The sequence below is a fragment of the Hyaena hyaena genome, unplaced genomic scaffold, assembly GCF_003009895.1.
Source record: "Hyaena hyaena isolate Hyena2069 unplaced genomic scaffold, ASM300989v1 scaffold_14, whole genome shotgun sequence".
NCBI lineage: Eukaryota > Metazoa > Chordata > Mammalia > Carnivora > Hyaenidae > Hyaena > Hyaena hyaena.
In genome coordinates, this window is record NW_024080646.1 from 1,253,293 (window position 1) to 1,397,471 (window position 144,179).

The 144,179-nt window shown below is 37.2% G+C and overlaps 1 protein-coding gene and 1 pseudogene across 2 annotated transcripts; one reads left to right on the forward strand and one right to left on the reverse strand.

Annotated features, from left to right (window-relative positions):
• The first annotated feature begins 2,505 nt into the window (after nucleotides 1-2,505).
• SS18 (SS18 subunit of BAF chromatin remodeling complex) lies at nucleotides 2,506-90,115 on the forward strand. 2 transcript variants are annotated; one of them, XM_039217981.1, is made up of 11 exons: nucleotides 2,506-2,897; nucleotides 5,511-5,587; nucleotides 14,268-14,352; nucleotides 42,187-42,340; nucleotides 46,186-46,407; nucleotides 62,139-62,306; nucleotides 62,954-63,058; nucleotides 65,870-65,962; nucleotides 66,675-66,797; nucleotides 69,650-69,783; nucleotides 88,335-90,115. In XM_039217981.1, the coding sequence occupies exons 1-11, from the start codon at nucleotides 2,829-2,831 to the stop codon at nucleotides 88,359-88,361; spliced, it is 1,257 nt and encodes a 418-aa protein (XP_039073912.1). In that variant the 5' UTR covers nucleotides 2,506-2,828; the 3' UTR covers nucleotides 88,362-90,115. The 2 variants fall into 2 exon arrangements, with proteins under 2 accessions (XP_039073912.1, XP_039073922.1); XM_039217991.1 differs by lacking the exon at nucleotides 65,870-65,962 and having other exon boundaries at nucleotides 2,507-2,897.
• Nucleotides 90,116-115,568: 25,453 nt separating this feature from the next.
• Nucleotides 115,569-115,715, reverse strand: LOC120221230 (annotated as a pseudogene).
• Nucleotides 115,716-144,179: the final 28,464 nt, after the last annotated feature.

A 144,179-nucleotide genomic window follows, 5' to 3' on the forward strand; every position in this document is an offset into this window, starting at 1 on the left:
ACCAGGCTCCAGGCTCTGAGCTGTCAGTACTGAGCCCGAAGCAGGCCTCGAACCCATAAGCTATGAGATCCTGATCTGAGCAGAAGTCGGACGCTCGACTGACTGAGCCACCCAGGTGTCCCAAACATGGACAGTTTTCTTACATTTGTTAAATGTGTCTACATTGACTGGCATGAATAATCAAGAATGAATAGTTCATGTATTTTACTTATTCTAAACCACTGTATATGTCCTATTAGAATTATTCTTAGAAAAAAAACCTTTCACTTCTTTGTTATATGACCTCAATTCCTTCTTCAGATGCCTGAGCCAAGAGCAATCTAAATAATGGAACTGATTTTTCTGGTTGGGAAAGTGGTTGCCTGGATAGCTCAGTTTTAAGTTCCTAGAGTCATTTCTCAGACTTTGGGTCAACTTCCCATCTTCATTTTCTGTTTTCTCCTTAACTACTCTTCATTCTCCTTTTCTCTCAAATTTGGTATCACGCAATCTGTACTTTGGGATTTCTCTCTCCCCCAAACTAATGGTATCAAATGAGACAAGATTGTGCCACAAACTGTCTTTCCCCTAACTAAAGGCTCTTAACAGTTATAGACTCCAAAATTGTAAGAAAGTTCCTCCAAGTTACAGCCTTCCTGCTCGGTACCTGAATTTTCTATTTGTCCAATTCGAGCTGACCAAGGAAGGAATTCAGACAACTATTCCCACAGGTTCATGTGAAGATTTCGGTGCTATCTGCCAGGAATAAATGGAGCAGTAGGATGGTTTTATTTTTCCTACCGAAATATTGCTCTTAACAATTTAAGGTACTTTTGTGTAAACATCAAGACAGGTGTTGGACAGACTGTGTTGATGGTGGACAAGACTTATTAGTTTCTCTTCTGGATTCAATAGTTTTTCCAATGATGTGATTACAGTAAGTCTAAATGTAAGTGTTGATTTTTTGTTTTGTTTTGTTTTTAAGGTTAAGGGTAGTGAAAGACAAGAATTTGTTGACAACATCTACTATTCGTAGGTGTATAAATTATCTTCCCTTTATTCTTAGGATGGCTTGAGTCTTCATCCTTTAGATGTCAGTTTAAAGAGGCTTCTCACCCTAACTCATGTGTGTGCTCATCTTTCTTTCAGTCCCTTGTTGGCTTCTAGTCTTTCTTAGAAGTTTACATATTTACATATGTGTCTCTTCTCTGCCAGCCCTTGGAGTTTATCAGACTGTCAACTCCAAGAGGGCAGGTTCCATTGTCCATGTTATTCAGTTGTACCCTAGGTGCCTGGCATAAAGCCTAGCACCCAGAATACACCCCCGTTTGCTTCATTAATGAAACTTAGGACCTTTTGAGAAGAGCATATATTTGAAACAAATATTTTTTAAAATAAGCATTTTCCTTAATTTTTTCCAGTTTATTTAAAATTTCTTTTTTCTTAACACTTATTTTTGAGAGCGAGAGAGTGCAAGCAGGGGAGGGGCAGAAATAAAGGGAGACACAGTCTGAAGCAGGCTGCAGACTCTGAGCTGTCAGCGCAGATCACTGAGAACCCACGAACCCGTCAGATCACGATCTGAGCCAAATTCAGACGCGTAACTGACAGAGCCACCCAGGTGCTCCTCCATTTTATTTTTTATGTAAAGGAAGGGCTTGATTTTTGAGCATTAGCTTTGGGTGACATTTTACATAAACACTTCCTTTGTGTTATATGGAAGTCCAAATTTACAGAATTACCTGCCTCCCGCAACCCCCATCACATTACCAACATTTGCCTGTGTTCCTGCCATAATTAGAGACCTTTGGGTTTTCCCCCCCCCCCCCCCGCCCCCATATTTGAAGCCTGGCAATTTGGGCCTAATTTACAAGACATTAAGTACATAATTGTAAAAGAGTGAAGGTGGCCTATCTCAAAACTTAATCCCAAAGATCCAAGTCAGACGAAATCAACGCACTTTTCTGCTAAGGGTTTGTCCGAAGAAGCGAACGACTCGCCTCTGGCTCTGTAGCCAAGTTGGCCGACTGCCCCTGAGTACCAGACTCAGCCTTCGTTTCCCGATTCGGGGTCACGTTTACTTTCAAATTGTTAGGCACGCATGTGTATGCGTGCGAGACTGTGGAGTCCGAGGTGCGCCTTTGGGGCGTAGCCGGGCCGTTTAAACCAGCGAATCCGCGTTCACCTAGACCTTGCACCTCTGCGCATCTCGGCAGATGCTCCACGGGTTTGCACGAACTTGCGGGTCTTGACCTTCCTCCTTTCCTCTCCACCGTGCCCGGACAACCTGGGTCGGCCACTTCTTTCTCGGGGGCGCGGGGTGAAGATGAACTTGGAAAAGCTGAACCAGATCTAGAGCCGAGCGCCGAAACGCACTTGGAGAGGGGTTTCGGCGCGCCGAAGAGCGAGGCAAGTTGCACCCGCGCGAAAGGGGCGGGCCGGCTCGGGCCGCTCGCATTTCCTGTGACAGGGTCTGCCCCAGCCTCTCCTGCTCCCGCGGCGGCGGGACCATTTCCTGAATCGCTGAAGCGGAGGGAGGACTGGGGCGCGGCCCTACCACTAGCTCCAGAGGGAGGGGGGACCTGTCAGGAAAGGAGGAAGGACAAGGGGTCTACCTAGAGCAGGGCAGTGCTGCCGAGGCAGTGGTTCCTCGGGAGCCCGCCGAAGGAGGACTTCCACGGGCTAGAGTAACTCGTGTAGGCCAGGCCGGCCGGCTTTTCGTTGGGCGCAGGAGCATCCCCCCTGCCCGCATTCCCGAGGTGGTTCGGCCCGAGAGGCCGGCGTCTCTCCCCCAGTTTGCCGTTCACCCGGAGCGCTCGGGACTTGCCCGTAGTGGTGACGGCGGCAACATGTCTGTTGCGTTCGCAGCCCCGAGGCAGCGAGGCAAAGGGGAGATCACTCCCGCTGCGATTCAGAAGGTGAAGCCTTGTGGGGTCGGAGATGCCAGCCCATCCTGCCCTTGGGAGCGCCGCCGGGGGCCCGCCCGGGAGTCGGCCGGGCCAGGGGCGGAGGCGGGCCTGCTGGGAGGCGGTCGTGTGTGGGAACCCGAGCCGCGGGCTGTGCCTGAGTGGGTGGCGGAAGGCGGCCAGCCGGTTCTCCCACGGAGCCCTTCGTGCGTTTGGACTCTTTCCTACAGGCACAAAAGCCCAAGTAACCGCCGCGGGATTTCTCTAGGGATGGGGCGGCGTTCGGGCGGCGGGGCGCGTGCGCCCGGCGGCCGCGGCCGCGCGGGGATCGGCTGTTTGTCGGAGCCGGCGCCCCCCGCGGCCCCGCGCGTCGCTCCGGAGTTACTTTGGCGTCGCCCCGCCCAGCGCGCCGCGGCTGCTTTGCGCACACCCGATCTCGGGTCGCGGGAGGCCGAAGGGAAGTCGGAGCGCGCGGGTCGCCGCCCTCCGCTGCGCCGCGCAGTGCGGCCGACTTGGGGAGCTCGCAGGAGAACTTGGCGGGGGGACGCTGCGAGGGTCCGAGGGGCGGACGAAGGAGGGCCCCCTGGACTTCGGGGTGACCCTCGGAGTTTCCCTCTCCCTCTCGGATTCACCCCCCTATCCGTGTACATCAGCACATACTCACTGAGCGCCTACTCTAGGTGCGGAGGCTACAGTGGTGAGCCACGGTCCCTGCCCTCATGGAACTTGGAAGTCTAGGGGTGGACACCGTCTGATAATCGTGACCTATTACCGAAGTCGTGATAAATAGTCGGGGAGGAGGTGCGTCCCTTTTTAGAGGGTAGTGCTGCCCCTGTCGCTGCTGTGTTACTGCCAGTTAGGGACACAAAGGTTCTTTATTGTCCGCTACCCCGTGTTGCCTGTGAGCAAGACAGTATTCTCAATTTAATCAGCCAGACTTTGGAAAGTTACTTGCTAGGTCTAAGAGTTTACCTTAAATATTTCAGTTTTGTTATATACACGGGAATGAGGACGAAAGTTGAAGAAAAATCAACTTTACGTACCACTCAGGGCACCGATGTATGCCCAGTAGATTATGTTAATGGGCTTCTGTTCACTGTCAAGTTCTTTCTGGTGTGGCATTTGACATTTGCCCAACTGTTGCTTTATTTTATGAACACACCCGCTTGTCAGTGCTGGAAATGCAGTGCTTTCATGCAGTGCATTAGGCCAAGTCTGCAGCCTGGCAAACAGCTCCAAGTACATACAGGGAAACAGGTTTCTGAAGGGATTCACTTTCTACTTTTGGTTTTGGACTAAAAAAGTCCAGAGGTTCCTTGGTTGGTTTTCCAAAAAGAGTTTCTCTTCCATACATTTTAAGATATTTATTAGTGATTAATTCAGGATGTGCAGGTGAATTAGTTTTCATTCTTAGATGAGAAGAGAAAATGGATTCCAAATTAAGTGCCTTATTTTACAGTGTGAGGGATTGATGTTAGAAATGAGACGACATATTCTAACTGTAAAGTGTTCTCATATTCTAACTGTGAAGTGTGTTAGGGTGAGGAATCGACTGAGAAGATGTGCTGTGAAATCATTAGACTGGACTAATGGATTTTAAAGACACATTTTTTTTTGACATTAAGTGATTTTATTTAAGAAATAAGTACACTTTTTGGAAGAGCATGTCAGTATTTTTTTTTTTTCCTAGCAAGTGAAGATTATGGTTCATATGAAGGAAGAGAGTCACAATGTTACGTGAATTTTTAAAATTGAAAGATCTACGTTAAATTTTTGAGAGAGTGATTTTCGCATTATACTTTATGCTTCTTGAGTTTTGGAAATGTGGGACAACTTCAGGAGGGACGTCTACTCCTGTCCCTTGACATTAAGATAATCTAAGACCCTGGAATCATAAGTGCTTTGCAGAGGATTGCAAAATTGGCACTAAAACTCACTGGCGTTTTCATTGCTATATAAGTATTCTTTCCTCAATGCCACCTTGGTTAGATGAATTATTTAACCCTTAAAGCCAATATCGCTTTGAATTGCTGTGAGACCATAGAATGATAAATTGATAATGCATTTTGTTTTTGAACTTTTGGGACAGCTTAGTTATAAAGTAAGCTCATAAAGTCTGTAGTAAATATTATACATGCTTATAAATTATCATATTTGATTACTCCATATTTGGAGAATCATAGAACCATACTGCATACGACAGGGAAATTAGCCAGCTATCTCCTCAAGCTTTATGGGCTACAATTTCATGTATTCATTGAGGATAAGAACAAAGTTTTCTTTACTACTGCAAAGCGTTAAGAATGATGCAAAGTCAACTTAGACCCTTAACTTTTAGTCATGACAGGCTAAAGTTTCTGTTACAGGTAGTTGAGGTAATAAAATGTTTGAATGCAAAAGAAACCCCTTCTGGGCTTCAGGAGATAATTCAGAGGGAGAATAATTGGAATAGAGTTATTTAAAAATTGTTGACTAAACGTACCATTCCAGGGGTATGGAATGAATATTTAAAGACCTGAATGGATTCAGTTGCTATAAATAAACATTTCTAGATATCTAAAGGATTTTTAAAAATTTAACATGATGCACTAGATTTACAATAAACTTTTTCTAATTTCATTTCAGATGTTGGATGAAAATAACCATCTTATTCAGTGTATAATGGACTATCAGAATAAAGGAAAGACTTCAGAGTGTTCTCAGTAAGAATGATATGAAAAATTTTATGTGTTCATTTTTCTTGGTTAATTTTTTGCATTTCTTTTTAATAACAGCTTTACTGAGATGTAATTCACATTCCATGTAATTCAACAGTTTTAAAGTGTACAATTCAAAGCTTTTAGTGTATTCATAGAATTGTATTATCATCACTTCAGTCTATTTTAGAGCATTTTCATCATCTCCAAAAGAATCCTATACCCATTAGCAGTTACCCTCCATTCTTACCTAATCTCTCACCCCTTGACAACCACTAATCTGCTTCTGTCTGTGTAGATTTACCTATTGTGAACATTTTATTTAATGGATATATACAACATACGGCCTTTTTTGACTGAGTTCTTTTACTTAGCATAATATTTTTCTAGATTCATCCATGTTGAAGTATACATTAATACTTCCTATTACTGAATAATTGTTCATTGTATGGTTATACCATATTTTATTTAACCAACTATAGTGGACATTTGGGTTTTCATTTCTTGGCTATTATGAATAATGCTTCTATTAACATTAGTGTATACATTTTTATGACTTCCTGATTCTTACAAAAGAAAAATTTGTTCTTTGGGATGCAGTGGGTATCTTTTTTTCTTTTTTTAAACTTATCTTGGGGCGCCTGGGTGGCCCAGTCAGCTGAGCGTCCGACTGCAGCTCAGGTCATGATCTCACGGTTCGTGGGTTCAAGCCCCATCTCGGGCTCTGTGCTGACAGCCAGCTCAGAGCCTGGAGCCTGTTTCAGATTCTGCATCTCCCTCTGTCTCTGACCCTCCCCTGCTCACGCTGTGTCTCTGTCTCTCTCACTCTTCTCAGAAATAAATAAAACATTAAAAAAACTAAAAAAAAAACTTACCTTGCATTGTAAAATAATGACTTCAAATTTGTGTGTTGCTTGATGTGTGGAAACGTTAGATCTTCACATATATTGATTATTTAGTTACATCCATATATGTGGTTAAGAAAGCAAATAGAGAATTGGTTATCATTCATAAGAACCAAACTTGTTATTTTGAAATGATGTGTTGGAAATAAATGATATTCTTAATAGAATCTGATGTAGTAGAGTGAGCTGAGTATTTTATCAAAAGTCTCTAGAATACCACTCTCCAGTAGAAATGTATTGCAAACCACAAATGCAATTTTATATTTGTTGGTAAGACACATTAAACAAGTAAAAAGAAACAAGAGAATGTAATTTTAATAACGTATTTTACGTAACCTGTTATTTCCAAAATAATACCACTTTGATACATAATCAGTATCATATTCAAAACATAATCAGTATAAATATATTGTTATTATTTTTTTTTTAAGTTTGTTTATTTTGAGAGAGAGCAAGAGAGCATGAGCAGGGGATGTGTAGAGAGAGAGGGAGAGCAAGAATCCCAAGCAAGCTTTGCAGTATCAGTGCAGAGCCTGACGCAGGGCCTGAGCTCACAAACTGAGATCATGACCTGAGCCAAAATCGGGAGTTGTGCACTTAACCAACTGAGCCACCCAGAGGCCCCAGCATATATTGAGATAGTTTACGTTCTTTTGTTTCATATCTAGTCTTTGAAATCTCTTGTAAATCTTACTCTAAAAGCACGTCATTTTGAACCAGCCACATTTCATTCTACCTACTGGCTACTTATTGGACAACACAGCTCTAGAATATTTTATTCACACCATAGTTTTGTGACACATCTGTCTTTCCTAGAGATCCCCCTGGTCTGTTCTCAAGTAGATTTTCCCAACAACCCTGATTTGGCTCCACATAGGCCTTCCTTATGCTGGACTTTTGCTATCACTTGATTCATACTTTATCTAATTTTGAGTTTCTTGTGGTTACTTTGTCTTTTTTGTTTTTGCTTAAAATTATTTTTGCAGTGAAAAGTCATGTAGAAAGTCATTGTATAAAGCATATCATAAGGTATAAGTCTGTAGAGGTTAAAGCAAGTCACATTTTACTTTTTACTCTTAGGCTTCTCTCCTTTCCATAGAGGTAACTACTTTTAATGGTTTAGTTCCTGTCCTTCCAAACATTTTTTATGCATTTACACAAAATGCCCAATTTTTAATGGGTTAGAATTTTATAAATGGAATGGCTGGGTCAAAGACCATACAAAATTGCCAAATTACCCCACAAAAAAAGATTGTACTAGTTTGCTTTCTCCTAGCCCGGTTTCAGAGCCTTGGTTTTCAACACCCTCTGCCAGCATTGAGTATTAGTCATCTTGCAAAACATTTTGCACATCTGATGGGTGAAAAGTGGTATCTTTTTCTAAAAGTTTTTATTTTGAAATAATTTAATTCTTACAAAAAAGTTTTAAAAATAGCATAAGAAATTCTTGTATGCCCTTCCCTGAAATTCCTTAAATGTTAACATCTTGCTTTTTTACTCACTTTTTCCCCATAGCATTCATTTCTTCTCCATATTGTTTCTCTGAAACATTTAAGAATAAATTGCAGCCATGAATCTCCCTTACCTTTAACTACCTCAGTGTGTATTTCATGAAAACAGGCCCAAATTCTTAAATAATGAGAGTATAGTTGTTAAAATTAAGAATCCAATACTATTATCTAAACTTCAGGCCTGTTTAAAATTTTGCCAGTTGTCTCATTAGTATATATTTTTTAGGTCTAGGATCCAGTGCAGGATCAGATATTGCATATTATTGTCTCATGCCTTAAGTATATTTTTGATCTGGAACCAGTCTTCAGTCTGTTATTGTTCATGTTATTGATGTTGTTGAAGAGGACATAGCAGTTATTTCGTGGAATGTCCCTCATTTTGGGTTTGACTGGTGTTTCCCTTGATTAGATTCATGTTGTATACTTTTGGCAAGTGCATCACGAAAACGTTGTTGTGTCCTTCTCAGGGCATTCTCAAATAGCTGTGTGAAAGTAAGAATTTCCGCCCAGTATTTGAGAATTTTAATCAGTTAAGGTGATGTCAATTTCTCCACTGTGAAGTTATTTTTTCTTTATATTTCATATGTGTATCTTGTTGGGGAGATACCTTGAGACATACAAAAGCTCTTTTGTACTTTCTCTTTTTTTCTTCTCCTTTTGTCACACATTACTTTTAGCACCCACCATCCGATGATTCTTGAGTGAAACAGTTGTTACTGTAGTGGTTGCAGATAGTGTCTAAATCCATCCTGCCTTCCACATTTATTTGAAATCCCATTCTAAGGAAAAAATTTGTTTTCTGCCCCCATTCATTCATTTATATCTGAATGGACTTATGGATTCTTAACTGTGTTCTTTAGGTTATATATTATTCTATTTTCTTTCTTAAATTGTTTCTAATGTTGGCCACTGGAGCCCTTCAAGATGGCTTTTTCATATGCATCCATTATTTTTTGAGCATTTTCTTAATTTTTTGCACCGGAAAATGTTCTAGGCTCATCTTGTACTTCTTCCTGTCCCAGTTTGGAATCACCCATTTCTTCAAAGCCCTGATTCTTTTTTAGAGAATGATATTTAGAAACTTAAGTCTGAGAACTAGGATATTTTACCTTCTAGTCACTTGTATATTTTGCGTTTTATATGACTATTTCCGTTATTTTATGTATATTATTTCTTCAATGAATCATATCTGTTTATATTTCCAAATATTCTTTTTTTAAAGATTTTATTTTTAATTAATCTCTACACACAATGTGAGGCTCAAACCTATAACTCTGAGATCAAGGGTCACATGCTCTCCTGACTGAGCTAGCCAAGCACCCTTATTTTAAAATAGTGTTTAAAAAATAATTAGCTGATCTATTTCCTTAGTTTAAGTATGGATAGTAATCAGTAGTAAGGAGATCACTATCTTAGATCAGCCATGGGATAATAAAAGTTGACAGGCTCTGATTAGAATACTTATTTTCACCTATGGCTTTCTAAACTGCCAGACCTAGCTACGGGATTTTGTGGCATAGGGCTGATTGAGTTTCTTGAAGGACTCAGCAATACATGGCATGGATGGGAGTGTTCAGATCTAGAATCAACTTGTCAAACTTGAGTCAGCAAAAGTTTATACTGTTTTATTCTTTTTTTTATACTGTTTTATTCTTTATGTGCTCAGCTTTTTTGTGTGTATATGATTATTTCCCCCTTGTTTGCATATTGGAATAGACCTCATTTTCTTTTTTAAAAAATGTTTTAATATTTTTAAAATTTATTTCTGAGAGAGAGAGAGAGTGTGAGCAGGGGAGGGTCAGAGAGAGAGGGAGACACAGAATGTGAAACAGGCTCCAAGCTCTGAGTTAGCTGTCAGCACAGAGCCCGATGCGGGGTTCTAACCCATGAACTGCGAGATCATGACCTGAGCCGAAGTCGGACGTTCAACCGACTGAGCCACCCAGGTGCCCCGGAATAGACCTCGTTTTCTCACATGTTTTGTGCAGATGGGGCTTAAATTGATTTAAATAGTTTTAACACTTTGCTTTTCCTGATAGATTTAATTTCATTCTTAGAGTTCCTTAGATAGTCTTTCTTTTTCAATTTGTTAGTGTTGTTTTGTGAGTGAAGAGAAAAAAAAATTCCTTCTTTCAACCTGAGGTATTTTTTTCTTGCATTAGGAGAAAGAAAAGGAAAATGAAGAGGAAATGAATAAATGACAGGCATCTGGGAATTGATAGCTCAGTTTTAATTAAACAGTCCCTTAAGATGTGATAACTTTGCTTCAAACTTTTTTAAATATAAAATAACTTTATTTTTATGAAAGCAGCATGTGAATTGTAGAAAATTAAAAAACACAGATAACATAAAAATGAGATATCAAACACTGTATTCTCACCACCTAAAGATTTTTCACTAGTAACATCTTTGTATATATTGCTGTATCTTTCCTTATCTACGTACACACACAGTCCTGGTACACTCAATAAAGTTAGGAAATCACTTATGGAGCTTGCATGCACAGATCCTCTTCCCTTTAAATTCTGATAACATGTGTGAGAATGTATTAAATGTATTATTGCTCTATATGGTAGTGTTTGATTCGAGCATTTTTTAAATCAACTTATATATTTACTTAAATCAGCCCTTATTTTTTTTGTATTTTATTATGGGTGCAACTCTCAGAGGGTCCTGTAAGTGGTTTTCATGCAAAAATTTTGTATTAATCATTATATAAAAGGACTTAGTTTTAAATCTCCAGTAATGAAGGTAACTTTTATTCTGTAAATTATATTTCTATTGTCTTATAAATACAATCTTCATAGCTTCTTGGTAAAGGTTTATTGTTAAAAGTAAGATCTGACTTTTTCAGGTTTTTAGTTACATAAATAAATTTAACAGTGGTTATTTTATGTTATTCAAGATAATTGATGGAGTGGTTCTTAGTGGAATCTTTGGAAAGTGCAACTGCCTCTCATGTAATAGGTTAATAATTATGGGTGTATTGTAATATCTGCGAGTATTTAGTAGGAAGTTACCATCATCAAGCGTAAAATGTTGAAATGTTTTTATCTGCCCTTATCATTATCCACTCAGTTTTCTTTTGTTAACATAGACTATTTCAGAGATAATAAGCATGCACATTAAAAACGTATACTACTTCAGTGATAAGTGTAATAGTATTTGTAAAATTTCTTAGGAAAATGTTTCTTTAATATTTATAGAAGAATCTACTTTTTATTATCCTTTCATTGGGGTCAGCTGAAGCCAAATTCTTTGGAATATTTATTTATTACTTTTTGGGTGACATACACAAACTTGTAAGAAAATATGTATATATACTACCTTTTCATTACTATTCATCTTTGAGTCTTAAATGATCTTAGAAAGAGCTTATTTGTTGAATGGTGTAAAAATAATGCAGTTTTACAACAAAGAAAACCTACTGAAGTTAGGTAAGATATCTTACATTAGGTAAGAAGATTTAGGCCTATTGGGACAATTGGAGTAATTTGAATGGGTTCTGTGGATTAGATGGTATTATTGTATGAACATTGGTTTATTGTACTGTGATTGTATATGAGAATTTCCTTGTTTGGGGGAAATTGACACTGATGTGTTATAAGTAATGGGATATTATGTTTGTAACTGACTCTCAAAAGGTTTTGAAAAAAGTGTGTGTGTGTGCTTGCATATGTGCTTATATTGGTGTGTTTGTGTTTAGAGATGGACTAAGACATGTGAAATGCCAGTGATTGGGGAATGTGGGAGAAAGATATTTGGGAGTTCTTTATACTGTCCTTAAAACAGTAAGTTTAAAATTATCAGAATTAAAAGTTACAAAGATTTAGGTTTGGGGAAATGTCTTAAAGTACTCCATAAATGATGCTCTATTTATAGATGTTTAGAACCACAAGGGACTTTGGAGATGTACTTTAACTCTCATTATGTTACAAATGAGGCTTTAAGACCTTGGCAGATTAGATTTAACAGTATTTTAACATTGACTTGTTAAGTACTAATCAGCATGACTAAAATTTTTCTTAAAGGGTCAGAGAGGAAACCATAGTCTCTTAGTAAGGTTTGTTATTTTTACTTTTTCAGGGTGGTCAGCAAATCTCTTATCTGTATATATTTAAGCCATATTAATACTCAGAGAAGAAAAGAAAAACTTCAAGGAGTAGATTTTAAAATGGGTTATATGTTCTAATTAAAAAATGGCAAGATTTTGGAACCCTGTATCTTAAGTTGCATTCAAGATCTCTACGGAATAATGAAGTAGTTTCAGCTAGTGGTGCCTGTTAGTGCTGTTTGGAGAATTTTGACAACATAATTAACCATTATGAATAGATCAATACAATTTAATCATTTCTGGTCCTTTTTAAATATAAACATCACTGTACAAACATATGATTTCTGATTGAGCAACATAGTGTAATATGTGAGGAGGAGCATTAACAGCCTAGACTTGTTTTTAAAAAACAATAACAAAAACAAAAGGAAACAAACTTTGGGAAGTGTTGGGTATGTGTATTACCTTGATTTGTGGTGATGGTAATCACAGGTGTTTGTATACGCCCAAACTCATCTAATTGTACAAATTAAATATGTGTGGTTCTTTGTATACTAGTTATACTTCAGTAAACCTGTAAAAAAAAAAAAAGAGCATACACTTCTTAGGAAAATTTAAGATGATTGAGAAATAAGGTTTTTTTTTTTTCTCTAATAAGAAAAAAGTAATGAAACCAGTTCTAATAGAAACAAAATAATGCAGCAGAAACTTTACGAGGATTCCTTATATAGTGTCTAGAGAATGACTTCATTTGGGATTTGTATTCGAAGACTTTGTTTAGGTGAATAAAGTTCTTTTATTTTCATTATTTTCATTTGTATTTAATGTTTCTCAGTAAACAGAATTCTAAAACAGCCTAACAATTTGGTATAGAATTTAAGCTTGTATTTGGAGGGTTGACAAAACACTAGTAACTGCATCACTACTAATTTGCAGAGGGTTAGCGAAACCAGTTCATAAGATCACAGTGAACAAGTTTACCCACTTCATTGCAGTAGTGAGAATTTGCTCTATTTTTTAAAGTAAATTCTTAATGATATTAGTGCCCTATTATTTTGCCTATTTATATACATATGTAATTGAAGACACCTGTTCATTGTCTTCTCTATATGCTGAGCCCCAGTAGATGGGCAGTATAACTGTGGCAGGCATACCTTGTTGGTCGCTGTTTCAGGAGAAGGAAAAATTGTGTGGTTCCTACCTCCTTGCTGACATTTTTAGCAGAGCATGTTGCCTGTACTTGGATTTGAAGTTCTTGGCAACATGAAAATGTCAGAGGGAAGGGAATAAACATACCAGTTTTGTTGAATTCCTTCATTCTAGGTCTCTCTCTCTCTCTCTCTTTTTTTTTTTTAATTTCTGAGAAAGAGAGACAGCATGAGCAGGGGAGGGTCAGAGAGAGAAGTAGATACATAATCGGAAGCAGGCTTCAGGCTCTGAGTTAGCTGTCAGCACAGAGCCCAATGCAGGGCTTGAACCCACAAACTATGAGATCATGACCTGAGCCGAAGTCAGACGCTTAACTGACTGAGCCACCCAGGTGTCCCTCTAGGTCTCTTTTTTAAAAGCACATATACTATATATAGAGCCAGTACATTTCTCAGTAATCCCAGTTGCTAAGCTGTGCAGTATTGTACATGTTAACTAACCTTTCTAAAACTCAGTTACCTCTGGGGCGCCTGGGTGGCTCAGTCGGTTGAGTGCCCGGCTTCGGCTCAGGTCATGATCTCACAGTTTGTGGGTTTGAGCCCCGCGTCGGGCTCTGTGCTGACAGCTAGCTCAGAGCCTGAAGCCTGTTTCACATTCTGTGTCTCCCTCTCTCTCTGACCCTCCCCTTCTCATGCTCTGTCTCTCTCTGTCTCAAAAATAAAGTATAAAATTAAAAAACAAAAAAACCTCAGTTGCCTCATCTGTAAAATGGAGAAAATATGAACTTTTACCTCATAGTGTTGGTCTGAGGACTAGAAAAGATATATAGGTATATAAGACAACTATAACGATATCTGGCAAATGGTGAGATCGGTGTTTATTATTATCTTTGAATGTATTTATTATTTGGAATTATTTTGCAGAGGAGCTAGAAAAAAATTGAAGTGCTATTGATGTTCAGGTAACATAAATCTTTATTAAACTTGAGAAACAATTAGAATGCTATTTGTATTTAGGAAGATGGAAGAAAATTATTTTTGATATTGATATTTGTTTTGTTTTAATAGGTATCAGCAGATGTTGCATACGAACTTGGTCTACCTTGCTACAATAGCAGATTCTAATCAAAATATGCAGTCTCTTTTACCAGCAGTAAGTACCTTTAAAATAGTGTAAAGTAGACTATCTTTATAGAGTTATGTATAGTATGACACATTTTTGTTTAGTGATTTTTAAGTATTGTTTAGTAAATCCTGCCTTCTGAGAACATGAAGGTATTTTTCTATTTGTTCTAAAAGCTTTATTGTTTTGCCTTCATATTTAATTTATATTAATTCACCTAGAATTGATTCCTTCCCTGAAAAAGTTATATCCATCCATCCATTCACCCACATACCCACTTGCCTGAAATAAATTAATTAATTTATTTTAATTTGTAATTGCACAAATAATTTATGAATAAGTCTGTAGTGTTTCAAAGCAGATCCCAGGCATCTTGGTTAGGTGGTTAGCACCCCTGACGGAGAGGAACCCTTGTTCCACCCAACACAATTAACCCAAATTCCTTAATGTCTTATCATACCCAGGCTATCTTCAAGTTTCACTAATTATCTTAAAAAGATCCAAATGTTTTAATGATTGTTTGCCGCAGAATCCAGACAAGGTCCACACATTACGTTGGTTTGATATGTGTCTTGAGTCTCTTTTAATCTATATCAGTTTATCTTTTCTATTCTCCATTTATTTATTGAAGAAACTGGGTCATATATTTTGTAGTTTCTCACATTCTGGATTTGGCTGATAGTGTCCTCCTGGTCCCTTAACATGTTCTTCCATTTCATCTCTTATTTCCTATAAGCTGAAAATGGGTAGGGAGGCTTGGTTAGAGTTAGGTTTAGTTTTGTGTTAGGAATATTTCATTGATGGTGCTATGTTACTGCCTATTGTGTCACATCAGGAGGAACACTTGGCTGTTCTGTTTTTAGTAATGTTAAGATTGGTCGATGAGTATAGCCTGATCAATCTGTTATGAAGTTCTCCATCGGGGCTCCTGGGTGGCTCAGTCGGTTAAGCGTCTGACTTCGGCTCAGGTCATGATCTCACGGTTGGTGGGTTCGAGCCCCGCGTCGGGCTCTGTGGTGACAGCTAGATCAGAGCCTGGAGCCTGTTTCAGGTTCTGTGTCTGCCTCTCTCTCTGACTCTTCCCTGCTCATGCCGTCTCTCTCTCTCTCTCTTTCTCTCTCTCTCCCGCCCTCCCAGAAATAAATTTAAAAAAAAAATTTTTAAAAAAAGTTCTCCAGCAACTATTGTCTTAATGGTTTTAGCTGTCATTGATACTTGTTGACCAGATCAGTTACTTCATTTTGGGATCACAGAATGATGAATTTCTAATTGTACAATTCCTCTTGCATTTATTATCTGTACTTCTTTTAAAAAGATAAACTTCCTTTTTTCAAGTATTTGATTATCCTGTGATAGTCCCTATGTGAGAATCATGATATAGGCTGATTTCTATCCTCTTATCAATTTTGAGAATAACCAGTTGGCCCCCAGCAATCTGTGAAAGTGACCAGTGATTTTTTTAAATTATTGTCATCTAAACATACAGGTTTTTATATTTTTAATGGGTTTAAGTCCATTGCAGCCATTCTTTATGACACTTCAAGTTATCTCATCTTTGGTCCGTGACAGCCTCGTCATCTGGCTACTGTGTCATTCTGACATATTCCAGTCTTCTTGTAGAGCTTCTTTACTGTTAGGAATTGGGAAAGCTATCAGGCTGACTCTATTTTCTGCCCCAAAGCTATTCTGCCTCAGCTGTTTTTTCAAGCAATATTTTTTCAACGGGAACTGATATTTAAAGACCACAATTTGTGGATGTTTGGGGCATTCATTATTACTGGGTTTTCATTTCTAGATATTTTTGGTGGACAAAATTAGTAAACACATTTTTAGAAAAAGAAATAAAGTATTAAATTAGTGATATTTCCCTTCAGGAAGGGTTTTTTAGTTAGCTTTGATTTTATGTATTTTCTGTCTTATTCTAAAACTTTTGGTACCTTAATGATATTATTAGAGTTATTTATACTATTACACTAAGTACTTTCAGCATAACAATATCAAGGTTGTCACTAACAATAAGATGCATATCCTCAAAATATATCCCACTAGCCATATATAATCAATAACTTTCTTTTTGAATCTGAAATAATTTATGTGATTATTATTATGAACTTGATTGTCAGCTAGCTAGAATTTATTTTTGTGAATGGTATGAGGAGTGGGTTCCATTTCATTTGTTTCTATTTGGATAGATCTCTGTCTCAGCATTATCTATTAGAAAATAAAACAAAATAACTTTTCTGTTTTGTCATGCAACCTTTAACATATATCAGGTGTCCATATATGTGTGGGTCTCTGATCTCTATTCTGTCCCATTGGTCTGTTTTTATAAATTCCACTATCTTGTCACACTTGTCATCGTCTAATAAATCTTGATGTATGTTAGAGAAGTTCTTACTCCTTACGTTTTTCAAGAATATCTTGGCTGTTGGTCCTTTGTATTTTCCTATATGCTTAAACATCAACATGTCCGACATAATCCTGTTGTGATTTTCATTGAGATTACCTGAACTCTAAATTAATTTGGGGAGAATTTATATCTTTACAGTATTGAGGCTTTCAAATCATGATCATTGCATGTAATTTCATTTTTTGTCCTTCAAATGTCTTTCAGTGGAGTTTTATGATTTTCTCTGCAGAGGATTTGCATATCTCTCATTGGACTTACTGCCAGGCATTTCATATTTTTTGAGGCTATTTTAAGAGTCTTTGTTTTTTAAGTTTTATTTTCTAACTGCATTTGCTATTTACATGGAAATGCAATTGATACTGAATTGCACAGTCTTGTTCAGTTCTTATTTCTAACAGTTTTTCTGTAGATACCTTCTGTTTTCTATATTCACGAACATATTTGTGAATAATGAGTTTTGTTTCTTTCTTGCCAATCCTTACACCTTTTATTTCTTTCTCTTGCCTTACTTCTCTGGCTAGGACCTCCACTACCTTCCCGAATAGAAGTGGTGATAGAGGACATCCTTATCTTGTTCCTGATCACAAAGGGAAAGCTTTCACTGTTTGACCATTAAGTATGATGTTTGCTGTAGTTTTTTGTAGATGCCTATTATCAGATTAAGGAAGTTCCCTTCTGTTTCTGTTGTACTAAGTGAGTTATATCTTGAATGGATGTTATATTTTATTAAATAATTTTATTGCATCTAATGAGATGGTCATAAGTTTTTTTCTTCTTTAATCTGTTAATGTGGTAAATTACATTGATTTACTTTTTAATGTGTAGTAAATCTTGCCTTCTTGTAATTAACCTACTTTTTCATGTCCTACTTGGTAATGGTCTTTGGTTTGCTTTGGTTTGGTCCTGGTCTCTTAAAAAATTGCTGTATTTAGTTTGTTAAAATTTTGATCAAGATTTTTATGTCTTTGTTCTTGAGTGTAATTGATCTTTAATTTTCCTTTCTTATAATGCATTTGTCTGGGTTTTATTTTGAGGTTATGTTGGCTTTATAAAATGAGCTGGAGAATTTTCTTTTTTCTGATCTGGAATAATTTGCATGATAGAGCTACTGTTTCTTAAATGGTGTAATTCTTTAGAAAAACCATCTGGATCTGGAGTTTTCTTTGTGAGAAGGCTTTTGTTTACTAACTCAATTTCTTTATTGGTTATAGGACAATTAGTAACTTCTATATTTTATGAGTTGCCTAATTTGGTAAATTGTGCTTTTTAGCATTTACTGAATTTCATATTTATTGGCATAAAGTTCATGAAATAATCTTATTTTTCTAATATCCTCAGATCTTTGGTGATATTTTCTTTTTGATTTTTAACATATTTATGCCTTCTCTTTTAAAATGTTTTTGATCACTCTTGCCAGTTGTTTCTACTTTTTTTTAACGTGTTTTCAAAGAACAATTTTTGACTTTGATTCTCTGTGGCAGCATTTGTCAAACTTCCTGTTCTCAGAACCCCACTATACTTAAAAATTATTGAGGACTCTGAAGAACTTTATATGGGTTATATATGTTGATATATTTGTAAATTTTCCTCAGATTTTTAAATTTTTATGTTTTATTTTATTTTTGAGAAAGAGAGAGACAGAATGTGAGTGGGGGAGGGGCAGAGAAGGAGGGAGACAGAATCTGAAGCAGGCTCCAGGCTCTGAGCTGTCAGCACAGAGCTCGATGCAAGGCTCAAACTTGTGAACAATGAGATCATGACCTGAGCCGAAGTCAGATGCTTAATCAACTGAGCCACCTAGGCGTCCCAGAAAATTATTTTTTAATGTTTATTTTTTAATTTATTTTGAAAGAGAGAGTGCGTGTGTGTTCTTGAGAGAGAGCAAGTAGGATAGGGGCAGAGAGAAGGAGACATGGAATCTAAAGCAGGCTTTGGGCTCTGAGCTGTCAGCAGAGAGCCTGATGCGGGGCTTGAACTTATATCATGACCTAAGCCAAAGTCAGATGCTTAACCAACTGAGCCACCCAGGTGGCCTCAGAAATTTTTTTATGTTTATTTATTTATTTTGAGAGAGAGTGTGTGTGTGTATGAGAGAAAGCAAGTAGAGTAGGGGCAGAGACAGGGAGAGAGAGAATCCAAAGCAGGCTCTCCACTGACAGGTGGGAGCCCAGTGTGGGTCTCGATCTCATGAAGCATGAGATCATGACCTGAGCTGAAATCAAGAGTGGGCCGCTTAACTGGCTGAGCCACCCAGGTGCCCCAAGACAGAAAAATTTTTAATGTTATCAGTTCATTTGAAGTGAATAATAATAAGTCCACTGCATATTAATGTAAATAACATTCTTTAAAGGAAAAATAACTATTTTTAGAACAGATTTATTGAGCTATGAATCGCAGTTTTTAATAATTTGCAAATTTCTTTTAAATGTCTGACTTAGAAAATAGCTGTATTCTATTAACTACTTTTTTTTAAGTTTTTTTTTAATGTTTATTTATTTATTTGAGAGAGGGAGAGATCATGTGCGCTCTGTGGAGAGGCAGAGAGGGAGAGAGAGAATTCCAAGTAGGTTCCACGCTGCCAGGGCAGAGCCTGATATGGGGTTCAAACTCACGAAGTTGGTGAGATTATGACCTGAGCCAAAATCAAGAGTCTGATGCTTAACCGACTGAACCACCCAGGTACCCCTCTCTTACCTACTTCTGAATTCAATCTAGTGCAATATGTTTTTGTTCAAATAAAATAAAATCTAGTCTCTCACTCAGGTACGGAATCAGAAAAGGGAAGACTGTTTTAATAGCCTTTTCATATTGTTGTACAGTAATCTTCTTTGATAGTACAGAGTTTATCAGTCAACAAGTGTTTTTTCTAAAGGTTGTTTGCAGTATGGAATCTGAAACAATATCGATAGATTTTTCTTATTCTGGTACACTAGAGTTCGTGGGTCTGTCCTATATTTTGCATTTTGGATGGATCTTCTGGTCATGCGTAATTTTGTAACATGCTTTGGTCATTTGGAAAATAAAAGTGCATTGAGTTATGTACAATTCTAAATATCTATATTATTAAATGATACCAAAACCCGTATTTGATATCTCCACCAGTCTCATCAAAACTAATGGGAAGCTGTCAAACTGAAGACAGTAGATAGAAGTTTGCCAAATTCCCATTTCTTTTTTTTCCCCTTAAATCTTCTTTTTAATGTTTGTTTATTATTGAGAGAGAGAGAGAGACTGAGCACGATCAGGGGAGGGGCAGAGAGAGAGGGAGACACAGAATCTGAAGCAGGCTCCAGGCTCTGAGCTGTCAGCACAGAACCTGATGCAAGACTCGAACTCATGGACTGTGAGATCATGACCTGAGTCTAAGTCTGACGCTTAATTGACTGAACCACCCAGGCGCCCTGCCAAATTCCCATTTCTTTCTTGAAAAGTTGCATTTGATCATTGGCAGCAAATGCTGTCAATTGTTTTCCAGGCTCACTGTGTTCAGTTTTGAGCAAATGTCTGCCAGATACCAATCCTGGATAACTCTGGTTTGTCTAGCAGTTTTTCTTTCAAGTAAATTGGTATTCCCTGAAAACTGCCAAGGAAGTTTTCAACTTCCTTGTATCAGCAAGGAAGTCAGTCACAGGGTGCTTTTATCTTACTTTGATTTGCAACAGATGAATTTATTATGTTTTCATTTTGTCACAGAATATTTAACTGACGTGGAGAATTTAATAAATAAGTACTTTTTACTTACTCATCAAGGACATTCTTAAGTGAAAACGACTTTCTTTTTTATTTTAATTGTAGTCTGTGGTAATCAGTAATACAGTGATTTGCTGTAGAGTTTGGTGCCTAGATTTACGTTAAGGCTTTTGCAGTTACAGCACTTTTTGACTTTTGCACCATTGTTGTAAATATCCGCATAGCATAAAAATACTGTTATGGAAATCGTTTTGACCTTTTAGACTCTAAAAGAACCACATTTTGTGAACTGTTGCTCTTTTGTATTTTTTTGATTATGATTAATTTCTGATCTTTATTTCCTTTTACTTTCTTTTGCTGTATTTTGCTTTCTTATTTCTGAGTTTTGAAGGTGAATGCCTAATTCATCAGTTTTCATGCTAACATATGCATTTGAGGGCATACATTTCTAATAGTTCAAATATATAGTATATCCATATTTATTCAGTTCCAAATATCTTCACATTGCCAGTGTTATTTCTTCTTTGTACATGGGTTGACATATTTTTTAGTTTCAAACATATGGACATTTTATTATTTTTTTTTATTAATGATTTCTAGCTTTGTCGCAATGTGGTTACATAACAGTTTGTATGATTTAGTTCTCTAGAATTCTTTGGGATTTGTTTTATGGTGCAGTGTGTGGTCAGTTTTATAAGTGTTCCGTGTATAGTTAAAACAAATGTGCATTCCTTAGTCCCTGAATGCAAAGGCCTGTATATGTTTATTGGGTCAAATGTGGTGATCTTGTTTGAATCTTCTCTAGCCTTAACTGATTTTTTTTTAACTTTCCTGATGCTTTGTTTATTCTATCAGTTATTGAGAGATACACGTTTAAAATGTATAATTGTGGATTGTCTTATTTTCTTTGTAACTCTTCCAAGTTTTTGTTTAACACATTTTGAGATATTGTTAGTAAGTGCATATATATTTTAAAATGTTACAGCTCTGTGGTTCTTTGTAACATTTGTCATTATGAAATAATTTCCTCCTTTGTGTCTAATAATGTGTCTTAATGACCACTTATCTGACATTCATGTAACTCACTTAGTTTTTTTTAGTGTTTGCATGATATATTCACCTTTGCATTCCCTTGTGTTAGAGATAATGTGTTTTATGAATGGCATATAGATTTTAAAAAATGGCCCAGTTTAGCAATCTTTTAATTTGGAACATTAAATCTATCTATTTATGTTGAATGTAATCATTCAGGTATCTGAGTTTAAAGCTACCGTCATTCAGCATACTTTCTGTTTGTCTCATTTGTTGTATATTCCTTTTTTCAGTTCTTTTGTCTTTTAATTATTGTTTTATTCCTTTTTTTCTCTTCTAGGTTGGAAATTATACACTTATATATTTAGTATTCTTTTAGTGGTTACTATACAGTTTGTAATATGCATCCAGATATGTCACGGACCCTTGGATGCTTTATTTCTATTCATTCCTCAAATGACTTATTCATTGTTGTCATGCACTTTAAATCTCTACATGATTACACACAAGTGTTTATTATTACTTTTTTTTTAGTTAGTATTCATTAGAGTTACCGTCATTGTTAACTATTTCTTTTTTTGTTGTTAACCATTTCTAATACTTTTTATTTCTCCCTTCATTTACAACGTTTTTTCTCTGATCATTTTTTTTCCTTTTTCCTCCCTAAATGACATATTTTAGCATTTTCATTAAGGACTGGTTTCCTGGTGACAAATGCCTTCAAGTGTGTTGTTGTTTGGTGATATGAAAATGCCTTTATTTTAATTTCACCAACGTTCTTTGTTTGTTTGTTTGTTTGTTTGTTTTTGAGAGACAGTGAGAGAGAGACAGACTGAGAGCAGGGGAGGGACAGAGAGAGAGGGAGACACAGAATCTGAAGCAGGTTCCAGGCTCTGAGTTGTGAGCATAGAGCCCAACATGGGGCTCAAACTCAGGAATGGCAAGATCATGATCTGAACCAAAGTTGGATGCTTAACCAGCTGAGCCACCCAGGTGCCCCTCATCATCATTCTTAAAGGGTTTTGCCAGGACAGATTATTTTCTGGCTTGTATGTATTGGAAATGTAGTTGTTGGTGTTACTATTTTGAAGGGAATCTATTTTCTCTATGTTGAGGATTTTTTGCTTCATCTGGAGTTTTCTGCAGTTTTACTGTACCATCTGTAGGCATGGATTTCTTTTATTTATCCTGCTTGCTGTGTGTTGAGATTTCTGAAGTCTGTGAGTTGATGTCTTTTTCAGTTTTAGGAAATTATCAGCTGGCTTTGTAGATTGGCTAACATGCCTGTGGCAAATGAATCCCTCCTAAATTTGGTCCCACTTCTCTGGATTTCCTTTCTTCTTCTAAACTTGGCCTAATCATTTTTTACTACTTTGTCTGCTCTTCCATATCTTCAAACATATTTTTAAAATATCCGTCGAGTTTGTTTTCTTTGTCCTCAGTGGAGAGTTGTTTGAATATCCTAGTTTATCATTACCTTAGATGATTCCTTTCAGTATTAGAATTGTATTCTGTTTTGCTGTCCATAGAATAACTAATAGGATATTAGTTTTATGGCTTCTCAAATAGAACTTTGTTTGGAGAGAGAACAGACACTTGCAGAATGACTACTTGCATTGAGTCCTTCAGTACTTTCATTTCATTTTCAGAGAACTTTTGGATATTAGTCCCATTCTATAGCTGAGGAAACAGTCTCAAGTTAATTAACACGCCGAGGGACTCATCGTTGATAAATGGTAGCATGGGATTTGAACATAGGCCTTACTGAAAGCAGTTTGTGCTTTTTGCTATCATGTCTTGTTGCTACTAGGTTGGAATGGTAATAAAATCCTGACTCATTTGCTCTTGTTGGTGTATCAGTGTAGGATTCAGCTAGGTCTTCACAGGGTTTGAATCTGAATTTTATAACCTACAGTGTCTTGATTGTTTTATTTTGGTGTTATGGAAATGAATGCCGTAATCTTTTTTGGGTTGTTTTGTTTTGTTTTTTTGTTTTGGTCTAGCATTCTTACAGTTAGGTATTAGTTTTTAAAAAATGTTATGTGACTGGGTCTGCTTATAGTTTGGGGACTAAATGATAGGTGAAAGTGGCAGGTTAAGAATTTAGCTTTTCATCACCATGGGGACCTGTAATTAAGTGATTCTTAACCTGGTTTCCCTGTTCTAGTATATCTGAAGATATGACAGATTCTCAACATGTTCTCATCACTAACAACTAATTATGGCAGGGATTTGAGTCTCACGGCATTGAAGGTGAAGGTGGGACATTTCCCTCTCGATAGTCTTCTTAGAATCTTGTGGGTGGTTGGGAAGTGGTAGTTTTCACAGTGTCCTCTGCTGATTCTGTATCCTTTCTACCCACCAATTGAAATTCTTTTTGTAACTTATGATTTTGTGCAAACTGTGAATTTTGTCAGTTTGTCTTGATTTGAAATATTGTCTCCATAAAATGTGGAAATATTTTAATGTCTTAAACATTATAGCCTCTTGGATATGTCCCATATTCCCTCTAGCTATTATATAGAACATAAAAATGTTTGGTCAGATCATGTATCTTCAGATTTAGTCACTTATTTCTTTTGCCGTTCTTGAGGAAACTCTTGATTCTTGAGATACTAGTGTGGTAAAAGTGAGCTTACCATAGAAATTCATTATGGTACAACAAAATCTCTCAGAATTTACTATTCTGTTCTCAGCTGTTAAGTTATAAACCCTTAACTGAGTTTTTGCATTTGTTTTTTGCAGAATTGTCCTTTTTCTTTATAGATTAAATAGGACAATAAAAATCATTACCATTATGTTCAGGGACAATATTATATTATTTGTTTACCACCTGGTTAAGAACCATCACAAAGGAAAGAGAAACATCTTATTTCTGTCTACTGATATTTCACTTCTTTAATATGGAGTCCCCATTTTATATCTTCTTTTACTAACAAATAGAAATAGTACCATTCGTATATGTCAGAATAAAATTTTTGCCTCCTAATATTGGTCAAAGTTTCATTAAAATACATGGTCAAATTGTCATTAAAAAATACAAGTTTTTGAAGGTCAAATTGCTTGAGAAGTTGAGTTAACAAAGAATAAATATATTCTTATAGTAGGAGGAATAAGAGAGAATTGAGCTAGGAAAGAAAAGTGGGGCTAGTGAGAGGGGAAAAATCAGCTAGAAGAAAAGTAATTGGATCGGAGGTGAAGTAGAAAGTAAGGTAAATTTGCGAAAACTAGAATAACAGAAAAATAATACAACCAACCATTCTGTCAAAAGGGAGAATATACTAGTTAATAACTAGTTTGAAAAATTTTGACCCAGAAAAAGAGCTATATGTTTTGGGGTAAAAAATGTTTTCCAGAATGGAGTTTTTCACTTTACTTCATTAACTCGCTGTTGGAATTGCAAATGTGCTTATAATTATATATAATTTCAACTTTCAGTTTTTTTCATGTTTCCCCCCAAAAGATGAATTATGTATTTATGATACTATTTCATATATCTGGGACTAGTCTCCATCTAGCAAACTTCTCCTGTTTGAAAGAAATTCAAGAATTCAAAGACCAGGAATAAACAAAGAAGATCTGTAAGGAGAAATATAAATTATAAAGCCAGTGCACTAGCACGTAAGCATTTTACTTTTTCTTGAGCCCTGTGTATTCTTTTCTTACTACAAAAGCATTATAAGTTTGTAACAGAAGTTATTTATTCTTAACCTTATACATATTTTAATAAAGTTGGCTCTTTACTTTTAAGCCTATAGCTGGGAGGCAGCAAGTCAGAAATGGGAGAATAGATTCTATAGGCAGGCATACCTACAAGCAGTATAACCAGACAGCAGAGGTGGCATGGAAAGAGATAGAATTTTTATAAAAAGTTGACGTAATTGAGAATGTACAGTACTCTAGCTTCTTTAGTAGATGTGTGTGGGGCCCTGTGTTCCTTGGTAAACCTTGGAGGCATTTTTGAATATTAGTTCTCACAGTTGGCTTTTACTTTCTGAAATAGCATAAACCATTGACATAATTATTTTCATCGTATGATTCAGGAACATTTTGCCAGTAGAAAATGTGACTGTGCTATGTATAAGTCTTTCCTTCTCAAACATACTTTGAAGAAATAGCATTTTTAACTATTAGCCTAATGTTACTGTTCACTTACCTTTGTCATCTTTTGGTATTAGTATATACAAAGTGGTGGGCACCATCGGTTTTAGGAAAGACGAGAGAAAAATTTAAATCAAGAAAAGTTTTTATTTTTACTGGGGAAAAACTTGGGGAGACAAGAATCTTTGTATTGTAGTTCATTTTAAGGCATACAGTTCAGAAGTATTTCTGCAGAATTAAAAGTTTTAGAGCTGGAAAGAACCTGGACAATCATAGTCTTGTGTTTCTTTACCTTGGCTGCATATTTTAAAAGCTTCTTAGGTGATTCTAATGTGCATCTAAGAATTGAAGACTATATTTCCAGGATTTTTAAATGAAGTATCCAGAGACATTCTGGGGATATCCAAAATAAAGGAAAACATTGCTATTCCTGTACTTGCACTTTCATTTGATGTTGTGTACCGTGAACCATTTTTATGATATGAGAAAGATAATACTTATTCTATAATGTTGTTATGAGGATTAAATAAAACAGTTCATGGTGTCCAGCGTGGCGGGAGGTACACAGGAAATACTGATGAAGGGGGCGCCTGGGTGGCTTAGTCGGTTAAGCGTCCGACTTTCGCTTAGGACATGATCTCGCGGTTCGTGGGATCGAGCCCCGCGTCGGGCTCTGTGCTGACTGCCAGCTCGGAGCCTGGAGCCTGTTTCAGTCTGTGACTCCCTCTCTCTCTGACCCTCCCCTGCTCACTCTCTCTCTCTAGAAATAAACAAAACATTAAAAAAATTAAAAAAAAAAAAAAAGGAAATACTGATGAAGATGAAGGTAGTACACAACTGGAAAGTATAAATGGAAAGAAAAGTCAGATTCAGGAGTATTTGAAGTAAGACTAGCAGGATTCAGTTACTCAGTACATATGAAGAGTAAGGCAGAGAGGGGAAACTTGACCTGTTGTGACATTCACTGAGATGGAGTATATCAGCATGTCTGTTCATTTTAAAAGAAGGTTGAGGGCTGATAGGAATTACTTACCTTGGTTTTCACTTAATTCATTATGAGTATTAAGTTTTTAAAAATTCCTAATTTAACCAGATACACTTCTTGAATTTTAAGCTTTTTAAAGATAATTTTTTTTTTTTAATATTTTTATTTCTAGGAGAGAGAGAGAGAGAGACAGTGTGAGCAGGGGAGGGTCAGAGAGGGAGGGAGATACAGACTCTGAAATAGGCTCCAGGCTCTGAGCTGGCAGTCAGCACAGAGCCCGACGCGGGGTTCGAACCCATGAACCACGAGATCATGACCTAAGTGAAAGTCTGACGCTTAACTGACTAAGCCACCCAGGCGCCCCAAAGATAATTTTTGTTTAATCAGGTGTTCTGTACAAAGAAACAAAGTCTGGACTGTTAATAAAAATGGATTTAGAGTAAGTGGAGTAGTCATACATTTTTGTATTTCCTAAGTTGCCCTTTTTTTTTTTTTTTGGTGATGCACACTCAGTGTTCTCAGCAGCCCTCGGGCAGCACTTGCTGAGCTTTTCATTACACATGCTTCAGTGAGAGTGATTACGCACGGTCTTCAGAGTCAGGGACTGTGCTGGCCGAGCATCTGCTAATAAGGTAAATCAGTGGCTAAAATTCGTTATTACAGAATTCACTGCTTACAAGTTTGGCCCACCTGTGCTCAGCGCTGTGGAGCATCTTACACATGAGCAGAGTGTATTTCGTGTGTAAATTTTACCTTAGCTTTTAGCATAGGTAATACTTTGATATGGTTAGAACGTCAAAAACTACAAAAAGTCATAGAAAATTCCACTCTCATCTCTGTCTTATCCCTTTTGATGCAAATACAAGCCGATGTAAATACTTTTCCTCTCTTCTGTGCATGTAGAACCTTGCAGTAACACACTGTTCTATTTTTTGTAGTTAAATTTTTTAAAAATGAAAGTGTTTACGCTGTGCCTGCGTTGTTCGGTTAAGTGTTCAGCTCTTGGTTTTGGCTCAGGTTCGTGAGTTCGAGCCCTGCGTTGGGCTCCATGCTGACAGCATGGGGCATACCTGGGATTCTTTCTCTCCCTCTCCCTTGCCCCTCCTCTACTCTCTGTGTCTCAAAATAAATAAACTTAAAAAAAATTTTTTTTTAAATGAAAGTGTTTAAATTCTTATTTAGAAGTGTGGAAAGAACTTTCTTAAATATTGGCATCATTTGAAGAATTTTTAAGTTTTGACTGGTAAACATGATGATGTGTATTTAGTCAGTATGATACTGACTTTTTTCTCCTTTGAAACTTTTGTTGTTTGACTTTGTGATAGGTTTTTTGTTGTTGTTGTTTTTTACCTTTCTAGCTATTCAGCTTCTTTAACATTTTTGATGTTCTGTACTTGAACATCTTTTTACGACATACACTCTTTCTGGGAGATTTCATCCATACCCCTGGTTTCTTACATTCTTGACTTCAGGTTCCACGTATACATCGATGGCTCCCAACTATGTATCTTCTTGCGTGAGTGGGAAACCTGAATCCAGCTTTCTGTAGAGATATTCCATTTGGATATTCCACAGGTCTCCCATCACAGTGGGGGAAAGACTCCGTTTCCCTGGGCTCCCCCTCTGTTGTTCCCTGTGCTAAAAGAAAAAAAGCCCACAAGCTTGAATTTTTATATTTCCTGTCTCAAGTGAGTAGCATAAACACGGTTCTTTTACTCAGAAATGTTGTGGTCATCTGTGATTGATTCACCTGCTACAGCTAGTTCCCAAGTCTTCCTCTTGTATATCATTTGGTGCTGCACAGTAAGAAGTGTCTAATTAAAATATTTTAGTAGTAAAGACAGAACCAAGACCACAAGTAAAATGTCTTTTAAATTTTGTATTTTTATGAGATTTTATGAGATAAAGGTATCAATCAGATAAATATCTGATTTTGAGGCGAGGAAGACTTCATTGAGAATAAAAGCAAAGGAGGAAACTATAAAGAAGGTACCAATTTTATCCTTTTAAAAATGTTAAAAATAAAATCTTTCATGTGCCAAAAAGCTCAGTAAATGAAATTAAAGACAGCTCAACAGATGGTAATACCACAGTGTAATATATGTTATTTGAGAAATACTGGACATTTCAAATACATTTTCCATAGTAGAAGTGATTAGTTTTGTTGCTGAGTGTTAGGAAAAGTTTCATAAAGGAGGTAACCTTGTATTTTGTAGAGAACTGAATTATTAGAGCACATTCTCTGGATTAGTATAGGGAGCATTTTGCCAATACTATTGCCTGTCCTGTCTTTTCAAAATCTTAGCAAAAATCATATTAACTCTTTGCTGGACAGTATATATGAAATTTAACCACAGTCTAATTGAGTCCATATATGTATAGCAATTGGTTATATGCTGCTATGAGGAATGCAAAAATTTGTGTGTATGTATGTGTATATGTGTGTGTAAATACTTTTTTTTTTGGCAGAACTGTATTATTAAATCAGTGAAAGTAGCTTCCACATGTACTAAATAATGATTTAAAGACTGTCTCTTTGTCATAATTGAAAATAATGTATCTAGCTCACTTCTAAGGAGAAACATTTCTTTGCCATATAATTAAGAAAAGAACGTAAATGTTGGAAATTAAGTAATTCACTCTTATTTACACGGAATAAGTACAGAAAAATATTCGTACAGGGATGTTAATTTAAGCATTGTTTATACTGGCAAAATAAAAACAAACTAGGGAGCTAGTCTTAGGATTGGGGGTAGGTAAAAATATAGCTTATTGGGGTGCCTGGGTGGCTCAGTCGTTAAACATCTGACTTCAGCTCAGGTCATGATCTTACAGTTTGTGAGTTCAAGTCCCACATCAGGTGAGCCCATGCCCTGCTTTAGGTGAGTACGAATTCTGCTTCAGGTGAGCCCTTCTCTCTCTCTCTCTCTCTCTCTCTCTCTCTCTCTCTCTCTCTCTCTCTCTCTCTGCCCCTTGTGGGATTTTCTCTTTCTCTTTCCCGGTCTCTCTGCTTTTTGCTGCTTGTTCACTTGTGCTCTCATTCCCTCTTTCCAAAAAAAAAGTATATGTATATATGTATGTAGGTGAATTCTACCCTCTTAAAGGAGATTGAATTATATGTTGATCAAGAATAATTCCTACAGGGGCACCTGGGTGTTTCAGTTGTAAGCATCTGACTACAGCTCAGGTCATGATATCAGGATTCATGGGTTCGAGCCTGATGTTGGGCTCTGTGCTGACAGCTCAGAGCCTGGAGTCTGCTTCAGATTCTGTGTCTCTGTCTCTCTCTACTCCTTCCCCACTTATATTCTATGTCTCTCTCAAAAATAAATATTAAAAAAAATTTTTTAAAAAAGAATAACTCCTACAGAAGAATGAAAGAAATCACAGAATAGTGTGACTCTACTTGTAAAAACTAAATATATTTTTATATATATGAATTTTTAAGAAGTTTTGGAAGTACGTATATCAGTTTTTTAGCAATGTTTCTTATTTGTATTGTTTCTTAGTGATTACACATTAGTTTTATAATTTATCCAGATTGGTATAAGTGTGAAAATAATAAATTCAAGATTAAACAAATATATACATTCCTGTTTCTCAGCAGATGGTATATTACAACCTTAAGAAAGGCTTAGAGTCCTAAATTCCCATGTTTTGGGAGTGGATTAGTTGTTTTTTTTTGAAGTATATTCCAGAGAATTCTGGTCTGAGAAGAAGGAAATTACTTTATTCTCTAAGATTATATGGGTCTGGAGTGATGGCTCAGCAATTAACCTCATTAAGGTTAGGTGGGCTTAGTTTTTCATAGTGGAGATAGTCCAGTGTTGGGTTTGTTATGGTGGGAATGTTTGCTGTTTCATAAAATAAAGGTTGAGTTTCTGGGGAACCTATTACTGACTGGGGAGTATATTGTTAGTGAGTATATTGTATAATGAGTGAGTCATTCTGGGGCTTAACTCCTTAGGAAGTTTGGAGAATCATCATGCTATGAAAATAAGTGGAAGGCATTATTAGTTATGAAAGTTCAACTGGTCAGATTTTATAATCGGACGAAATTCTGTATGAACTCTCTTATTTGGAGGACAAGATGAGATGACGACTGGTAAGATTATTAAATTGAGGAAATCATTTGGTAAGTTCAAAAGCCCGCATCAGCTCAAGGCTACCCATGATGGTATCCTGACATTTCTTGTGTGAATCATTGAGGAATCAAGGAGATCTTTCTGAACTGTTTCAGATAATGTATAGAGCTCATTTTTGGCGAGACTGACTGACATAGGACTAGGAAGTAAGGCAAATGTTAATACTGATGAGGCTTTTGGATCCATTCTTGGTTGACCAGTCCGACTCTTTCATTTGTGTGTATTGGTCATCGATCAGCTTTTGGCAGTATTTTATACATATGTTTCCTGTTTTTGCATAATTATTTTTAGATCTCCTATTTCTCTGTCATTTTAGTGCCTCCTTGTGGGGAACCATAGTAATGACAGTTATAGAAATGATAGTTATACGGATGAAGGATTATTAACCTAAAAATTGTATCTTACAGTGACATTTTTTATATTTTAAAGAAACAACATAATTTTATAGTCAGAATTGTTTTTAATTTTATAGTAAATCATTTAAGTTTGAGAATTCATTTATTTACTAAATATTAAGTGGCTACTACTGTGTCAGGCAATAGTTAGGTATTTTTTGAAGCATCAGTTAACAAAATGGACAAATATTCCTATTCTCTTGAGTTTTACATTCTAGCAAGCAAGGCAGGCATAATAAATGATTAACTCGTATAGCTCCTTAGAAGATCAGAGCTATGGAAAAGGAAGACATAGGGCAGGGAGAGATGAATGAGGAATGCTGGAGGTGTGGGGTGGAACTTGCAGTATGAGGCAGAGTGGTCAGGAGAACCTCACTCAGAAAGTGACATTTGAGCAAAGACTTTAGGAAGAATGTTTTAGGCAGAGAAAATAAACAGTGGAAAGGTCCTGAAGTGAAACTTGGCCTGGCTTGTTCAAGGAACAACATGAAGTTTATGACTAAAACAGAATAATGTAAGGAAGTTGTTTGGACAAATCCTAATTTGCAAGCTGTTGTAAGGACTTCAGTTTTTCCCTTGAAGTTGGAAACTCTTGGAGGATTTTGAGCAGAAGAGTGAACAGCTATATTTTAATAAGTTCATTCTGCTTACTGTTTAGAAAATTTATGACAGAGGAGCATGGATCAAAGCATGACATCCAGTTAGGAGGCTTTTGCAGTAATCAACATGAGAGATGTGATGGTGGGTCATACCAGGGTGGTAGAGGAGGAGGGGGTAGAAATGCTCAAATTGTAGGTGTGTTTTAAAGGTAGAGTCTAAGGAATATGCCGAAAAATGAATGTGGGGGCCAGAGGATGAGAATAAGAGAGGTGTGAGGGATGACTGCGTGGTTTGCAACAGAGCAGCTGGAATGATGGAATTGCAATCAACTGAGACTCCTGAGTAGAGGGATTTGGGTGAGCGGTGTAGTGGAGATACCCGGGATTTGGTGTTGTAGAATTCAAGTGTGAGATGTCTGATAGACCTCCAAATGGAGATGAGTGTAGAGAGTTAAGCAGTGTTGACAATAAAAATTATTGTGAAAGTTACACAAAAATATTGGTTCCTAATCAAATTTGAAATCCCGCTTATTTCAGAGTAAGTTTTTCATTTAGTGAATATTCTTGAGTACCTCTATTTGATACTAGATGTTTGGGGGCTACATCGATAAGCAAGTATAATCATGGACCCAGTCCTTACAGAACTCAACATGCAGTGTAATAGATGTTAAGTAATGGCACAAACATTTTATTTTTTTAAATTTATTTTTTAAATGTTTTTGTTTTTTGAGAGACTATGAGTGAGGGAGGGGCAGAGAGAGTGGGGGGCAGAGAACTAAAGCAGGCTCTGCGGTGACATCAGAGAGCCTGTTGTGGGACTCACACTCATGAACCATGTGATCATGACCTGAGCCAAAGTCAGATGCTTAACCAACTGGGCCACCGGGGAGCCCCCACAAACATTTTAGACGATAGTTGTAGTAGATGCTATGAAAGAAGGGAATCTAGGACTATAGGAGCAGATAATGAGACCTGACTATTCTGATAGTCAGGGAAGGCTTTCTTGCAAAAGTGACATTTCAGGATAATTCACATAAAATAAGGTTGATTCATTTTAATTGTATAGATAGATGAATTTTGACAAATCTGTGTAATTATCACTACAGTCAGGATAGATGACAGGGGTGCCTGGGTGGCTCAGTTGGTTAAACAAATTTCGGCTCAGGTCATGATCTCATGGTTCATGAGTTGGAGGCCTGCATTGGGCTCTGCACTGTCAGTGGGGTTCTCTCTCTCTTCTTTCTCTGCCCATATCCCTCTTGTGTTCCATCTCTCTCGCTCTCTCAAAGTAAATAAACGTTTAAAAAAAAAGATATATTGGGGCGCCTGGGTGGCTCAGGTGGTTAAGTGTCTGACTTTAGCTCAGGTCATGATCTCAAGCCTTGTGCATTCGAGCCCCATGTTGGGTTCTGTGCTGACACCTCAGAGCCTGGAGCCTGCTTTGGATTCTGTGTCTCCCTCTCTCTCTGCCCCTCCCTCTCTCACATTCTGTCTCTTTCAAAAATAAATAAACTTTAAAAAAAATTTAAAAGATATAGAAGAATGCTATCATCCCAAAAAAGTTTTCTTTTTTGTTCATTTTTTATTGGGTTGTCTTTTTAAAATTATCATTACTGATTTATAGGAGTTCTTTATATATATTCTAGATATAGATCTTTTGTTGGCTATGTACTATTTTCTCCCATTTTTTTAAGTTTTTATTTTATTTTTTATTAAAAATTTTTTTAACATTTATTCATTTTTGAGAGAGATAGAGAGGTAGAGCATGAGTGGGGGAGGGGCAGAAAGAGGGAGACACAGAATCCAAAGCAGGCTCCAGGATCTGAGCTGTAGCACAAAGCCTGATGCAGGGCTTGAATCCACGGACCACAAAATGACCTGAACTGAAGTCAGATGCTTAACCAATGGAGCCACCTAGGTACCTCTTAAGTTTTTATTTTCATACCAGTTAGTTAACATACAGTGTAATACTAGTTTCAAGTATACAATATAGTGATTCCACGACTCCATACCACACCTGGCGCCCACTGCAAGTGCAGCCTTTAACCCTCATCACCTATGTAACCCATCCTCTCACCCACCTCTCTCTGGTAACCATCAGTTTGTTCTCTGTAATTAAGAGTCTGTTTCTAGGTTTGTTTTCTCTCCCCGCCCCCACCCCCCGTGCTCATTTGTTTTGTTTCTTAAATTCCACATATGAGTGAAATCATATTGGGTATTTGTCTTTCTCTGACTGACTTATCTCGCTTACCATTATACTGTCCCAACTCCACCACTGTCGTTGCAATTGGCGAGATTTCTTTCATTTTTTTTTATGGCTGAATAATATTTCATTGTATGTATACACTGCATCTTCTTTATCCATGCATCAATTGATGGACACTTGGGCTGCTTCTGTATCTTGGCTATTGTAAATAAGGCTGTAAACATCAGGGTGCATGTATGTCTGAATTAGTGTTTCTGTATTCTTTGGGTAAATACCCATAGTATTGCAAGATCATAGGGTAGTTCCATTTTTAACCTTTTGGGCAACCTCCATACTCCTTTCCAAAGTGGCTGCACCAGTTTGCATTCCCACTCACAGTACAAGAAGGTTCATTTTCCTCTACATCCTCGCCAACACCTGTTGTTTCTTGTGTTGCTGGTTTTAGCCATTCTGACAGGTGTGAGGTGATACTGCATTGTAGTTTTGATGTGCATTTTCCCCATGATGAGTGATTTTGAGCATCTTTTCATGTGTCTCTTGCCATCTATATATCTTCTTTGGAGAAATGTCTGTTCAGATCTTCTCATTTTTTCATTGGATTATTTGTTTTTTGGGTGTTGAGTTTTATAAATTCCTTATGTATTTTGGATACTAAACCTTCATCAGGTATGTGATTTGCAAATGGCTTCTCTCATTCCATAAGTTGCCTTTTAGTTCTGTTAATTGTTTCCTTCACTTTGCTGTTTTCTCTAATTTTGAAAATTGTCTTTTTATTCTCTTTATAGTTTGTTTATATACCAATTTCTAATTGAAATGAAATTCAATTTATCAACCTTTGTTTTCTTTCTGTATCTTGAGAAATAATTTGATGTGTCAAGGTCATGAAGATACGCTTATGTTTTCTTCTAAAACCATGATCCATTGCAAATTAAATTTGTGTATGATCTGAGCCTAAGAGTCAAAGTTCATTTTTGTTCATATAATACTCAATTGATACAGTACCATTTATTGAAAATATCCTTTTTTACCCATTGAATATAAGTTGTTTTGTTGTAAGTAAGGTGACTGTATGTGTGGATCTATTTCTCACTTCTGTTGGTGTATTTATCCTTACACCAACAACATACCTCAATTAGTATAGTAGTTTGTGGAGTGTCCTGACTATTCTAATTCCTCTGCATTTCCATATAAATTCTAGTATCAGCTTGTGAATTTTCTTCAAAAATCCTGGGATTTTTTAATGAGATTGCATGGAATTTCTAGGTCAGCATTGGGGAAACTGGTATCTTCGCTATATTGAGCCTTCTAGTCAATAAAAATGGTATATCCCTCCATTTAGTAAGTTGTTTAATTTCTTTCAGCAGTGTTGTAGTGTAGAGCTATTGCACATCTTGTTAGATTCCTTCCTAGTTATTCAGTTTTTTGATGCTGTTATATATGTTGTTATTTTTTTAAAGGTCATTTTCCAGTTGTTTTTTGGAAATATATAGAAATACAGTTGATTTTTTATATATTATTCTTGTGTACAGTTCTCTCTAATAATTTGTTATAGATTCTCGTGGTTTTCTGTGCACTCAAACATGTCATATGCAAATAATGACTATGCTTTTCCCAATTTTTTTTACTTTTTTTCTTTTTACTTTATTTCTATTCATAATACTCTTGTTTTGTTTATGGGTTTATTTAGTATGTTGAACAGATATGGTGTTAATGGAAAGTCTTGTCTTATTCCTGAATTCAAAGAGAAAGAATCCAATATTTCATCAGTAAGATAGTATTAGCTATAAGTTTTTTGTAAAAATTAAACTTAATTGGATTAAGGATGCTCCTCTACTCTTAATTTTTAAAAGTTTATATTATGAGTAGGTGTTGATGTTATCAAATAATATTCCTTTATATATTGAGATAATTATATAGAATTTATTTTGGTAATTTGGTGAGTACAGAGATTAAATTCCAGAAGTTAAATCAGCTTGTACTCTTGGAATAAACTCCATTGGTTATATAGTATATCATCTTTTTAATACAGTCTGATTTAGCTTGCTAAAATTTCGTTAGGATTTTTGTTCATGAGAAAGCTTGGCTTGTAGATGTCTTTCTAATAATGTCCCTGTTGGGTTTTGATATCAGAGTTTTGGGTTTGGTGACCTCATAAAAGAATTGGGAATTGTTCTCCTTTTTGTGTTCTCTGGAAGAATGCATATGATTTGTTTAGTTTTGTACCCATTTGTGTTATTTCCCTCATTGTACTACTTTGGGTTTGATATGCTGTGTTTTCCTAGCTGATTGAAGTGGAAGCTTATATCGTTAATTTTTTACTTTTCTTAAGTAAGCATTATAAATATGTATTTTAAAGCTATAAATTGTCTCTTTAGGATAGCCTTAGCTGCATCTCATAGATTTTGATGTTGTATTTTCATTATTGTTCCGTTAAATATATTTTTAAATTTTTATTGTGATTTCTTCATCGGGTAATAGGTTATTAGATTTCTGTTACTGATTTCTGGTTCATTTCCACTGTGCTCAGAAAACATACTCTATATTGTTTCAGTTCTTTGTTATTTGTTGACTTGCTCTATGGCCCACGATATGGTCTAGTTTGGTCGATGTTATGAGTACTGGGAAGAATGTGTGTTATGCAGTTGCCGTGTGTGTTAGTGTACGTATACTGGTTACATTGAGTTATTAACAGTGATTTCACATCTTTTATATTTTTAGGGTTTTTCGTTTTTGTTTTAGTTTCATTGTTCTACCAATTACTAGAAGTGTATTAAAATCAAACCATTATTATGGGTTATTCTGTTATTCCTTTTGGTTCTGTTAACTTTTGCTTTATAGACTTTGAAACTGTGTTATGAGATGTATACAGATGTATGATTGTTACATATTTCTGTTGGACTGATCATCTTATAATAAAGTATTCCTCTAGTGTTTCTAGTAGTGTTTTTTGATTTAAGTCAACTGTCTGATATAAATATAGTGACATCACCATACTTTTACTAGTGTTTGCATAGTATCTTTTTCTTTTAACATGTATATGTCCTTAAAGTGGATCTTTTGTAAACAGAATATAGTTGGGTGTTTTAAAAATTCAGTCTGATGATATTTGTTATCTAAGTGAAATGTTGGATCCAGATACATGTAATGCAGAACATGATATAATAGGATTTGAGAATATCAGCCTGGTATTAACTTTCTATTCGTCTCTTCTTGCCTCTCTTTGAACTAATCAGGCATTATTTTTCCCTCTCCACTAGTTTTTTAGCTGTACTTTCTTATGTGTGTATGCATTTTTAAGTAGTTGCATACGAGATTACAATGTACATTTTTTGTTTATTAGGTTCCAGTCTAAATTTGTACTTTTAGCACTTGCTGAAAATGCAAGAGACTTATAACAGTGTACTTGATTTATTCCTTTTTGTGTTTGTCTTTTGTGTCCTGTCATATATTTTATACTTTTATGTCTGTTTAAACCATGTCAGTCATTGTTGCAATTATTCTAAATATCAATATTAATTTATATTTGTCTAAACATTTACCTTTCTGGTTCTCTGCATTAAGTCCTCTAGTTCTGTGCTTCCATATGAGGTTATTTTCCTGTAGCTTGATGAATTTCCTTCATTTGTAAAAAGTTCTCTCAGGTTTTGTTTATTTGAAACTCTTATTAATGCATCTTCATGTCAAGATATTTTCTCTTATAGAACTCTAGGTTGGTTGCTGTATTTTATTTTCTTGCTTTGTCTTAGCAATCTACAGATGTCATTTTATTATCATCTATTTGTTATTTCTGATTTTAAAAAAACCAAAAACTTTGTTAGTCTTATCCTTCTTTCCCCTGAAGATTATGTGTCTTATTTTTTCTGACAACTTTTAAGATTTTCTCTGCCTTTGGTTTTTAAGACTTTGACTCAGGTATAGTTTTCTTCATACTCTGGTGAGGTTTATAGAATTTTGTATGTTTGCCTAGAGACTCATGTGTTAGGGGTGCCTGGGTGGCTCAGTAGGTTAAGTGTCCAACTTCAGCTCAGGTCATGATCACACGGTTTGTGAGTTTGAGCCCTGCGTCGGGCTCTGTGCTGACAGCTAGCTCAGAGGCTGTAGCCTGCTTCAGATTCCGTATCTCCCTCTCTCTCTGACCCTCCCCTGCTCACACACTCTCTCTCTCAGAAATAAAACATTATGAAAAAAAATTAAAAAAGAAAAAAGAGACTCAAGTTAGCTTTGGAAAATTTTTGATGAGTATTTTTCAAATATTGCCTATGATTCATCTACTCTGCTTTCCTAACTCTAGTTAGATGTGTATTAAACCTTTGTAGCATGTTGTACATGTCTTTATGCTTTTATTTTTTTAATGTTCTTTATGTTTCTTGGTGTGTCATTTTTGCTGTTTCTAAACTAGTGAGTTCTTAATTTCATTGATTGTATATTCCAGTTCTGGAATTTCCATTTGACTCTTCCAAGAATTCTGGTACTTTGCTGAAATTCTGCATCTATCCTTTTTATTTTTTTAACCGCTGAACATTTCAATCAGTTAATTTAAGGTCTTTCAGATAACTCGAAAATATGAATAACCTGAGTGTTTTTGTCTGTGTTCTGTTATTTCTTTTAATAGTTCTTTATTTATAAACATTTGAGCTAAAATTCACATAACATGAAATTCACTATTTTAACCTTTTAGAGTTTACAATTCATAGGTTTTTAGTATATTCATAGTGCTTTCCGACTAATCACCACTATCTAATTCCAAAAACATTTCCATCAACTCAAAAAGAAACCTCATAATTACGTGCATTCAATCCCAGTTTTCCCTCTGTCCATTCCCTCGTAATATCTAATTAGTCTATATTCTTTCTCTCTGGATTTACCTATTCTGGATATCTCATATAAATGAAATTATACAACGTGTGGCCTTTTGAGTCTGACCCCTTTGACTTAGTATAATGTTTTCAAGATTCATCTATGTCATACTATGTTGAAATATTGATTACTTCATTTCATTTGTGGCTGATTAATATTCCATTGTATGAATGTTTTTATTTATCCATCGGTTGATAGACGTTTGAGGACTTTTTTCCCTGGTTTTTGGCTGTTATGAATAATGCTACCATGACATTTGTGTGCAAGTTATGTGTGAATGCATGTCGTCAGTTCTCTTGGGTCTGTACCTCTGGTACAGAGCAATTGCTATGTCATACGGTAACTCTATGTTTAACTTTTTGAGGAACTGCCAAATTGTGTTCCACAGTGGCTGCGCCCCTTACAGTCCTGCCAGCATGTATGAGTTTCCTTTTTTCCACAGTCTTGCCAACCCTTGTTACTTTCTGTAGTTTTTAGAAAATTATTATAGCCATCCTAATGAGTATTGTCTGTTTATTCTTGTTCTTGGAATGCTTTGTAACTTTTCACTGAATGGCAGACTTAATGAATGAACAATTGTACAGGCTCACCTTGGTGGTTATTTTCCTCCAAAGAGAGTTAAGTTTTCCTTTGGAAGGTGAAATACTAGAGTACCTTGAGAGGGTACCTTGAGTACTCAACGTTGACTATAAGATTTGTTAGGGCTGAAAAATTTCTCTTTTGACCTTAATCTAAGAAAAGCCTTTTGTGAAGTCTCAACAGAGAGCTTCAGTTGTTTGTTTCAAAGGCCTTTGTAACTTGGTAGGGACTACTTCCAGTCTTTGTTTCCCTAGCCCTGTGCAGGAGCAGAAATTTCTGCTCAGTTCTTCAGCCTCTTAACTGCTGTTTTATGCTAGTTTTTGTGAGTTTTCATCCTTTCTGTGGTTCCTCTACTCGGGGATTTTGTTCTTCAGGTTCTAGCTTTCTGATAGTGTGGAATGCTGCCTTCTCCTCAGGCCAGGAGGGCTGCTGCTTCTGCTCAGGCTGTTTTCTTGTTACACAGCTAAGTTAAGGAAAAAGCCACGGTGTTTAGGGAGCTGATTTTCTGTGCTTCACTTCTCTCAAGAGTCGTAGCCCTTACTGTTTCTCTCTGTGCAGATTGCTCTTCAGTGCTTTTGAACAATTATTACATTTGTGTAGATTTTATAATTTTTATTGGCAGATGGGTTAGTTTGATACAAGCCACTCTATTATGATGGGAGCCATGAATACTGATGTTGCACTGGGTGTATCACAAGAAAGTGAAAAAGCTGATTGAGAGTGAGAACATAAATTTTCAGCAAAAAATTTGAAGAATATAGAAGGCAGGATTTTTATTTTTAAATGAGAAGAGGGTCATAGTCAGCCATGTGTGAAGGATAGTAAAGGATCATTTCAAAGTAAGAGGTGACACTGAGTTGATGCTTGGTAATTTTGTAAAATACTGAACAAGGTCATTAGTGTTTAAAGAATCCAAAGTGGATAAAGAATTTAAAATGAGTGTTGAAGAAAAATATTTAATAAAGAGCAGTTATTTTCTGGATTTGATAGTAAAGGGACTAAGACTGTGAATTCTATTTATTTGTTTGTTTAAATTTTTTTTTTAAATTTTTATTTATTTTAGGAAGAGAGAGAGGGAGCATGAATGGGGGAGAGGAGCAGAAGGAGAGAATCTTAGGCAGGTTCCGTGCTCAGCACTAAGCCTGATGTGGGGCCCCATCCTGGGCCTGATCCCACAACCCTGGGATCATGACCTAAGCTGAAATTAAGAGTTGGTTGCTCAACTGACTGAGCCATCCAGATGCCCCAAGATTGTGAATTTTATTTTATTTTATTTTATTTTTTTAATGTTTTTTATTTATTTCTGAGAGAGAGACGGCGTGAGTAAGGGAGGATGAGAGAGAGAGGGAGACACCGATTTCGAAACAGGCTCCAGGCTCTGAGCTAGCTGTCCACTGTTAGCTAGCTGTCAGCACAGAGCTTGATGTTCGAACCCAGGAACTGTGAGATCATGACTTGAGCTGAAGTCAGACGCCCAACCGACTGAGCCACCCAGGCGCCCCAAGACTGAATTTTAAATGGGTGCTATTAGAGTTGTACTTGGTTATTTGTGTAAATGTTAGTGATTATTAAATGGTTGGCAATATGAGTATTTACATGTGATGACTAAAAGACAATGTTTATTTATTAAGGGTATCAAAGAGGATAGTGGTCACAAAACCGAGATGGTACAGAAACAGTAACTAACTAGCCATGTAAAAATGTGGGAGGAAAGGGCACCTAGTTGTTAGTTATTGAATGTCCAACTCTTGGTATGGGCTTAGGTCATGATCTCACGGTTTGTGGGATCAAGCGCTGTGTTGGGCTCTGTGCTAACTGTACGGAGCCTGCTTGGGATTCTGTGTCTCTCTTTCTTTCTGCCCCTCCCCGCTTGCACTCTCTCTCAAAATAAATCAGTAATCTTAAAAAAAGTGGGAGGAAGAGAATGACTGAAATTATAGGAGTCGACCTTATGTTTTTGGAACATGGAGAGATAGAGAAGGATGGCAGAAGTAGATCTGCAAAGCATAGTGTCTCCTTCTCCTCCTGTAGGGTTAACAATGGGGATTGGGAAAGAAACTAACCATTTACTTTCTTCACCAATGTATCCCCAAGAAGGGAACCAGGTGTTGCAGACCACCTTGTATCTGTGTTGTTCCTTTCGCCCTTTTGTGAACTCTCAAGGTTAGTCAGTGATTTTCTTCACACTTTCATTAGGAAATTTGCCAAAGGCATCCTTTTGAGGCAGCTGTCTCTGTACCCTTGGAGGCCATCAGTAATGTTTCTGATCTATAGGAGTCGTCGGCCAAAAACGTTGGACTGAACTGAGTCTTTGCGGCTTATAACATTCCTTTGCCAAAATGTATTTCCCCCTCAAACAGTACAAAGTATATCATATTTTAGGGCTTCTTGTCCTTTTATAATTTTTGTTACTGTATCTTTTCAGGTAAAATCCATCATTAATAGTAAATATGTCTAAATGTATTAATAATGAAAGAATACTTAATTTTTAAACCATCGTTTAAATAACAACAGTGGACACATTAAAATCCTTGTATATAAAAAATGTGAATTTTTGTATATAATGTTTAAAAAACTTATTTTCATTATTGAGGTTTTATAAAGTAAAATATACTTTAATTGTGGAGTTCTTTTGGTCTGAGGTGGTCAGAAGATATCTTTACACTAATGATCTTATTATTAGGTTTGGGGGTCATATTAAATTGGATGTAAATAATTAGTCCATGATTAAAATGCATTAGAATAAGTTGAGATGTATTTGTGTTTTGGTTCCTATTTAGTTTAATAATACAGGCAACTGTTACATGCATCTTTAATATATTAGTCTAACTGTTTCTCTTGTTTTACTAAACTGTCTTCTTTCAGCCACCCACACAGAATATGCCTATGGGTCCTGGAGGGATGAATCAGAGCGGCCCTCCCCCACCTCCACGCTCTCACAACATGCCTTCAGATGGAATGGTAGGTGGGGGTCCTCCTGCACCACACATGCAGAACCAGATGAACGGCCAGATGCCTGGTAAGTTTTTCTCCTCTAAGACATTAACACCAGAGTTGCTTAGCAACTGAAACGACATGGGGGCTCAAGGGATACTAGATTGTTGATGACAAAACTGCTTTGAATGCCCCCGAGTACAAGCTCTCTTAGAGTTTGTTAGCTACAGAGCTACGTGACCTGTATTCAGTGTTTATCAGGCTGCCCTTGGGCTTTGATGTAGCTGACACACAGCATTCCTCTGATGAACAGAACTGGCTAAATTTAGTCTGTCTGAAACTATGCAATACAGCTGGCTTTAGAAGCTTTTTGGAAAAAAAGGCATTGCGCCATGACTTAAGAATTAAAATCTCTTTATAGATTATAAAGGTATTATAACATTTCCTTGGGTTTGGTATTTACCTAAAAATTTACTGGTCTCAGAAACAGTATTGCTGGAAAAAACACACAAGGAAAAGAAAGAAAACAATCTGTAAAGTGCTAATGTAATATATTTAGTATTTCCTCATTGATAGTGTTGAAGCTGAGTATAAATTTTTATGGATATATATATTTATAGTATAATATAAATATAGAAATTGATAATAAAGCAAATTTAAAGGAAAAATAATTTCAGATGTTTTAGGTAATGAGTCATTCCTTTTACTATTTTTCCATTTTAAGTTTGGAGCCATTTAGAATATCTTCCAGGCCATTGGATGCTTAATTAAAAGTTACCTTTTGTTGGTTTGAGCTTTTAATCTGAAAAGTATTAAACTCTTTTGTCTTTGCAACAACAGCTACAACCCATACCCATAATTCTTGGTGGGTTGTTTTCTTCATTTAATTTGAGAATATTTTTACTTTCTGAAGACAAAGGCTATTTCATTAACAAAGTATTGTACAGATAGCAATAATGAAAGTAAGTGAAATAGCAGAGCAATTCATTTTTAAAATAGGTAATTAGCATTTTTAGGATAGTGTTGTCTTAACTGATTGTGTTGATTGGTAGCACTGGTGTCTAGGGATGATGGGTGTAGAAAGTGAAGTAAAGGAGAACACAGAGCCAGAGAAGCCAGATAGGCTGGTTTATACAAGATGGATGTGCGAGTGATCGATTGTGTAGAAGGGTGATGCTGTTTCGGTGGCTGTCTTCTCTTTCCTTCAGGGGCTTGCCACAATCCACAGCCCCCATGACCCACACCCTGAGGGGGTGGGAATAAAGACCTAACTACATGTTAGGCTGTAGTCAAGAGGAAGCTTCTGGTGAATCCACATTTAGTTCATCAGAACCTGTTTTTAGAACTGGAAGGGCAGTGCGAGTTAGGAGTTTTGTGACTTTTTATGGTCGTACTGTTAATTAGAATTTTGACTTCTCGATATAAATTCAAGCTTAAGAGCAGAGAAGCACTTGAGCAGCAGTGTAATTATTGTTAACATGACATTTGGGTTTTTGTATATGGCTATCAGGAGTAGTTATATTCTTTATTAACCAGAGATTTTTCACTTAGTTATGACATAGGTTGTCCAGAACACTGTAGAGCTTCCAAAACAGGTCTCTTATAGAGAGTTCGAGTTAGATGTAGGAGAAATTGAAGTCCAGTTACTTTTGTTTCCTTTATTTCCTTAATAGAGCTTAGCCAACCTTTTTACAAACACAAATTTGTATCTAGGCTTTCAGTTTTCCTATTTTTGTTTTGTTTTTTATTATTTTGTAAATCTAAGTCATAGAGCTACGTAAATGCTCTTTGATCTTGGTCAGATAACCTGTTTCAGATTCCTTTTTAAAAATGTTTAACTGATTTGAAAAAAATCAGATAATGTATGTCTCTGGTACCAAAATCAAAAGGTCCCAAAGGATATACAGCCCCTACCTCCATATTCTTTGTTCCAGAGACTCACTGTGTCTAACACATACGCATATGCACATTCCTTTTTCTTTTGTCTTATTCTCTTAAAAAAATACAAGTGATGGCATATATTATGTAGTATTATATATAATATTTTTCCCTCTTAAAAGATATATCTTAGAGGCTATAAGTATATAAAGATATTTTGGAGACCGCTCAGTACCTAAAGAGCTGCCTCATGCTTTTGGTGGCTGTTATTTCATTTGTTTTCATGGATGCCCCTAATTTATTTGAACTGTTCCCTTATAATGAAATACAGCCTATGTCTAATCTTCTGGTATTAAAAATTATGCTGATATGAATATGCCTGTAAAATGGAAGTAAATAAGTAAACAAGTGAATAAACACATACGCAGTTTTACATTCATGTACAGATACACACGAAAACTTGTATATTTACAGGATAAAGTCCTAGAAGTGCATTTGCTGTGTAAAAGATATATGCATTTTAAAATATGGCAGTTATTGCCTGGGTGGCTCAGTCTCAGTTGAACATTCGGTTTTGGCTCAGGTCATGATCCCAAGGCCTGTGAGTTCTGAGTTCAAGCCCTACGTTGGGCTCTGTGCTGACAGCTTAGAGCCTGGAGCCTGCTTCAGATTCTATGTTTCCTTCTCTCTCTGCCCCTTCCCATTCACAATCTGTCTCTGTCTCAATCTCAAAAGTAAATAAACATTTAAAAAAGTTAAATAAAATATGGTAGTTATTGCCAAGTTGACCTATGTAAAAATAGTACTTATTTATATATTTATATACCACAACAATGTATGAAATTACTTTTCTTCATAGATCAAAATTTTGGGTCTTTGGAACTTAAAAAGTGAAACAAAAGGTCTCATAATTTTTATTTGCCTTTTTATAAATGAAGCAGGCAGTCCTCTCATATTTATGTCCCTTTGGTAGTTTTTGTGTGTACTGATCATTCCTGTCCCTTGCCATTTCTTTTACTGCTGGTGGTCTTTTACTTACTTTGTATGTTAACGTAATTAGTTTAGTCTGTGATATGTCTTGTAAATAATTTTTTCCTACTTTTTATTACTTAATTTAGTTTTGTCTGGTTTGGTCATACTTAGTCTAGTTTATCAGTTTTTTATGGCTTTGGGTTTTCTGGCATATAAGAAGGCCCTTCCACTTCAAGAATATTTTTAAAGTTCTTTTTAAACATTTTTATGTTTTTTCCCCATTTTCTTTTTTAATGTTTAATTTTTTTATTCATCTGGAACTACTTTTGGAGGAAGGAATGTGGTAGGACTTTTCCAGATGGCTACTAATTTGCCACACTTCTTATTGAATTATCTTTCTTCTCCCCACTGATATTTAATTTCACCACTATTAGCATTTACAAAATTAGAAATTTGGGTGTGTCTTTAGACTCTGCTCTGGGTCCATTGATCTGTTAATTCATTTATATGCCAGTAGTAAACACTTTTCATTACTCCAGCTTTAGGGACACCTGGGTGGCTCAGTCTGCTAAGTGTCTTGATGCTTGATTTTGGCTCAGGTTATGATTTCACGATTCATGAGCTTGAGCCCTGCATCGAGCTCTGTGCTCTTAGGGCAGAGCCTGCGTGGGATTCCCTCTCTCTCTGCCCCTACCCCGCTCATGCACACATGCTCTCTCTCAAAATAAACTAAAAAATAAATAAATAAAAATAAAAAAAATTACTTAAGCCTTGTATGTTTTGCTCTCATAAAGCTCTTTGTTTTGCTCTCTTAAAAGCATCATTGCTTTTCTTTTTCAGAATATTGCTGGCTTTTAAAAGCATTAGTTTCTTAATCTATAAAGTGGGAATACGCTCTGCCTCACAGTATTTGCCCTCATTCATGTAATGCATTTACTTCGTTTACTATTGATTAAATAACTCAAGTTTTTGTTTGGTATTATTATGGTATGCAAGAGAAAATATAAAGCTCTTTAAAATACTTTTTAATAGACCATCTGTTTAACTTTCATATTTGGTTTTAACCACTTTTCTTCAAAGGGCCTAACCATATGCCTATTCAGGGACCAGGACCCAATCAACTCAATATGACAAACAGTTCCATGAACATGCCTTCAAGTAGCCATGGATCCATGGGAGGTTACAACCATTCTGTGCCATCATCACAGAGTGTGCCAGTACAGAATCAGATGACGATGAGTCAAGGGCAACCAATAGGAAGCTATGGCCCCAGACCAAATATGAATATGCAACCAAACCAAGGTAAATAAGCTTGATGTCCTTCTCTACTAGAATGCTGTGTTAGCCTTTGAAAGTAAAATAGTTTTTTCAAGTTGGTAGCTGATTCATGAAAATAAAAGTTGAAAGTAAATAGTAGTCATTCTCATAAAAAAGGAACGTTGAACTTGAAACCCGTTTAAAATATTTTTTTTGCATTTAGAAGTTAAATTGCTTAATTTAGCTTTTAAGCTTATTTATTGTTTTTGTCTTTTGGACAGTTCACTTGAGATTCTTGTGTTTTAATTTAAAAAAATTTTTTAAGTTAATAATGAATAACTAAACATTTGAATTACAGCTAGAAGGTTGAGAAAATATAATTTTATCTTAGCAAATATAAGCTCTTAAAAAACTTTTACTCTGGTTTATTTTACTTATCAAGGATTCATTATTAATTTATATGAATTTCTCTTGATTTTTATGAATGTTTTCAGATGTGTGTTTTAGCATTAAGAGGTAATTTTAACATTATTATATAACATATTTATAACATATTGTTAGAGTGTTCACTAGAGATAGTGTTGTATTCTTCTATTTTTAGAATGGGGTGAAGTCTATTAAAGTTTATTACCAATCTCAGAGAATGAAATTATTATCATGTTTCTTTTTTAAGTATTCTTATGAATAATAACTAAAAAACCAGTAAGTGGCGCTCTGTTCTGCTAGTTGCCTGTTAAAACATTTGGCATATTGCCAGCCTAAAGTTATTTCAGTTGTTGCAAAATGTGAGGTTAAGAGTATAAGATAGAATTCATATTTGCAATAAAATTTTCTAGATTTGGATTTTGAAAAACAAATTACTAAAGTGCAGCCAGATAAAGGGAGTTAAGGTTAATTTGTTGATAATGATTTATGATGAAATAACATATTCTAACATTTATTCTAACATTTAAATAGTAATAGAGAAATTTTTATATTTTTGATGAGATACACTGGAAAACAGAGAGCCAATACAATAAATTGTTAGTGTAGCTTCACGAAGGAGGCACTTGCTCCATTCCCCCCTACTCCAAGTTGTTTAGTGCCCATGATAGAATTTCTATTTTATAAAATTAGGCCAATTAAAGGTTCAGAGTAACAGCAAGATCCAGTCAGTGGAAGCTCAGAAGGGATTTCAGAGGTTTCTCTATGCATTTTGGTTACCAGGAGAGAGCATTCTCACAGCAACTACAGTGATGATGGCACACCACTTAGAAACTGCAATTAAGAAAAGGGTAGGGTGTGTGCAGGAATGGATGTTGCTGTAAGATTTGAAGAACAAAAAAGTAATATATGCAGCAATGTGCATGTAGAAAATAGTAACATTTTTGGAGAAAGAAATTGAGGTGTTTATAGGAATTTTCTGTTCTAAACTTAGGGACCATTATTTATTTGTTAATTTATTTAAAAATTTTTTTAGTGTTTATTTTTGAGAGAAAGACAGAGAGACATCATGCGAGTTGAGGAGGGGCAGAGAGAGAAGGAGATACAGAATCTGAAGCAGGCTCCCTCCAGGCTCTGAGCTGTGTGCATAGAGCCCAGTGCGGGGCTCAAACTCCTGAACTGTGAGACCATGACCTGAGCTGAAGTCAGATGCTCAACCAACTGAACCATTCAGGCACCCCTTTTATTTATTTTTTTGAGACTGAGAGGGCGCAAGTGAGCGAGGGGCACAGAGAGAATAGTGGGGCTCACCCGGGGCTCATGTTTTACCCAAAGTGGGGCTCGAGCTCATCCGACGTGGGACTCCAACTCACGAACTGTGAGATTGAGACCTGAGCCAAAGTCAGATGCTTAACAACTGAGCCATCCAGGCACCTGGGGCCAACTATTCTTTTTAAAAATGTCACATTCTGAATTTGTATTACTAATGTATAGTTTTTACTATAGTAGTTCTGTTGCTTTGTGTTTTGTTCGCCTAATCTATGAATTTCTCAATAATTTTCTGTATAGTCTATTTTCTCCGTAGGAATCTGACTTAAATAAGAGTAACTTTTCAAAAAACAATATGATGGAAATCTGTGAGGAACTTTTCAGGATTTAAAAAATCTCTTCAGGACAAATAAACCTATCAGTTAAATTTTGATATTTCAGACATAAAAAATACCAAAGAAAATTACAGTTGCCAAAAAAAGAGAGAAAGTTATATGAGCTTGCAGCAGCATCTGCTTTCTTAATCATATGAGTTCCCTGTACATTTTAATTCTATGATATGTATTGGATGAAAAAAATTTACACAGTTTTACCTAAAGTTTTAATATTCATTGCACATAAAACATTTTCTTGGCTTTAAAAATAAGCTACATGTTTTACATTAAAAGTTTTGATAAATGAGTAGAAGAAATCAGAAGGGACCACTTTTTAAATAGTTCTTTGAGAAATGCTTAGAAAACACCAACATTCTATAAAAGGAAACATTTTCAACTTTCAAAACTCTTAACATTTGTTGAGATGTTGTTAGCTCTTCTTTGAGTTAAAATCAAAATAGTGATATCTTTTGGCAATCCCTGTATTTCTACATAACATATCTGTCGGTATCAAGAGATCTTAAAAAAACTGTTAAATTTACTTACCAGTTTTTAATAATGAGGCTAATTTGTCAAGGAAAAGAAACATTTGTGGGATTTCTTAATTTAAACTTCTGTCAAGTGATAAAAAATGGAAGAAGACTAATCGAGAATTTTAGTTATATTTTAAAAAGGCATAATTAAAAGGTAATTACTTAATTATTACATTAATTATTATTTAAGTGACATATTTGGGAACTTTAACGGATAATGTGGCAGTAGTTTTCTAAACAGAACGTGACAGATCAAAGTCTAGATGCAATTATTCTGATAGCTTTGAAGTGGCTTTAGTTTTTACCCTCTCTCTTCCCTTCCTTCTTTCTCTCTATGCTTTGAAAATTAAACTAAGTGTGGGGGGGGAAGTAACTTGTTTAAAAATGTTGTCATTGTAATTTGGGAATCTGATTGAAATTAATACAAAGGACAGATAGACATTTACAGTTTATTATTTTGATTGTTTACAAAAGCAGAGAAGGATTCTGTTAATTGATAACTATTAGCTCTAGTAAAATAAGACACTTTGTGTACTAGTGTTATAGTAAAAGTATTATTTCTAGGAATGAAATTGTGGAATCTTTTGAGCTTCATTAGTTCTCTAAAAGCTGTTTTTAGCTTTTATAACAAAAACTTGCAGACCTACCACACAAAGTATGTCTTTTCAAAAAGCTGCACAAAAAGTTGACCCCATTAAATTTACTAATCATTACTGCTAAAAGGAATTTCAGTAGTAAATGTTTTTTTGAACTTAAAAAGTGCATGTATAATAATGCCATTGATATTGATGATTTGTAGTTGATTTGTAGTTTTACACATACCTATGAATTGAGAAGACTGAAATATTTTTTTAATTTAGCAACTAGGTTTATTATAGCACAGTATTTTTCTCTGTGTTCTCTACTGCTTCCAGATAAAATGAAAAGTTTAGGAAGTTTTTGTTGTTCCTTATACTGCTGGCAAAATGTTGTAAATAGACAATCCAGCATAAACTTTCCTGTGTTATTTTCACTATGATCCGGATAAAAGTTTAGGGATTATCACTTTGAACTTTAAGAATGAGACTTGTGTTCAGAGCAAATCACTACCTTCTTAAATAATTGGGTCTGCCCTTTCCTATATACAGCATAAACTTCACTGGAATTCAAATGCTTGAATTCACTAGAATTAAAAATAAAAAATGGAGGAAGTGTATCTGTTTCGTTCTAGTGCCTAGAACAATGCCTCATAGTAGGCATACAATGTCATATGATGACCTGGAAATACAGAGTTAGTACCTTAAAGGTGTTTCTTCAGTAAAGCAAGAGGTGTATTCATTAGAGCATTAAAAGTCAAATTAGAATAGCAGGGCTTTCTGAAAATGACTAACATTTGATAGAATCTGCACATTTTTTATTCCCAAGCATGATTGTAGCTTTTCTCATTTTACTAATTACACATTCAAATATAAGTTTTCACAAATTACTATGTTTGTGCTACAACATGTAATTTACAAGTTCCATGTGTTTAATTCTTCAGACTTGGATCCAAATCTTGGCCCAGAAGATATTGTATGTGGGACCTTTGACTAAATTACTTAATACGGAAGGTTAAGTGAAACGATGCATATAAAAATACTGATTCAGAATTGTTTGCCCAATTTATATGAAATTGGTCAGAATAAAAAGCTTTTTAAAAAAATATGTTTATTTTTGAGAGAGAGAGGGAGAATGTGAGCAAGGGAGGGGCAGAGAGAGTGGGGGAGAGAGAAAGAATCTCCAGCAGGCCCCTTGCTGTCAGTGCAGTGCCTGACACAGGGCTAAATATCACAGACTGCGAGATCATGTCCTGAGCCGGAATCAAGAGTCAGATGCTTAACTAGCTGAGCCACCCAGGTGCTCCTAAAAAGCATTTTTTTAATAACAACAACAACAACAACAAAAAAACTGAGATAAGTTTATCAGGTGTCTCTTTTAAGCATATCAAATTTATTTTTGGTTTTAGTTTTGTTTGAATAATACTAAAGCTCTGATTCGTTTAGGTAATAAGTTACAAATAATAATGGTCTGATCTGGAGGCTTGATGTTAGCATAGTAGGAAATTTTTCTTTCAGTACTTTTATTATGGTAAATATGAAGGGCAAAGAGTCTGTATTCATAGCTGGGAGTGTTATATTTATCTTATTATATAATGGATTATTGTCTGATAAGAGCTGTACCAAGCAAATGTGCTTAAGATAAGCCTAGAACTTAATTGTGTATGTAGATCATAGTGGTATATTTCCTTGCACCTCTTTATTACCAGTATTTATAGATCTACCTCATTTGAAAAATAGCATTCATGATATGGATCTCACATAATTTATTTAATGAAACCATATCCCCCCCTTTTTATAAAAATGGTGGTTTTGTTGATTTCTTATTTTATTATTAATTTATTTATTTTGAGATAGAGCGCAAGCAGGGAAGGGGCAGAGAGAGAAAGGGAGAGAGAGAATCCTAAGCCGTCAGCACAGAGCCCAGTGATGGTGGAGCTCGATCTCACAAACCATGAGATCATGACCTGAACCAAAACCAAGAGTCAGATCCTTAAATGACTGAGCCATCTAGGTGTCCTACTGTACCCTCTTTTGATAATACTTCTAGTCTTTTATTATTAGAACTACTTTTGGAACAAACATTTTTGTATATAGATCTTTGAGTACTTAAACAAGAATTTTATAGAATAAATTTTAGAAATAAAATTGCTAAAAAAAAAGAAATAAAATTGCTAGGTAAAATACATAAATACTTAAAATATTTAAGAGACAAAAATATTCAGACCATAGCATTTGCTATTTGCATTTTTTTCTGTGAATTGCTGTGTTCTATATTCTGTGATTTGTCTATTATTAATTTGAAGAGTTGTTTGTAGATTAAAGCTAGTCATCCTTTATTTAGTATATGTAAAACATTTTGGAAGTTTTAGAACAATAGGAATTTAACTTTTTTATTTTTATTTTTTAAAAAAATTTAGTGTTTTTATTTATTTCTGAGAGAGAGAGACAGCATGAACAGGGGAGGGTCAAAGAGAGAGGGAGACACAGAATCCAAAAACAGGCTCCAGGCTCTGAGCTGGCTGTCAGCACAAATCCTGACACGGGGCTCGAACCCATGAACCGTGAGATCATGACCTGAGCTGAAGTCAGACGCTTAACCGACTGAGCCACCCAGGCACCTCGGAATTTAACTTTTTAAATGACTTGTTCTAGTAATAGGATTCTGAAATAGTAATGTTACTTTTATGGAAAAACGTAGTTAATTGTTAATTATGTCAGGATTTTTGTTCAGCATTTGTTAAATTCTGGTCCAAATAGACTTAGATAATAATTATTAATAAAATGTTTTGGAGGACTCAGCGTGCTTACTACTTGGTTAAAATGTCTCAGAAGTCCTACAGTAAAGAAACTGATTTGATTTTGGTTAACACAAGTGTATTATAAGTATAACACAGTGGTAAGAAAAGTATTTTTTGAGGGGTGCTTATTACTAATCAAAAATATGAGCTAATATTCAGTGTGTGCCAGGTACATGCATATCTTGTTTAATTTAATCCTCACAACATCCTTGAGGTAGTAGTACTATTATTATCTTCATTCCATGCATGAGAAAACACTTTCGATGGAAATAGAGGCAGGCCTCGTTTGTGCAGTTCTGGTATGCATGAATTTCAGTTACCACAGTTTGGTTAAATGACATCTTTTACCCAACAGCGAAGTTCAGATTTCAGTTATGGTAGGTAAACTGTGAGTCCTTTCATGAAGTACAAACTTAGCTTCTGTCTCTTCAGTTTATGAATCACTGCATAAATAACAGATGAATGTCATGATCAGTGACTATTCATGTCACTTTTAGATGCTGCCAGTAATTGATCACTGTGTATCTATCAGTTTATGTACATAAAGCAGAGTACATAGTTGTATTTTTTCCTTGGCTCCCAGTTATAAACCTTCGTGATATTTTATGAGAGAGAAAAGTGTAGTAGGGAAATAAGAAGTAATAATACTGCTGGAAATGAAACCAAACCCTTTGTAAATAGAGAAAAAATTGCTGACTGGGATTTGGACACTGGTGCCATTTGAGAGACTCTAGATGTGCACTGCAGGGACTTTAGTCAAGGTGAACTCATTGACATAACGTGAGAGCCCTGGTTGTGATGAAAAGAACGAAGCTGTCCCAAAAAAGGTAAGACTGACAAAATACTTCGTGTTGCAATTCTTGGAGGCATTTCATAACATTGAAGGTAGAAAGGATAAACTGTTGGAAGCTGACCTGTACTTAGAAAGGAAGATGACAGTTGGCCAAACTGTAAAAAAGATGCTAGCTCTGAGAAGTTAGCCAACTGCAAAATTATAGGGAATGGTTCCTAAGACTGGCCTGTCTTCTGACACTGACTACAAGTTCTGGAATTCCCAGAAGCACCCTCAGGTTCAGTAATTTACTGGAAAGATGCACAGAACTCCCTGAAAACTGTGGTACTCAGTTATGATTTATTACAGTGAAAGCATACAGATTAACATCAACTAAGGGAAAAAGTGCATAGGGAGAAGTCCAGAAGAGATGCCAAACATGGAGTGTCTCTTTCTATGGGACTCAGGATGCATTACTGTCCTGGTCCCAGTGTGTAACACTATGCACAGAGTGTTGCCAGCCAGGGGGGTTCACCTGAGCTTCAGTGTTCAGAGTTTATATTGGGGCTCCATTATGTAGATTTGATTGACTGCCCAAGTTATTAATCTTAGTCTGTATTATGTAGTTCTTCTGGGCATGCCTCAAAGTCCCTACCCAGGCTCAGGAGCTTTAGGAGTCCTCAATGTAAGAGACACAGTAAGTCTTCAATATGAAAAACGCTATAATACAACTTTTTTCCTTTTAAATGCAGCACAGAAAATCTATAAATGAAATTATTTCAAATATTTTATCCCATGGAAATGGCATGCTTGACTTCTAGTTGATTTGAATGTATGAGAATTGTGTGTATACTCATCTCTCTTCACTGTTAAATTGGTAAATCTTTGTGATATTGCTAATATTGAAGGTTTCTGTTTATTACAGTTTTAGGTGTATGCAGTCATTACGTTGTAGTTCAGATTAGACTAGATATTTGTTTATAATTTGATCATTATTGCTGTATTGGATGAGTTTTTCAAGGTCGTAATTTTTTCTTTAATGATGACATTTTTTCTGGTTATGAAAATAATATTTAATATGAAATATCTGGAAAATACAGAAAAGAATAAAGTCTAAAAATCACGTATAATCTTACTCTACAAATTTTAAGTTACTTTACAGACAAGGTACAGTCCACTTAGGTATAGTAAGTAGGCTCTACTTAGGCTCTTTGTAACAGATGTTTGAGCATTTATAATTATATAATTACTTGTAATATCTATTTAATTATTTTTTCCTAAACTCTAGGTTCTATGAAATCAGGAGCTGTGTCTTGTTCACTACTTTATCTTACTTGTTGACTGATAGATAAGCTAGGTTTCCTCGTGCCATAACAAATTAGAAAGCTAGCATTCTTCTCTGTGCTATCGTCATCCATCAAGTGTCATTCCAGAAATTAACCAAAGAAAGTAGTGTCAGTTACTGTCAGATAAAACAGATGATCTTCAGTTTTACCAAAACCTTTTGGGTTTAGGGGACAAAATCCAGATGAGTTTCTTCAATAGATTATAAACTCAGTTTTATTACAATACATTTATTTAAAAACATTTTTCTAATGTTTACTTTTGAGAGAGAGAGAGCATGCTTGAATGGGAGAGGAGCAAAGGCGGGGGAGAGAGAGGATCCCAAGTAGGCTATGGGCAGTCAGCCCAGAGCCAGACACGGAGCTCAGTCCCATGAACCAGGAGATCGTGAGCTGAGACTAAATCAAGAGTCGGGCGCTTAACTGACTGATCTACCCAGGCGCCCCTCCAGTACATTGTTTAAAACTTTATTTTGAACTAACTACAGATTTATAGGAAGTTACGAAGGTAATAACAGAGAGAGCCTATGTGTCTTCCCCGAAGGCATCTCTAATCCCTCGAAACCTCTGTTACTCTTTCATTTTTATACTTTTATCATTTTCACAATGTTATATAAATGGAATCACACAGTATGAGACCTTTTGAGATTAACTTTTTTTACTTAACATAATTAATATTTTTCCAAGTTGTTGCTTTTATTAGTTGTTCCTGTGTTTGTATTGCTGAGTTAGACTTCCATGGTATGGATATACTGGTTTGTTTAACCCTTGAGGGATATTTTAGCTGTTTTCAGTTTTTGGCTTTTTCACGTAAAGGTGCGATGTAAATTTGGTACAATTTCGTGTTTTTATTTGGACAAAAGTTTTCCCTTTTTTTGAGATAAATACCAGCAGTGTAATTGCTGGGTCATATTAATGTGTTTAGTTTTTTCAGACACTACCAAATGGATTACTAAAGTAGCCATACCGTTTTACATTCCCCCCCAGCAATGTATGAGAGACCTGCTTTCTCTTTTCTTTTTCATTTTTAATTTTGAGAGAGAGGGAGCATGTGTGTATGCACAAATGGGGCAGAAGGAGAGGGAGAGAGAGAATCCCAAGAAGGCTCCACACCCAACACAGAGCCTGACACTGGGCTCAATTCCAGCACCCTAGGATCAAGATTTGAACCGAAACCAAGAGTCAGACACTTAACCAACTGAGCCACCCTGATGCCCGGAAAGATCTGCTTTCTCCAAATTCTTGTCAACATTTGGTATTGTCAATATATATTTTTTAATCTTAACTTTTCTAAAAATGTGTAGTGATATCTCATTGTGGTCTTAATTTGCATTTCCCTAACAGCTGCTGATACTGAACATCTTTTCTTGCGCTTATTTGCCATCTGTATGTCCTCTTCAGTGAAAAGTCTCTTCAAGTCTTTTGCCCATGTTCTAGCTGGATTGTTTGGGATTTTTACTGCTGAGAAGTCTTTATATATTCTTCTAGGCTTAATTGTAAAAATTTCTCCCAATATTTTATTACATAAAATTCAAACATGCAGGAAACTTGACGAATTGTACCTGTGTAGTTGCCACCTGCATTCTACAGTTAGTATTTAACTAAATTTGTTTATTATCTGTCTATCCTTACACTAATTCACCATGTGTCTTATTTTTCAAAATGCATTTCAGAGTAATCTGCAGATACCAGTATACTTTGCCCATGAACACTTTAGTCTTCGTATCATGAGGAGTTAACATCTTAAAATTGTATTTATTTTTAAAATAGTATTTTTTAGGTAACATTTACCTACAGTGAAATGCATAGATCTTAAATGTATCATTTGAGGAGTTTTGATGTATTTATAACACAAATCCCTTACGTTTTTTTTTATAGCTAACACCTTAAGTACTCTATGGGATGCGAGTACTTCAACTTCAACATTTTATATGAACCATAATCTAGCTTCTTTTATGGTGAAAGTGGATTATTGGTTATTCTTCCTCTTAGAACTCTAGCTCATTGTGTGGTCTTCAGACTGTGTGGGTCAGAATCATCTGGGGTAAAGGTTTGTGCGCCCTATCTCAATACCTGCTAAACCAGAACCTCTAGGAATAAATTTTAGAAATTAGATTTTAACAGATATTCTAAGTCATGTTTATTCAGTCCCTCAGAATTTTTCTGGGCGGAACAGTCTCATCTGTGCCAGATGGTTTGTAATTTTCCAGCTTTCATGCTAAGTGACAGAGAGCTTATCTGTTCTAACGTCGCCGATCTCCATGGCTTTCTACTTTGGCTTGTTAGAGTTCCTTCCTGTCAGTTATGATAGGTGTTAGCACTGACTTTGTTTTTGAATTAATTTTATTATATATTATGTATGGAGTCCAACTCTTAAAAAATAGCCTAATCTTTTATTTTTCTGGATTTATTAAGCAACAGTACATCCCTTTTCTAATTTTCAATCACCAGAAAGCTAAATATATACTCTCATTCCCAGACTAGTTTGTAGAGATGCCTATGATTTAAAATTATGCTCTTGAGAATCCTGGATTTCTTGACTCAACATGTTGATATTTTGAACTGCATAATTTGTTGTGGGGGCCTATCCTGTGCCTTGTTGAGAGAGTTAGCAGTAGATCTGTCCTCTGTCCACTAGGTGGCAGTAGCACCACCACTCATATCAGTCCTGACCACCTCAAATGTCTCCTGTGGGACAAAGTCACGCATGGTTGAAAATCACAGCTTTAAGAAATGGTTAATATAAGGAACTACATATAAGGGTGGTCTGTGTTACTAAAGAAACAGCAACAAAAGTTATTGGTACTAGTATGTTTTAATACTTTCATGAAAATTACTTTAAAATTTCATGTTATGTAAAAGTTTATATCTCTTAGAGAACTGTTTTTTTAGATGGAATCTGTCATGCTTCTGTTTTTTTCATTGGCTGCTAGGAAACTCAGCTAAGTTTGCATTAGTTATGGTGACTTTACTTGGGGGATTTTATTAGTTACTTGGCTGTTCTTTGATATTGTATATATCAATATCGTTGTTGTATCTAAATGCCTTATTATGAACTATTGAAAAGAACAGATGTACATTGTAGGTATGTAAAAAAAAAATCCTGTTCATTTTAAATGGCTATTTAATAGGTAGTGGGTTAGCTAATTGAGTTTGCTAGAATGCTGGAATTTTTTTTTCTTGCAAATTATTAGTAATACCTTCAAATGGGAGCTAAAAATGGTTTAGTTTGAGGTTGAAAAGTTAAGGAGTAGTAAAATATGGTGAAATATGAATGGGAAAATATGCTTGGAGGGTATTACGCAGTTTCATAGTCTAATGCTTATAACATAGAAAGAGGTGGGGTGAAGAAATTTCATGCATTTCCCTCTCCCTCTCTGACCCTCCCCTGCTCATGCTGTCTCTCTCTCTCTCTCTCAAAAGTAAATATATATATATATAAAAGGGGGCGCCTGGGTGGCTCAGTCGGTTAAGCGTCCGACTTCAGCTCAGGTCATGATCTCACGGTTCGTGGGTTTGAGCCCCACATGGGGCCCTGTGCTGACAGCTCATAGCCTGGAGCCTGCTTCAGATTCTGTGTCTCCCTCTCTCTCTCTGACCCTCCCCTGCTCATGCTGTCTCTTTCTCTCTCTCAGAAGTAAATAAAATATTTAAAAAAAAAAAAAGAAATTTCATGCATTTTAGGATTTTTATATTACAGTAATATTAGTACATATGGTATATTATTTATTAGTGTATTATTAATATAGTAACATGTTTATATGCTGTAGTGGATATATATGTATTATATATAGTATATTATAGATAATGTTGCCCAGAACTGTTATCCTGGGATATATTACATGGGAGAAGTATGATTAGACTTTGGAGAGGAGATACCCATAGTGGCTTTAAAGTTGTCATCACTTACTAGCTGGGCAACTCTAGGTAAGATTCTAAATGCTTGTAAACCTTAAATTAAAATTTCTTACCTGTAAAGTGAAGTTAATAATAGTATTGCCTGTTTCAGAGAGTTTAGGAGAATAAACAGTGTACATAAAGCTCTTAGCTCAGTACCTGGCCTGTACTAAGTTAACTGTTAGCTGTCATTTAACCTTTATTTAAAATCGTTCATAGATTAATGAGCGTTAGTGTATCGGTTTCCATTTGGAGATGTGAATATATGTATGTGTGTATGTATACAGAGTTTTAAAAATCACATAATCCTAAATTTTTCACAGATTAATTAAAACTTAAAATTATCTTTATAATTGAGTCTCAAGAAATTCTTTTTTTTGACCAGTAGCTTAAGATAAAACTAAGCATTAACCGGGGCGCCTGGGTGGCTTAGTCGGTTAAGCAGCCGACTTTCGCTTAGGTCATAATCTCGTGGTTCATGGGTTCGAGCCCCACGTCGGGCTCTGTGCTGACTGCCAGCTCGGAGCCTGGAGCCTATTTCAGAGTCTGTGTCTCCTTCTCTCTCTCTAACCCTCCCCTGTTCACGTTCTCTCTCTCTCCTAGAAATAAATTAAAAAAAAAAAACTAAGCATTAACCGTCTCATTGGAACAAAGAATTCCAATAATATAAAACGTGGTGATTTGGGAATATTTTACATGTTTAAGATATAGTGCATTATTTCCATAGGATATCTGTTACATATAAAACTCAAAATTGAAAGAAATAATGTGAGGAACATTTGTTACACGTTCTCTTAAAAACACTTTTACAAAACATGTTACAAAATTAAGACAATAAGGGGTGCCTGGGTGGCTCAGTCGATTAAGTGTGACTTTGGCTCAGGTCATGATCTCACAGTTCGTGGGTTTGAGCCCTGTGTTGGGCTCTGTGCTGACAGCTAGCTCAGAGCCTGGAACCTGTTTCAGATTCTGTATCTCCCTCTCTGACCCTCCACTGCTCACGCTGTCTCTCTCCTCTCTCTCAAAAATAAATGAACATTAAAAAAATTTAAAAAAAATTCAGACATTAAAATCTTTGTGTATGTAATATCACACTTTGTAGTGCATCTTAGCATCAAAATGATTTATGTAAGAGGAAGAATAATTTTTAATCCATGTAGTAATGTGTTGTGTCACTGTTTGTAGAAAATGGTTATACTGGACTCATCTTGTAATCTTCCCTCTGTGGTACAGATTTTTTAGAAGTTATTTTGGGGTAAACTTACAAGATTCAACTCTCATTTCTGTTAGTGTGTCAAGGGATAATAGACATTTGCCAGTGTAGCCTATTGCATTATCACAAGGAAAATAATACTATTCTTAAACAATCAGAGTTGAAGTCATAATTCTTTTTTTTAATGGGTAAGGCTTCAAGGAAAAAGATGAAAAACCAGGTTTTAGCAATGCTATCCTCCTCCATTCTCTGTGGTTTTAGGTTTGATCCTGACTGATGTTGAGGATCCTCGGAGGGAGGGAAGGGACAGAGAATAAAGTGTTGGTGGTAATTGAGCTCTTTGGGATTGGTGCTGCTGACAGTCCCTAAAGATAAAGCACAAGGCCATGGTCTTTTCTGTTTGGGGCTTAAGCTAGATTACTTTTCTCCTTTAGAGCAAAGCTAAGAAGTTTTCTGTTACTATATCCTTTTGGATCCCCCCCACCATGATGTTTTTGTTTTCTTCCTCCTCTATTTTAAGTTTCGGTTCCAATGCATATGCTATGCATTAGTTGTATAGCCTTCTGTAAGACAAGAGGCCTTTAATTAGTGTCGGAGAAGAGAGTCATGAAATGAAAAATCATTTACTGAAAATGAGTTACAGAAATGCCTAACCATACTGCTTATTAGATTATACATGCTAGTATTCAATACTTTATTATATATAAAATATATTTAAAAAATTTTAACTTCAGTTAAACTAGTTTCAAACTTCTGTTTTGTCTGGTTCCCAGTTGATTATCTTGATCTTTGGATTCCTTAGCTAAAACCTTGAAAATTTGTTAATGGTTTACATGAAATGAATATGAAAGTGTGTCTGACAGTGTTAAGTGCATTTAGTGTTAAGTTCTCTTCCCTTCCGTTCTCCACTGAGCCATCTTATTCCTACTTATTCCTATTTATTTCCTTGTTGAAAGAAAAGTCCTAGAGTAACATTTGAAAGGCTTATATTTATGATAAAATTAGACAGAAAGAGGAATTTGAAATGATGTAGAAGAGCAAAAGATGGCAAGTAGAAGAAAAAGAGCTCTGATAAAGTACCTTAGATAGTACAGTTCTTGATAGTGGAAGGAAGAGAGTTAAATTCTTTCTGCTAGTGTTGTTGCTGCTTTTGTAGGCCAGTATTATGTTGAAAGAGGTGTGTTTTGGTTTTGGTTTTGGTTTTAACTTTTATTTAAATAAATGAAAAACTTTTGGCTCATCTGTGTAATTTTGACTGTAAAAGTTTCTCAACCCTCTAATCCTTTCCTTTTGTCCTTAAATTGTCCATAAGTCAGTAAAGGAGAGTACGTAGCTGTTTAGGCAGTAAACTGGGGAATGACTCATACGTACTTCTGAGACAGTAATGGTTATGATGGTAAAATGATGAGCTCTCCATAAGATCACTTGACCCAGTGAACCTCTGAGGAGCTGTTTACATTGTTAGGTGGCAACACAGAACTTTATGGTCATTGTTGATTATTTCATGTGATATATTTTTAGTGTTGCCGATGTTATACTATATATAGCATTGGTAGTTAGGCTACCTTGCTTTGGAAATCGTAGTTCTTTTTGTTGTTGTTTGTTTTGATTTTTTAAATATTTATTATTTATTTTTAAGAGAGGGAGACAGAGACAGAGCATGAGCAGGGGAAGAGCAGAAAGAGAGGGAGATAACTAATACGAAACAGGCTCCAGGCTCTGAGCTGTCAGCACAGAGCCTCACATGGGGCTCGAACTCCCAAGCCATGAGATCATGACTTGAGCCAAAGTCAGATGCTTAACCTTCCCACCCAGGCGCCCCTGGAAACTGTAGTTCTGATACTGTACTCTGTGGCTTATTACCGTTTTCTACTTAGGTATTTTTGATGGTGTTGTGTTCGAACTTATTAAGAAGCACTACAGTCCTTTGATTTCAGGAAGACCTTTTTCATTTATAAATCTTATAGTTAGAAAAGGGAAAGAAGACTCTTTCAAAATTTTGTCCTAAATTTAAAGTTTATGAAATTCCACCAATGTAAATGTTTATAAATGTGCAGTTTCCCTATCTACCATTATATAACGAAATGAGTGGGCATTGAAACAGGGGGAAATGGATGTCCAGAGATTAGATTTCTTTCCCTTGGTTTGACCATTCATTTGCTGTGTGATTTTGTGAAGTTTGTTGTGGTATATTTTCTTGTATAGCTTAAAGATTCTATTTTTCCCAGAAGAATTGTGTAGATAAATATTACATAGTATGTAATGAAAAAATACATATATTTAGGATGTTTATATATTACAATTGCTTTGTTTTTTTTTAAAAAAAATTACTAGAACACTCCTTCAGTGGATTTCAAATGAACTACCATGTATTAGTTGTTTTCCCTTGTTTACAGATTATTTTTAGTCTGTGATCTTCAGTTGAAAGCTTTATTTTTATAGAAAGAAGTTAGTTTTCATTATAATACCTTGTATATATTGGCGATTATATGATAAAATACTTTGCATTTCTCTTAAGGTGTCAAAATTATTTATTAAAAACAAAAACGTGTGCATGATATTTTGTCTCTTTTCAGCTCCAATGATGCATCAGCAGCCTCCTTCTCAACAATACAATATGCCACAGGGAGGTGGGCAGCATTATCAAGGTCAGCAGCCTCCTATGGGAATGATGGGTCAAGTTAACCAAGGCAATCATATGATGGGTCAGAGACAGATTCCTCCGTATAGACCACCTCAACAGGGTAAGTTTACATTTGGGGAATTTCCTGCTTAATATAAATAAAACAGTGGTTGGAAGTCTTTACGTTTTAATTAACTTTTCATATAGGCAACAGGGTTTTGTGTTTCTTGATTTTTAGTAGTATTATTACGTATTTTTTTCTAAAAGGTGGTGGCTATAGTAGGTACAAAGGGTCATGAAGTAGATAGGAACTTCCTGTTACACAGCTTTCTTTTATCTATTTTTTTCTGGGAAAAGGTTATATCATAAAATTTTATATCAAAAGCTCACTAATTTATAGCAGAAAATACAATTTTAGTTTTGAGAAGTTACTTAATATACGGTCATAAACAAGTCCTAGTTTATTCCAAACTGCTCTAATCTCAAAAAGAGAATTAAATTTCTACTAGTTTGAACCTTTTTTAAAGAAGTATTTGTTTTTTTAAGTTGGTATTGTTAAATCCTGCATGTACGGTCATAATAATTTTTGTGAAATGTGGTGTCGCTATGTGTTTATGGATGTGTGTGTATAAGAATAATTCAAAGTATCTCGATTGCCAAAACAAATACAGGTGAGAAATAATTTCTTTCATATATCAGATTAGAAAGAAAGCCTTTGATGACGTAGAGAACAAATTATTTACTTGTTGACTGGTTGTGGTTTTTCAGGCCCACCACAGCAGTACTCAGGCCAGGAAGACTATTATGGGGACCAATACAGTCATGGTGGACAAGGTCCTCCAGAAGGCATGAACCAGCAATATTACCCTGATGGTAAACTCTCCTAATGTTAATTTTCCCATTTTCTATCCCTGCCCAATATTAATGTAGATAGCTGTTCAAAACATTTTAATGAGGATGAAGAAACTAACATTATGTTTCTTCTAAGTTTAGAAACACTTTAACAACCTAAAGCACCAGTGATTGCATTAATGTATAATCTATTTCAAAGTGTATTTTGTTTAAATAGTCCATATTAGTACCATCAGGAATGACATTCTGTCATTGGAATCCTTTCTTACATAAAAGAGGATCCTTTTCTATTTGGAATTGTTCATTTGAACCAGAGCAAATGTTACTGATTCACTTTTTTTAAAAGCAGCTTTATTGAGATAATTCATACACTGTAAAGTTCACCCATTGGTTTACTTTTTTGCATTGTATAAATACATAGAAGAAAGAGTTCTTGAATATTTTTCCAAGTTTTATCATTTTAGTTAATGTTGAATACTGCTCAAAGAACTGTGGTTTATATACATTTGCATTTGAAAAAATTTGGAGGCTAAATTATATCCATAATATAATTTTGTATAGAATTAGTAGAATAGGAAAAGCATTTGGAAACCAGATTTTAGTTATTTAGCTCAATGATTTTTTTTTTTTTTTTTTTTTTAGCGAGAAGGTGGCTTGTGAAAAAGTGGTCACTCAAGATGCATTGTACTTAGTAATGATCCAAGCAGAAGTAGGCTTTCACTGTACAGTGCTTTCAGTTTTTCTGTATGTTTGAAAATTTTATGATAACAGTGTTGAGGAAAAAAATAATCCAAACATATACAACTGTGATAAATTAGAGGTAGCTATTCACGTTACAGTATGATTTGTCTTGTTATGCAAGGATTTGTCAAAACTTCATTTATCCAGTAAGCTCCCTTGGTATATTTAGGTAAACTAATTAACAGAGAAACTTGGAGAAACTAAAAATTAAAAAGCTAAAGTCCTGGGACTGGTGATTTGAACCTAATGTAAACTAGTAAGAAAACAGAATGTGGTGTATTTAAAGAATCATTTAGCCTGCCATTTTTTGGTTCATATTATAAATCATAAAGGTACATCGGTATAAGGACACTGGTTTTTATGCAGAGGCAGAGCAAACACTCTCACCTGTAGAATTTTGCATATGATAAATGTTTGCCAGTGATAGTGAGGGTGTGTACGGATATTTCTTGTTAGAAAATGACAAATTTTTTTAAATCTCAGGTTTTCTTGCCCTGAATATTCATAATGTTGAGTTATTTTCTTTTTTCTTTCACATGTAGATATTACATTAAGATTTTTTTTTTTTGATAAAAAACTTCAGAATGTTTACAGACTGGATATTTTAAAGAAGTGAAATCTAGTTAAATTTTGTGTATTAGGAAGTTTGAAATTAAACATTTGTTTTAATTTTTAAAATACGTTTTACGTAACTGAGTTGAATTTGACGCTATTATTTTGGTTCTGAGTATTTCCAGAAATGTGAAAGGTATATTGTTATAAATATGACCTTTCTGTTCAAAACAGATAGATATATTATTTTTGTATTCAGAACTGTAAATTTATTACATCAGAGAATTAAAAAATCTAAATGGTATCAGTTTTGCATAGGTGTGTATTAATACATTTTTCTGACATTTATGTAGAGTATTCCATTTATAACAACAATTTTCTTATACAGCATTGGATGTTTTCTTACCAGATATTTATGCCAGTAAATATGTAGATTAGGAGTTGGCAAACTTTTTTCTCTAAAGAGGCAGAGAGTAAGAATTTTAGTCTTTGTGGGCCATATGGTCTTAGTCTTAACTACTGAACCCTTGTTGTAGCATGAAAATAGCTGTATAAAATGTGAATGGGCATGCCAGTGTTCCAGTAAAACTTTATTTACAAAAACAGGCCACTGGTCATATTTATACTGCAGGCCATAGTTTGCCAACCCTTAATGTGGATATTTATGAGGTAGTTTGGGAATGTTGGAATCCTAGAACACTTAGTATAACATTTATTCATAACTATTCTGTCTTAATTAGGCATTCTTTGAAAATTTTGATTTTTAGCTAACTGAAGCGTTATGGAAATTTTCTTAGTGCTACTTAGTTAAAAGAACTAGACTATTGATTTTCATTAAAGTCCAGTCATAAAATTTATCGAGCCTTAAAACTAAAGGTGTACTCTAGCACTTAACACAGTATTAATTTTATGAAGGTATATGTTTATGATACTCTAGAAATAGTTTCTAAAGACTTCTATAATGGCACTGTTAAGCAATAATATTCTTATAATATCTGAAGATACTTTATTAGATACATATACTTTATGCAAGTAAATAGAATGTGAAAAATGTGTTTCAGTTTCTTTCAGGGATAAAAACTTGTGGAGCTTTTTTATATTTTGCATTGTTTTAGCATATGCTGTGGAATTGGCGACCAGCAGAACAGGTGTTTGACAAAATATGATAATTGCTTCCTTTGTTCATTCTAATTTAATTCAAGTTATTTACATGTGAAAGGCCTAAATGCTTTCATTCTTTCTTTTTTTAAAAAATTGAAGATGAGGTTTTTCTCCCCCTCCCCCTTGATGAGGATTATCAGTTAAGACTAAGTGTAATGTTTCTAAAACTACTGTTTTTTGCTTTTAAAAATTTGCACGTTATCTCAATATGAAAACAATCACATTGGTAAATATTTGGCTAATGCAATTGAAATTATTTTTTATGTATTTCCATTTCTTTTTCTTTTTTTTCAGTTTTATCTGAAAGTTTAAATATATTTAGGGTTTTCACTCAGTGGCCATTAACGTTTCTTCCTGTCTCTTGTCGAATTGATGTAGGTCATAATGATTACGGTTATCAGCAACCGTCGTATCCTGAACAAGGCTACGATAGGCCTTATGAGGATTCCTCACAACATTACTACGAAGGAGGTATCTATATACCTTCACACACATACACATATATATCCCCTTCTACAGGAATGAAAATTCTTGCATAAACAACTTCTACCCATGCAAAGCTCTTGTAGAATACTAGTTGCTGGCTGTCTTGAAAGTTATAGGGAGCCCAGAACAATTAAAATAATTTCCTTATAAATATTTAAAATGTGTAACCGTGACTTGCCATTTCTAACAACAATAAAAAGACTAAAACATTTAAAAATAAATTTTTCCTCAGTGGAAATTTTCTATTTGAACGTAAATCCATCGGTCCAATTTTTTTTTCTTGTGTGTGTTTACATATGTATAATTTTACATATAAGTATAGTGCCTTTAGGAAACAGCTTGCTGATCTTGTGTAGCTAGTGTGTGCTCTTGTAGCTGTCTTTAATTTTGTCTTTTTTATTTTATTTAGCATAGTCATGATCTTATGACTGTGATGTTCCAGTAAATGTAATGCTCGTATGGCAGAGACGCTGAAAATGCTGCAGTTCAACCTTGCAAAATTGGCTTTAACTGCAGTTTGTTTGGCCGAAATCCTTCTGTTTGGTTTGAGTTTTTTCTTTGTTTTGTTAACTTTCAAAAATCAATATGGCATTTCATTTTGTTCTTGTGTTGTTGGCTATGCATCTTAGAGTAAAAAAAATTAATTAAGCAAACTTCTCAGTGTTTTCTTTTTTCCTCTTCTCCAATTATCCTGTAGGAAATTCACAGTATGGCCAACAGCAAGATGCTTACCAAGGACCACCTCCCCAGCAGGGGTACCCGCCCCAGCAACAGCAGTACCCAGGCCAGCAGGGCTATCCAGGCCAGCAGCAGGGCTACGGTAATTGCTCTTTTGCAGCTTTGTTTTGAAATACTGAAGTGTATATTTAATGTTTATTTTTCTAAGAATTCTCATTTTTGAACATTTACAATTTTATTTAACTGAATCTGTTACTGACTTGAGTAATTTAAAATGTTTTTCTGATAAACTGGTAATCCATTTAAAAAGAAACGTAAACTAGAGATGGTTCATTTGCCAGAGGTAAGGTATGTAATCATTTAAACTGAGTTCTTTAAATGAATTCTTAAACCTCTTTGACATTCATGACCAGCCAGTAGGTTTGTGTGTGCTTGGAAAACTGATGAATTGGGTTGTTATTGACCATATCTATATAATTCACTTAGCAAACTTATTTCTAAAACTAATGACCGTTACTATGAAAAATAACATTGATTTTTGGAGTACAAATGAGATTTATTTGGAATGCATAAAGAAAATGCTTTTGTCATTCTTTGGTTAAATAGCAATATACACAGCCATAGAGGTGTATTTATTGCTGTTGTGTATCCTACAGAGTTTGGGGAAGCATAGCTATATTTTCTTATTAGAAACTCACACTAAGAGTTATAGTAGCTGGATATCTGGGTTTAAATAACTTTATTAGATAGGGAGTGGGGAATGATAAAGACCTGATATCTCATTCTTAAATTTTAGGTTACTGTCACTATATATATAGGAAAATACGGTTCTGATGTTAGAGAAGTAACTGCTTACTAATCTGACATCATCTTTTGCTAACATAGTCTTTTTTTTACATCAGTAATATCTTATTTTTATTCATTATTTTCATCTCTGAGATTTCTATGGGCACCTTTCTCTACTCATTATAGCAAATCTCAGAACAAAAATCAGGTTGAAATTAGCTTGTTTCTTTAACTTATGCATTGAAATTTAGTCAGTTTTGGGAGCCAGGCATTTGATAAGTTCTAACTGATAAGTTCTAGTTCTTTAATTGAGATATGACTGTAGAAATATTCCATGGATGGGGATGCCTGGGTGCCTCAGGCAGTTAAGCATCCTACTTCAGCCCACTTCATGATCTCACAGTGTTTGAGCCCCACATCGAACTCTGTGCTGACAGCTCAGAGCCTGGAACCTGCTTCAGATTCTGTATCTCCCTCTCTCTCTGCCCCTGTCCCACTTGCACTCTCATTCACTCAAAAATAAACATTAAAAAAAATTTTTTTTTAGAAATACTCCACGGATTTCTTGTTTGTTTTTGTTGTTGTTGTTGTTTTTTAAGTGGGCTCCAGCATGGCTTAAACTCACTACCCTGAGATCAACACCTAAGCTGAGATTAAGAGTTAATCAACTTAACCAACAGAGCCACCCAAGTGTCCCGCCGGGATTTCTTGTTTTTACAAAGGAACTTTCTTACTCTTCTCAAATGGTATTTTCATTTCATGACCATTGAATATTTGTGTTTTGAATAAGTATTCTGGTTTTATTGTGTTTATGGGAAAACAAATATGTGGTTGAATTAGGCAAATTCATTTATTTGAGACAAATATTATTTTCCATGGGAAGAGAGAGTAAATGAGATGTAGTATTTTTGGTTAGAATAGTTAACTGCCGTTTTGTTTAACCTTGGGAATCCCAAAGGAGAAGTTCTCATTTTGCTTATTTGTAGCCTTCTGTTGTCATACTTTCTTCTAATAGAAGAGTTAGATTTTTAATAATTGAATGTATAATAATTAAATAAATAATAGACCAATAGAATTTATTTAAGCTTGAAAATTTATTCTCTTTTGACACTTTCCTCTGCCATCAGTGTTTTTATGGCAGATTTTGAATGGCTATGATAGAAAACATTTAAGTGTCAAAGCTTTTCAGCTTATGCTTTATAAAGCATTCTTTACAATAGGCAGTAGTGGAATTTATGAAACAGACATATTTGTTTGGCAAGCCAAATTAGTCCCTTGCTATCTCTGGAATTGGAAATCATTCATTTTTATGGGTTAAGTTTTAAAGGTGATTGGTACACAGAGTGTAACTTTTGAGTGAAGTTTTTTCACATGCAACCTGTGGCTTTTCAAGTATTCTTCAGTTTTGATTTGAAAATGTTGTGATAGTAAGCTTATTAGTGCAGAGAATAAAGCATTCTTTTGGTGGTTGCAAATGTTAATCTAGAATTTCATGGAAAATTACTCTTTTTGATTCTTTGGTGATTACAAGTGTAAATCTAGAGTCATGCGGCTGTAAATACCACTGATTCCCAAACTTTATTCAGAAGTTATTTTAATATTTTAATTTGAATCTGCTGCTTGCTTTTTCTTTGATTTTTTTTTTTACTTTTATTTTTAAAGTTTATTTATTTTGAGAGAGAGAGTGCATGCACATCTGCAGGGGATGGGAAGAGAGAATGGGAGAGAGTCTGACACTGGGCTCGTGAGGCGCTCAGACTCATGAACCATGAGATCATGACCTGAGCTGAAACCAAGAGTTGGACACTTAACTGACTGAGCCACCTAGGGTCCTTCTTGCTTTTCCTTTTACCTGTTGCTTATAGCAGTTAACTTTCTAGTAGAGGTATAGATGAATTTTATTGATACCATGGAATTAACCTGCTTAACAACTCCTGAGTCTCTTTTACATATTTGGGGAAAAAGAAAAAATTAATGACTGACACATAGCTGACTAGTTACACCGAATCAAAACATTTTGTACATGGCAGTATTCTTACAAGATTTTCATTCTTACAACCTTTGGAATTTATTTCAAAAAGCATTGGAGAAGATCAAGATACCGAACTATCCTTTTTTGTTTAGATATAAAAACATAATAGCATCTAGTTCTAAACCCTTGGGAGAGTTCTGTTTTTATCTGTTTTGTTTGTGTTCATTATTTTGCAGGTCCTTCACAGGGTGGTCCAGGTCCTCAGTATCCTAACTACCCACAAGGACAAGGTCAGCAGTATGGGGGTTATAGACCAACACAGCCTGGACCACCACAGCCACCACAGCAGAGGCCTTATGGATATGACCAGGTAAATTATTTGGCCAACTGTGTGATGGCCCCATTATTTGTTCACTTTTGATAAGGTTGTTTTTCACTTGAAGGCTCATTTTTCCCTCCTCCTGTTCATAGTATGAGTTAACAAAAAAATTTACTTTTAAGTCTTTTTCATAGAATGCAAGCACAGTTGATCATAGTTACTGTCACATGTAAAACATGTCTTATCTTTGTACCCCAGCATTCATTGATACTCATTCATATTCTCTTTCTCTCTCTGATCTCTACCCAGGCATACTTCCTGTAGGCATTCCAGACGTCATTCCCTCTCCTTTTTTTTTTACTTTAATCTTTATTTTTGAAGAGAGAGAGCCAGAGCACAAACAGGGAAAGGACAGAGAGAGAGGGAGACACAGAATCCAAAGCAGGCTCTGGGGTCTGAGCTGTCAGCACAGAGCCCGACGCAGGGCTTGAACTCACAGACCGTGAGATCATGACCTGAGCCGAAGTCTGCCACTTAACTGACAGAGCCACCCAGTCGCCCTTGATTTCTCTCATCTCCATCACATTTGTTGCTGAAGACTGTGCATTGATTGACATACAGGAATATGGAATCCATCTGTCAATGTTCTTAGTAGCTCTTGTCTTTGCTTCAGCATACCCATTACCTTCTGCCACATTTGTGGCGTCCTGTGTCTTTAAATTCATACTCACTTCTGCCTCTTTTGCCTCCTTTCATACACATATCCATTATCTCAAGTATTAAAAATCTTTATCTCCGGTTACCTGTCCTTCTACATATATATAGAGCTGTATCTCATCCTAAGAGGACTATATCCTCTTGAACCCTTTAAGTTCCTTCTTTTCATTAGTAAACTTTTTAGACTTCCTAATCTGTGCCACAGTCATTGTTTTCTGAATCTTGCTATTATACAAACTAAATTATAGTGAAAATGATGTATTATGTTGGCAGTTTCTTTAGATTGATTTCAGATTTGTCTAATGACCTACTAGTGGGGATAATCTGGTCTGCTCACTACTGAAGCTACCTAAAACAGGTGATTTTTTTGTTTGTTTGTTTTGTTAGTTGTGGTTCCAGGGCCAGTGTAGGTGACCTGGTTTGAGGAACCACTCAGTGTAGTAGTAACTAGAACTTGAGGTATGAGCAGTTCTTCTATCAGTGCTCTCTCAAGCCTATAGCCCCTTGTCCTGATACTTCCTATGTAAGTGATAAAGGTAAAGATAAAAGAGACTTAAACTAAAAGGGTAAAAACAAATGAGTAATATTTTTAAAAATATAGTCACTAGATCAAAGGGTTAGGCAGAAATTTTATTTAAAAAGTAAAATAAGTCTTGGCTAATGAATGTTTAAAGGGAAGATTTCTGAGCGAAGATTTAGGCTCATTCTAATCCACAAGTTAACTTTTTACTTTTTTTTCTTTAATGTTTTATTTATTTCTGAGAGAGAGAGAGAGAGTGTGAGAGAGCGAGTGAGTGAGCCTGAGCAGGGGAGGGTCAGAGAGAGAGGGAGACACAGAATCTGAAACAGGCTCCAGACTCTGAGCTGTCAGCATAGAGCCCAACGCGGGGCTCGAACCCACAAACCGGGAGATCATGACCTGAGCCGAAGTCAGACGTTTAACCGACTGAGCCACCCAGGTGCCCCACAAGTTAACTTTTTAATTTTTATCTATTTTTAATTAATTAATTAATTGATTGATTTTTTGAAGTAGGCTCAACACCTGATGTGGGGCTTGAACTCATGATCAAAGAATCAGATGCTTTATTGACTGAGCCACCTAGGCACCCCCCACAAGTTAACTTTTTAAAAAATGAGCTTCAGATCATTTATTGTCTCAGTCAGCAAATGTTTATTAATTATCTACATGTGCTGGACACTGTATTAGGTCCTGGAGGAGTTAAAACAGACATAGTTCCTGTGGCTGGTGGAAAAACTGTCTTGGTCTTTGTTAACTTTACTTTTGAATGTTTATTATTTATTGAGAGAGAGAGAGAGAATGTGTGTGTATGTGTGTGTGCGCGCGCACGTGGGTGCGTGCGCGCACGAGCAGGTGAGGGACAGAGAGAGGGAGAGAGAATCCCGAGCAGGTCCACGCTCAGCACAGAGCCCCGGGGCTCAATCCCACGACCATGAGATTCTGACCTGAGCCAAAAATAAGAGTTGGACGCTCAACTGACTGAGCCACCCAGGCGCCCTTCTTGACTTCACTATTGACACATTTGACACATGTTCCTGTTTTTGTTCTTAAATGGTCTTCTTTGCTTATTACTGTGCTTTTTTATTTCTCTTGGATTTCTAGTGATTCCTTCTTTATTTTTTTACTTGTTTCTTATCTTTCTTTTAACTAAATATCCATGCTTGGCTCAGTGCTTTTCTTGGTCTCTCTACTTGCCCTGTGTTTATTTTTAGTATCCTTAGCCCCATCCTCTGCAACCCCACTTCAGCTCCATTTTTTTCATCTTGTACAGAACATCTCTCTTTTGGATGTCTTGCCACTTCCATCAACTTCAGAATGTTGTGGACTAGACTAACCATTTTCTCTCTAAATGGTGTTATTTCTAAATCCCCTAAGCTTAACGTCAGTGATTAAGTAAATGTTTCTTGAGCAATATTTATATGCCAACTATCCACGATCAGGGTACATTGGGAAATAAGACAGACATAACCTCTGCCTTTATGAACTTAAATCTAGGTGAGATCCAGAAAAATAAACAGATGATATATTATAGTGTGAGAAGTACTTAACGGCAAGATTTTTGTGGAAGGGGGCTCCTAATCTAGATCACAGAAAAAATGTTCTTTGGGAAGTATTATAATAGTGTCAGGGCCCAAGGATGAGTGGGTATAGACAAGTAGACATAGAAAAGGGAAGTGTATTCTGGTCAGAAAGGAAAGTGCATCACAAAGGACTAATGTTGAGGGGTGTGGATGAGTGAAGCAGAGGCATGAGGAAGGAGAGGCAAGATTGGAGAGAGAAGTGAGGTTCAGATTGGCAAGATTCTCACAAGCCATGTTAGGGGACTTGGACTTTATCCTGACATTTGGAGCCTTTATGAAACGTTTTAAACGATGTATATAATGTGTTAACTGTGCCTGGCACTTGGCGAACATGATACATGAAATTATGTATTGTGATAATATAACATATATGATAGATTTATGATACACTACCTCTTTCATTATAATTATTCCATTCCCTAAAGTTCTTGGGAATTTGGGACGGCACTACAGATAAAGACTCATGATGTTTGTGCCAGCCACATCTCCATCCCCGTTAGAAAAGGCAATGAAGAGGGGACCATTTTAATTACTCTAGTGTTAGTAGTCTGCCCATATTTATCATAGATTTCACCTTATCTGTGTCCCCCAATCCAAACACTTGTTGGTATTTTTATTTTAGGGAAAGTAGTTCAACTCTTCAAGATAATGAAGGGAATAGAAAACTAATACAGATTCTTAAATCCAATAGTAATGTGCTTATAGTGGTGGTTGAGGCAGATGACTCAATGGCAGTGTGCAGGATGAAGTAAAAGGGGGAAAATTGAGAGAGAAAGTCTTGCTAGGGGCTGCTGTTTTGATTCTTTCAGTTCCTCAGGCTAAAAACCTGGAGTCATCTTGGCTTTCCTCTTTTTTTTCCAAATCAAACATCTTGTGAGCCAGCAAATTTTCATCACCTTTTCAAAATAAATCCAGTATCTGACCCAGTTTTTACAACCTCCTGCTCTTACCCAAGTCAAAGTTACAACTGTCACTCACCTGGACCATTGCAGTACCCTCCTCCCTGGTCTTCTGCTCCTGTCGTAGCTCTGCTATAGGATACGCTCCACATAGGACCCAGGGTGATCTTTTAAAAACATTCATCAGATTATGCCACCCCCTGCGGAAAGCCCTGTGGTGACTTCAGTCTTACGTAAAGTAAAAGCAAGACGTTAGAATAACTTGTAAAGTCCTACATGACTTGTGCCCCCTCTATGTGTCCCACCACTTCATCTCTGTATTTTTAAATTATTTTAATGTTTGTTTATTTACTTTTGAGAGAGAGAAAGAGCAAGCACACAAGTGGGGAAGGGGCAGAGAGAGAGACACAGAATCCAAAGCAGGCTCCAGGCTCTGAGCTGTCAGCACAGAGACTGACGCGGGGCTTGAATTCAGCCAACTGCAAGATTATGATCGGACGCTTAACTGACTGAGCCACTCAGGCGCCCCTCACTTCATCTCTGTATTTATAGCTGCCCTCATTCTCTTTGCTTCAGTCAGTTTACTCTTCCTTAAACACATCAAGCGTATTTCTACCTCAGAACCTTTGTATTTGTTGCATCCTTTCTGCCAGAACTCTTCCCTAAGATGTATAGTTGTCTTCCTCCCTTTCTTCAAATCTCTGCTCTGATATGTCATCATATCATATCAAGGAGTCTTTGTGCCTATGTAAAATAGTAACGACTTGGCATTGCCTCACTTTATGATAGCCCCTGTTTACCCACAAAAAATGTGTTCTAAGACCCTCAGAAACCTCAGATAGTACTGAACCCTATATATATTATATTTGACCTATGCAAATATACCCATGATAAAGTTTAATTCATAAATGAGGCACAGTAAAAAATTAACTACAGTAAAGAAGAGAAGAATAAATGTAACATTATGTTGTAATAAAAGTTATGCAAATGTGTTCTCTCTCAAAATATCTGATTGTACTGTACTCACCCTTCTTGTGATGATGTGAGCTGATAAAATGTCTACATGATAAGGTGAGGTGAGCTGATTGACATAGGCATGTGACATACCGTTGGGCTGCTGTTGGCCTGACGGTATGTCGGTATGTCGGGAGAATCATCTGCTCCTGAACCACAGTTGACCACGGGTAACTTAAACTGTAGAAAGCAAAACTGTGGATGAGGGGGAACTACTGTATTTGCCTATCCTTTTGTATTTAAACAACTTTTTTTTTTGAAGTATTACTGACATACCATAAAGTGCACATATTAAAAGTACACACTTTGATACTTTTTGAGGAGTCAGTCTTTTTCAGTTCTACCTGTTTTGATGTATGTCTGGCGATAGCTTATTGTGCTTTTCATCTTCATGTCCCAAAGGACAAGTGATAATGACTTACCTTCTCATGTGCTTATTTTCCCATCTGTGTATCTTCTCTGAAATGTCTGTTCAAATCTTTTGCTTATTTAAAAAAAATTCAGATCTTTATTTTCTTATTGAATATTGAGAGGTCTTTGTATACTGTACATACAAGTCCTTTATCAGATATATAACGTGCAAATATTTTTCTGCAGTCTGTGGCTTCTCTCTTCATTGTTTCAACATTGTTTTTTGAAGACAAGAACTTTAACATTTTTATGAAGTTGAATTTATCAACTTTTTCTTTTATGTATCCTGCTTTTGATTTTATGTGTGAGAAATCTTTACTTAACCTAGAGTCACAGATATTTTCTCTTAATGCTTTCTTCTAGAAGCCTTATATTTTTTAAAAATTTAATTTAATTTTATAGTTTCTTTTGGGAGACTTGAGTGGGGGAGGGGCAGAGAGAGAGGGAGAGAGAATCCCAAACTGTCAGTGCAGAGCCTGACATGGAACTTAATCTCACAGTGAGATTAGGACCTGGGCCGAAATGAAGAGTTGGATGCTTAACCAACTGAGCCACCCAGGTGCTGCTAGAAACTTTTTATTTTTAGACTTTACATTTAAGTCTATAATCCATTTTGAGTTAATTTTTCTATGAAGCACGAGCTGAAGTTTACATTTTATTTTTTCAAATGGCTAGCTTATTTTCTCAGCACTATTTGTTGAAAAGATTAGCCTTTCTCTACCGAATTGTCTTTGAACCTTTGTTGAAAATCATAAATATGTCTATTTCCAGACTGACCTATTTCTCTGTCTTTATGTCAATACCATGCTGTCTTAGTATAGTTTTATAGTAAGTTTTGAAATCAGGTGTTGTTAGTTTCCCAGCTTTAATCTTTTTCAAAGTTGTTTAGACGTTTTTTGGTTTTTGCATTTACACAGGAATTTTAAAATCAGCTTGTCAATTTCTAAAAAAAAACCGACAGATATTTTGATGGGAGTTACCTTACATGTATAGAATTGGAGAATTATATCTTAACATGAGGTCAGTGAGTATCCATTTTATGAGCATGGCATATGTCCCTTTAATTTTTTTTTCCATCAGTGTTATATAGTTTTCAGCATACAGGTCTTACATAGATTTTTGTCAGATTTATCTCTTAAGTATTTTTATATTTTTGATACTGTTGTAAATTTTTTAAAATTTCAATTTACAGTTGTTAATTGCTGCTTATATAAAAGTACAGTTTGTTTTTGTATATTGACACTTTATCAGAACTATAATATTAACTCACTTATTATTTCTAGTAGATTTTTGGTAGATTGTCAAAATTTCCACATAGAAATCATGTGGAAAAAGACTTTTTTTCTTTACAAAAGAAATTTCTCCCCCTTAATCTATCCTCACCTTAAAACCTCTAACACAATGTTGAATAGAAATAGTGAAAGTGGACATCTTTTGTCTTATTCCTGATCTCAGGGACTTAACAGTCAGCCTTTCAGCCTTCCATAAGATGTGTCAGATTTGTGTAGATATCCTTTATCAGGTAGAGGTTGTTGCCTATATTCTTTTTTTTTTTTTTTTTTAATGTTTTATTTATTTCTAGGAGAGAGAGAGACAGAGTGAGCAGGGGAGGGTCAGAGAGAGAGGGAATCACAGACTGAAACAGGCTCCAGGCTCTGAGCTGGCAGTCAGCACAGAGCCCGATGCGGGGCTCGAACCCACAAACCGCGAGATCATGACCTAAGCGAAAGTCGGACGCTTAACCGACTAAGCCACCCAGGCGCCCCTGTTGCCTATATTCTTAATTTGCTGAGAATTTTTATCAGGAATGAATATTGGAATTTGTCAAATGGTTTTTCCTTATCTTTTGAAGGAATCATAGCTTTCCTTTTTAAATTTAGTATGTTAAATAATATTATTTGATTTTCAAGTTTTAGATCAAGCTTGCATAGGTAGGATAACTTCACTTGGTCATAAGGTATTATTATCCTTTTTATATGTTGTTGGAGCTGATCAGCTAAAATTTTGTTAATTTATGCATTTATACTTATGAGGGATATTGGACTCTAGTTTTCTTTTAATGTGTTTATCTGGTTATCAGAATAGCACAGGTTTCATAAAGTGAGTTGGAAAGAAATCACCTCTCTTAGTTTTCCTGAAGGATGTGTATAAAATTGGTATTATTTCTTCTAAAATGTTTGGTGCAATTCACTAGTGAAGCTGTTTGGACCTGGATTTTCTTTGCAGGAAGGTTTTTAATTACAAATTTATTATCTTTATTAGACATAGGGTGTTCAGGTGTTTGTATTTTCTTCTTGAAGAAGTGTTTGTATTTGTAAATTTGTCCATTTCATTTATTTTGTTGATTGATCTCTTTTTTATCCTTTTAATATCTCTAGTATCAGTAGTGATACTACCTCTTTCATTTCTGATATTGGTAATGTGTATCTTCTCTATCTCTCTTTTTTTTTTTTCCCCAATTAATCTGGCTACCAGTTTTTATGTACTGTACTGATCTTCTCAGAGAGCTGGCTTTTGGTTTTATAGATTCCTCCTCCTACAGCCCCATTTGTTTTTCTGTTTCCCTGAATTCTGCCCTCTTATTATTTCTTTATTTCTGCTTGCTTTGGGTTTCATTTGCTCTTTCCTGGTTTCTTGAGGTAATAGCTGGATTCTCATTGATTTAAGAACTGTCCTACTTTCTAATATAGGTGTTTATTGCTGTAAATTCCCCTCTAAGTACTTCTTATACTGCAGCTCACAAATTTGTATATATTATGTTCTTAATTTCAGTCAGTTGAAGGTATTTTCTGATTTTGCTTTCTTTGATCCAAGTGTTATTTAAAAGTATATAATTTACTTTTCAAATATAGAGATTCTCCAGATATTTTTCTGCAACTGATTTCTCATTTAATTCCATTCTCATAATAGAATATACTTAATGTGACTTCAATTCTTCCACATTTATTGAGACTTACTTTATGGCCCAGAATATGGTATGTGAGGATGTTCTATAAATGTCAGATCAAGTTGGTTGATAGTGTTATTCAAGTCTCTTATATCTTTGCTGATTTCCTTTCTACTGTATTAATTATTGGGAAAAAGATTTTAAATCTCGGGCTATAATTTGCGTTTATCTATTTTTCCTTGCAGTTCTTTTCATTTTTGCTTCATGCATTTTTTTTTTTTTTGAGAGAGAGTAAGCATGAGTGGGGGAGGGACAGAAGGAGAGAGAGAGAAAATTCCATGCCCAGCTTGGAACTGACACAGGCTGTATCTTACAACCCTGAGATCTTGCCCTGAGCCAGAATCAAGAGTTGGACGCTTAACCAACTGAGCCACCCAGGTGCCCCTGCTTTATGTATCTGAATGCTACCTTCTTAAGGTTTACACATTTTTAGGAATTTTAAAATGTTGTATTTTAAAGTTTTTAAATGTGTTGATTAATTTGCTCCTCTTACTATTATGAAATAACTTTCTTTATCCTTGATAATATTTTTTGCTCTAAGGTCTATTTGTCTGATATTAATATAGCCACACCAACTTTCTTTGGGTTAATGATAGAATTATATATATATATTTTCTTATCCTTTAATTTCTTTTTTAAAGATTTTATTTTTAAGTAATGTCTATATCCAATGTGGGGCTAGAACTTACAACCCTGAGATCAAGAGTTGCATGCTTTACCAACTGAGCCAGCCAGGCACTCCTTATCTGTTTTTTTTTTTTCTTTAACGTATTTGTGTTTTTATGTTTAAGTTATATTTCAGGGAGGAAGCATTAGTCAAGTTTTTCTTTTTTATTCAACCTGACAATCTCTGCCTTTTAATGGAGGGGCTTTGAATGTTATGTTTTATGTAATTATTGATGTGGTTATATCCGTTGTTTTGATTTTTCTTATTTTGTTCTTTATTCTCCTTTTCTTTTTCTATTTTATTTTGAATCATTTTTTCTGCCTTTAAAAAAACTTTTTTAAAGATTCTATTATTTATTTATTTATTGAAGTTTATTTTGAGAGAGTGAGCGTGAGTGGAGTAGGGACAGGGGTGGGGAAGGGAGAGAATCCCAAGCAGGCCCTGTGCTGTCGTTCCAGAGCCTGATGCGGGACTCAGTCCCATGAACCATGGGATTATGACCTGAGCCAAAACCAAGAGGGGAACTCTTAACTGATAAAGCCACCAGGCACCCCAGAAAACCATCTTTATTGATATAATTCACATACTTCAGTTCATTTACATTTTAGAGTGTACCCTTCAGTGGGATTTTTTTTTTCCAGTATATTCATTTATCTCCAAACACCCAGCCCTGGAAAACAGGTAGTTTACTTTCAGTTTGTATAGATTTTCCTATTCTGGATGTTTGAGATAAATGGAATCATGCAACATGTAATGTTTTGTGATTGGCTTCTTTCACTTAGCATGTTTTTAAGGTTCATCCATTTTAGCGTATTTCAAGTGATGTTATACCACCTTATGTATAGTATGAACCATTTCAATAGTTTACTTTCATTTCTTTCTACTCAACTTTTGTGTTAGTGTTATAAATTTTACTTGTACATGTGTTAATAAATTTTACTTGTACATATGTTATAAACTATATGTAGTACATGGAATTTTTTGTTTTTAAAAAAGCAGTTATCCTTTAAAGATATTTCAGTAATAAGAAAATATCTTATGTATTTACTCATGTAGTTACTGTGTCTGGTGTGCTTCACTCCTCTGGTAGATTCATAGTTCCATCTGGCATTTTCCTTTGCCTGAAGGACTTTGTTTTAATGTTTATTGTAATGCAGGTCTTCAGCTCATGTATATTTGAGAACGTGTTTATTTCTCTCTCATTATTGGAAAATATTTATTTTGGGTATAGAATTCTAGGTTGACAGGATTTTTTTTTTTTTACTTTCAACACTTTAAACATGTGGCTTTACTGTCTTCTTGCTTATATTATTCCCAAGGAGGCATCTGCTGTTATCTTTCTTTACTGTAGTTCATGTACCTTTTTTTTTTTTTTTTGGCTGTTTCTTAAGATTTTCCCTTTGTGAAATTATTTGACTGTTTTTTTATGGTTCACATAGCTTCTTGGATTTATCACTTCATGGTTTTGATCAAATTTGGGAAAATTCTGACCAAGTATTTTTCCTGTCTCTTACTTCTATATCCCTTTCTCTTCTCCCCAGTTATGTGCATATTTGGCTACTTAAAGCTGTCCCATAGTTCACTGATCCTCTATTTTTTATTTTCTGTTTTTTCTGTTTTATTTTGGTATATTGCTGTATCTTGAAGTTCACTAATATTTTCCTATTCATTTTTTATCTTCATTTAATCCATTCCCAGGTATTTTTCGTCACAGACATTGTATTTTTCATCACTAGAATTTCAGTTTGGGTTTTTTGAATAGAATTTCAGTTTGGGTCCTTTTTATATCTTCCGTGTCTCTAAATTTTTGAACATACAGAATACAAGTGTGATAACTGTTCTAATATCCTTTTCTGATAATTCTTAACATCTGGGCCACTTTTGATCACTTGTTTGTTTTTTTTCCTTCTCATTATGGGTCATTTTCCTCATCCTTTGCATGCATGATTATGTTTGTATGTCAGAAACTGTGAATATCACTTTTACTTTGTTGGGTGATAGATAAGTATGTCTTCTTAGAAATATTCTGGAGCTTTGATTTGGGATACAAGTAAGTAATTTAGACACAGCTTGATCCTAGGAGGATTGCTTTTAAGATTTGTTAGTCAGGACCAGAGCAGTGTTTAGTCCTGGGCTAAGTATTTCTACTACTGAGGTAAAACCTTTTTGAGTACTCCACTCAAGGCTCTTGAATTGCGAGGTTTTTCACTCTGGCTGGTGGGAATAAGCACTATTTCTTTATGAATGCCAAGTATTGTTTCCCCTAATCCTTGTGGTGTGTGTTTTCCTTGCATCCATTTGCATATCAGTACTACACTGAACACTTAAGAGAGTTCCTCTTCAGATCTCCACAGTTTTCTCTCTGTGCATTTCTTTCCTTTCTTGTACTCTATCCTGTGAACTCTAGCTCCTGTTTTCTCTCCAAACTCAGCTTTCTCCCTCACTCAGACTCAGCCTTAGTTCCACTCCACACACCATAGTAGAGAGACTTTCAGTGCAGTAAAATGTGTAATCAGAGGGCTCACCTCATTTGTTTCCAGTTTCTCAGACTGGTGTCCTTTGTACCTTGTGTCCTGAATAGGATTATTTCATTTCATATGTTTTGAGTGGTTTTTGGCTGTTTCATGCTGGAGGGTAAATCCATCTTGACTGGAAACATACTTTAATTCTTGTTTTAAATCTATTTATTATGAGAGAAAGAGAAGAGCATGCATGTGTGTGCATGCTTGAGCTGGGGAGGGGCAGAAAGAGATAGAAAGAATCCATAGCAGGCTCTGTGCCTGATGCGGTGCTTGATCCCATGAACCGTGATGTCATGACCTGAGATGACATCAGGAGTTGGACACTTAACTGACTTAACCATCCAAGTGCCCCATGTTTTAATTTATTTAATAGACTTTATATTTTTGAGGAGTTTAAGGTTCACAGCAAAATGGAGCAGAAAGTACAGAGAGTTTTCATATATGTGTATAGCCTATATATGTGTAGCCTCTCCTGCTATCAATATCCCACACCAAAGTGCTCTATTTGCTATAATCAGTGAACCTACATTAAGAGGTCATTATCACCCCAAGTCCATAGTGTACATTAGAGTTCACTCTTGGTGTTTTACGTCATATGAGTTTTGGTAAATGTATAATGACATGTATCCACCATTATAGTATCCTACAGAATAGTTTCATCACCCTAAAAATCCTCTGTCCCCTCTATTCATCTCTCTCTCCTCCCTAACCCCCCACCGCCAGTGATCTTTTTACTCTCTTCATATTTTTCCCTTTTCTAGAATGTCATGTACTTGGAATCATGTAGTATGTAGCCTTTTCATTTCACTGGCATTTCACTTAACTGTATGCTTTTTAAGGACTTTTCATGGCTTGATAGCATATTTCTTTTTAGTGGTGAGTAATATTCCATTGTCTGGGTGTACCATAGCTATTTATCCATCCATTTATTCAACGGCATCTTGGTTGCTTCTAAATTTTGGCAATTATGAATAAAACTGTAAACTTCCATATGCAGGTTTTTGTGTGGGCATAAATTTCAACTCATTTGGATAAATACCAAGGAGCACGATTGCTGGATTCTATGGTAAGAGTCTGTTTAGTTTTGTGAGAAACTGCACAACTGTCTTCCATTGTCACTGTACCATTTTGCATTCTCAGCAGCGGTAATTGAGAGTTTCTGTCATTCCACATCCTTGCTAGTATTTGGTGGTGTTAGTGTTCCAAGATTGTGGTGACTCTAATAGGTGTGTAGTGGTATCTCATTATTAGAATTTGCATTTCTATAAATGACATGATGTGGAGATCTTTTCATATTCAGTTATTTGCCATCTTTACATCTTTAGTGAGGTGTCAGTTTAGGTCTTGGACCATTTTTTAATTGGGTTGTTTGGTTATTGTTGAGTTTTAAGAATTCTTTGTATATTTTGGATAACAGTCCTTATTAGATGTGTCTTTTGCAAATATTCCTGGCTTGCCTTCTCATTCTCTTGCATTGTCTTCTGTAGAGTAGGAAATTTTACTTTTAATGAAGTCCATCTTATCAGTTATTTCTTTTATGGATTATGCCTTTGGTGTTGTATCTAAAAAGTCATTACCAAATCCCAGAGTCATCTAGATTTTCTTCTGTGTTATCTTCTAGGAGTTTTATTCTTTTGTATTTTACATTTAGGTCTATGATCCAATTTGAGTTCATTTTTGTGAAGGGTTTAAGATCTCTGTCTTGATTCACGCATGTGGATGTCCACTTGTTCTAGTACTATTTGTTGAAAAGACCATATTTTCTCCATTGTGTTACCATTGCTTCTTTATCAAAGATCAGTTTACTGAATTTATATGGGTTTATTTCTGGTCTGTCTTTAATGTTTCATTGATCTATTTTTCTGTTCTTTCACCAGTACCACACTGTCATGATTGCTGTAGCTTTATAGTAAGTCTTGAAGTCGGAAGTTTTAGTCCTCTGGCTTTGTTCTTCTTCAGCACTATTTGGCTGTTCTGGGGCTTCTACTTCTCCCTGTAAACTTTAGAATAAATGTGTCAATAACCACAAGTAACACTGGAATTTTTGATTGGGATTTTGTTGAATCTTTAGCTGAAGTAAGAAAGAACTGACATTTTAATAATATTGATTTTCCTATCCATTTGTGGATAGGAACATTTCTTCCATTTGTTTAGTTCTTTTTTGGTCTTTCTACTTGTTCATTGCTATGAATATAGGTATATAGATAAGTGATTGATTTTTGTATGCTAATCTTGGATCCTATAATGCTTGTTTATTAGTTTCAGAGGATTATTTTGTTGTTGATTCTTTGGGGTTTTCTATCTAGATGATCATGTCATCTGTGTACATTTATTTCTTTTCCTTATGGTATAACTCAGGAATTCCAGTAGAGTGTTGTAAAAGAGTGGTGAGAGGGGACATCCTTGCCTTGTTCTTCATTTTAGTGGGAAAATTTCATTAATTAAGTTAGATGCTTAAATTTTTCAGCATAGTGTGTATCTCTGTTGACAGATTATGTATTGTCATACTCTCTTCCCCTAGAATGTCAGTCCTTTAAAGACAGCACCATGTCTATTTTTTTTTATCACTTTTGAGTTTCCATTACCTAGTAGAACATCTCAAGTAGTCAGTAAATACTGATAAATAAAGTATAAATAAGTGAATAAATAAGACCTTCACTTCCTAAATTTGAATGGTGATCATAAGAATACAGAAAGAGGGCCCCTGGGTGGCTCAGTTGATGAAGCATCCCACTCTTGATCTCAGCTCAGGTCTTGATCTCAGGGTCATGCATTTAAGCCCTGTGTTGGACTCCTTGCTGGACTTGAAGCCTACTGAAAGAAAGGAAAGGAGGGAGGGAGGGAAAGAGAGTGTGAGGGAGAGAAGAATCCCTAAAAAGTACTGTGACAGAATAATTTTAAGACTTATATGGTTAGATGAATAAAAGGAAATTTTGGGGCATCTGGGTCGCTCAGTCTGTTGAGTGTCCGACTTCAGCTCAGGTTATGATTTCACCATTTGTGGGTTCGAGCCCTCAATCGGGCTCTGTGCTGACAGCTCGGAGCCTGGAGCCTGCTCTGGATTCTGTGACTCCCTCTCTCTCTCTGCCTGTGCNAGTGTCCGACTTCAGCTCAGGTTATGATTTCACCATTTGTGGGTTCGAGCCCTCAATCGGGCTCTGTGCTGACAGCTCGGAGCCTGGAGCCTGCTTTGGATTCTGTGTCTCCCTCTCTCTCTCTGCCTGTGCCCAGCTGACACTCTTAGATGTATCATAAGTATATCAATTTAGCATAAGCAAAACAAATTCATGAGTTTTTTCTACCCAGACTTACTCCTCCTCTCTGTATTCTCTATCAAAGAAGAAAGGTATTATCGTTAAGCTAGAATGCCAAGTGCCATACTGGATATTTAAGTTTTTCTCCCTCTCTGCATCTAATACATGACAGAATCTTGTTAACCACCCTCCTCATAACATTCTTAAATCCATCCAGTTATCTGTAACTGTTGTCTTATCTTTAGTAGAGACCATCAACATCTCCCACCGTCATCATGGCAAGGTCCTTCCACTCTGCCATCTTTCTTTCTCATTCATTTTTTACACTCTAGTCAGAGGAATTTTGTAGTTAAGAAAAAAAAATTGAAGAAGCCAACACAGAGAAACTGAGGTTTAGAGAATTGGAGTGATTTACCCAAGATAACAGAGCCAGGAAGTGGTCCTGCCAGGTGGCAAATTCTGAGTGACTAGAACCTCTACTGACTAGAACTCACTTCCTCAAGCTGTCTCCAGTAAACCCCGTGTGTTCTTGAGTAGTTTATAGAGTATTTTCAGGTTTTTCTTCTCTAGTAACTCTTTGGGGTGGAGATTATGATCACTCTTATTTGCCAGGTGAGAAAATCAAGGAAGGGAGGATAGGTAACTTTCTCAAGGACAAGAAGCTGTTAAGTCGTGGAGTTCATACTAGTCCATGTTAAGTAGTAGAAATTGGTTTTTGGCTCCCAAACCCATACTTTTAACCCTAGAATTTGCTAATGATTACAGATATACAGCATACTTCTTTGGGCTTGCTTATGGTTTGATTTGATGCCACCAGTGTGGACAAGTGTGGGCCAACTACTTAATTTCTCAGCACCTCAACAACTTCTTCTATAAAATGGAGATAATATTAACTGTGTAGGTTATAGATGGAGACAAAGCATTTATTAGTGTCTGAGACATAGTAAGATGTTAGTTATTGAGCTATATTAAGAGTTAGCTATTATTAATATTAGCCAGACTTATTTCTGTTACTTCAGGCTCTGTATTGCCAAGTAATTAATGGCTTCTGCTTTTTGTTATTGTATTTTCCTTTTTTAATCCCTACTTGCCTAAGTATTCTATACCCGTGTTTCCAACATGCCTTTGCTTTAGCTATTCCTTTATTTGAAATACCCCTTTTTCTTTTCTTTGCTATTCATATTTTTTATTATTTTCTTAAGGTTTCCACATCCTCTGAAATGTTTTTCTAATTATTTTAGCTGTGTTAATCTTTTCATTTCTTTTTTTTTCTTTTACTTTATTTATTTTGAGAGAGAAAGAGCATGAGTGGTAGAACGGCAGAGAGAGGGGGAGAGAGAGAATCCCAAGCAGGCTCCATGCTGTCAGCACAAAGCCTGATGCGGTGCTTGAACTCACAAATTGTGAGATCATGACCTGAGCTGAAATCAAGAGTTGGATGTTTAACCGACGGAGCCATGCAGGCGCCCCTAATCTTTTCATTTCTGAACTCTATAGAACTTTTATAATTTTACTTTATTCCCTGTTTTTCAAATTTATTATGGTTATGAGCATATAATAGTTGCTCAGTAAATGTTTGTAATTGGTTGAATACAGTATTTGGCATACATATTGAAGAAGTCTTCTGTGTCCATGTCAGGCACTCTTCAGTACTTGGAGTATAAAGATGGATAACCCCTGGTCCCTACCCCACTACTGTCAAGTAATTCATAATTTAGTAGATAAATTATAGCTTATATAGCACATAATTTCTTAACCTCTCTTCTGCTTTCACATCATTCATAATATATGCAAGTCACTTCATCATTAATACCTCATTGCATACATTGACTAGAGGACCATTTTCCTCCAGCATTGAGGCTTGCTTATTTTTAATACTTTATAATTTTTAAAATTTCCTCTCTTAATTTAAGTGCCCTAAAAAACAGATGAGGTAGGAATCGAACCAGGAATGGAAAGAAAATTGAGATCTAGAGAGGGAGATGTTACAGTCCTACCTTTTAAGTGAAGAAACTGAGTCTCAAAAAGCATTTTTAGACTCAGAAAAGTAACAATAGAGTTGGGACTTAGATTACCTAAATACTAAAGCTGAATTAAGCAATTGAATAAGAAGTTCCTAGATGCTAAGCATTGACTCCTATTTCTTATTCTAAACTTTGTGTTATAGGAATCTTTACACAAATACAAAAAAAAAGGAGTATCATGCATCCTGTATACCTACCAACCAGCTTCAGCAATTCTCAACATTTTGCTAATAGTGTTTTATATACCTCCCATGCTACCTTTTTTTTAAAAGAGTATTTTAAAGCCAATTCTATATTTGCTATTCTACCCATAAATATTTCAAGATGAGCACTAACTTTAAATTTTGCTGAATATAACTATAGGAAGTACATTAATATTTTTAAAATACCTTAACTCTCTTTATAGTGTATTATTCCAGTAGATATATAGTGGCATTCAAGAGATTTTCAAATATATCTACTTATTTAGAAATGTAAACTTTTAGGATACTATTCCCTAAGGCATAGAAGTAGTTCAATTCTAGAATACCTTCTTTTTAAAAAATTTATTTTTATTTTATTTATTTATTTTTAATTTTACATCCAAGTTAGTTAGCCTATAGTGCAATAATGATTTCAGGAATAGATTCCAGAGATTCATCCCCTGTGTATAACACCCAGTGCTCATCCCAACAAGTGTCTTCCTTCATGCCCCTGACCCATTTAGCTCTTCCGCCTACCCACAACCCCTCCAGCAACCCTCAGTTTGTTCTCTCTATTTAAGAGTCTCTTATGTTTTGCCCCTTCCCTGCTTTTATATTACATTTTATATAATATTTTGCTTCCTTTCCCTTATGGTTATCTGTTTTGTATCTTAAGTTTCACATATGAGTAAAGTCATAGGATGTTTGTCTTTCTCTGACTAATTTTGCTTAGCATATAATACCCTCTAGTTCCATCCGCTTGTAATTTATTTATGTATTTTGAGACAGAGCAGCATGGGTGGGAGAGGGGCAGAGAGAAAAGGAGAGAGAGAATTCCAAGCAGGCTCTGCACTGTCAACGCACGGAACCTCATGTGGGGCTCGATCTTCTGGACCATGAGATCAGGACCTAAGCCGAAATCAAGAGTCAGACGCTTATCTGACTGAGCCCCTAAAATACTTTCTTGATATAAAATAATTAATGTGACTTGGGGGAGGAAGTTTAGCTGATGGAAAACAATTAGCTGATTATGTGCTTTTTGTGAGTACTGTTTTTGGAGAATAGGTGCTTTTATGAGCACCTCTTTTAAATACAGTTAAGAAATTTTTTAAAAATGGTTTCTTTTTTTCTTCTACCTTTCTTCTTTTTCAGATGAAGAGATGTTTCTTCTCTTGTCAAAAATCGAACCCTACCATGTTTTTTACCTCCCTTGTAGAATCCTGCATCATTTATCACCTCTTTTTCTCTGTGCTCTTCTGTCTTGTCAGCCTACAGGCTCAAATCTACCTTATTAAAAGCCACAAAAACAAAACAAACTTCCCTTGACTTTATGTACCAGCTGCCTTTGCTGACGCTTTGTTGGCCTCAGGGAAAGCCAAGCTTCTTTAGTATGCAGGGAGGTTTCTTTTCCCTTTATCTCCCAGGTACCTTTCCATCCCTACTACTTATTCCAGATGTCATTGATGTTAATTCATAATAGTAATTATAGTAAGGTAAGCAGTCACAAAGTTGTTACAGTACCACATAATTAATACACAGTACATACCACACCAGGATTTAGAACCAGAGCTTCTCTCTCATTCTTGCTCAGTGCATTTCTGGCAAAATTCACTAAACATTTAAATTCCTACAACGTGACAGGTATTATTCTAGGTTCAAAGACTCTGAAATCCATTTGCAATTGAAGGTAATATCAGGAGCAATTAAAGAGATACTCCGTACCTAAATATTTTTGTGTGTTGTTGATAAAGTCGCTTTTGTAGTAGGACAGTGTTAAGATTTATTTATAATTTTCTATGCCAAACTGTTACGGTCAAACTATGGTCAAATCATTATCTAATTGCATTTTTCAATTTATTTTTTAGGGACAGTATGGAAATTACCAGCAGTGAAAAAGTACTTACATTCCAATAGCCAGTATCTATTAGCAGCCATATTGTCACCTCAGCACTGTGGACACATCTGTGTGAAGAGATCCTTCCATTCCATCTAGTTTCTGGGAAAACCTTGTGGATAAGTGGCTGTTTCATCAGTAAGCAGCCTTTGTGGCTTAGTTGTAACAAGGCTTTAGTAGCTAAAAAATACTCTTGATTTCACATTTCTACTCTAGATGGCAACATTGGACAGAAAATACAATGACATAACCAATTTGCAATGATTTGGGAACTGTGTTTCAAATGGACTGTTACAGACTGAAAGGTGTGAACAGCTTTGTATGTTTATGAAGGTTAAGGGAATTTAATACTTTTCCACAGATTCTTTTGTAAGGGGAAGAGGGAAATGTACACTTTTTACAGCAGCAATATTTTGTATATTATGTTTATTTCATGTGAATATGCAAGGCGGTACACTACGCATTGGACAGAATCAGAAATCCTCTGTTGATGTGGATTGGAGCATGGTGGATGCTTGATTGTGTTGGTCTCAAAATGGTGTACTATAAAAGATAAAGGTGAGGGAGAAGACAAAGCACACCATATGTCCACTATTATGTTCTTTAGAGGAAATTCAGATCCCTTTTATCTGTTAGATAATCAAGGGCACTGTGATAGTTTTGAGTAAAAGACATTTTTTAAAAGCTTTCCAGTTTTGTGGATTAAAACCTTTTTATAAAGATCATTTATAATACAGTTTTAAAATGTGAGGCAATAAGAATTACTTCATGTGGGATCTGAAGAATCTCGGTAGCAGTTTCATGTAAAGGAAGTGGAAATTCTCTCCTAAAATAGCAATAACTGAAAATGGAAGTGTTAATTTTACTTCGTTTGAATAATAAGGGAACTTAGTGAATAATATCAAAGCATTTTTTAAATGATATCAAAGAAGAGTCAACATTGATCCAGTAAGTTTATTTTTTAACATTAGAAGGATAATTGGTTTATAAAATAGAGTAGTTCAGAATACTTTACAAACCTTTATTTCAACTTTGTTCACTGGAAATAATGCCATTTATAAAAGGACACATTCAAACTTTCCCCTTTTTTATGTTGGTTCATATAACACAAAGAGATGTTTAGGAAGATGCTCATTGGTGAGGTTTATTCTGATCTGTATTAAAAGCATAGAGGTTGCTTTCTACATCATTTTGTTTATTAGCATGGCATATTTAATCATATTTGAGACTGTCCCATGCCTGATTATTTTAGCTAAATTCAGGGATATTGCATTGGGCAGGAAATCATGCATTGTGAAGTTTATAACCACAATTATTAAAGCATAATCTGAAAACATCTAGCCCAAAGGTAAGTTGCTATTTTCATCACAGTTGCCTATGCCCAGGGAATAAGATGTATTCTTTACAATTGAATTGGTTTTTCCCACTTCTAACTGGAAACAAAACAGAAGGGGTGCCATAAATTTGAATAAGCAAAATGTACTGTTCTCAACATACTGTAATCAAAAGGAATTTTAATATGTTTCTGTGTGTGTATGAGAGAGAGTGTGTGTGTTTTAAGGTCAGCATAGAATTTTTTTCAACTTGGTCAGTAGAAAATGGACATCAAGTTTGAACAGATAAAGCATGGACAGCCTTATTGTGATTGAAAATGCTTATAGGTTCTGTGCCAATTTTCCACCACTGTGTACTTTTGTTGCTATTTAAAACTGTATCAACTCTAACGGAAGAATAAATTATTTGTGATTTTAATTTTCTCATTTGTTTCTTTAAATTAGATCTCTTTGACTCTCTTGTTTTGTCTGGAGACTTTGCTGTGGGTTTTTTATAGAAGTTAGTCTAGTATAAGCAGCCTATATTTGTATTCTAGGACTTTATCAAAATTCTCTTGCCATGCCCAAGTTAATTAGAATTAACTGTTCAGTAATCAGCATGTTGTGTGGGCTGTTTGTTATAGAATTCTTTCTCTGAAAATGAAGTCCATGAGGCTATAATCAAGATGACTGAATTAGATAAATGAGTTGAGGAGACAAAATTGTACTGAACCCAACCTGGTGTAGATCTGTTATCTCATTGGAAATAAGCTCAACTGACATTAAGAAATAATTTGTCTTGCCAGCCCGTCTTCTGTTGTCTTATTCTCCTTTTAATGGAAACTAAAATTGCAATTTTAATAAGCAGAATTTCCTCCAGGACTTTCTTCCTAGAGACTAGTGCATTTGCAAGGTTTAATTGTTTTATAACAGTCCTATTTCGTAAAAGTTTTTAATTGGTGGTGACAAAAATTACAGTACTCCTTTGATACCTAGTAAGAAAAGTAACTTTACCAGGAGCTTTCTACCAAATTTGACATCTCCATATAGACTATATTCCCTAAAACTGAAGTTCTTATTTTAGCGAAATGTATTACAATGAAGTATACCATCCTCTAAAATTCTAGAAGCAAAATATTACTAAGAAAAGAGCATGCCGATTATTGATCAACATTTAAAAATATTCAGTTGCACTAGTTTAAGAATATTATTCAGTAGAGTTGTGATGACACATTGTTTTTGTCACATGTTTTTAACTTTTTTAATGGAATAGTTAAACATATGCCCAAGTAGAGTATGTTACAATGAGCCCCGTGGACCAGTGATCTCACTTAGGTTACTGGTTCACTCAGGAAGCCATGGCTAATCTTTTGTTGTCTCTACTTCAACCCAGAAATGGAAGCAAACACTATATCCTTGAATTACTTCACTAGGTACCTCTAAATAAGTAACAGCTGACCCTTGAGCAACATAGGTTTGAACTGTATGAGTTCGTCTACTTATATGTGGACTTTTTGATAAATACATTATAAAATCATGCTCTAAGTCTGTTTTCTCTTCTTTATGATTTTCTTAATATTTTCTCTAGTCTCCTTTACGGTAAGAATACAGTATATAAGACATACACAAAATATAATCAACTTTTCATGTTATTGGTAAGGCTTCTGGTCAACAGTAGGCTATTAGTTATGTTGTTGGTGAGTCAAAAGTTATTCATGGATCTTTGACTATGTTAGAGGGTTGGTGCCCTTAACCCCTTTGTTGTTCAAGTATCAACTGTACTCTTTTTAAAAACATCTTGGTACCAGGATTCTTTCTGCTTTTGAAATTTTGTAATTTCAGTATTAATTAGAAACCATTTTAAAACTTATGAATAAATCACTGCTTTTTCTTTCACTTAAAATCATTTGTGGGCACCTGGGTGGCTCAGTTGGTTTAGTGTCCCAAGTTTGGCTCAGGTCACAATCTCAAAATTCGTGGGTTCGAGCCCCACATTGGGCTCAGTGCTAACAGCACAGAGCCTGGAATCTACTTTGGATTCTGTGTCTCCCTCCCTCTCTGCTCCTCCCCCACTCACACTCTGTCTGTCTTTCTCAACAATGAATAAACATTAAAAAAAATTAAAAAGTCATTTGTGTTAAGTAATTAAGACAGCAAAAATAGATTACACAAAAAGTAAACATGCGCCATAATTTCATCTCTTAAAAGAAATAGCTGTAAAGGTTTGATAGATTTCTTCCAACTTGGTTTTATACACATAAGCCAACATCTATTATTGTTTTGTCTCTTTCAACAAAAATGGAATTATATACTACCTATACTATTTTGTAACTTCCTTTTTAAAAATAACTTTAGAAATATCTCAAATGCTTTCTATTCTGTGTTGTGCCTAATTTTTTACTATTAGGAAAACAAAGTTTTCATAAACGGTTTGGCAAGGGTTTGGGTTTTTTTTTTTGTATGCTTATTGAGATATTTCTATACAGTAGATTTTGAATATATCAAGGGTAAGGCTATGTACAGTTTAAAAAGTGTTTTCCTAAAAGATAAAGCCTTGCCAGCACCAGATTATTAGCCTTGTTATTTTTTACAATTTTAATAGGCTTTAAAAAGTGTTATCTCAGGATTTAATTTGAATTACATTTGATTTATTTGTACATTTGAGCACCTTTTCAAATGCTTAAAGACACTTTATTTTGTGCTGTGAAATGCCTCTTAATGTCCCTTCATTTTTCTATTGGAATGTTTATTGTGTAAGAGGGGAAACAATATACATAGTTATGCACAAATACATATAATTATATATAGCTCTATACTCAAATATTAATCGTCTGTTTTCTATATATTACACATGTTCTTCAGTCTGTTCATTATTTTTTAACTTGGGTTATGATGTCTTTCACTGTATTAACGGTTTAAGATTTTACATATTCAATTTCATAGCTTCTTGGAATCTCCCTAACTTGCAAATTTATTAAAAAATGCTTTTTTTGCTTCCATTTTTCTAAAATTGTACATTGTAAGGTTTAGAGCTTTCTTTTTATTTTCTATGTGGGTAACTGTTTCAACATTACTTATTGAATAAATCACCTGATTTGAGATGTTACCATATTTTATTTCCTTAAATACTAATTTATAATTGAGACATGTTTGACTTAATGCCATTTCAAAGACTAGTTAGACTCACTTAAGTACATTTTCATTGGCATAAAGTTGTGGGTTCTTTCCCACCTAGCAAGCTATTTTTTATTAGATAAGAATTAACTGCAAGAGCATACACAGTGACCAGCTTCTTAACAGTAAGAGAATTACTAAATTTGTGATTTTATATAGAATGACTAGAACCTCTTGGAGATTTTTGCCTGTTGGAAGTTTTCAAGGTTTTTTATACCCTACTAATTAATTATCTTCATAGCTGCCCCAAAGTATTTCAGTTTGCTTACTACAAAAAAAAATCTTCTTTTACTTTTTTTACTGTCCCAGAAATAGACAATGCAATATAATTGTCATTATCAAGAAAGACCTATAAATAGGGTGATCATAATAACTTATTTCTTAACCTGGGAAACTTCTGATAATGAAAGGAGGATATTATATATACATGCATTTACATGCATACATATACATTGTACACTGGCATAAAGGTATGTGTGGGGGGGTTATATACTTGTACATATGTGGATAAATATGTATATTTTGTATTGTCTTTTTCCTGATACAGATCTATTTTTAAGACCTTGTATCTTGTATCTTAGAGTTATGCGAGTAATAGGTTGTTTAGGCTATCATGTTTAGCTGTGATAACCTACCAGGAGGTTTTTCATGAAACAGTGCATTAAGAATAATTATTTAATGTTAAAATAAATGTTAAATAAAAAATCCCAAATGTTCTGAGAGGCTTTCACCATTTTTGGTCTGCATTATTCCCTAATACCCTTCTCTCTTGTAAAGTAATCCCCAAGTTTTCAGTGGGCACATAACCACCTGCCTGGTGATTACATTTAGCAGCTTCCTTTGCAACTAGGTATGGTCAGTGACTTCAAGTTCAGCCAATGAAATGTGAGTTGGAGTGATGTGGGCAGCTTCTAGATCACATCCCTAAAAATGTGCTGTTTTCTCCTTCCCATTTCTCAAAGGATGGAACATGACATATTACTGGGGAGTTTGGGCCTTATAGATTAGAAAAATACTCTAGAGAATGGTAGTGCAATAGAAACCTCCTGAATGGCCTCATGAAGCCCATTCTATTGCCTATTGCTGTGGATGCTGACATGAGAGAAATAACATTTCTGTCTTACTAAGCTTTTTGTGACAGCAAAGCTTGTAGTCTAATGTAGGGTCCTGTAGTAGAATGCCAGTTCACACTACCCTATAGCATGTTCTGTTTGGAGTCCTAATTTTCAGGAATGACCAGCCTAATATATTGTGTGCATAGTGTACTTCACGATTGTTCAGTGACTAATCATTTTTTTAAGATTACTTATTTTAGAGAGAGAGTAGGGGAGGACAGAGAGGGAGAGAGAAACTCTGAAGCAGGCTCCATGACCAGCATGGAGCTCCATATGGGGCTCAGTCTCACGACTGTGAGATCATGACCTGAGCCAAAATCAAGAGTCAGACACTTAACCAACTGAGCCACCCAGGTGCCCCAGTGACTAATCATCCTTGACTAATGAAGTAGGGCAAACTGTATTTCCTTAAGATCATCCTCTGCTTTCCATCACTTCAATAAATTGAATTCTATATTGGTAATAAGAGGCTTAGTTAATTTTAAAGTATTGGTAAAAATATACTTGATATTTATCATTTGGCATGTGTGTAGTAATAAATTTTATAAATAGTATGTTTTCTAAGTACTTACATTGAGAACTGTGTTAGGTAGGACTTCATAAAATATCTTAGGTTTTCAGCTTTATTTTGACTTCTGCTTCAATTTGTCAAATGCTTTTTTGTAGTTTCCTTAGTCTTCCAACTTTCATTATATGAAGTACGTACTTTGATTCTAGTGTCCCTGCCAACTTTTCTTTTGGAAAAAAAAAAAAAGAGATACACCCAGAGCATTTGATTTTTACACTTATTGTGGCTCTCATTATTTAGATTAGATCAAATATGAAGACTTTATAGGACATGTACCTGTATTACCTGTGGAAGGAGATTTGAGAATAATAATTAATTTTCATATAGTATTTCATACAGATCATCAAATTTTTAAACTTTCAGAATCTTGATATTAGTAGATCAAAATACAGTTTATATCTATGAAGAATTTTATTCTCCTATCAATATGACTATACCAGGGAATTATTTCTGTTAATGCTTAGTAAATTAAGAGCAAGGAAGTGTGGCTGTGGCTTTCTTTTCAGTACTAACATTATTCTATCCATAGAAATCCTATTTTCTGTTCATTAATTTCAGTATTCCATTCTTTCCCAAGATCTCACTTCACAGCAAGCTTTCATACTTCAAGCTCAACATGTTAGTGCTCAGTCCTCATTCCCACATAAACAACCATTTTGAGAACGTGAACTGATATTAATTACCCCCTTGGCACCAAAAAGTCAGGATTTCCTGATGCGGCACGCTAATGTAAAATGCATTAGTGCAAACGCTGGCTCCAAGGGGTAATACTCTCTAAATAAACACAGCAATGTTTTTCTTTATTCACGACTCTCAGGCTATTCTGAAAGTCATTCATCCTCCATACCCCCCCAAAAGCATTTTGAGTTTTAATAAGTTATAACTGGATTTTCATAAGAAGAAATTGAATTCCATGCTGCAAATCCATGGCATTTAACTCTTTGGTTCTTTTAAATAAAATATACTTAAATGTTCCAATGATTAAATAGCATCAAACTGTAATTTGAAGTAGTTTATTGGAAGATAACAGTTCATGTTTATTGATTAGTGCCACTAAAAATGTGTCATTTTGACCTAAAAAATGTCAGTCACTTAAGGCCAGAAAAAATATGTATGTTTTTTTGTGTAGTTTTTTGTATTGGTTTGGTTTGGTTTAGTGCGGGTGTGAGTGTATACGTGAGTTTGAACATTGCATGTAGACTTCTGGTCAAGTAGAAATTATTTCATGCTTTGATGTACCCTCTCCAAACATACTACTACTGCTACTACTACTACTACCACCACGACTACTACTACTGGGTAAAACAAGTGAACCAAACCAAATAGCCAGGCTCAAACAAACTTAAGATCTAATTTGGAACAAAATGGAGCAAAAATGAACATTGGTAAGGCTGAAACCATGGGCTTCCTGCATTTGGAGTCTAGAAGCAATAGTGTCATTTGAGAAATTTGCTCTTATGAAATAGAGATTAAAAGTATTATCAGATCCTGGAGCCAGGTTTACTGCTTGACCTCAGAGGCTAGAATGTGACCCCTCCCTGTTGCTCCTACTTACCAAAGGAGGCTTAAAAAAAAAGCTTGTTGCTGCTGACTACTACATAGAGCCTTGTTTTGAGGAAGCTGAGCATAATGATACTGAAAACTATGTATTTAGCTTCTTGATCTGGAGCTAAATTAAGATATTTTGAAGTGTCGGTCTAAACGACCCAACGTTGGTCTAAAATTATCCTAAGTAATCTTTGTAGGAAGCGTTCTCAAATGTTTGATCCTGGACTTGTCATAGGGTCCTAGAACTATAAGTGCTAGTACAGAGGAGAGGAGGAAAGGAGGGAAAGAGAAAATATTAAAAGACAAAACCTTCTACTTTAAATAAGCCCATGAAACAAAAATTCCAAAATTTGTCCACAAGCCTCTTGGCAGAACATGTATTCCCACTCCACACAAAGTTAACTTTATAGGAGAGTCTGACATTATAAAAAATGAATACTAAGATGCTTGAGGAAATAAATCCGTTCACATAGATCCTCAGATATGAAATTATAACAAAAACTAGGACAAATTAAGCAAGTATATTTAAAAACAGCAATCTTATAAGCAAAAAATATAGCCATTGAAATAAGCACAATTGGCATAAACTGTAGGCTGGACACACAGAAATTTGTGAATTAGGTAATAGTGAACAAATTGTTCCATATTTAAAGAGATATGGAAGGGAATGCAGAGTTTTAGTAAGGCACCTTAAGAAAATAGAGGATTGGTAGAAGAGCTAGATGTAAAAAAATAGAAGCTGACAGTTTTCCACAATTGAATCTATAAATACTCAGACTGTAAATCCACCCTAAGCCTAATCAGGGCAAAGAAAGATGAATCTATGTCCAGGTATATCATGATAGTATTTGAAAGAAAAAAATCTATTACCAGAAAAGGCACAATTTAGAGATGAGAATTCTCAGGGACAATCAAAAGATAGAAGTGTCAACTACTGAGGGAAATAAGTCAGCCTAAATGTTATACCCAGCTAAACTATATAACTCTGTAGTGAGGGTAAAATAAATGTTCAGACTTACAAAGACCAAGAGAGTGCATCATCCAAGTTGTACTTGAGCAAAAAAGAAAACCCAAAAGAAGGTATAAGATGGAAAAAAAAAAGATTACCTAAAATTTGTCAAATATAGTTATTTATGGGAAACATAACTTCTCTTTTCGGGTGTGAAGAAGAGATAAAGTTAAATGTTATAGGTTGATTGCATTCATGACCTCAATTCTTTACCCCTCTTTGAATTCATGCTGCTTTACCATGTGATTTTGCAGTTCCTCTCACTGAAGAGGTACAGTTAAACTTCCTGTCCCCTAGATTCTGAGTTTGGCTATGTGACTTGATTTGTCCAGTAGGATATTAGCTGATAACGACTCAAAGAGCCTTGTAGAAGCATCGATGCAGTTCTGCTTCCACTCTGTACTTATGCCTTTGCCGTGGAAATCTGCCCAGGCTAACCTGCTAAGGAATGTGAGAAACCTATGAGGCTAAACCATGTCAACACTAGCCAACCCCTGACCAAGGTCAGCAGAGCCACCTGTCCAGCCAGCCAACTGACAACAGATGCATAAAAGCAAGTCTAGCCCAGATCAGCTCCACACTGCAGCCTCTTAAGCTAAGTAAATGTTTATTGTGTGTTACTGATTTTGTGTGTGTGTCTTTGTTATGCAACATTTATCAATAGATAGCTGATAGAATAGCAAGATACAAGATAGTAAACATGATGAATGAATAAAGCCCACAAAGGGGCTTTCATGTTGAGAATAATAGGCTGAAAAACTTTGGGCTTTGTTGGAAATTTTTCAGGTAAAACTACAAGAGTAATGTTAAAAGTACTAGTACAAAACATGTAACAGTCATGATGTTGAAAAGAAAATACAATTCAGAAATTTAGGAGCCAGAAAAGAGAAGGAAGAAAAAGCAGGAGGAGAAATAGAGAAAATGGACTAATTCAGTGAAAGGAAAGAATAAAGGGAAAAAAGGGGAAAGGTGTCAAGAAACTCACAAAATTACATGATAGGATTATATCTAAATATATCAGCAATAACAGTAAATATAAATTAAACTTATTTGTTAAAAGACATTAAATTGGGGTGGACCCAGCTATATTACTTTTATTAAGGGATATTACTAAAACTTAACCAAAAATTGGAAAATAAATACAGGTATATTAATACCAAAATAGAATTTAAAGCAAAAACATTAGTAGGAATAAAGGAGGATCCTAAGTAATAATAAATAGGAAAACCATTTAAGATATAATAACATGGGAATATGCAAAGCAAAAACAAGTAAAAGCAAAAATATAAAACTCTGAAATCATAGTGGAAAGATTTCAATCTACTTAGAGCAGAAACTTGGCTCAGACAGACAACAATATGGGTATAGAATGGTTCTATCTAATTGAAATATAACATCAGCCCCATACGTAAGTTAAAATTTTCTAGGTACATTAAAAATTGTAGGAACAGGGAAACTATCTTAATATATTTTATTTAGCCCAATGTATCCAAAATACTCCTTCAACATAAAATTCATGAGACATTTTAATATTTATTTACTTTTGAAAGAGAGAGAGCACAAGCAGGGGAGGGGCAGAGAGAGAGACACGGAATCTGAAGCCGACTCCAGGCTCTGAGCTGTCAGCACAGAGCCCGATGGAGGGCTCAAACTCAAAAACCATGATCATGACCTGAGCCAGAGTCAGACGTTTAACTGACTGAGCCACCCAGGCGCCCCCATTAGACTTTTTATATTCTTCTCTTCATAGAAAGTCTTAGAATCTAGCTTATATTTCAACTATCACATCACATTTCAAGTGCTCAGTGAGAGGCTACTGGTCTGAGCCTACTCTATTGGATAGCCTTGATGCAGAAAACCTAATAGGGAAATCTCAGATCCTGTACCTGACAGTATACATTTTTAAGTACATGTGATATATACAAAATGTGACCTTTTGCTAATTTACAAAAGAAGTCTGATCCAATTTTAAAGAATCAATATTATTTAAGTCACTTTCTCTAAAACAGTACATTTGCTAGGAACTTTCAAAATTTATTAATAAATAACTTGTAATTAAAGAGAAAATTGCAGTGGAAATTTTAAAAAGGTTAGAACTAAGCTCCAATAAAAGTCAATAGCAAAACTTGTGAGATACTGATAAAACAGTTCTCAAAAGTAAATTGACAGCCTTAAATGTCTTTATATAAAAACAAACAAAAAAACATGGAAAATAAATTCAACTCAGGAATATAGACGAAGCTAAAATTAAATGCAGATCAAACAATAAGGAAGGATTTTGAAGGGAATAATAAAGATAAGGGCATAAATAAATGAAATAAGACAATGATAAAGTAAGAGGATCACCAAAAAGAACCAAATATCTTTTTGTAAAATAATAAAAGCTATAAACTGACCCAAAAAAATTAGGTGCAAGTGCACAGTTTTAGAAAGAGGAAGAGAAATATGGTTACAAATGTGCTATATATTCCAAATGTTTGCTAAAAGTGTACCATAAAAGGGCTGGATAGCAAGCCTGGTTATGAACTCCTTACATCTGACATTAATATCACAAAATTTAAATAGATGTGACATAGGATATGGTGTCTGGTACCTTTAGGAACCATGACTATATTTAGGAATCAAATAATTGTTTAATCACGTATATGTCATTTATGGATTTTCTCATTGCCCAAAGGGAGTCACTGTCAGTTCCCTGAAGGCAGGGACTTTTTTTTTTTTTTTTTGGTCTACTGCTGGTCATTTAGTGCCTGGAATAATTTCTAATACATAATGGGAGTTTCACAAGTATTGATGAAAGAAGGTATTGGCAATGTTGGTTACGAATTGGGATGCATGCCAAAATTTAGAACTCATTTATTGTAAACAAAGTAATAAAACAGGTGGGTTAAATTTTTTTTTTTTTATGTTTTATTTATTTCTAGGAGAGAGAGAGAGAGACAGCATGAGCAGGGGAGGGTCAGAGAGAGAGGGAGTCACAGACTGAAACAGGCTCCAGGCTCTGAGCTGGCAGTCAGCACAGAGCCTGACGCGGGGCTCGAACCCACGAACCGCGAGATCACGACCTAAGCGAAAGTCGGACGCTTAACCGACTAAGCCACCCAGGCGCCCCAAAACAGGTGGGTTAAAAGTCAGAGCCTTCACACAGTGCCTATAACACACGATCCACAATGCCTTCTCCTCTGTTCACAGTCCTGCCTTATCCTGAGGTATCTGGCTACAAACCCTGGCCTGACCTCTGGTGAGGTTATTTATAGTCTGTCTTTACCAGACTCAGATGCCCCAGGAGATGCCATGTACTGTACTGTATATGCACACATCTGGTCCTAGGGGGGTTGGATTAGGGAAAGTGAACCTGTGTAAATAACCTATCCTTGAGCCATATAATAGAAGGATACATTTCATTTTTAAATAGGCCAGAGGCGGTTGCCTGGTAGTACTGGTGATTTATAGCATTGCATTATAGCATTGCAATCACTTTATAAATGGTTATAAAATGGTAAGCATAACTAATTTTCTTCTGTTTCCCTCTGTTAATTAAAAAAAGAAGTCTCCTTGGAGGAGTATATTCTTGTGGGAATGCAGACAGAAGAAAAATGGCATTGATGACAGCATTCCTCTAGTTTGGTCTCTGTTATCCTCTGGTCTGTGCCCAGAGCTAAATAAACCACAGGGTTCTGCAACTTGCTAGGAAAACGTGCTGTTTTGCCTCTGCGCCAGTATAGCCAACTATATGATACATATAATGACCTTACCATCGTGAGCTTCCTTGGGCCTCCCCTCTTCACATCTCCTGGTCTTGGCCATATGCCCACTCTGGCTTAACAATGCTCCTTCTGTTTCCCAGGGTTTGTCCCGTTCTCTTCGTCACCCTCCCCAAACACTCCGTCACATTCAAAATGGCTTTCCTTACTGCATAATATTCACTCAACCATGTTCAAGTTGCCTGTTAAACCTGTTTCTTTTATTAACATTTTATGGTTTCTCAGCATTTCCAAGTTCCTCTGGCAGGTGGTTGACTTACATGAGGGGTGATGGGCTTCCGGCCTGGCATGTGTAGTTAGTAGTAATAACTTGTCTTGTATGAAAACTAGATGGCAAGAGCTCCTTGGTGAAGCATGTGTGGGATCTGTACACTCCTGTCTGGACTGACACCTCAATAAGTTTGCCACAAAGGAAGATGAATGAAAATTCAGGCTGAAAAGGATAAGAAGCCGTATCATATCACTTGGTATTTGGAAACTCAGATCTAAAATTATCTTCAAAAAGAAATACTACCTCATTTGAACTGAATATACTGTGTTTCATCTAATCTAAGACCCATTTAGTTCACATTTTAGTACTTCTGAAATATCAATTTTTCCCCCTCTCTTGATAATGCATAAAATGATGTCTTAGTCTTACAATTAATGGTGTTATATACTACATGAATTACAATATAAATGTTTTTAAACTATTTTTTCTTTGAGAGAGAGAGAAAGAGAGCATGAGTGGGGGAGAGGGACAGGAGAAGAAGAGAGGATCCTAAGCAGGCTCCACACTCAGCATGAAGCCTGATGCAGAGCTTGATCTCATGACCCTGGGATCATGACCTGAGCCTAAATCAAGAGTTGGATGCTCAGTTGACCGAGTTACCCAGGTGCCCCACAATATAAATGTTTTTAAAAGTAAGCCATTTATTTTCATCTTTTTCATTTTCTTAATAGACTAAAGTTTCTTAGAACCTATAACTAATTAATAAAAAGCCTTAATAGAAAAGCCATATCTTTTAAAATAAATAAGCATACTACATTATCTGAACTATCTTTTGCTTAATCATTTGTCCTATTGTAAAAGATTTGGCTTTCCTTATGAAAATTTCTATCATCATCACTGCTGAGGTAAACATCTTTGTATGTATGCTTGTTCTCTAAAGGGGCAAGATAGCAGAGTGGGTAAGTAAGGAGTGAGACTGCCTCATTTTGAGTCTTGGTTCCTTGACTTATGAGTTATGAAAACTTGGTCAATGACTGAACCTCTCTGAGCAGCAGGTGCTGCGTCCCTAAACTAGAGATAAAAATATACTTGCCTCAGGGTTGTTGTAAGAATTAAAGGAGTTAATATACGTAGATTATTCAAACGTCCTAATATCATTAGATGTTAATATATTAGATAGAATAGTGCCTGGCACATAGCAAGTGCTATACAGGTGTAAATTGTTATTACTTGGGATTATTTCTTTAGGATAGATTCCAAAAATAGGTATAAACATTTTCTAAGTCTCTGGGTAAGTACTGTGACTTTTCTTTACAATTAGATTATATTAAGTTACACTCCTGGAACAGATTGAGTATATATTATCCCAGTTTTCCTATTTTTTAGCGTTTTTAAAGATAAATCTTTGCTAATGTCATAGATGAGCATGACAGTTTATTCTAATATTTATTTCGTCTGTTATTAGTTTGGTTGAATTGAAGGTTAGCCATTTGTATTTCCTTATTTTTTAAAAACCTAAGTCTTTATATATTACTTAATGATTTTAAAGGGATTCTTATATATTTGGATAAGTTTAATAGATGATAAGTTGTACTTTTATAGTCTATTTGGATAAGTTATATAGTGGGTTATCCTTTTTTACCAGTTTGCTTTTTCATTTTGGTCTTTCATTCATATATAATTTTGATTTTATATGGGAAATATATTTTCTTGCTTAGAAAGTCATTTTTCTTTGTTTTATGATGTTTAGATTTATGTTTTACAAGTAACTTTAGTTAATTTCTAGTATTTTTCAAATATTTTTCTGAAATAGCTATTTCGTTTTCCCAACACATTTATTGCTTAATTTGTTCCTCTTAACTTATCTTTTGAAGTAACACATGCTAATTTTAAAATAATTAGAAAATACAGAAAAGTTCATAAGGAAGGAAACTAAAATTGTCTATAATTCTACTATTTAGTAATAACCATTATTAACATTTTGGAGTCCTTCCCTCTGTTTTTCCCCCTCTGCATGATGTAATGTTATTCTTGCGGTTTCCTTTACCATATATTAGAATCTTTTGGGGAGCTCTTTATCTTGTTTCATTGTTCTATCCTTGCCCTAAATCCCACTACTGTTTTAGGTTTACAGTCTGTTTTAATGTCTCACTTCACTACTGTTCTTGAACATGCCAATGATACTTCTGTCTCAAGACTTTTGCTTTTGCTTTTCCCTCAGATGACCAAATGGCTCACTCCATACTCATTTCTTTAGCTGCACAATGTCACTTTATTAAAATGGTCTTCTCTTCTACCCATTTTCTTTTCTTTTTTTTTCAAAATGTAATTTATTGTCAAATTAGCTAAAATATAGTTTGTTCAGTGTGCTCTTGGTTTTGGGGGTAGATTCCCATGATTCATTGCTTACATACAACACCCAATGCTCATTCCAAGAAGTGCCTTCCTCAATGTCCATCACCCATTTTCCCCTCTCCCCCACTCCCCCAAAAACCCTGAGTTTATTCTCTGTATTTAAGAGTCTCTTATGGGTTTGCCTCCCTCTCTATTTGAAACTATTTTTCCTCTTCCTTTCTCTCATGGTCTTCTATTAAATTTCTCAAGTTCCACATATGAGTGAAAACATATGATATCTTTCCCTGACTGACTTATTTCACCTAGCATAACACCCTCCAATTCCATCCACATTGTTGCAAAGGGCAGGATTTCATTCTTTCTCATTGTCAAGTCATATTCCATTGTATATATAAACCACATCTTCTTCAGCCATTCATCAGCTGATGGACATTTGGACTTTTCCATGATTTGGCTATTGTTGAAAGCGCTGCTATAAACATTGGGGTTTATATGTGCCCCTATGCATCAGCACTCCTGTATCCTTTGGATAAATTCCTAGTAGTGCCGTTGCTGGGTCATAGGGTAGTTCTATTTTTATTTACTTTTTTTTTTTTTTTTTTTTGAGAAATCTCCACAGTGTTTTCCAGAGTGGCTGCACCAGTTTGCAGTCCTACCAACAGTGCAAGAGTGTTCTCATTTCTCCACATCCTCCTCAGCATCTGTTGTTTCCTCGGTTGTTAATTTTAGCCACTCTGACTTCTGTGAGATGGTATCTTACTGTGGTTTTGATTTGAATTTCCCTAATGATGAGTGACATTGAGCATCTTTTCATGTATCTGTTGGATGTCTTCTTTGGAAAAGTGTCTATTTATGTCTTCTGCCCATTTCTCCACTGGATTATTTGTTTTTTAAATGTTGAGTTTGGTAAGTTCTTTATAGAAATTGGATACTAACCCTTTATCTGATATGTCATTTGCAATATCTTCTCCCATTCTGTCAGTTGCCTTTCAGTTGTGTTGATTGTTTCCTTTGCAGTGCAGAAGCTTTTTATCTTGATGAAGTCCCAATAGTTCATTTTTGCTTTTATTTCCCTTGCCTTCGGAGATGTGTTGAGTAAGAAGTTTCTGCAGCTGAGGTCAAAGAAGTTGTTGCCTGTTTTCTCCTCTAGGGTTTTGATGGTTTCCTGTCTCACATTTAGGTCTTTCATCCATCTTCCACCCGTTTTAAAATAGCAACTTCTTACCCCTGGGCACCTCCTACTCCCCTTCTCTATTTTTATTCCAAGTTCATGTGATTAAATCACATACTATGTATACTACTTCTCAAAATAAAAGATTCCTTTCAAAATATTACTGCTCATTGACAATGCCTCTGGTCACCCAAGTGAACTGATGGAGATGTACAATGAGATTAATCTTGTTTTCATTCCTGCTAACACAGAATCTGTTCTGCAGCCAATGGATCAAGGAGTAATTTTGGCTTTCAAGTCTTATCATTGAAGAAATACATTTCATAAGGCTATAGATGCCATAGATAGTGATTTGTGATTCCTCAAATGGATCTGGGCAAGTCAATTGAAAACTTTCTGGAAAGGGATTCACCATTCTAGATGCCATTAAGAACAATTGTGATTCATGAGAAGAGGTCAAAATATCAACCTTTACAGGGATTTGGAAGAAGTTATTTCCAAACCTCATAGATGACTTTGAGGGGTTCAAGACTTCAGTGGAGGAAGTCACTGCAGATGTGGTGGAAATAGCAAGAGAACCAGAATTAAAAGTAGTGCTTGAAGGTGTAACTGAATTGCTGCAATCTCATGATAAAACCTGAGCCAGTGAAGAGTTGCTTCTTGTGAATAAGCACAGGAAGTCATTTTTTATGATGAAACCTACTCCTGGTGAAGATGCTGTGAAGATTTTTGAAATGACAACAAAGGATTTAAAACATTCCGAAACATAGTTGAGAAAGCAGTGGCAGGTTTGAGAGGATTGACTGCAGTTTGGAAAGAAGCTCTTCTGTGGGTAAAATGCTATCAGTTGCATCACATGCTACAAAGAATCTTTTATGAAAGGAAGAGTCGATTGATGTGGCAAACTTGTCTTATTTTAAGAAATTGCCACAGCCACACCAACCTTCAACAACCACCACCCTGATCAGTCAGCAGCCATCAACACAAAGGTAAAAACTCTTCACCAGCAAAGATTGTAATTTATAATTTGCTGAAAGCTCAGATGATGGTTAGGTTTTTTTAGCGGTATTTTTAAATCTTTTTATTTTTTATTTTATTTTTTTTTATAGTGAAATACTAATACTGAGAGGTCTGGGTTATACTGCTCAATGGGTTTTGGTTAATTCATACAGTTGGGAGCCATCACCATAATCCAGTTTTAGAACACTTCATCACTCCAAAACATTTCTCATACCTATTTGTAGATAATGTCTGTTTTTATGCCTGATCCAGCAACCACTGTTCTGCTTTCTATTTTATAATTTTGCCTTTTCTAGAAATCTCATGTAACTGTAGTCTTATAGTACGCTGTCTTCTATTTCTCATGTTTTTCACTTGACCTGATGATTTTGAGATTCATCCCGGTTGTGCATATCAGTATTTTTCCTCTTTTTATTGTTGAGTAGTAAGTATTCTATTGTATGGATATACCACATTTTGCTTTTTCATTTATCAGTTGATGGCCATTTGCACTGTTCCCAACTAGTTGTAGGCACTTAGGAATAATGCTGCCCATCTATTTTCAGTTCTTTTGGGTATATGTTTTGGAATGAAATTTCTGGATTTTATGATAAATGTATCCTTAAGTTTTTAAGAAACTCTCAAACATGCGCAGAGATTTGAGAGGGATGATGAAGGATTTACGTCTGAAGTAATGTGTTGTTGCTTATAGACATTACAAATCTACATACAGAACCAAGGAGACAGGGAGGCGCTGGAGCTAGAGAATCAAGGGTCATAAGGCATAGGGATGATGTCGATGCCATGGAGTGGATGAGTTGACCTGAGGAGTTCATGTAACATAAGGACGACTGAACTCCCAGAGACCTAAGCATTTGTGAGATCAAGAGCATTAGTGAGACAATGTGAGAAATCAGGAAGCAAGAGACCCAGGAGAAATTATGTCACAGAAACTAAGGGAAGAAAAGTTTATACAGTAAGTGTGATCTCTGTATAGAAACACATCTCTAGCCTTTCTGCAGAGGCCGACTAGCTCTCCATCAGAACCCTCTTAGTCAGGGTATGTTTGAAATACCCTGGGCTGAGGTTCCTGTCAGAGGCCATGCTTCTCAGAACATAGTCTGCTACTCCATGGCTGTAGACAACTTCACTCTGCCTTTCAGGTGTACCCTTTCTTCTGGAGTGAGTTAGCCACCTGTCTGCTGTGTTCCCCAAACTCCAGGGGCCTCAGGTGATACATTCATCCCAAAGCAGGTGCGAAGGACATCCTGGGCTTTCTGTGAGGGTAATATGCATGGGGGTATCACTCACAGCCCTTTGAAAACCTCTCTTCAGAGAAATTTCCACCTCACATCACTATAGCTTTATATCTTTTATGCTTTTACGGAAGGTGTCGAGAAAAAAAAAAGGCTTAGCTCCCTCCTTAGCAAAATCCTATCTAGGTGGGCTAGGACCTTATTTGGAGTGGGTTTTGGACCTTAGCCTAAGGTAAGGTCCACCACTTGAGTGCTCCAAAAAAGTTAGAATAAATGTTGAATGAATGAACAGTGATTCCATAAATGATAATTTTCATTCCTTGTGATTGCCTCTTGGGTGTCATTTATTCTGTTGATCACTCCCTGATTCTTGACCACCTGACTGCCCTCTGCTGTGTCTATTTCTACTTTAGCAACTATTTCTTATCTTCTCCCATGCTTACATTTTAATGCCTGCCCTTGAAATCTTGGTTTCCTCCAGGGTTTCATCCTCACTACCTTCTTTTACCTTTTTATTAAATATATTTTCCCAGAGGGAATTCCATCCATATCCCTGGTGTGACTACTACATATATGCACTTTCCATCCTGGACCAGATTGGTCCACTTCACTTTAAAGTAATGGTATGTTGCAGCTGGTTTGTACCAGGTCATGAGAGCCAGTTGTTAAATTTTCCAGAATTTTGTGAGCCGGTTGCTAAACTCAGCCATTATTAAAATTGTATAAACTTACAGTTAAATTATATTAAGAACAGAGGAACTAAATCTTTAAAAACTCACTTTCTGACAATCTTGCTACTTTTTTTATCGATGCTTTTGAGATTTTGAAATCCTATATAAAAGTGTGCTACTGTGCCTCTCTTCCAATTCTTTATTCAGTGATGTCATGTTGGTCCCTTGAAAATGGCCACAGTGGGAGCATTTCCACCATGGACATCAGGAAATGCTGCATATCAGGGCTTAGTCTATTGTTTTATTGATTGTCTAGACTTAAGTGACCGAGAAAATATTAATAATGTAGATTAAGCTTGATAGGGTGTTGCTCTATAGCTGTTAGGTTGTAAGTACACAAAGAATTAAAGAAATATTCTCCTAATATTCAAAAACTATTATCCAATTTAGCAAAAAAAATGTGCTCATATCATTGGTGAGTAAGAGAAGTTTTGACTCATGTTTTCAGTGTTTCAGTTTCTCACACTTCCTAATGTCAACATAACTAACAGCCCTATTTATGTCATAAGTGCACTCCTTCACTGACTACAATCATGGTTGGCTGTGAATACAAGAGTTGGGCAATTGTCAACAAAATCATTCTGTGAGAATTGATTGGTGATAACAAATTTATGCTAAAGAGTATTATATGCTATATTATTATTTGTAAATTAGGAACTACACAGCCTCTGTATCAGTAAATTGTATAAAACTTATGTACATATATATGAATGCATTCCCCCTGTCTGCCAGAGAGCCAGTTAAATATTTACCATCATGTAACTTCTTGAAACCCTCAATATCAATTGCTTATTAGATGTTTTAAGTTTAATATGATAGGCATCTCAGATTTAACATGTCAAAAGCAGAATTCATTTTCTTTCTAATGTCTTCTCCTTTTTGGATTCTCTGTATCTTAGAGCATTACCCTGCCCTAGGAGGTAAAAAGGTGAAAAAAAAAAAAGTGGCTATAGATTGCTTTTTCAATATGTCTCATCTATGAAGACCGGAAAGAAGATAAAGGGTTGATGGAGTTGTTTTGTTCACTTTAGTTTAGTTGTAAGAAAGAATGATCTTGAACATATTCAGATGGGAATGAGACAATGGAGAGGGGAGAATTGGAAGCTCCAGGAAAGAGAAGGAACAGATAACAGGACAGTCTGTGATAAGGAGGGAGAGGGAATGGTCCAGAGCACATTGGCCTTGGACAGAAGAGAGTCACTTCTTCCACACTGACAGGAGGAAGAAAGACAGGGATCAGGGTGTGTCTTAGGTTGGGTTCTCTGGGAGCAGAGCCTGGGACAGGGATTCTTGTACAAGTGATTTTGGGTGAGGCGTTCTCTCAGAAGAAGGAATGAGAGAGGGATGATAGGGCAGAGGAAGAAAGCTAAGTAAAAGTGTGATCTTGACTGGTTACTCACCTTGAGGCCCAGAACTGGCCTTTTCCTCCTGTGCCAGTCACTCTGTTGGTCGAGGTCTGCTCGCCAGAAACGTGGGGCTTAACTTTCCAGACCATGTTGGTTCTGTCTGGCTGAGGGCAGTTCTTCAAAGAAGGCAGTAGCTGTGAATTTTAAACAACCAGCCCTCGGAGAAGCTGAGGGACAGGAGCACCTGCCACAAAAGGGGATCTGGGTGGGGCACCAATAGCATCCACTGTAGTGTGGATACCTATGCATAGATGGGGGACGGATGGAAGTGGAGAAGAGATTAAGACGGTTCCTGGTGAGGGGTCTCTCTCTCTCTAAAATAGTAGTCCAAATTACCTGCTGAGAGGGGGGAGGAATCTGCAGTGGGCATAGAGAGTTTGAGTAGGGTGGGAAGATTTTGAGCAACCGCTATACTTGAGCAGTGGAGGAGAGGCAGCCATTAGGGGTACTCAGAGTCCAGGTACTGCTAGAGACATGGAGTGAGTAGTGACAACACTTTGCATTGTTACTTAGATTCTGCTTCGGTCTCAGTGTGGGAGTGCAAAAGGCAGGTGGTTGGCTTGACCCAGCATTGACATTTTGCTGGATAAGTATAATCCAGGCAGAAAAGGGTCAGTAAAAAACATGAGGATGATGGTGAGAGAGTTACTGAAGGCTCTTACTACCTTTTGGGAAGGCAGAAATGTACACAACAAATTACAGGGCAAGACAGTGTGTTCATAGTGCATCGATAGAAGTACAAAATAGTGGGTAAGATCGCAGAAGAGAGTGACGCATTTTCTGGCCTGAGGATGGAAATTTCTATGACTTCACATAAACAGGACTGCATTTGAACTGCCTCTTGAAGGGCCAGTGGGGGAAAAAGTCTCTCTGGGGGAATATCAAAGGGAATGGTGTAGAGAAAGCCTGGAAAAAATGTATGAAAGCAATCTGGTTACAGACTGATGATTTAGAAGTATGTATGCTAAAGCCTGCAACAAGCCACCTGCAATAAGTAAACGCAGGTGAGTGGCTGGCATGGGCTCTTGTTCTTAGCCCCATTCTCAAATAGGAACAGGCTAAGTTTCTTATACTGGAGGTAAGAGGGTGGCAGTGGGTTTGGATAGAGGCCTGGCTAGGAGAGTAGATGCAATGCCATTTTTGGAAGCAGGGAGGCAAAGAGTATGTTGCCACATCTCGGTAGTCTCTTACTCTTATTTCCATGACTGTGAAATGGGTACCAATTACAAGGAGATAACTGGATTGTTGGCATTGCCTTTGAAATCTTGGCCGGCCATGAGCCCAGAGTTGTCCCTAATGATGTTTAAACCAGAGTGGACATTGCAACTGGTAGGCAAACCAGACCTCAACCAAACCATATTTGGACCCAGCACCTAACCCAGGACTAGTGGTACCTAGCTGCGCAGGCTCCCTTAAACTTAACTTTATAATAACACATTTTACTGAATCAGTATTTTGGTTTCTACACATGTGGGACTTTGATGGAGTTTTATCGTGTATAAGGGGTATGGAGGGCAAGTTGAAAACAGTTGAAAAGGTGTTTTTGAGGACAGCAAGTGGAAATAGTTAAAAAGGCATTTTTTATTAAAAAATGAGAGTAATGCATATTCTTTATAAATGAAATAATGTAGGAGTATAAGAAGAAAAATCAAATTTATTCATCCCCTCATTCTACCAAGAAAACTCTTTCTTCCTAGAGATAATCCTTAACAATTTGGTATATAGCTTTTCATGCAACATAAACACATATGGCATTTATATTTATATATAATATATTATACACGATATTCTGGTCTTTAACCTAGTACTTTTCAGTCAAAATATATCTTGGGTGTTTTAATATGATTAGTGTTGCTTTTTTTCATAGCTACCTAATATTCCCTGATTTTTGAACAAATTCCCCATTGATGAGAATTTAGGTGGGTTCTTTTTTAAAAAAAAAACATTTTTATTTATTTCTAGGAGAGAGAGAGAGAGAGACAGGATGAGCAGGGGAGGGTCAGAGAGAGAGGGAGACGCAGACTCTGAAATAGGCTCCAGGCTCTGAGCTGGCAGTCAGCACAGAGCCCGACGCGGGGCTCGAACCCACGAACTGCGAGATCATGACCTAAGCGAAAGTCGGACGCTTAACCGGCTAAGCCACCCAGGCGCCCCGGGTTCTTCTTTTTTATTATTATAAACAATAGAACAGCGAACATACTTTTTTTTTTGGTACTTAATTACTTTAGATCAATGCCTAGAAGCGGGATTATTGGGCCAAATGGTATTATGGTTAATGTTATCAGTTAACTACCTGATACACATCACCAGACTGCCTTCCAAAAATTTGCATAAATTTACTGCCAGTGTAGAAGAGGGCTTAATTCTTTACCAACACAGAACATTATCAATATTTCTATATGATTGGTTAGTTTTATATGTATGTAAGATATAAATATAAATAAATATTAGTATAAATATATTCACTACAAAAAGCTTTATTGTTTCCATATAGTTTATGGCTTGGAAGAGGGCTCGAAGGTGGTTATAAAGCTGCCTAGTGGCTGCAGGGAGAGGCTCAGTCACAAGCCCTGCAAAAGCGGGATGCCAGAGGGCCCCCTCCAGGGCTGCTGGGCTCCAGGGGTTCCTAGTTGTGCTTGAGGGTGAGCTTTTCCAAGCTTGAGCAGCCCAGCGCGGGGTGGCCAGCCTGTGGAGGAGGAGGTCACCATCTTCCTGGTGAGTTTCACTTCCTCATCCAGGAAGTCAGGAAGTGGAACTCCAGGAAGATGCGGGTCTGCGTGGGCAGAACCCAAGCACGCAGACCCAGACGGGCCTGGTTCCGGTTCTTCTCCAGAACCAGCGTGTCTTTCATGGCGTCGCCGCCGCGCTGGTTTTGCCTTTTCAAGAGACACGCAGCTCCCTCGCGCTCTCAGCCAACAGGCGAAGGAAGTGGCTCAGGGCCTCGGCTCAATTTCTGGCTGAAATAGAAGCCGCGAGAGAGAGGTAGGTGCAGGAGACCTCCAGATGCATGTCGACCGGGTGGTTGGCGGCAGCCTCCACCGCGGTGGAGTGATTCTGAGGAATCTGGGAGCTCATCATTCATCTGTAATAAGGAGATAAGCTCAAAACAGTGTGTTGGCTGGTCCCAGAGGCAGAGGGTGGCGGAGGAGATGGCTCAGAAGCTTGCGACCGGAATACAGGGTAGAGAGTGGCCGGGGGCTGATAGGAGGGGCGTCCCTGGGCCTGTTCTGGACAAACATTGTTGGAACAACAGATAGATTCCCCGGACCGCCAGCCTTCACGCCAGAAGCTCCTCGGTTAAGGTTATGTTTTAAGAAGCTGTTTTTAATAATCGTAGTGGTAAAAGATAAACTTCCACCAGGACAGCTGATACTGCAGATGGAAAATACTCTCTGGGTAGTTGAGTTCAAAAGTATGTTTAGTAGTAAACGTTGCTGAGGTTCTATTATAAAATTGAGTCAGTGAAGACGCTATAGAAATCCTGGGACTGCTGAGTTAGTTTCAGACTCTACCCAAAATTCATGGAGATGGAATTCACCTCTATGGTTAGAGATGGTAACTTGGTAGAATGCCTTTTAAGAGCTAGCCCTGGCTCGCTGACTGGTTCAGGGAAGATGTGAATTTACTTGTGGGGCACGCGTGGGAGGCTCAGCCCATTAAGCGTCAGACTCCTGAACTCAACTAAGGTCTTGATACCTGGGTCATGAGTTAAAGCCCCGCCAAGAAGCCTACTTTAAAAAAACAAAACAAAACAAAACAAAACACCTAAAGAGTTTATTTGTGATATGCAGAAATGACACAATCAGAACCTTTGGGTATGTGGAGAATTCTTCTCAAAGCTAAGCTCTCCATATTACAGGGCCATTTATAAAACACTCTTTAAAAAGAAAAATTTCTTAGATTATTTTATCAGTAAGAAGAGAATAGATTAATGTCAGCCATTAGGATTATCATATGCATAATATATGCATCTGCATATTATGAAAATATGCACATAGATGGAAAGGAAATGATGAAATGAAATATGTAATAATGAAATACATAATAATGAAAAACATCATATAACAAAGGTTTTGTTGAAAGCTTGTGTTTCTGTATCTCAGGTCCATCTTGATCTCTTTATGGACCGTTTTTCAAGACTTTTTTTGATACGTAAGTTTGGAACAAAATGCAATTGGAATTCTTGGGCTTACTCTTCACCCTTCCTTGGGTTCACATCCTTGCTGGATCCTCATGACACGGATGGAGTGAGTTCACTGCTCTTTGGCTTTGGGCTTGTCAGTATTCCTTGCACTGGCTAACAGAATGGAAGTTTTAGTTTTGAGTCTAGAACCATGAGGTGAGCATGCCCTGGCTAGTGACTGGTTCAAGGAAGATATGAGACACAAGCAAATTCAGGGACTTATGTGAGGCAGAACCACACCAAACGATTCATAGGACCATAGGAACAAGGGCTTATTGTTTATGCCACTAGTTTTTATGGTTGTTATGTAGCACTATTTGGCAATAGCTAACTGGTATACAATTTTTTTTAAAAAAATATTCTTAGTGTTCCTATAACGTTTCCATTGATTTTTAAGTTTGGTACACTTATCTCTAGTATGTTTTGAATTTGATGCTTACGATCTTACGATCTTTATTTTGTACGAGGATTTCTTAGTCGAGCCACAGCCCAAGAGAAAATTCACCCAACTTTTTTTTTCCTCAGAAACTAATAAATATAAAAAAGCAAACTCAATTTTATTTTCCTCAAATCCCTATTTAATTCTAAATAAACTTTGCCTGTTCTTTTACAGTTTTTGTTAGGGTCACAACAATGAGAAATGATACCAAAGTTCTTTAAATGTTTACTTTTTGCATTCCGTTTTCAGAATGCTCTTCATGCCAAGCAGGTCTGAAAAGTTATAAATAAATACCTCCGGAGATTTCTTCTTGGGCTGTATTCTTCCTTGGGAACCTCTAAGCTTTTCCCATCCAAACTGGGTCATCATCCTTGCCTAATTTAAAAATCTCCCAGATCCAATGCTCTACAAAAATCAATGAGATCTTTCCCACCAGATAATCCCCACAGCCACACGTTATATTCTCTGGTCTGATTCTGCAGGAGTTTGATTTTATGTACTCTATTGTAATAATTTATTAACTTGATAAAATCTGCTGACTCCTCATGGAAAATATTCTGTTTATATTTTATATTTCCTGTGGCTTTCTTTCTATAGCTTTTATTATTGAGTATTTACATGAGAATAGGGCCTTTGTTTTTTAAAAGTTCATCTGTGCCTGCTGTTTATTGTCTCCCCTGAAGTCAGCAGCCCTCTGTTTGTGACATACATCGTGCTTTTCATATTGAAAGCACTCAATGAATCCCGAATAATTAATCTTCCCATCATGTCTCTGAGTTACCTAGGTGAGTTGAATTAGCCCCATTTTACAGGCAGGGCAACACGGAGAGATATAAAGGGTAATCACTTGATCATGTCTGAGTTCAAGTGTAAAGCCCTTCTATCTCTTGTACTAGATGAAACCCCTTTCCTTGCTTACAGTTAGTTCTGCTGGGTCATTACCATATGTATTATATTATGCTTGCTTTTTCTCTGCACATTTCCAAAGGAAAGATGTATCAGTGGGAAGGGAAAGGTGAACACTGAGTGATGGAACTTCACAAGTAAATAGACATTCCAGGTAATTCTCAGGGGAGTGGTTGCTGGATCATCTGTTGGTAAAGTTGAGGCAGTAGCCTTGTATAAATACCATGTCCATTACATGGACTGAGGGGCAAGTTCTAATTTTGAGCTCTTCTTACACATGGTCTATTCATTGTCAAAGCCTGCAACTCGGGGTCAACTGACAAATAACAAAATAAATCCTGAAAAGAAGATTCAGCATATTCACATTAGCCATTAAATTAGCTTGACTATTCAGATTCTTTTGGTTGTTAAGCCCACATAACATCAAGAATTTGCTTACTGATTGGTGATCAACAGCTGTGATGATTAAAACAAAACAGAATTTTAAGAATCTGTGGTGCAGTTTTAATAATTGATTTTTCCCCCCAGAAAAAAGAGGTCATGCAGTTCTTACAGATTAGTGTTTGGAACCAGGGCAGTCGGGTGGGAGTGTCCCATACTTTCCTGCCTTCTGAGATGTCCACCACTGAGCAGCTTTCTATTCCCCTTTGCTGCCTTGATATATTCCTGTTAAGATGTTTCAGGAACCTCAAATGCATCAATCTCTTTCTCTCAACCCATCCTTTTCTTTTGAATCCACATTGTATTTTCTTGGAGCTTTCTTTCTTATCCTCCCACTAGATTATAAACTTCCTGGGGGCAAGAACTAAAATTAATTCATTTTTATATTTTCTGAAGGGCTAGGATTCTGGTGATATTTTTCTTTTCTTACTATTTGAATAGTGTTCAATTCTACACTACAGTAACTAATGAAATGTAATACTTAACAGGTATGTTTGTCTATATAGGTATACATAATATATATATGTGTGTATATACACACACACACACACACACACACACACACACACACACATACATACCTATTATGCATTATATATAACACAAGTCTCTCCCAGTTGGGTTAGACTTGGATGGAGAACCTATTCTTAGAAGTAAACATCACGAAGAGAAACAAACGTTAACAAATACTTTGTTATAGTTGTTACTAAACTGATAAGAACAGATCCTACACTTGATCTTAGCCAAAAGGCCAAGAAGCGATTTTGTTATAGTTGTTATTAGGAGCTTATATAAATCAAATACAGGATCACAGTTTTGGTGAATTTCACAGTTTTTGTAGCATTTATACAATGGAAACTCCAAAATCTTTTAGTTCCAGTTTTCAAAATCACAGCCTACAAATGGAAGCTCTGTTTGTGTATCATCTGTAAGAAAAAACTATGATGGGATACAGATAGGGGCAGAGCATGTTTTCATAGTTACTCAAGAATTAATTCCACTGCTATTCACCAACTTTAGGAATGTGGAAATAATATGCCTGTTGGCTATTTGTGTTAGAACAGATGTAGCATTAATCAGTCTAGCTAACAGTAGCAGGTCTGCCGTGGCCAGTGTAAGGTTTTAAAGTAGTTCTCTGAAAACAAGAATCATAGAAAAGTCCTCCAAGTCACATGGTTAGTAGGCCCAAATAGTGTCATTGTGTCATATTTACTCAGGTTTTCCTTCTCGTGAATCATTTTTACCATATCCCAGGAGGCACAAGTTCATCTCTCTCCATAGCTTGCGCTTCTTGGAAGGCAGTTTTCTTGTCCATTGCATCAGTGGCTTTTGGAAAGAACATTGCCCCTGACCTGGGCAGCTGGTCCTTCAGCCGTTCTTTCAGAACTAGGAGTCTCTGTACCTGGTGAGACTAGGCAGTGGTGGGTTGCCCTGCTGAATTTCAGAGAACACAAGGCGACCCCTGTTAGCCATGGTATTTGAAGCCATATACCCCCTAATTCTTTTCTTCTTCCCCTGCCCTTTTCCTCCTAACATAAAAATGGAGGTAGATTATTTCAGTAAATATTCTTGATACCTTCCAAATTTGAGCTACACAAGGGTAGTTATTAAATGTTGGGTGGGAATGACATCAACAACTCACGAAATGGATTGAGGAGACTAAGAGCTTTATACCATAAAACACAATGTTAACAGCATTTGACTTAGAGGGAGATGACCTCCGCTTGAGTCCTAGCCTCAACATTTTCAGACCAATTCCACCCAACAGCCAGTAAATATAAATCTTGGAAATGTGAACAGCTCTTCTGTTTTGTGGGAATTGTCTAGATCTCTCTTTGCTTGGTTTATGTCCACATGTTCCCAAGCATCCTATTTTCCTGTCTTGTTCCTCTTTTAACCCCCAACTTTCTTTAAAACCTAGGTTCAAACTCACTTCACTCTTAGCCTCTTTTAACCAAGTTATCCAGCCCAGCACCAGCCCTTGGTGACCTAGTGTCACTCAAGACACTATGAGAAGGGAAGATACACATCACTCCCCAGAGCCTCAGGTTTCCATGTCTATAGAAAGGAGCAGATAATCTGTCTTATATGGGTTTCATGACCTTAAACCACCGTGTTACTTCAATTTTATTCAACAAACTTATTGAGCACAGCTCAGGGTTGCTAGAGTCTACTGATGAATAAGTCACAGTTTTCTGTTGAAGGCAAAGGAGAAGTCAAGGCTCATGGTGAAGGAGAGAAGTTATGGCTGTAAGTAGTTGCCCCGGGGAGTAGCCGTTTATCAGCATGGGAAGGAGAGAAGGCTTCCAAAAGAGTCACACTTGAACTGAGCACAATTCTGCAGCCAAACAGCTGAGGAAGTAGGTTAAGAACCTTCCATGCAAAGGAAGAAGAGAGGTATGAAGAAGCATTGGTAATATCAGAGACAGCTGGCTTCTGTGACCTTGCCAAGTGGTTTACCCTCTTGAACCTTAGTTGTCAGAACTGTAAAAGGGTGGGGGGGGTGGCATTAGTTATTTTTGTTAGTTATTGCTTCCTCTCCCTTTCTTGTTATTAACATATGCTAATTTTTCTTTGTAGACACCACCTAGCTCTCATCTTTGGATGAGCCTCATGAGGTGGAGCCCACTCCTAACACCCAGGGGAGGCATATGTCTTGGGCCTGGACCACTCAGTGCCTTGCATCTTCCCAATGGCAGTAGTTGGTCCATAAGGGCTAGCAAGATTCAATTTTGAGGCTTTTGTTTGAGTTCCCTTTTTTTTCTGGGAAGACTTGAACCTAGAATTATCTTGGACTAGAACTTCTATAGTCACCTGAATCCCACAGGAATGCCAGTATAAGGAAAGTAGAGCTTAGACATTGGAAAAGGAAAAATGGGTCCCAAGAACCTTGCTGTTATCCCAGGGAGGTCAAGTCTGACCACCAGCTTTACTACGGCCCTTTTCTGTCATGAAGCAAATCTCTTTTGTGCATACGATGTTTTCTGCCAGGGTTTCTTGTCCCATGTCATAAAACCAAAAGTTCTGACTAGATAGGTTGTTTTGAGGACTAAACGAGATAATATATTAAAAGTGCCTGAAACTGGGGCACCTGGGTGGCTCAGTTGGTTAAGTGTCCAACTCTTGATTTCGGCTTGGGTCATGATCTCACAGTTCTTGAGTTCGAGCCCCCATATCAGGCTCTGTGCTGACAGCACAGAGCCTGCTTGGGACTCTTTCTCTCTCTCTGCCCCTCTCTTGCTCTCTGCTCTCCCAGACCTGCTCTCTCTGTCTCTCAAAATAAATAAATAAACATTAAAAAAAAATGCCGGGTACTGGGTTTGACCTTAACAGGTCTCAAAAAAGGCTCTCATTATGAGCAAAGGGCCAGAGAGTGGAGAGCATGCCGTGCCTTGGGGGGATCTCTGGTGAGCTGCTCTAGTAGGGATGAGCTGTGTACCTGAGGACGTGTGAACATGTGAGCCAGACCAACCTGCAGTAAAATGCACGTATTCTAGCTCAGTGAAGAATCTGAACTTCATCCATGAGCAGTTTCAAGAGTGACAAGGACCATAATCATGAGAGGCAGGACACGATGAACACCTCTGACCTGGGCACCCAGCCCAGTCTATAAGGTGAGGAAAAGCCGTCCTGAGCATGCGGGATTTCCGCTCTCGCCTAAAGAGTGAGTGTAGAGCTGGGAATATCCTTCTGACATTGTGGACGATGAACTAGAGTGAGGTGAGACCCATTAGCACGAGGGAAGGATTTTGGGGAGTGAGTGGGTCTATTTTTTTATTGTTATATTATCAGACTCTAGAATACTACTTAGCTGGTGAGCACAAAGTAGGAGCTTAAATATTTGTTGAATGAATGCTGAAGAAATGGTAGCAGGAAAGCCTTTTAGAAGAGGTCTCAGTTCAGGCTGTTATCACAGGATACCATATTTTGGATGTTGTATAAACAACAGAAATTTATTTCTCATAGTTTGGGGGACTGGAAAGTCCCACATCAAGGTGTTGGCAGAGTCTATATCTGGTGAGAGCCTGCTTCCTGGTTCAAAGATGGCTGTCTTCTTGCTGTGTCTTGATATGGTGGGAGGGGCCAGGGAGCTCCTGGGGTCTCTCTTACAAGGCCACTAATCCCATTCATAAGGGCTCCACCCTCATGACCTGATCACGTCCCCAAGCCCACACCTCTAAACACCGTCACACTGGGGGTTTGGTTTCAACATATGAATTTGGGAGGGAGGGGGACACAAACATTAATCTATAGCAGAAGGAGAGAAATTCCAACAAAGAAATCAGGCATGAAATAATAAGGGCCTGAACTGAGGTCCAGGAGGTTGGTACAGATAAATATTCATTGTGTAAATTTAAAGTTCTTAGCAACTGGGATAATGATGAAAATAGCTTCCATTTATTGAGCAGCTACTAATTCTGTTCTGGATTCTCCTAGATTCAGGATAAGATGTTTTACATACTTAACTCATAATCTACCACAACATGTGTTCCGGAGAGTAGGCAACTTAATTTGTTTAGTGTTGAGCCCTAGTGGCTAGCATAGCGCCTGGTACGTTTCATCTGTAGAATGATTCAGTGAGCCCTTATGGCAACCCTTAAAGATAAGCATTGTTATTAGATGAAAAATATCTCCATTGTACATTTAAGAAAGTTAAGGCTCAGAGAGTTGAAGTCATCTGTCCAAGGTCACACAAGCCCAGGTTTGCTCTGCCCCTAAAGCGTCTGCTTCCCACTCTGGCCTACTGACTGCTGTCACATGGGAGTACTTTAAGAGTGAGAGGAAGGGCCAAGATTTTTAATTCAGTCGACTAAGCAGTTGGTGATGCCCTTCAGTGAGAGGGAACATGGAAATGAGCAGGTCGGTTCTGGGTGTGTGGCATTTGAGGGGCTGTGAGGCATCAAGTGGAGATGATATGTAAATGAGAAGAAATCACAGTGTGAAATTGGGAGGCCAGAGCTGAGCTGGAGACAGGTATTAGGGAATTACCAGTTGCAGATGGTAGGTTGAGCCCCGAAGGCCTCCGCCTCTAATGGATAAGCACCAGGAGCTGACAGAGGAGCAGCCAGAGAGCGGAGACGGCTAAGCAGTCAACTCTTAGTGAAATGAGCGGTCAGTCCCAGCGAAGGTGGCATGCTGGCGAAGAGAGAAAAGAAGGAAAGGAAGGGAATAAGGAATAAGGGTGTAGGGTGAGAGGGAAGAAAGCAGGAAGGGAGGGAGGAGAGGGAAGGAGAGAGAGACATGAGAAGTTACCCTTTGGGATTTAGCGACTGAGTGGGAAGAGTTTCAGCGGTGTTGTGTGGCTGAGTGGGGTCAGGAGTTAGAGGAGCGACCCTGTTGAGGAAGTAAAGGTGAAGACTAGTCATTTGAGAAGCTTGACTAACTACTTCCAGTAAAGTGTTGAGTTCGGGAAATGCATTTCCCCCTACTTCCAGCCTTCTCAGAGTTGAAAGCAGGTTAACGGGAATTAAAGTGAAGGCTCCATCCCAGGGAGACCGAGTTGAGGGCAGATGTGCATATGGGACATTCCACCGACAGGGCAGTTGAGAGTGTGTTTAGATGCATATTGTTGATGGATTTGTATTCATCTGGTTATTGAACAGATGTTTACAGAGCGTATCTCCTGTGTTACGCACTGTTCTAGGAACTAGGGACACAGGAGTAAACAAAAAAGATAAAAATAAAATCTCTTCCCTCGTGGCATCTGCGTCTTAGCGGGGTGTGTATGTGTGTGCACGCACACAGTGGCTCTGGAGAAAAAGGAAACAGAAAGGGAAGATGGGAGTTTGCGGGGGTGTTGCAGTTTCAAATAGGCTGCAGCGGAGATCCTCCCTCAGAAGGTGGCAACTGAATGACCTGGAAGGGGTGAGGGAGTAGGGCCATGGTGACATCTGCTTGAAGAGTGCTTCAGGCAGAGAGAACACAATCATATGAGCAGCTCAGGATTTTTGCTCCAACATTAGCCATTCCCTTTCTCCTTGAGTCACTTTGTACAACCGATGCTGGGCAGTAAGAGCGTGAAGCACTCTAAAGAGAAATAGGTCTAGGGGCACCTGAGTGACTTAGTCAGTTAAGTGTCTGGCTCTTGATTTCGGCTCAGGTCATGATCTTTTGGTTTATGAGTTTGAGCCCCGCATTGGGCTCTGTGCTGACAATGCATGGAACCTGCTTAGGATTCTCTGACTCTTCTCTCTTTCTCTGCCCCTCCCCTGCTCTTGCTTGATCTCTTTCTGTCTCTCAAAATAAATAAATAAACTTAAAAAAAAAAAAAAGAAATAGTTCTACTGAGAGGAACTTGTCACTGGGGTCACTTAGTCATTGCTTCCCCTAGTCAAGGGTATGGGCCCCTTGGGCTTGTGGGACAACTGACCAATAGAGAAAGGCCTAGTCACTCTGAGAAGTTACGATAGCAACTATAGAGATTAGGGAAATTTAAAATATCAATTTTTCCTTCTACTTTTATCTGTAAATTAACAATTATGTTTCACTAAGTGTAAATGAGTTCATTTTGCCTTTGCTTGGATCCAGCTTATGAGAGAAATGTTACAAATCATCCTTTTTGTATTTGCTAAATCTGGACCTAATTCCATTTTTCAAGAAACTGTGTTTGCAGAAATAAGGCCACATGGAAATGAACAAATAATGAAAAATGGAATATAACAAACCCCTGAAGTCCTAGAGAATTAAAACTCTGCCAGAATTATTTATAAAATGTGTACCAGCCTCCAAAAGTATTTACATTTGCTCCCTGGCTTATCAAATCTGGTGCAATCCAAACATACTTGGTCACTCCAAGAGACCCAAAACATGTTTCTGAAATCCTGTGCCCAACTCCAGTGCGAAGCAAAGAGTCCCATATGGTGGGATCATAATATTGACATGCAAAATTCGTTGTAACTAGAGATCTTCAGGATCATTCAGAATAGAAGTTGCATTCTGCATGTAACTCCGTGTTACTCCTCGGTAAGTCTCCAATTTCCTATAACTCCGTCAAGTTGGTGCACTGTAGGGAGTCAGGAATCCTGAATTTGTGGTTGCTGGGGGTGAAAGGGTCCAGACTGCACAAAGCTCGATGTGGGGGGGAAAGTGAATGAAGATTATAAGGCCCTTTGAAACACAAGGGAGTATCTCAACACTAAACAGCCAAGTGATTTATTAATGTCTGAGCAAAGTCCAATCCAGACCCAGCTTGCAAAGTTCCATCGTATGTCGCAGCATTGGGAGGGACAGTGGTGTTGCAGGGGGGTTTCTGTGCACGCCCTCCGCGGCGCATTTCTTTCTTTCATGACTGATTCAGACAATGGAAACACAATGCCATCCATCTGCACCTCTTTGAAACCAGAATCTCACTTTCGAGAGTCCCTTTTAAAATGGTGGATACGAGAGCCAACTCTTGCTGCTAGCACAAGGTCTCACAAGGCTGTTAATCATCAAGTACTGATAGCTACTGTTCTGCGTTGGATGAATACCAATTAGAGAGATGGGGACGACCCGAGGAACGGAGAAGGGAGAGCAGTGGGGGACTGGCTTTGTTGTTTTGGGGAGGGGTTGCCAAAAAATATTACCTGGGGCGCAGCGCTCTTTCCGCCAACCCTGAGGGGTGACTGATGAAAATGGCAGACTCATTTACAAAGTATAAAGTAAGGGATGTATCGGATGCATCGTATTATTATTAATAGGGTTTGCTTTTCTGGGTAGTGACAGCTGAACCTTAGTGTTTTCAGTTTTAGAATCAGGCGGCATTTGTCTACACTTTATCATCCCATCTGTGTTTTCTCTTACGGTATCTCCTGAAGGAGGTTGTGCGAAGCTCCAGAGAAACTTAGAAAGAAAGGCTCTGGAAACCAAAGACTTACCATCTGCAGAAGAGAGGAATTGACCATGGAACATTTTAGGAAAACAGAATGAAAAGTCCTTCCAAGTTGAAGAGCATCGCAGCTGGAAAAACAGTCCCAGCTGGAGCAGGTAGCTTAAACCGGTAGGGCTTTCGTCAAAACCAGACTATGTTTGCTCATGTCCATCTCTCCCCTGAGCCGGTGCCGTCCAACCCCAGTGTTCAGTGGGGAGACTCGCTCTCTTGAGCCTCACACCGCGCCCCCCGCCGGCTCTGCCCTGTGCCTGTCCTCAGCTAGTACCAGAAGTCTTTCAGCCTTGGGATGCATCGTGGGCACTCTCGCTATGATCAGGCAGTCTCGCTATGGCTTATGACTGGCTGCTATATCCGAAGCACACGTGTTGAGGACCAACTACCTGCTTGGGAATTGGGAAGGAAAAACATATTTCCCCCTAGTTTATTTGAGAGTCATCTTCCACTGTCCCAGAGTGCTGAGAGCACCGCGTGGAGCTGTTCCAAGACTTTGATGAGGTCCCACAGTGCTAAGCGCGGAGAGTTTCAAGAGGCTGGGGAATTGTTACCATTGGGGTTAGTCTGAAAAGTGGTCCATGTGGGGGGGAGGACAGAAATTAAAATGAGATGCCTAAGACACATATTAACTAAAATTATGTTTGATTTGCCATCAATTGCTCTCTCTTCTAGATGCTTGGGAGAGTGCCTCCCATGGGGAACTGAAAAGCGTTCAAGGCCTCTTCTAAATTGATGGTGCTCCCAGGGCTGATGGGAGAGTTTAGGAGTAGAGAGAGCCATAGAGACCTTTCAATTAGCCGGGAGGCCCTTGTGTTGGATTTGAGAAGAAATCAGAAAAAGATCATTTAGCTGTAAGAGTTGTTCCTTTGTTCTTTTGTTCCTTGCATATAGCAGGCACTGAAAAGCTGTGGATTTGAATAAAGGAATGTTTATTCTAACATACTAAAATAATATGCTATTTGAAACCAAGTCGTGGATCTAGCCAGAATTTGTTTCTTAGATTATTATTCTATGACAAGAAACACTCCACTCTGTGTGAAAATAGAGTTAAAAGACAGCTTTGCAGAAATTTCCTTTGGATTTGAGCTTATTGGCTCATTATTTGCTCAAGTGATTCATGATCTAGAGATCGTGGAAGTCATAGCAATACTGAAATTGCCAAGTAGAAATAAAAGCAAACCCTATGTAGCACGTCTTAGATTGAACATAATCATGGAGGTGGCTGACAAGTGAGTATATTTTGGGGAGGAGAAGAATCTACAGAGGTTGCCTTGAGTATAAAGCAGACCTCAGCCTTTTGGTTGATATACTAGTTTCCATAGTGATTGACTGAACTTTGCTATAATTAAATCTTTTTGTATCTGTATAAATACGATGTAGTGGACCTTCTGTAGCTACGTTTGTGTTTGTGTTTTTTCCTTTTTCTGAAAGGTCACTAGAGGGTATATGTCCTCAGGTACTGATGTCCTTTGCAACCTTCCAACAAAGTCATAGAGAATGGGGAACAGCATTCTCTCCTGGTGATGGAGTTAGGTGAAAATGTGGGAGCCTGAGAAGGCCATGGAAGAAGCTTGTGGAATCTCATTCAGGAGGACGCAGTCCGGAAGGGCCATAGATGTAAAGGACAAATGCTACTTCACAAAGAGTTTCTTGCTGAATAAAGACTATGTGGTCAAAACCAGTTGAACCCAGACAGATGAAGGGGTGCCTGGATGGCTCAGTTTGAAGAGTGTGCGACTCCTGATCTCGGGGTCATGAGTCTGAGACCCACATTGGGGAGAGAGATTACTTGAAAAACTAAAAAAAAAATCTAACAAAACAAAACCAAACCCCAGACAGCTGAAGAAGAAAAGCAGAGTGATATCAAGAAGAAAAACTAGAAGAACGGAAAACTTCAGAAACTTCAGCTGCCAGGTCGTAGCAGATTGTGAGATTGGGGAAGACATGTCAGGTGTGGGGAGAAAAGTGACTCATCCTAACAGCAATTAAAGTCCCGAAAGATAAGTCTAACGACATACCTGAAAATGGATAGCATCGATATCTTGGTACCATGTTTGTGAGGAGGTCAGTGAAATCAGCTCTTCTGGAAAGAAGAGAGGAGATTCAATCCTTTAGACTGGTATCTGTGAAGAATTCTTGGAAGCTGCCCAAATGGAGTGTGACTTCTGAGAGATGAGCCAAATTGTGAAAGCCAAGGCAGTGATTGACAAGTGGGGAAATAGACAAATTTTCCGAGGACTGAGAGGCTTTGTGAATTTGAGCAGCCCTGGGTGCCTGAAAATGGAAAGCCAAGAATCTGGATCAGTGGTTCTCAAACTTAAATGTGTGAATGAATCACACATTCTGCTGGGGATCTTGGTGAAACATAGATTCTGATACAGTAGGCCTTGGGTGAGGCTAGGATTCTTCATTTCCAGCAAACTCCCAGACTGTTCTCATGATGATGTTTCAAAGAACATTCCTTAAGTAGCCAAGGGCTACTTCCAAAGACCACACCTGGAGTGGCTGGTGACAAGGGCCCAGACTGTTATGTCTTAGTTTGGGCAAATTGCACTGTTGTTGAAGAGGACTTTTTAGTATAGTCGTATGTCTGAGATTATATGTTTAATTTTATTAGGTAAGTTAGTTAGCATGTGTTTAATTGTTAATATTCTAAATAGATTGGATTTCAGGTTGCGTAAACTGCCTTTGGTGACAACTATTGTATCAATGTCCTCTTCTCACATTGCTGACGATTTGTAATTAATTTGGGTTGTTGGGATTGGATCATCTCTCTCCAGATGGTATTATGCAGGGAAAGCTCAAGAAGTGACATTACCTTCATTTCTTTCTAACTGCAGCAGGATGTACCAGGACTCCTTTCTGCCCCTTTCTCTTAATTTTTCTTTCTTTCGTCCTCTCTTTCTTTTTTTTTTTTTTAACCACTACTGAGTCTGTGGATCTCAGCCAAATCCCTGGAAATAATCCAGACCTACACATTTCTCTTGCCCATTACAAGTGAAACAGTAGTAGCAAAATAGAAATAGCTCTATTTACTAAAACATTTTCCCCCTACAATTTAAGATTACAGCCGGCATGCCAAATCGATATTAGGGACATGTTTAATACACTTCTGTATTTTGGGGGCGGGGAATAGAAATAACACCTTTTATTTCAGAATCCATTTGAAGGGAGCTGACTTCATCCGCTGAATAGAGATCTCAGCCCATAATCTTGGGTTCCTGAGCACACAGCACCAGTTTAGCTTCTAATTTACTCTCGGGTGACTTAATGGTATTGCTTAATTATAACAGTTGCAAATTCCATCCTCCAAAATATATCACAGGCAGCCAAACATCTGTAGGGTTTTGTAGCAGGGAGGATGCCAAAATGAAATGCTCATTTTTTGTATTATTTTGCTTTTATTAGTTTTTAATACATATACGTAATAAACAAGATGAGCAAGACAGCACTTAAATATGCACCAATGGTAATCAAATGTAAGATATTAAGTTGCAAAAATGCCCATTCTATGGAAAGGAATATGCTCCTCGGGAGAATCTGGGCTGTGACAGGGGACATTTTAAAATAACATTAACTTTTCAGTGGTAGAAAAGGAGTAAGAAAACTTCTCAACATGGGAGGTGCAGAGCAGGGCTAGAATAAAACCCAACAAAACCCTGCAGAATGCACCGAACGCGAGCAAGAAATGTTGTTTTTTCTGCGAAGAGGAGGGCCAAGTGCTGACTAATTGAAACACCTCCATTACTCAATACTACCTCTTCAAGACAGGTTCTAGAAATGCCAACTGCTGTCAACAAACCCAGAAAGTTAAAAATGAGGTTGGCTCGGGTTTGTCTCAGGCTTGTGACTGACAAATAATAATGAAAATAATCCAATTTTTTTTTCAGTAAGAGAAACGATATTTTCAAGATAAGAAGAGAATCGTGACTGCTGTTTCTAGAAATTAAACGTACGTCTTCTTTGGCCAAGTAATGAATGATTTTACACATACAATAGTTTGGTAAAATATTTTAGAGCTAGTTTTTCTTTATTTTGCTGTACAAACATAGTCCCCATCGTTAATAAAACTAGATGTATGTATTTCTGAATGGGATGGGTTTAAAAAGAGAAGGGTGTTCTTTAAAAAAATGTTTATTTTTATTTTTTTTTAAGAGAGGAGTATTCTTTTCCACAATGCCTTAAAAATGTCCTAACCAACAAAATTTCCAACTTCACCAGTGACTCATCTCCCTGGTGCAGTAGTATTTGTGTAAATTAAAAAAAAAAAAAAAAAAAAGAGGAAGAAAGAAAAGTACAAAATATATATAAAAAAAATAGCCAATTAAAGCCATTGCTTCTGTACATGCTCTGCAGGGATCTGATAAAAATTAAGCTGGAGCTAATGAAGCTCCAAGCCCCTGCCTAACGCCACAGAGGGAGGAAGGCTGAATATTGCCTGCTATGAGGCAAACTGCTTAAGGAGCTTCGTGAAGGTCTCACTGAAACCAGCTTAGCGAACGTTCCCGTCCCCCAGCCTTTATGAAGATCCTCTCCAAGCAGAAGGTATTGCTGCCGCCGCGGGCCTAGGTGCGACTCCGGCGCATGCTCACCGCATAGTCAGCCTCCGGCAGGTGTTCCCCTGAGAGCCCAGGGAGCTTGCCGAGCGCGTCTTAGACGGAAACGGTCCGGGCGCTGGGCCCTCGTCCATGCACGCGTGGGTCCCAGAGGGCTGAGCCTAAGACTCACCCATTCCCTTTGCTGAACCCAACTTGGTGGGTTTTTTGGGTTTTTCTGTTTTTTAATTTTTTTTTTCGAACCAAGCAGCTTCCAGCAAAACAGTTTTTGGTGCCCTGACTTTTTTTTTTTTTTTTTTTTTTTTTTTTGCCTCTTATGACCACATTCAGGCCCTTCCTAGAAAAATTTTAGAGGGGCGCCTGGCTGGCTCAGTCAGTTATGCCTCTTACTCAGGTCATAATCTCCCGGCCATGAGACTGAGCCTCACTGAGCCCCCCACCCACACCCCACCCCCAGTCTGGCTCCCAGCTGGGTGTGCAGTCTGCTTAAGATTCTCCCCCCACACCCCCAACCTTGAAATAAATAAATAAATAGATAAATAAATAAATAAATAAATTTATTTTTAGAACCCCCTACACTACAAACTCCCCAAGGGCTGGCCTTTTTGAGGCTGGAGCTCCTGCAGAAGAAGCCTCACTGCCACCCGATTTATGCCTCTGTTCTATTCCTTCTAGATCTTTTCTGGAGACTTGTCTGCTCATTTCAGATAGACCACTCAAAGCACTAGTCCTCAGCTCAGTAGCACCACAACACCTGGGAGCTTGTCTGAAATGCAGAAACTCAAGCCTCTCTCCCGACCAACTGAATGAGAAGGAGCTTTTCGCAAAAAGAGTATAAAAACATAGCAGGAGACAAACCATAAGAGACTCTTAAATACGGAGAACAAACTGAGGGTTGCTGGAGGGGTGTTGGGTTGGGGGGATGGCTTAAAGGGTCAGTGGGCATTAAGGAGGACACTTGCTGGGATGCGCACTGGCTGTTATATGTAAGTGGTGAATCACTACATTCTATTCCTGAAATGATTATTCCACTACATTTTAAGTAACTTGGATGTAAATTATTTTTAAAAAAGAAGGAGCTTTTCAACAAGAGCTCCAGCTTTTCAACAAAAGGCTCTGCACAGGCAATCTGAAGCACTGTTCTGATTCATTTTGGAGGGTTTTAAGGAACAGATGAAGTGGCCTACCCAAGAGCATTAGCGTTAGAAAAAGACTTCCAGTGATGCAAAAGTTTGTACTAAAAGGACAAAAGCATATGATAAACAAGAATCTCTATAAAAAGACTTTTGGAAATCGGATCCTCTTGGGTATTGCCATTGCCACTTCCTTCCAAATTCCACCACCCAGGGGACCCTCTATTCTATCTCGACTCAAGGTTGAGTCTTGGGAAAAGCCAAGGTTGCCGCCAAGCTAACCATGGCCCACCATGATGTTCGAACTAAATTTTTTTTTTGATGTATGCATCTATTTTTCTATGGAGCTGGAGATTAGCACAATTATTCAGCATATATTTATAAAACTTAGGGCCATAAGAACTGTAAGCAGTGTGACAATGGCATTGATAACACTGGGCCGGGAACTTGAAGAACAAGTTTCCAGTCCCAGCTTAGCATTAACCAGTTGAGTCATAGGGGGTGAATGAAGTAATTGAACCAACCAACGTTTATGGAGTTCCTATTAGACCAAAGCAATGAGGGCAATAGGAAAGTGAAGGCCATCTAGTGGCTTTTGTAAAGAAGTGTACTGCTTTTGATCAGCGTTTTGTTTCCAAGAGGAACCCTTCAGGAAAAAAAATGAAATGTTTTGTGGAAGGCCAATAAAGAAATAGGAAAAATTTGAGCTATTTGGTTTGAAGCCGAAGCAGAAAGTCCTGAACCTTGTGCTCAGAGTCAGAAAATCAATATCAAAAAGATAAACCCCACTAGAAAAGTAGGCCAGAGAGAGAGAGAGCGCAAGACATCCAGTAATAGACACAAATGGATAAACATTAGTCAACCTCAAATTGAGCAACATTAAGATACCATTTTTAATTTTTCAGATAAAACTTAAGGATGCCAGTTTTTGTTGTTGATAAGCATTGGGGAGAGGGCACACATAAACATTTCTGGCATTTGTTCTTTCTGGAGGACAGTTTGCTTTACAACCTCAAATTCTGCATTCTCTCACGTACAATTCTGTTTCTATGATTTAGTTACTAGAAATCAGAAATACAGGATGCAAAGATGTACAAGTGTATTCACTGCAGTACAGAGATGTTCACTGGCAAGGTAAATAAACCTGAAACGATCTAAATTTCCAACAATTTGAGAATAGTGATATCTACGTTTTGCTAACCTAGTGCAACAAAATAGTACATACTGACTAAAAATGAAGTGAAAGAATAATAATCAGCATGGAAAGAAGTTTTGGAAAAAACAACATATACATTATGATGTCAGTTTTGAAAAACATGGTGTGCACATGTATTTTGTAATTTTACAAATATAAAAAAAAAATCACAGAGCCATTGTTTTGAAGGGGGCCACATCCGGCAGGGACCAAGACGTTTATGTTCCTGTGTTGACTTTACTTCTAACTAGTTGCATGATTTGGGGGACAGGATCTCTTCTCTTAGTTTTGGTTTCCTCATTTCTAAAACGGGCTATGTAGTAGGCTGAATAATGGCGTTTAGAGAGATCAAGTCCTAATCTGTGGAGCCTGTAAATGTTACCTTATGTGGAAAAAAAAGTCATTTATTTAAAGTTTATTTACCTACTTTGAGAGAGAGAGAGAGGGAGTGCAAGTGGGTGGGGAGGGGCAGAGAGAGAGAGAGAGAGAGAGAGAGTCCCAGCAGGCTCCACGCTGTCAGTATAGGAGCCCGACGTGAGGCTTCAACTCCTGAACCTTGACATCATGACCCGAGCTGAAGTTGACGCTTAACTGACTGAACCACCCAGGCACCCCTGGAAAAAGAATTCGTGATAGATGTGACTAAATTAAAGATTTTGAGAAGGGAGGTTGTCCTGGATGACGTTAAAAGGAATCACACGTGTCCTTGTAAGAGGGAGGCAGAGGGGGGTGTCACACAGAAGGGGAAGAGGCACTGTGACCCTGGAGACAGGCTGCAGTGACATGGCTACAGCTACAGAGAGCTGGCAGGCCCCGGAGGCTGCAAGAAGCATGTACGGACTCTGCCCTGCACCTTTGGAGGGGGCTCAGGCCTGCCAGCACCTTGACTTTGGTCCAGTGATACTCATTTCAGATGTGCGGCCTCCAGAACTGTGAGAAAGAGAATTTCGTTGGTTGTAAGCCTCAGAGGGTGTGGTCATGTGTTATAGCAACGATCAGAGACTTACACGGGCAGCTTGGAGCAAATTATTCCTAAAGTCTGTTTTGTTCCCCAAGTATGAGAATCCTATAATTTGCTTTGTTAGATGGAAAGAAATTAAGAGATAAATAGTGCCACGCAGTAATGTTGGGAGAATAGATTCTTCCCCTGTCATATGTATTCTCTTTCCTTTACAACGTAAGTGAAGGAAACTAAATAATAACAAATACAAAGTTCCAAATAGCTTAATTTTATAGAGAACCAAATTGTGTGATGTTATTATAATTAATTGTCAGGTCAACTTTATTTGCAGTTACTTGTAGACCACATTTAGTTATTTCTAGACAAATTGGAGAAGAGCGAGAAAACATAAAAGGTAGAGTGGTTTTCTGGGGTCTATGCTCATTTCCCACATCTCTGGTGGCAAGGAAATTCTTTACTCAGTACCACGTGGGGGTCTGCGAGTCCTTCGGAAGTGGAGCTTTGTGGCAGAATGTGAAGGCATCTGGTCACCCAGTAATGGTAGATGGAAGTCATTCACATGGATACACCACTTTTAATAGGTTCACTAGAATTTTGTGTAGTAATAGGAACTCTCAGGCCTGTTAATATGTGTATCAAAATGTACTATGTATTTTCCCCTCCTTCTAGATTTACCACATGTAACACTGTAATATCGCATCTCAAAATATTATATTAGAACAGTATAAGCTGAATGCTTACTACCACATTTTCCAATCCTGGCTTTGTTACATTCCAGTGTAATTGTAATTATCTCAACAGATATTGCAAAACTATTAAGAACAAGATGTTCAAAATGTGATCAGTTCTGGCTCAGGTCATAAGAAAGTAGGTGCCAGCTACTCCCGAGTTCCAGACTACCAGCTTGGGAATCATGAAGGGGCTGTCTGCAAACTGGTTTCATAACTTTTAGCTGTTCTGGTCTATCCGAGCTGTTGGAGAGACTAACAGGAAAGTTGGGTGGGGGTGGGGGGGGGGAAGGAACTTTGGGGAAAGTTTAGGATATATTCTACAATTTCAAAGGGTAAAGAGGAAGGAGTGTTCACTGCCATCTCATGCCTAGGGAAATACATTCAGCGGGGCTGACACTGGTCTCTTGCTCTGACAGAATGGGGAATATTGGTTACCGGGTAGGGGATGGCCCTCGCACTCCGGACTTGTGGAGCAACAAATGCCTGATGGTTTCTCTGGAACCAGTGTGGGCCACTAAAGCGTGAGAGCTGGTGTGGGATTGTCCAAGGTCCCGAGATCCAGCTGGAGGGATAGGGAGACCTTGACAGAAAGAGGCTAGAGGAATACAGCCAGATGGCAGAGACTGAGGGAGGAGGTGGAAGCTCCCAGCCTAAAATCATCCTTTCTCTGAGGTGTGAGGATTGCAGGGAGGAGGTCTTTCATTGCCCAAGATCCCACTGAAGAGCCTAATGGGTGAAAGAGTCAGCTGTAAGTCTTCTGGAAGACAGTTTCCCACTGTATTGCTGCTGCTGCCTTTTTCCCCTTCCTCTCCCCTCCGCGCTGAAGCGTTGGCCGGAGCTGAGTTGAGTATGGTCAGGAGGTGGCAACAGTGCTGGTTGAGTACACGATGAAGCCTCCCCTGCTCACCTTCCCCATTGTCGATATCCAGCCGAGTGGTGCCTCGCTGCAGAAGAGAAGGAAACGTAACTTTAAGTATAGTTGGAGAATCTGGCGGGTGTCAGGATTGAACATTTTATTAATGAACTGAGACTGTTTGGGGGACTAGAGTCACCAGAAGAATTTTTGTTGCCTGAGTATCCAGAAAGGCTATTGGAACTGTCCTACTTTTCATCCAACGAGGTAGGAAAAACTCGCTCCAGACAGGGCTGATTTAAAGAACCACAGGAAAAAAAAAATAAAGAACCACAGGAAACAAATATAGTTGCTTTATGACTACGGGTCCTATTTGTTTAACTGAACAGTTTTACTTTAAAAATTAATTTATTAATACATTAATAGATTCTTCTTTTTAAGTCTAGAAGAGGTATGGCAAAATCAAATAATTGTGTGAAATTAAAAAATTTTGTAATGTTTATTTTTAAGAGAGAGAAAGACAGAGACAGAGCACGAGTGGGGGAGAGGCAGAGAGAGAGGGAGAGAGACACAGAATCCAAAGCAAGCTCCAGGCTCTGAGCTGTCAGCACAGAACCTGATGTGGGGCTCGAACCCACGAACTGTGAGATTGTGACCTAAGCCAAAGTTGGACGCTTAACCGACTGAGCCACTCAGGGGTCCCTGTGTGAAATTCTTAAATCTCATCAGTTTAAGACTTTGTAAGTATAATAAATAGTTGCATATGTTACTATAGAACATGTAATCTAGGTAACTTAAGAGCATGCTACTGAAAATTCTCATTTTCAGTTATGGATTCCATTGTCTCAAGTTAAAACTTTCCAAACCACTCATAGGTGAGTCTATTTTAAAGCTTCAGCTGGGTCACTTTAGTCATATTTGAGTCATGGGAGGAAAAAAATACCTTTTTTCTTTAAAATAAGTGATCTGACCTTTTTGGGCTTATATAACTCAAGAGCTAACGCCATAAACTTCAAACTGAATGTGAGTAGAGTTTTCATTGAGCAAGGAAAATGAAGTCAAATTAGAAAAAAAATGGTTTCTTATTTTTTAGATGGACTATTAAAAATTTAGACCTGTGTTCTTGACAATTCACAAGGATTTTTAGAGATATTCAGGGCTAAAACAAGCTACCACTTGATTAACTTTTAAATTTGCTTTGTTCTCTACTGAGGAGTTTTTGTACTCATAAAATTAAAGGCAAATATATATGTTAATAAAATGTTTAGATTGGGAAATGAAGCACTTTGGTTTGAAATTTTACTGAAATTGAAAAAAAAAGATAGGATTGGTAATGTGGCCATATTATTCATGTTTAATAATGAGTTCCTCTTATTTTAGTCTGGAGAACTTTGAGGGGACCAACCCATTCTTCTAGACATTAATGTGAAAGTTATGGACATTTCAGAAAGTGATGTTATTAAGTTTATGACCAAACTATTAATATTAAATACAGAAAACATAACCTGGGATGTATATGCTCTTCTTGGTTTTGCCACTGGATTTTGCAGACTGTCCAGGCCATTACTTGATTTCTTTGTTCCAGTGAAATCATTTGCAGGATGTTTTTCTTTATTATGTGGTTTAGAGTTAAAAGGGAGAGTGACTCTCATCCTTTAGAAGGAGGGATCCACTGCCTGGGGTAAAGGAGATTGAGGAACTATTCCGTGTTCCTTAAAAACCATTTGTTAAAGCAATCACTCAGGGAACCCAGGTCTAAAATCCAGTTGAAGGCATTTTTGTGCTGGGACTTCTATCAGCGATGGGTGTGGCTACTTCCATTCCCATCAATTTCTTGTCCCCAAATTTCTTCTTTGTTTACCATGGTAGGGAGTGGGGAGAAATTTTTCTCCTTTAAAAGGTATTGATATTTTGGAGGGATGATTCTTTCCTTTGATAATAATGTTTCCCCCTTTAAAAAAAATTTTTTTTAAACATTTTGTTTATTTCTGAGAGAGAGAGAGGCAACATGAGCAGGGAAGGGTCAGAGAGAGAGCAGAGACACAGAATCGGAAGCAGGCTCCAGGCTCTGAGCTAGCTGTCAGCACAGAGCCCAATGCAGGGCTCGAACCCACAAACCGTGGGATCATGACCTGAGCCGAAGTCGGACGCTTAACTGACTGAGTCACCCAGGCACCCGTAACTGACTGAGTCACCCAGGCACCCGTTTCCCCTTTTCTAAAATGAGTAAGCTTTAGATTTTAAAATATATTTCTTGCTAACCTGTAAGGAACTTGTATCCATGCAAAAGCCTTTATCCAGATATCAGTCTGTGACTGTAATGATTTGTTTCTTTCTTTTTTTAAAAAAATTTTTATTGTTAGCCATTTTCTTCTTGAAATAGAGCTCCTTCACACATAATTTTAGGATGAATTACCCTAGTAGAGTCTTGACCTTTTTAATATATTCTTCTTATTAGATATTGCTAAATGCCATGTAGGAATATAGGTAGTTAAATTTAATCTTACATATTTTTATTTAAAAATAGTTTTATTTGCTCTTTATTTTGACATAGTTACAGGTTTATGGACACCTTGTGAGCATAGTACAAAAGGATTCCCATATACCCTATAGTTAGATTCTCTATGTTTTTATGTTATACCACATTTGTTGTATACTTCCCCATTCCATGTACATGTGTATGTAATACATGTCTACACACATATATGCATTTTGTTAATTTTTTCCGAAATGGGTTTTTTTGTTTTAATTTTTTTAAATATTTATTTATTTTTGAGAGACCGAGAAAGTACAAGCTGGGGAGGATCAGAGACCGAGAGAGGCACAGAATCTGAAGCAGGCTTCAGGCTCTGAGCTGTCAGCACAGAGCCTGACACGGGCTCAAACCCAGGAATCTTGAGATCATGATCTGAGCTGAAGTCGGACGCTTAACCAACTGAGCCACCCAGGTGGCCCTTCTGAACTGTGTTTTGGAGAGAAAGTTGCAGACGTGATGCTCCTGTACCTTAAATACTTCAGTGTATGTTTCCTAAAGCAAGGACATTCTCTTACATATCCATAGCCAATCATCAAAATTATACAGTTAGCACTGATGTAATACTATTATCTAATCTACCTTATTCAACTTGCTGATTTTCCCAATAATTTCCTTTATACCAAAAGAAAATCCTAGATGATGCATAGCATTCAACTATCAAGTGTCTTTAATCTCCTTCAGTCTGGACCAATCTCCAGTCTGTCTTTGTCATGACCTTGACATTTTGATGAGTGCAAACCAGTTATTTTGTAGAATGTCTCTCAATTTGGTTTTGCATGTATATTTTTAAAAGTATAAAGTATTCGCTGTGGAGGAGTTGCAAAATTCTTGTTGCTCTAGAAACCCATAACTTCAAAGTTTGTTGACTACGTGAGCTCAAATATGTGAAACACCAAAGGGAGTTAATCTCTGAATTTATACATATGCTTCCTGAGCCATTTGCACATACGAACATTCTGCAGATTCTGTACATTTTGTTCTTAAATAAAAATAACAAATGGCCAGACTTATGATTTGAAAGATGTATGACTCATTTTTAAGGGAAAAGTTCTAAGTTCTTGATTTTAGTAAGTGTTGCTGTCCAATTTTTTTCCCATTTTGGCTATTTGTCTCATTTTGTATTAAGTAACAGTGATGAGTGAAAAGTTGTTCGTGAAAAGTTCAGCAGAGATTTAATAGATAATTGAACTAGTTTACTGAGAAAGTCTGCAAAAACGTGCCATCAACTGAAGGCCTTTTTTGAGGGACAGCTGGCCCATTGCTATCCAGGGATTCTTTGCCTCCCTTGAAATAAAGACTTCTCTTCTTCCGTCACGTCTTTGTTTTTTTATGAGTCCTTAACATTCAGGCCTGTTCGGTAGACATGACCTTCCACATACAACGTTGCAGGATTTTTTTTAATCATCAAATGAAGTTTTGGAATCTTGAGATTTCCTAGAAGTACAGTGAGGGCTTGAGCACGTTCAGCGTTCTCCTTTGCCACAATAAATAAATGGAAGGCCTGACAAATGTCTCAGGAATCATGTCTCTTTCTGAACAATAGATTTTTAGTGTGGACTTGAGCCGGGGGCTGCTTGGGTAATACAGATGTTATTATTGTTATTGTCAAAATATATGAGCATAAAGCTCTTTCCCACTGAGATTAAAAATACCCTCTTGAGATGCAAGAAGTTGACCGACCCTCCCCCTCCCCGCTCTCCTCCTTCTCCCTCTCTCCTTCCTCTCTCTTTATTTCTTCCATTTTTTATAAGTGCAAAAAGAAATTATGATAAATAAATTTAAAAAACACAAATAACAAGGGACGTTCAAGCACCAGGTGGCTGTTGACTTTGGTAGAACTCTGTCAACCAGACATAAGCAAGGTTTTTGCGTTGGAACTTCTGCAGGTCTTATACCTCTGCGACCATCAATTCCCTCTTTCCAAAGATTTTCCCCATAACAACAAACAGTGTAAGAATTATCGGATATCTGTCTTGCAAAAACAATTGTAGCTCGCTCTCTCTGCCATTAAAAAACGTGACCAAACACTTAAAATGCTGTGTTTCTGATTAAAAAAAAAAAAAAAAGAACAATAAGCCTATTGTACACACCTTTCTTTTGGATTTATTCTTCTTTGCAAGTGAAGCGATTAACATCAGAATTCTTTTAATTGGACTCCAGCGCTGCAGTGCTTTTTCTCGCAGAAAAATCAATGCAGAAAAACCCAAACCCCGCTCCTTTGTTCTTCTGTTAATTGTTACCACCTGCTTTCTAGAGGTGCCGGAATTATTTTGTTTTTTGGTGGTCTTAATATTTACCTGCTTTTGAGCAACAGTAAGTTATTTTGCCACTAATTTTGTTCCCGCCACCTCATGCCATTCCAGAATTTTCTTGCTGAATCAACTCTTTGTGCTCTCAACTTTTCTTTTCAATCCTCTCACCTCTGCTGCTGATCTGTCAGGCTCAGGGACTGGGCTTTGTTGCACCAATGCACACTTCAAAGATGTTTTAGAATTCACACTTCAAAATTAAAATATACATTTTCTTTTCAGTGACTGAGCCATGAAACAGAGTCACATGGGATAAGGAAGTGGTAGAGTAGAACAGAAAAAAAAAAAAGAAAAAACTACAACATAGAAGCAAGTACTTCCCAGGGAATTAACTTTCTCAAACATGTGTTTCCCAGAGCTCAGAAAACACTAATTTCTGTGTTGTTGGTATTGTTTCTTTGTTCTACTCTGCCACTTCCTGATCCCACATGATTCCATTTTATGCCTCAGTCACCAAGTAAAAAAATGTATATTTTAGGTTAGATTTTAACTTCAAGCACATTTTTGAAGTGAACCCCCCTCGCCCCCACCAGTCCTAACAATGGTAACACTTGGAGTATGAGCTGGACGCTGGGTGAGAGTATCTGAGGGATTCCTCACAATCAGAAAAACAGGAGGCAACTGCGTTGCCTGGGGACAGACTGTGGCTCCTTCCTCGAGCCATAGATGATTTAACTGGAGTCCTGGAGGGACCAGTGCAAGCTTGGTGCTGAGTTGTCTGATGTCTAATACGGGAAGGTTCAGTATTTCATAACACTGCGGAATTGTGAGGCTGTTGTCACGGGGATGCTGTGTGCCACAGCTGTGTTGATGGGTGGCCGATTTTTGAATGATTCCATATGGTCCCTGCCTGTTAGGAGGATTTCCCTTTTCGCCATCACCCTGAAGGTGATGATTCACATTCACTCCCTGTTCTGAGAGGAGCTTGCTAACGTCCCGGACATCCGTGGGACAAGGGTTGTTTAAAAAGATGGGTGGAGAAGGAAGATAGGCAAAATTCTCATGCCTTTGTGAGATCACGTCAACCCACACAATGCCTGGGTGCGCTGTCTGCTGCTGTCAGCTGGGGGTCCTCGAACACAGGAGCAAGAGGGTGGGCTCAGTGCCTTTGGATCCAGCGATTTTCTCTAATGCTCCCCCACCCCCGCCCCGGTGTGGTTGCTTTTCTCCCATTCCTGGCTGAGAAAGGAACATTTCCTCTTTCTTTTCCTTTCCTTTCGTTTCCTTCCCTTCCCTTCCCTTTTAATTAGAGAGAGAGAGAGAGAGAGAGAGAGAGATTGGGAGGGAGAATCCCAAGCAGGTTCCATGCTCAGCGCTGAGCCCAATGCAGGGCTCGATCCCACGATCCTGGGATCATGACCTGAACTAAAATCAAGAGTCGGACACTGAACCAACTGAGCCAGGCACCCCACATTGTCTTCTTTCTTCGAACAGAGAAACCCATTTTTGCACATACACATTTGAATCTTTCTCCTTGGATTGGTTGCCAGATGTTCTTTTTTCCCAAAGTAGTTCAGTGCCTTCATGAAGCTTTTCCTCCTGGTTCTCTTAAAGAAAACAAATAGTCAGTGATAACTTGTAAAAGATGGCCACTCAGACTATATTCTGGACCATCATTGTAGGTGTACGTCCACTGCACTGGCATTTCGCTGTTGGGGAGAGAGATTGGGCTCAACTTTAAAAAAAATTTTTTTATTATTGTTTATTGTCAAGTTGGTTTCCATATAACATCCAGTGCTCATCCCAACAAGTGCCCTCAGCTTTGAATGCAGCACGGGCAAGGGGAGTTAATAGCCAAAGAAGAGGCTGGGGGGCAGTGAATGGGAAGTTACTGAGAGGAAACGCAGGGCAAAGGGAAGTTCTGGGTAACCTGACCTAGCAGAATGCTTGCTACAGTCAGGCCAGGGCGATCAGCCATCACCTGGTAGGTGGTGGAGGGTGGGGAACTCAATCAGATGTCAAGGGTGATCAGATATCAAGGGTGTAGGGTTCTTGCTTAAACTAGATTTCACAAGAAGGAGCACAGATGGACCCAGGAGAAGATTCAGGAGCCTGACTGAAGTTAGGTCACGCAAAGAGTCTTTGTCAGTTCCTACTGAGAGACTTTTTACCATGGGCTGAGAAGAAAAGAGGCTCTCAGAAATATAAAGGTGGAAGAATTCAGTGGGCCTGGGGTGAGAATGGGGAGAAGAAAGGAACAACAGAGAAAGTATTTCAAAACACTTTCCTTCTCCAAGTTCTGAAACATCAGTGAGCATACAATCCCTCCTTATCCTGACTTGTCACCAGCACAGGTCTTGAATTATGAAAGATCAGCTCTCACAACTCTTAAGAATCTAATCTGAAATACAGTAGACTCCATTGAAAGTATGAAAACCTTACCCAGGCCATCTGGGAACCCAGCAAACCCTGAATATGACACTCAGAATTTGTAATCATGCTTGAAACTCTTGGTCAGGTAGTTCAACAAACCCTACTTGGGCTTCTTGAAAATGGTAAGCCTCTGCTAGCACTGAGGATTACAAAGAAGGGTAAACACCTCTTCCCTTGAGGAGTTTAGAGTTGAACATGAGAAATACATACATGAAATGATTGAGGCAATCATGGAGTCTGTACAAAGTGAAGAAAAAGGGTAGAGCTGGGAGTGATTTATTCTCATAGAGGGAATTGTCAGGGATGTGTTTCCAGAAGTGATCATTTCTGCCGAGTTTTGAAGGATGAATAAGATTTTGACAGATGAATAAGAGAGAGGCAGGTCCATCCAACTAGAAGGGGCACATAGAGAAACACAACTTTTCATCCCGCACTCCTCTGCTGGCTGTCCTTTGGATCTTTGGAACCCAGAGCGATTTAGGGAAAGAAGTTTAAAACCCTCTGGAGCTTTCTGCATGTGATTTGTGGATCTAGGGCAATCTGGGGATTCAGGATAAGAAGTAGGTTTTACATCCTCCAGAAAGCTCTTGGGAAGCCAAGTTTGGCCAGCAGTTGCTGGAATCCTGCCTTACTCTGGAAGGTTTGCTTTTGGTCCCTGGAGTCCCTGTTCCTTGAATAGCATTGGGGGCTGAGCACTGTTGCTCCTTTCCTAGTGATGAGAAGTGAGTTAGCCCCTGGGAAGATGTCTGATGATCAAGGTTGGACCAAACCTGAGATGTCAGAGGGACAAACCAGCATCCATTGGAGGACAAGAGGAATCTGTGTTCTTGAACTTTTGGACAGAGAATGAGGAAGGATCTGCAGCCCTGTCTGTCCAGCGGCATTGTGGAAATGCACCTGGTCCATTTGCAAGGCTATCCAGTGCTGCCAGTGGTGTTCAGTGGAATTCAGGGCACTCAGAGTTTGGGATGAGCTGGCTGAGAATTCTTTGTGATCCTCTGTATCAGCACTTGGTGGGCTGGTTTGTTCTTGGTCAAGTGGGCAGCAATTGTTGACTGAGAATTCAGAGAACCCCTCACAGTCCTGTTGCAAAGTTCCAGGCCACACAGAAGTATAATCTGTGCAAAGTGACAATAGGCAATTAAGCTAAGGATATTTAGTTTTACAAGAGTCTCTAGCACTGGACTTTCATTCCTTCCAAAAATAGGTTTCTGTAGTTAGCAGCCACATTATATTATGTAGTCCTACCCAGATCATAGCTTGATTCTGTGCCTTAGTGTTTTATTAAGCACCGATTTAAAGTGTTTATAAGCCTGCTCTTGAACATATTCTCTAAGTGTTCAAGGTCCTTTTCATAAAGCTCTATTCAATAAATACTCCTCAAAATTTAAAAAGAGGTCGTTTTAAAATGGGTGGAAGACCTGAATAGACATTTTTCTGGAGAAGACATACAGACGGCCTATAGGTACACAAAAAGATGCTCAACATCATTAAAGACCAGGGAAATGCAAGCCAAAGCCACAATGAGATACTGCATCATGCCAATTAGAATGCTGTCATCGAAAAGACAAGAAGTAACAAGTGTTGGCCAAGATATGGAGAGAGGGGATCCCTTTCTGCAGCACTGCTGGTGGAAATGTAAATTGGTGCAGCCACTGTGGAAGAGAGCATGGAGGTTCCTTGAAAAATTAAAAATAGAACTACCATATGATTCGGAGATTCCACTTCTAGGTATTTATCCAAAGAAAATAAAAACATTAATTCAGAAAGGTACATGTGCCCCCATGTTCATTGCAATATTATTGACAGTAGTAAAGATACAGAAACAACCTAAGAGTTCATCGATGGATGATTGGATAAAGAAATTGTGGTGTGTGTGTGTGTGTGTGTGTGTTAAAATGGAATATTATTCAGCCACAAACAAAGAACGAAATCTTGCTATTTGTGACAGTGTGGATGGACCTTAAGGGCATTATGCTAAGTGAAATAAATGAGAGAAAGACAAATACTGTATGACCTCTCTTATATTTGGAACCTAAAAAACAAAAACAACCTACTCCCAACCCCCAAAACAAAAAAGCCCATAGATACAGAGAACAGATTGGCAGTTAACAGAGGCAGCGAGGGAAAAGGAGTTCCTAATAAATGGATATCCTTCTTTTTATCAGTTAATGAGAGCTCTGTAATCTAGGATGTTTTGCCTTAGCTGCTACCAGGAAGCTCAGTGGTAAATATTCAGTCAGTTAAGTCATTCTGATTTAGTCTTCTGTTACAAGTTACTTGCTCCCATCCTTTAAAAAATCCTGTTTTTCATTGTAAGTGGTTTCAAATCCATTTTTAGAAACGGGAGGTGTATAGAAGATAAATATGTGCAATGAAACCATAATATTGTATTAACCAGTGTTGTCTTATTTTCTAATGATACGTGGTAACTTTTTCGTATTAAGCGTTGCAAGGGTTCTGATAGTGGCGTTCTTCACCTGAAAGTATTATTGACAGGAACGTGCTTTCATTCCTACTGGAATGTTCTGTGGGTGGTTCGTCGGTGAAACCCTCTTAGATTAACTCACTCATCTCCAGACACGCCTAACACTCTAAGCACCTCTAAGCACTCATATATATATGTGCCTGGGTAGCTGTAACTGTCATTAGTTATGTATTTCATAGAACATAGAAGTTTAGAGCTGGAAGGAATATAATCACCCACGTCCCATTTAGCTAAAACGATAGATGGCATTTTGCAACCACTAAGAGATGATAACAGAAGTTAGCATGCTGTAGGTTATTGCATCGGCTCTAGGGGACCCTCTTCTGAATGTGTAGACTGGGCCTAAGAGTTTCTGGGTCGTGTTTGCATTGTTCTTCCGTGAATGGCAAGCTTGGGGACTTTCTTCTTGAAAATAAATTTTCATCTAGTTATTTGTTTCTGGTTTCCATTTATCCATGACGATCTTCTCCCCTAGAAGGGGTAGTCCTTGAGGGTAGGGGCAGTGTCTCAGTCACCGCTCTGTCTTTTGGCACCAGCTCAGCTCCCGGCTCAAAACAAACAAGGAATAAAAGTTGCGTGACTGAATGAACGAATGGCATACTGTCTCTTTTGTAGGACAGTGCATTCATCGGAGGAAAGCTTGAACCCTGCCATTTCTTTTCGGCCTTGTCAGAGGCACTCTCACTACCAATCAGATAACTGCTCAGGCAGAGCCAGACCAGGAGGGAAGAGTCAAATCAGGCAGCGATGCAAGGATCAGAAAGATATGGTGAAGGATGTGCTATCTGGTGACAAATAGGGGAGCTGAAGATGATGCCAAAGTATGAGTGCTTTTGTTGTCTGGGAAGGTAGCAATGCTACACGTGGAGACTGGGAAAGCCAAGATGAGAGAATTTGGGGGGAAACCAAAATCATATATGGGTGGCGGTACCGAATTCTCAGGAGTCCTCTTCCCTAAGGAGTGGCCTTTGTCTGTATAATCCAAAATGGCTGCTTTCACTCCAGCTGCCACACTGGAGTCAGACATCACACTGGAGGAGGGGCAAAAAGGGGGAAGGAAAAGGCCATGGGCGAAGGCCAGCTTGTAAAGAGGCTTCCTGAAAGGCATACACTTGTTCTTAAATGTTATTGGCCAGAACTTTGTCACATGGCTGTATCTATCTACAAGGAAGTTTGGGGAAAGCAGTGTTTTAATTAAGCACATGCCCTAAATAAATTGGGTCTTTTACTATGGAAAAAGTGAGGCCGAATATTGAGGGGCTGCTAATGGCCTGTGTAAAACAGAGCTAGGCATAAACTTGGTCACAGACACCTAATCCCACTGCACAGCTGACGGTGGGAACTCTCTATCGTGAAGGTGGAACGGGGAGCTGGGAAGTGCCTGAGGCTTCGTGGTCAGTGTCCTGGCTCTGCCGGTTATGGTGTCTTGGAGGTGGCATATAATTTCTCTGAATCCTCGCCTCTGTAAAACTGTTTATTGGATAAAATTTTCTCTAAATTTCTATCAGGTAAAGTATCTTATGATTTAAAACAAAATTACGGTAGCAAATACTGAGTGAGTGATTGAGTCTGCTCTTCGCGAATAGCCATTCTGGCTTGCGATCCATAATGGAGCCCCATGTTGAGCACGGATCACAAACATCCCTCTTCTCCACAGAGATGATTTAACCAAATGAAAGCTGAAATGGTTGCCTAGTCAATGCCTATTTTCCCACCTTTTCCTTTTCAACAGGATCCCAGTTTTATTTGGATACTAGTCAGAAATCCAGTGGTAACTTGACTCCAAATATGGTTGTCATAAATTCCTTCCCTCTCTGTGCACACCTGTCATTCTCCCACTGAAAAGTTAGAGCCACTAGAATCTGGGCTGGACTGATTTGGTCTATAGAATATTGCTAGTTTCAGATTTAGTATTAGAAAGGACTGGCTGTCCTGCTCCCTGTCTTTTGTGGGTGCCATGTAAGAAGTTTGGGCTACTCTGCTTGACAGAGAGGCCTGAAGGACCAGATATGTGAGCAGGGAAGCCATCGTGGAGAACATCCAGCCAGTTGAGCCTTCAGAAGACTCCAACCCCAGTGATTTTCTGACTGTAGCCACATGAGAGCCCCCAGAAATGCCCAGCCGAGTCCAGTCAGTTCACAAAACTAGGAGAGATAATAGTACATTGTTTTAAGTCATCAAATTTTTGAATGGATTGTCATGTAATAGTTGATAACCAGAACAAGTGT

Bases quoted from the DNA above. Each gene is read 5' to 3' on its own strand.
- SS18 (XM_039217981.1), top strand. From the start codon at position 2,829: ATGTCTGTTGCGTTCGCAGCCCCGAGGCAGCGAGGCAAAGGGGAGATC. The intron at 42,341-46,185 runs GTAAGTTTTTCT...TTTTCTTCAAAG, and splicing joins GATGAACGGCCAGATGCCTG to GGCCTAACCATATGCCTATT. The intron at 63,059-65,869 runs GTAAACTCTCCT...GAATTGATGTAG, and splicing joins CCAGCAATATTACCCTGATG to GTCATAATGATTACGGTTAT.